The sequence below is a fragment of the Ixodes scapularis genome, unplaced genomic scaffold (genome assembly GCF_016920785.2).
Source record: "Ixodes scapularis isolate PalLabHiFi unplaced genomic scaffold, ASM1692078v2 PGA_scaffold4__175_contigs__length_147842914, whole genome shotgun sequence".
Classification (NCBI taxonomy): Eukaryota; Metazoa; Arthropoda; class Arachnida; order Ixodida; family Ixodidae; genus Ixodes; species Ixodes scapularis.
The window spans coordinates 118,754,702-118,866,916 of record NW_024609879.1 but is presented as its reverse complement, the minus strand read 5'-3'; the positions used below and the strand labels follow the sequence as shown (position 1 = coordinate 118,866,916).

Below are 112,215 nucleotides of genomic sequence, written 5' to 3'. Positions count from 1 at the left end.
TTTCATTTAAATCAGGCTAATTTTATTTAAATCAGGTTAATTTGATTCAGATCCGATTATTTGATTTAAATGGTAGCTAGAAAAGTGACTTTGCACCACTAGATTTATTTTCAACGTGACAAACTGTTTGATGAATCCGTCCAAGCGCTGATAACAAATGCGGAAAAAAAAAAAAAAAAACTCTAAATTTTTGTATAGTTTGCAACTTTTTATAAGTGTAAACCCCGCCACACTAAAACACAAACACCTTTAATATTATTTTTTTTTTTTAAATATGGTTTTACTACCGAGTTTTGACTCGATTGCAAAATGGCATTACTTTTCTAGTTTTTATTCCTTTCTTTCGCGTACTGAATATGAAGTTGCGTAGCGGGCGAACCAAGCGAAAGGTGGAAATTAAGCTCAACGCTCGGATTTGCTCAGAAGAGCTCTACTGTTGCTCCTGTTGTGCCTTATATAAATCTTTCTTACCTCACGATTCTTTTTTTATTTCAATACAAAACGAATGAATTAAATCATATCTTGGGGACTATTTTTTTTTTTGCGGGGAAGGTTTTATTTATACCACAACAGTAAACCTGGTCCGATTTAAATCACGTTTTAAATCATTTATTAAAAGACAATTTAAATCATCTTTATTTTCATTCTCCACCCTGGCAGCATTGCATGGGCCCTAAAGCCTTTCCCGTTTTTACACCACATACCCCCGTCTTCTTCAAAAGCGAAAAATCGAAGGCGCAAATTACTTTGCCAAGCTCCCCTCAAAAAAAAAAAAAAAAAAAAAAAAAAGGATAGAATGAAACGGTATTTTTTTATTTCTATATTCTCTCCCCTACTCCTACAATCCAAACGGTCCCAACCCCCGATTAATATGCAAACGCCAGGCCCGCTCTAATGACGACATCCCGTTTTCAAGCCCTCGAAATCCACTGGGGCAGCCTGGCCTTACACAGCGCGATCACGTGATGCCTCACGTCACGTGACATACTTGACGTCACGTGCCCACCATCAACCAATGGGGAGCCGAGGTGGCGGGCAGAGCCGCGGGCTCGGATCCCGAAGTTCCAAAACGAAGCGGAAAAAAAAAAAAAAAAGAGGACCGTGTGTTGACGCGGTGCTGGGGGTTGGCGGCGGCAGTGGTGTGGGGGGGAAGTGAAATGGGTTGGTTTACGTGAAAGGAAGATGGCGGCTGCCGCCGACGTCACTACCTTCTTCATCGGAGAAGAGTTTACATCGTTCACGGAGCTTCACCGGCGCATCCAATCGTTCCAGCTTCGCAATTCCGTCCAGCTGTACATTCGAAGCTCTCGGAAGATCCAGGCGGCTCAAGTTCGCTCGACGGACGGTTACAACCCGGAGCTCAAGTTCGCCGAAATCTACTACGCTTGCGTCAGGGGAGGCCGTAAGTTTCAGTCCAGGGGAAACTCGTCGAGTTCTTCCAATGCCCGACACTACGGCAGGACCGAGGTTTCCAAGTAAGGGCTGTTCGAATGTTTCTCACGCATTTGTTACAACACGGGTTCGACGCTCTGAATTTGTGAGCTCCGAGTCTTCCATCGGCTATCCGCGCGAGCGTGAACGTTGGTCGCTACAGTATCAAATTTCGTGCGCGTTTTGGAGAGCACAGAGTCGCTATGTAACCCTTAAATCCAGACATATCTAAAGGCTGAATAATTTGTCCCATTTACAGCGGTTATTCGCGTTTGTCCATGTCAATTTTCGCTTGCTTGGTGCGTATGATAGTGTTTTCTTTCTTCTTCTTTTTTTTTTTTTTTTTCTGTTTCCTTTTGAGGTGTTACTGGCTGTAGATGTCGGTAATTGACTGATTCTTCTTCTTTTTAAATTTCGAGAATTTTTTTTGCATATTTCCTAAATATATTTCTCGAGAGCGCGGTTGTGCTCGTCCAAATGTATTGAGTGTGGTAATAACTGCAGGAAAAAAACAAAACAAAAACACTTTACTTTTTTTAATTTTAAATTTTTTTTATCTGCGTGTGTGTGTTTTTCGACCAAACACACAGAATATCCGTGCAAAATATAGATATATGCCATATATGCAAAATGCAAGCGCCCCCTGCTAGTCTTTTCTGAAAACGACGTTGAATTTTGCAAAACTCTTTCATCAAGTTTCAATAAAATTCTCTCAATGTTGCGTTTCGTTCATGTATTTCTTGTTTATTGACTTTAAAATAACGCCTTATCCCAAAACGAAAGAACGAAAGCTACAATATTTTGCGTTAATTTAACAAATATCAGTGTCATGTTTTCAAGTTTTGCCAAGGTGGCGTTGTCATCGCATTCTGTAGGGAAGGCAGCAAGCCACTCTCAATTTCGTCTAGTCTGGGCTTACAAAGATTTTGTGTACAATAATTCACATGATCTTGATTGTAGCAGTAAGTACGTTTAAACTTTTTTTTTTTTAAATGATTATTTTGGAGTGTTTAAGTCTGGTCAAATCATAGAGAGGTTTTGTGTATTGTCCCCTTCTTCGTCCGTCGTCTCCGGTTTTCAAAAAGGTGTAACATAAACCAGCTCGCCTGGATATTGATATTATTTATTGCACTTGACAGGTAGAAATGTACAGGCGTGCTGGTGTTGGGGGAATCTTGTCCCACAAGGTGTCCAGTTTTTGTGTTTTCCTTGCAGCTCGAGGCAGATCAACTGCCCCTTTCATATCAAGATCCGATGCACCCGCGACGGACAAAAGTTGTACATCAAGGACTTCAACTCAAGCCATAATCATGGGACGACAGAGGTAAAATGTTCTTCCGAGTGTGCGGACGCACTCCAATGCCTTGAGTCTTCCTGCGAAACGTAAGGTGCTCGAAGCCTAGTGTTTACAGAAAGGATCTTAGTATAGAATGATCTGTGCATTTTAGAAACCGCTTCTCTTCTCTTCTTCAGCAAGATGCAGTGCTGTCCAGGAGTCGCACCCGCCATTACTGGCCCCAAGGCGTCCGTCAGGCTGCCGCTGCGTCGCCACCTCCGAACACGTCGCAAGCGGCACCGCGAACCAAGGCGGCGCCACTTGTTACCACCACCACCGGCAGCCTCGTGTCCAAGGACGGCTCGCGCCAGGTGTCCTTCCCAATTCTGCCAGAACAGTTTGTGCCCAAGGACCCTGTCTTGTTCCAGCTGCTGAGCTCTCCGCAGCCATCATCCCTCACCTTCCAGAACCTCTTTTTTGTGCCAAAGAACAGCAGTGACACCACTAACAGCAGCAGCAGCAGCAACAACAACAATAACAACAGTCTACAGGTGCCACCTGCCACCCTGCTTATCCAGCCAAATGTCGGCCACGGACTAGCAGACGGCGGACCCAAAGACGAGCAGACGGAGAGCCTGGACTGCGACTCCTTTCTGGAACCAGAGTGCATCCTGCAGTATGACGACGACAAGTGCTATGTGCCGTCGGAAGGTGTCAAAGCTGGTGGCGGAGACAATAAGTCTGGCATGGTGCTGCAGGCACTCAAGGCTGTGCTCAACGGGGACCGGAAGGTGGTTGCAGATGAGTCGTGCCGTGACGGGGCCCAGGCCGCAATGGGCGACCGCTTTGTCGTGAAGCGGTCGGACGTGGAGGAGATGACTCGTTTCTGCAACAAATGTGGCGCCAAGGTGTCAGAACGTCGCAGTCAAGACCAGAAGGACGGTTCGCTCCTGGTCAAGTTCGTCTGCTCCGAAGGTCACAATATCGAGTGGAGGTTTGAACGTTTGGTGTCTTAGTCGTGCAACTTTTGGACCCGGGGCTGTTTTTCAGCCGGATTGCTTTTGTGTGAGGACGGTGTAGTGTGCATGCCCCTTGAGCGCAAAACAACTGGTTTTGTCTGAAGCAACGCCGCACTCTGATGTGACTTTCATGTCCTCCGCCAATTTTGTCGTTTGGTTACTCCATCTCGTCTATCAAACTGACATCACTTAAAGGGAGGGTCAAATGTCGGGGTGGGCACCTTGGATTTTGTACGGTCAAATGTCGGTGCCTGTGAGCATGTCCTATTGTGTTTTATATTTTGCCTGGGATGACTCAAGATTTTCTCGCATATTTTTTCAAGTTGTTGCTGGACAGAAAGGTAGATTATTGTCGGACTGCAGATATTAGTGTATGGAGTGCAAATTTGTCTGCTTCTTTTGCAAGGGTTGCTGTGACGTCGGAATGCCGAGCTCTGTTTGGCTTCGGTTAAAGAATAAAAGTTAAATTTCAAGGCATCTAGCATTGAGGTTTGCCCACTATCCTTCAATTAGAGCTTGGCATTATGACGCCACCACAACCCTTCAAAAGAAGCAGATGAACTTGCGCTCTTCATTGTCTTAAGATGGAAGTTTGAAATGTAAATGGGGGGGGGGGGGGGGAAGAGAGAGGGGGGAGGAGGAGGAGGATGATGATGATGATGATGAGGCAGTGGCTAAAACACTTACGAAAGCTTATGAACGACTTGTGCAGCTAACAAGAAGTATTAAAACCGATTAGCAGTTTGGGACGCGTCATACAAAGGCTGTTGTGTATTCTAATGTCAACCACCCACACAGTTTTCTTTTGTTGCCAAAAGCATTGCTGTCCCTTTCTAGTCTAAAAGTGAGTCGTCTGTAGTCCTGCTTACGAGCACAGTTTTTGGGGCTCGTCACGAAGCAGTGGCGTTTCTAACAATTCTCTATGGTGTCGCACGTCATCTTGCTTTTCTGTGGTCTTTCCAACCTAAATTATTCTCATTGCATCGCCACACTTTTTATAAGGCACTTCATTGGACTCCCTATCAGTTGGCATCGCTTGATCTGATTGATGAGTTTCTAGCAGCCCTTGTTTTTCTATTATAAGCATGTTTACGAGCATATTGGTGGAGGCCTTGCTTTCTGGTGCACCATAGTAGCCTGAGGTCACATTCGACTGGCCCCCACTCAATGCCTGCAATCGAACCAAACTGCTGCTGATCGTCGAGTGCAATGCCCCTCGCGGTTTTGTAGCTGCGTGTGAAGTCTGCGCACTGCTCTCGTGCTTGGTGTTGTCGGTCCAAAAGACGTGATCTGCTAGTAAAATTGACCATGTCAAACGAAAACTTAAATCTGCTTTCCACCCGTAAGCGCAGGCATTCTTCATCTGAAATGTAATCTAGGCTTGTAACAGTCCATCCACACTTTCTATGCTCGTGCGTGATGGTCAATGCTGTGACAATGCGTCGGGGAAAACATGTCGTTCACTTGCCGACATGTAAGAAAACAAATTCCAACAAAATCGTGGACGACTTGCCGGTGTCATCACTGTAGTGGTTACATAAAAAGCCACGCGATAGCACTTCCGTTGCTAGGAAGTGCGAGCGTGATCTGCAACGATGGCCACAGTAAATACGGCAGTGGCAATTTCCTCCGAGGAGAAAAAAATATCTTTATCACGCGAAACATTTTTCTCCGCTAGTTTTTCAGGTTTACAATCTTGGATTACATTGCTCTTTTTTCCTTCCCATACTTCGCGCAGAGAGCTGCCGTGTTGCAACTGCGGCGAAAGCAAGTTTATCTCAATCTTTGTTTTTGGTCACTTGTCGTTTATGCTCAGTTTTCGGTCAGACAGGATCTTTGGCTGGCTTAGAGTGATGTCGCTAGTCATCATCTGATGTCACCAGGCTGCTCCTGAAATAATACTCATTTTTTTGGGACGTGTCATGCCTGTATGGTCAGTATTTTGCCACCCCTCTTGGGTGATCCTTGTTCATTCTTTTGCCACACACAAGTGCATCTATAGCAATGGGCCGTTTGTTACGACTGCGAGAAAGCGTTTTATCTGTCACTAGTTTTTGTGTAGTTATTTATAGCTAATTTTTTCCTTTAGGTTATTTATTTAGGAGTCTCAGTAAATTGTTTCACTCAACTTTCCTGACTAGTTCCCCGGCTAACTTTTTACCTGTTCGACGTTAACCACGACATCAAGGCGAAATCTGAAGGGGTTCTTTAGGCTGATTTCGGAAGCTAAGTTTTATCGCACTTCCGATCTGGATTTGATTCAGTTGGTGCCTCGGTTCACATCAACATTCACCAAAGGAGCATTAATGCAGGAAACAGTTGTTTGGTTGAACGCTGAAAATCTGTGATTTTTGCGGGCACAGCAGGTTCCGTGTCGCATTTCCGAATTTGTGGGAAAAATGGGTACCTCTAGAGATTAGCCTTAGTAGTAAAATTTATTACTGGTATGTGATTTTTTTATTGGGAGATAGGGGTAGAAATTTGAGACACAGGTTCAGATAAATGGCAACAACGATTTCCTTTGCCAAGATGGCTGAAATGTCATTACTCTGGAGAATATAGCTCATCCAATGGCTTTCGTCTCTCCGAGTCGTCTGCCTTGATACAAAATTTGTAAATACTCGTCTTGCCTTTTTTTTTTTTGCTTTTAGTGTGTCACATAAGCCAAAGTGCTTTTTGGCATATCAACTTCTATTTTGTCTTCACCCCTGTGAATTCTATTTTGCTGTTGCCATCCGTCGATCCCCTTCGCGTTGCAGCACGTCTTCGGCAGTGATGCCGTCGTTGTCACTTTGTCCACGAGGCCCTGCGAGATGTTTTGTCAGAAACAACCTAAGGTTTTCTATTTCAATTTTAGTTGGTCAGCTGCAATCTGTGACATCCAAGCTGTGGTGTGTGATGGTATATGCCTGGAATAAGAAAAATAAAAGCATTTTTAGCTATTCATTTTGTGTCGACTCATGAAGGCTGTATGACTATCGGTGCAAATGAATTCTTTAAGAAAACAATAGTTTTATAAAGTTCAATGGTGTACAGCGCACTGCTGTGGCATTGGTTTTGACAAATCAAGGGCAGTAATAAAATGATTGGTCGATTTTTTAGAAAAAATATAGGTTGATAGTCTATTAGCTGATAAGCTCTGATCAATAAATTGAGTCTGCCTGAGTTATTAGCTGGCTTTGGGCGCAGATTGTGAGGATAAACATGTCTTAAAAAACAAGAAAAATTTCAGCACAAACTTTAATTTATTTTTTTATTTTTTTATAAACAAGATGGAATAAAGTAAAGTAAATTGCAGAGCACCTGTGATGTGCTTTACCATTTACATATTTCGGAATCACTTGTACCACTGGGGCCTGAAAGCAAATATTAGTTTCTTACGAAAATTCTTAAAAAAATGCGCCCAAAAAGATTTACCAGCTATATTGAAAAGAACAGTTAAAAATTCGGGATCTTGCAACCCTTGCAACTGTTAAGAGCACGAGCCGCGCGTCCACATGCGTGCGGTTGAACTCGCGCGCTTACAGAGAAAGTTTTCCAAGGTTACGCCATACGTCGGAGAACCTAATCGTTCCAAAAAGCTAAGACATTGCAAAAAGAGATTTTATAATTAATTTTTATAATGGACTCCCAGCTTTCTCATGCTTTGCAGTCACGAATACTAACTACCTCACAGTACACTCACAGACTGCTAATGACTGAACGCGTCGTTAAAAGAAAAAAAGAAAGCATCCTCTTCCTTTTACAAACGTTTTCCGGAGTTAAAATAAAAATATAAGGAAAAAAAAAATGCGAGTTACGAAAGCAGGCGTGCTGCGCCAACCAACGCGCGAGCGAGCGCGCGCGCGCGTACGGACTTAAAACGTCGTCTGGCAACAGCGCGGAGCGCCTGCCATTTTTGGTTGTGTAATTGTTTGACAGGTGCTGCTTTGCGTGCTTTATGCCCAAACACAAGAGCACTGTGGCCCACGTTGAAAGCGCGGACAACGAAGCACCGATCGGCCTGCCAGCGAACCGACCCGGATGCCAGGACCCGCGGTGAGTTGAAGAGAGCGAGTCCGCCGATACGTCATGCACGCACTGGCGTCATCCCCTCCGTCTCGCTGCTTCCGTAGTACCTCAAGACGGCCTGTGTTGGGCACAGTGGTTGGTGCGCGTCGTCGGACATAACATGATCTTTCGTGGGAACCCTCGCACCGCGCCCTGCTAGGTCTCTCGGGGGGCCTACGAGCCAAGGCCGCTTTTCGGACACCTCCGCCGCTCTCTACGGAATAAAACCATCGGGGCCGAGTGTTTCACCAATGCTAAACCCGGATAGATTTGACACTGTTTCACGACGGGTAGTACGGCGGAGGAGGCATGGAGCCCACGAACGGCAGCGCTGGGCTGTTGGCCACGGCGGCGAGCGCCCTGCGCGTGGACACGTCGGGCGTGTTCCTCGACGTCTTCGGTGATCGCAGCGAGTTCTCCACCTTCGAGGAGTTTAGCGATCTGTTCGTCCGCTTCGAGAAGAAATCTCGCTACATCTTCCGCGTGAAGAACTCGAGCAGCGTCGAAGCCGAGAACAGGCGACGCAAAGACAAGATCGACAGTGCCATCAAGTACTCGGGGCTGGTGCTCTGCTGCGTCAACTGCGGAGATGCCAACAAGACGCTCAAGAAAGTGCAGGAAGGGTGAGTGAATTCCTCGAACGATTCGCGAGAGCACGCCTATTCTCAGTGTCGCCTTTACTGGGCTCTCAGTGCGTCCGGAAACACAAAGAAAGTCCGGTTTGCGTAACACTGTGTGTGTCTGTGTATGTTTGTGTTGTACGTGCGAAGGGTTCGTTGCGTAATGTTTTTTTCGGTCTTGGGGCGCGGGTAGATAGCTGGCGCGCAACCTCCCTGAATCAGGAAGTGGACTTTTTCGAAGCGTGTTTTGCAACACGCAATCGTCGAGCGCTTCGTGTTTTGGAGTTGGTTGGAAGGGGAGGGGGAGTTCGGAGTTCGACTCTGCGAGATAGCCGTGTAGATTTCCGTGCTTTCCTTTATCCCATTTTTGCTTCGTTATTTGGGGATCATTCTTGACCGCGAAACACATCAAAGCCAATTGGATATGCGGGCATATCGTCACGTATCGCGGGTATGACGTTCAGATGGTCGTTCTTTTTTGCGGTTTTGTTTGCTTTTCTCAGTATGAGATTGGAGAGGAGGATTGTTGTCGGAAGCTACTGCGACGCACAGCTCAAATTGGAGAAGGAAAGACAGACAAAACCACGCTCAGCAGAGATGAATTGAAGGTGCGTTTGAAACGCAGGTGGAGTTTTCACCCCGTTTATTTTTTAGTTTGTCATTTTACACGGCGTAAAGCGTAAAATTGCGTAAAGTACAACCATTGTAGCGACAAACATAATCGCGAAACTCCAAATACAGATTTGTGTTTGTTCTTTCACATCTGGCGCAAACAGAATGTTTTTCTTTTTTAAAACTAAAGGGTTGGGTTACTTTTTTATGCAAGGCTCAAGACTGCGACTCCGTGTTACTTTTTTATGCAAGGCTCAAGACTGTGACTCCGTATTTTCCTTCTGAACACAGTCCCATTTTAATACACGCGAGAAAATTTCGACTTGCTATTGCGATGAAAGCTGTGAACGGTTTTTAATCGCATAAAAACGATTTACCGATGTATGATTTGGGTGCAGGTATACCCGGAGAACAATTAAGTTTCCATTAAACTCTTCCGGCATCCACATTTTTGTTGGCAATTACAGACAATAAAAATGAAACCTTGCACATTTCCTGAACCTACCAGGAATTTTATATAGAGCATTTGACATCCACATTCTCTCTGTACATAATGTACATGCATGCTAAACATGAAAAAAAAAAATGTTCATAATGTACTTTTGTACTATATACTAGACATCTTGCTTTATACATACTTTTGTTGCCACTACACCTGCTTACACAAAAGTGTACCCAGGGTACATCTTACTCCTTTAAAAATGAGTGTATTAAAGTCGGTGACAAACCTCCTCCCAACCTTTTCCACTTTACCATAGCAAATGCTGAAGAAGAGGTCACTTTCTCTCCGGCGTTTCCTCTGCTAAAGTGGAGAGGGTTGAGAGGAGTTTCCACATTACTCTTAAACTGTCCCCGATTATAGGTATGGTTTTTTGTGAACACGCTGTAATTTTCAAAATCCAAATCTCTCCTGATGAAGTGGTAGCAACTCGTCGCCCGTTATTGCATGCCTCGTAATGTACCGTGCGAATAGTTTTTCACTGTGTGGTTAACTGTTCATTGCATGAAGTCACTAATTTCTGCGTAAGATACGGTTACCGAGAGATGAAATTACCCATGTTTGTATCTTAGACACATAGAAGAAACTGATTTGGATGTCTGCACAATTAGTGTGAACTTGCATAACACAGTTTTAAAGTATGTGTACACACAGTGTGAACTCGCATAACACAGTTTCAAAGCATGTGTACATACTTACAGTGTGAACTCGCATAACACAGTTTCAAAGCATGAAGTGCAGAACCAAACTGCACTAAAACCCAAGCCGACGGATCATACATTGTCGGGGGCAGAAAGCGACAAACCTCCAAAATCAAATCGGTCAGAATAGTTATTACTAGCAAAGTTTGGGGTTCCCCCGAAAGGCCTGTTGCCCGACCGACAAAGCGCACTATAGTTATATTCGGTTGAAGCCGTGATGCTACCGTAGGCCTTGTGGCAATCGATTTCTACGGTTGGGCAACACGTGCATGCTAAGAGGGGACAACCCGTGTCTTCGTCGCATTTTCCAGGGCGAGCCGAGAGGAAATTTTGAATGCAGCAAAGCAGATGTTGACATCATACCCCTCTTTTTTTTTCCGCCCTCGCCCCCCTTTCCCTCTGATGTTTGCTTCTGGTAACGTTTCTGTTGGCACTGTGTCAGCGGCACTTGGCACAGAGCGATGGCAGTATGTGAGCGTAGCCTTGAACGGAGATTAAGCATCTGGGTAGATGTACGCACATAGCCACCTTTGGGATGCTACTATCCTGCATACCCCCCTCTCCACCCATTTATATATCTATTATGTTTTTACGATGTTTCCTCCTTGCCCCACCTGTGCTGTGGGGAAGAGAGAAAGCGGCGTGTTGCAGGAAGTTACTGTTTCTGAACGCTTAAAAGTGAAAGGAAACATTTTAAGTGGAGGCACAGGGAGGAGGAGAGAGCGATAAAAAGTCACCTCCATTTCCTTGTCTGTTGCAACAGCTTGAGAAGAGACAACTGTCGTGAGGTAGCCAAGATTTTGTTTTCTTTTCTCGCTCCCGTCGCAGCACTGGAAGTGTGCTGGTAGAAATATATTAGCAGATTCTTTTTCTGCGTCAGTGAGAGCTTTCGCGTGATGTAGGGGCGGGCGGAGAAGCCATTGTCCGAAAGCTAGGGTTTGCGGCATTCGCTGTTACGAAACAAGCGGTCATACGACTTCAATTGTGACTCGGTGCGTGCAAACAAATGTTGCCCTCTGACTTCAAGGTGTAAGCATTTTTGAGGAAAAAACTGAAATTTCTCTGTTAGGTGCAAATACCAAAGAAGTATGTTTATTAATAAAAAGAAAGACGAAGAGAAACGGACCTTTTAAATCCTCCAGGAAAATTCAAGGTGAGATACGAGTAAGCTGTCTCTAAATTTAATGAGATTGTTTTAATGTCACAAGAAGCGTGCGTACGAAATAGCTTTCTGGCTTTTGCCAGCTGGATCTAAAACTCTCTTCGAGCTTAAACAAGGGGCTTTGTCCTCTACATTCGTTGGCCGTTTGCACAGGTGCTTGTAACGGTTAAAAGAGTGTTTCTCCAGTGAACCCGCACAAAGCGAAAGGCACTTCGACAAATAGACAAACATTTGCTAGGCTCAGGAAACCTGTTTTGCAAAACGTGTAAGCTTGGTGCCGTAAAAAAATTTAAACATATATGTGAGCACTGTAAGGCCCATAGTCATTTTATTCATTTATAAAAACAATGAATGCAGTGATAAATAATACTTTAAAGTTATCACTAAGGAAATCATGGATGAAGCCTCCCAAGCCAGGCATCTAAGGGTTATGAATAGTAGCTGAGTGATTACCATATCTTCCGAACTCTATTCATACTCAGTGCATAGTCTGCACATAAAAAAAAAAAAAAAAAAAAAAACTTTTTATAGATAGCATGTTTAGAAGAAATGCCTGCTTTATTAAAACAAAGAAGCTTGTACAGTTATGTCTCGTTAATAGGGACCCTGTTAATATAAATACCCTGTTTTATAAACAACATTTTGAGGGACGAACTAAGTAAAGCCATACATTTTTGTCGAAATATTATGAGCAACTCACGTTATGGACGATTTTTTGGGGTGACGGAGGGGTCCAGATTACTGAGACATGACTGCACCAAGCAAATTAGCAAGATAATTATTGTAATTAATCATTCACAAAATCCATTGGGTCTTGTCACCAATGAACAATCTCAGAGAATCTATTCCTTTGCACTGCATAAAATTGAGATGTTTAAACACATCTAGTCCACAGACTATACCGTAAAATACCATGCATCGCTCATTTTACAATAAGTACCCACCCTTCAATATTTTATCATTTCGAAAATACACAAAAGACATATCTTTACATATGGTCGACCTTTGCTCTTGATTTTACGGTAGTCAGAAAAATTGTGGGATATCGCCAAACGTTATCATGCAGAATTCATTGTTATCGAATCTGATGTTCACAAAATTGATCACATCTCGTTGTAAAACAATCTTTAAAAAACCAATCCTTTTATAGTCTGCACATGTAGATTGTTTGTACCACATAAAAGTTTACCTTTTAAACACATAGAGTCTGCAGACTGTAGTCTGGAAAATTCAGGATATTGCCAATCGCTGTCGTACGTCATTAACACAATCCGTCATTCACAAAACTCATCACATCTCGTTGTAATAAACAATCTCGAAAAAACGAATCCTTGTTTAGTTTGCACCGATAGACAGTTTACATTGCATAAAATTTAAATTTTTAAACACATATAGTTCGTAGACTACAGGCTGGAAAATACGGTACACTGCCAAATGTTCTGGTCGCAGATCAATCTCAAAATTTAAGTCGCAGTGATTTGCATAAAGACCCGTCTCATTCTGGGAAACGTGTACCTGCGCGTTTCCCTGCGCCTTATTGTGGAGACGGGGTCTGTTGTTTGTGCCAATTTGGCACATTAATGGTCTCTGCTAAGGAAACCCGTCTACTTCGAACGGCGCCTTATCTCTTCCTCGATGCCTCGATGACGCAGTCCAGTTTCTATACCTGGGACCTGTGTGCAAAAGGAAGATGGGCATTCTCAAGGTTGCCCTGGCTCACTTCCTGTTGCTGTTTTGCCCTGTACGGGGGGCAGTGGTGGCGGCCATGTTTTTGTGTTTTCCCTTCGTCTGCTTCATTAGCGAGCAAAGTGGAGAGGGGAAGACCCTCCGGTGCGGATGGGACGTGTGGTCAAACCCGGCCGTAATGCTCTTCCTGGTTGCGGACGGCCTCCTGGGCATTCAGGTTCTGTCCCAGCCTCTGGAGCACAAAGTGGGGGTTCGAACCCTAGGTGATCTTTTCACTGAGGAATCTTTGGGGTGTTGCTCGTGGCGTCAGTTGCATTGTGATGTAAAACCACAACATTTTCTTCCTGGTTGTACTCGAAATGTCGCCAACGTTTGCGGATCAGTTGAAGAGAGACATCCTTTTTGATGATTTTTCTGTAATTTGTTTTAATTTATGGGAAATTCTTGCAACTACTGTATAATCTTGTGTTGTGAGCTTCAGTGGCTGTTTTATATCTATCTATTTTACCTTTGAAGGAAATGACGACTTTATGGAAAAATACTTTCTGCCGAATGCTTAAAAAACTATGGCAAAAGGGTGTCTACCTATTTTACAAATTATAGTGCAACAAGGCCATTCTTATAATTTTAACATCATCCTAAAATATTTTACTAGTCTTTTCATAATATTATATACGGTAATATACTGGGTGTTTCTGTGAAAGCTTTTAAAAGATCCCTAAAATTATACTGTTCAAGCTACCAGCCTTGGTGGACGTCAAGGATTGCAAAACATACTAATTAGTAAGATAATGACCTGAAATTTAATAATTAATCTTTAATCCGTGAAAAAATAAACATATGGTTTCATGAAGAATCTTGCAAAGCATCACAGATAACCACTAAATTAACTCTTTTGAGAAAGATGTAAGGCAGAGGCAGCATTTTACTGCCTACCATGAAAACGCTAATTTAGGACGGGTTTCTAGGTTTCGGTTTCTTCTCGTAGCTAGTCTCTGTGCCCACGGTCCTGCTCCCCAGTGGCCGAGAGGCGCAACAGACGTGCGCCATACTTACCTTTATCTTATGAGTGAGGCGAGGCGGTGGCTTTGCGCCTTGACCACTGGGGAGCAGGGCCACGGGCGCAGCAGTGCGCTCCAATGAGAAACCGGAACCTAGGGACGCGTCAAAACTGACCATTTCTTCAGAACGCGGTGAAATGCTGCTCCTGCCTTATATCTTTCTAAAAAGAGTTGATTGAGTGGTTTTCAATGATGCTTAGCAAGTTAAAACCATATGTTTATGTTCACTAATTAAAAAGTTAATTAGTAAATTTTAGTCCATTATTTCGCTAATTAGTATGTTTTTTCAATCCTTGAAGTCTGCCAAGGCTGGTAGTTTGTTCCCTCAAAGTTCTTTCTTTTTTTTTTTTTATCTCAAACAGCATATTTTTAGGGATTTTTGAAATCTTCCGAAGAAACACTTTGTATATAAATGTACATAGTAAATCTATATATATATATATAATAAATATATATAAATATTGATACATATTCATTTTAATTTATAAAAAAGAATAAATATTTAATTTAGTAATATTTAAAATAATAATTAGAAATGAGTCACTAGAGTTTTTGCCAATTGGAAAGGCTTATTATATAGCAAGCAATCTTCAGTGATCTTAGTTTTGTTGTGCTCTGCCACTTATGACATCAGTCGGGTACAAGTTCTAGATCCCAAGATAATGTGCAGAAAACATTGTATTGTGACTAAAACATTTAATCTTGAAGAAAATACAAAAATGTTTTCAGTGTGTTTATAAATCACTTGGATATGTGTCTTTGAATCAATGTAACTGATTAAGTATTCACCTTCTTAGTAAAAATAACAGAAAATATCTAGCCTGACTTAAAAAACAAAACAAAAAAAAACACAGCATGAAACAATTTTTTTTATAATTTTGGTTCTTCTAGATTAGTGATATTTTTATTCAAATTTCATAATCTAGCTGTTTTTTGATGAACCGACTGATGCCCTCCTGTATTTCCAATCAAATAAGGCAAAAAAAGTTATTAAAAGCAGAAATAAAGTTAATACCTATTTCTGGGCAAATATATGGCAGTCATTTTTTTTTCTTTTTTTTTTTTTTGTGTGGAAGAAATTGGAGTGGAATCACACTATTTGTTAGGACATCACACGTCTTGAAAATTTCCCATAGAGAAGACATTGGAGGCAGGTGGCTGATATGCCCTTTTAAGCAGAGCTTGACATTTTTTTTCTTGCTCGAGCCTCCAGCTGCGAGTCAGTGCCCAACTGCGTTTGATGGGATGATAAAACTTTATTTGGCAAGTATTTACCAAAGAGTTAACTAATCTCCGAAAGATTTTATCTTTTGAGATAAATAGAGCAAAGAGACAGTCTAAAGAGACAGTCTCGTGTCAAAATCCGTATCGGTTCAGGTGGGGCCAGATTTTAAAAATGTGAAACTTTCTAGTATGGCTGTACTGGTGTACCCCTCTTTTCATCTGTCAACCTTTTGCTTTCAATATTCTCAACAAATGGACACTAAATCGGCAGAAGCTTTGAAGATATCAATGCAATAATAAAAACAAACTAAACCCCCTTTTTGGGCCTATCCGTTCCAATAATTCGATTGCCCGGGTGGCGCAGCCGTCAATCTCTGCATCTGCTTCAATTTAGTGCCATTACAAGTAGGACACTCAAAGCGATCATACTTCTAGTATTTGTGCAGTTGTGATTCTTTGCAGTGGTGTAAACAATGAGATCTTCATGGAGTATTGTGCTGTCCAGCAAACTTAGAGTGCAGAAAATATTTTTTTCCTAGATAGTTTTTATTTGGTACAGAGGTTCAGACCTGGCAGATAGTCCATACCTGGTGTATGTCCTGCACTAAAAATGGCCGCTTTATTAGCACACAAAAAAAAGCTTGTATCATACAGAGATCATCAGTAACATAACTTTTCATTCCTGAAATACATAATGTCACGTCATAACAAACAGTCTCGAAAAACTTGGAGGACGCTTAACTCCGCCGATTTCTTCATGGTCCCCGATTTGCTTGAAATTTTGCTGAACTCGCCAAACAACATCGCCAAAATAGTATACCAAATATTAGATCAAAATAATTTTTTTTCACTGAGCTATTGAATTTACAATTTTGGTCCTCACCGTGTTTTTCAAACTGAAAGTCTCTACTGGCAACAATGAAAAAGTGACGTCATTGGAAGTGCAGGGGTTCACTCTTTGGACTGTAGAATTTGTTCCCAACTGATTTGAAGCAGTTTCATGGTGTCAAATGAATGCCTTGGAAGCTCGCTCCAGTCCCCGCGCTCCAGCACGGAACAAATAATTGGCATATTCTATTTTTTAGACTGCTCGTCCGACTGGCAAGCTGAACTTCCACTGACGTCACGGCCCTGAAAAGGGCGGGTATATTTGAATGTCTGTTTTTGCACCATTTTCATTTGCCGATTTCGCAATAACTATTATGAATTTCACGATATTAAATAGCCTTCCGGAAAGGGTACAGGCCTGGGAGTCAGAAAATATAGTTAGTTGAGGTAGCTCAAAAATCGGCGGAGTACCCCTTTAAGCTTGCTTCACCTTTAAGAGTGGAATTTGATAACGTCATCGGGCCTTGTTCGCATTGTCTTGTCATTCGCTTTTCATGCTCTTTCCGCCAGTCAGCAGGAAGTGCGGTAAACATGGCCCAATCAGTAGCATGTCTGGCTTGTAACCGAATGGTCGTGGGTTCAAATCCCGCCTAAAATTCTTCAAATTTTTTCTTTAAGGCAAATGAATTACTTTATAAGGTGCAATCACCTGGAGACATGAGGCAACCTTTAATTCACATTGCATGTCATGTTTTTTAATCACTTTCCACGCGTGACGTCACGTTTCACGTAAGTGCTGTGGGCTGTTTGAAATTCCTGTGCGAGGTCATGTGGCTCTGACGTCATGACCCTGTAGACCGATCGGGATTTTTATGTCATGCCACGCCACCGAGTTCAGATTTTCTAGGACACAAGCTCCTTAATGCTATCCTTGTATAGTTTGGTCTGTGGAAATTATCAACTTTTATACATGTATAGCGCATGGGCTCACAATCTGGAAAATAAGGTAGTTGTGGAGGTGACATTGTCCCTTTCCCATTCAAATTTTGAACTTTTCAACACATAGTCCATGGATTGAGGTACCAAAAATGGGGGAGCTACGGAGGTGATGCTCTCTTGGGGTCTGCAGGGACTCGAGGCAGCTGTGCGACGCCCACATCTACCTGCGCTACCGGTCGTCCTCGCGCAAGCTGGCCATCATCTCGTCTTCGTTTGTGCACAACCACGCCAGCCAGGCCGGCAATGGCTGCTTCCACCGCAAGCAGTCGGTCACTGAGCGCATTGGCAAACCGGTGAGCGAGGCCGTCCCGGCGATTTATGGCGTGTTCGCTCGACGGAATTTTCTTTTTCCGAGGTTGGGATTTAACATCGTCGAGATTTGGGGTGACGTGCCCAACTAGGGAAGGATTATGGTTCTTTTGGGGAAGGATTATGGTTGGCAGCGTTGAGGTGCCTTTCTTTTCCGTTTCTTTTTCCCTGCCTCTCGTTCGGCGAGGCCCCCAAGGTTGCAGACGTGTTCACGAAATAAAGAAAGGGCTCCGCCGACTCGACTACGTGCGACTTCGTCATGCGAATGCTCTCTCGGATTTTCCTAAAAGCCTCCTTCTCGCGGCCTTTCCATCCCGCGGCTCTGTGACATGCTCGATTTTCTCCGCAGACAAAGATCTGTTGTGCGGATGCACCATTATACGAAGTGTACCACTCCAAAAATTTACAGGATCTTTCTCTCACCGCAAGAATAAACTATGCATTGCCGAACGCTCATTTTCCACCCAAGTGAAGCGTGGGAGGTCCGAACGAGATGGCAAAGTTTTAACATTATCCGTTATCTCATTAAGAAGTTATAGGTAATTTTCTGAAATTTTAAATAGGAAAATTGGCACCAGTTAGCAAACACGGGCAAAAATGGGCCCTATTTGCCCATTGAAAATTTCAGGACATCACTTATAACTTTTAAATAAGATAACGGTTAGTGCTGAAACCTTGGCGTCTGGTTTAAGTCTCTAGCGCAACATTTGGGCGGAGGATGAGCGTTCGGCGATGCATAGAGTATTTTGGCGGTTAAAATAACACTAAAGTTCTTTCAGGGATGTGCTACACACACCCCTCACCTAACACGTGACCAAGCTGAATCCAACACCCCCCAGCAGTTTCCACGTAAAGTACACAAACTCTTCACCTTTATTATTTGACGGAATTTCTAAGCCAGGTTATTTATTTTCATTGCGGAATACGCTTTACGTGTTGTTTTATACGAGAAAATCTTTACAAACGTGCATTCCGAACAAGCGACATGCACGAAGAATTACATGAGAAAATAAATAAATAATCATAGATGAAGAAAGAATAAAACAATTAAAACAGGGACAACACAACCACATCTTTCAAAAGATGTGGTTGTGTTGTCCCTGTTTTAATTGTTTTATTCTTTCTTCATCCATGACTTAAACCAACATGCCCTTCTCCCAATCATAAATAAATAATGTATAGAAAAAATGGGTATATGTAGATTGTGTGGGACACATTCCACAGTCCCTGGTCTTTGCCAGCACGGTCAAGCCTGTGTAATTTTGTTTCGCCTCCCGCCTGCACAGCGCGACGGCCGTCGCAAGTTTGTCAAGGCCGGCGACAAGATGGGCAAGCTGACCCGGCCCATCTTGCCGTTGCCGCTGTTTGAGCACCGGCTGCTCAAGAACACCTCGGAGCTGACCATCATCCCCCTGGGCACCGGGCTGCTGCCCCTGACGGGGGACCTGCCCACACCGCCTCCCCCCCGGCTGCTGCTCAACAGCAGCCCCGAGGACCGGCGCGGGCAGTGCCCTGCCGGGCCTATGAAGCCCGACAAGCGGCCGATCCTGCCCTCCCTGCAGCCGCCGCCTGGCCTGCGGGGCCTCGACGCCGGGCCGACGTCGAGGGGGGACCACCTCTCAGGGGTCAAGGCGGAGCCCCCCGCGGGAGGAGGGGCGAGGGATGGCAGGAGGGGAAAGGAGGAGCCCGGCCTGGTGAGGACGTGTTTGGGGGGAAACGGGAATGTGCACAAACTCCTGTGTTGCGGGAAAGGATACCGCAGACTGCGGATGCAGCAGATGCACGTTTTACGGTGCGATAGACGCTCGGAAACAGGCTACAAACTTACGTGCGACGGGAACCAATGTGGCACGTGCAGATCGAGGACAGAAGACGAGGGAACTCGCTACAGACTCGCATGTCCCAGGAACCCAAAGTGCACGCACCAAAATCGCGTTTCACACGCGTACTGGTACCGCAGATGGTGCGGATGATGTAATTATGTCGGACATCACGTCATGTCCTACGGGAATCGGGAGGTGGGCGATCTTTCGGAATTTTTATGTTATATACAGATATTTAGCTAGAAAAAGTGAGATGGGCGACATCTTGAAAGAGGGCGCCCTTACGGGATCTTACGGCAGTTTGGGGTAGCTCAAAAAGACCACCAAGTCTTTTTGATTCGTCATTTTCGAGTTGCTTCCGGCGTCTCGCCGAGGGAGAAACCGTTGCCCTGCTCTGCTCCCCAGGTGGACCTGAGGCGCATCCTGGAGCCTGAATGCATCCTCCGGTGCTACGAGGACGAGAACGCGCCGGCTGACGACAACTCGATGGACGACGACTACGGGGACGACGGGAACGGCGAGGAGGAAGAAGTTGAGTGCATGGCAACCGACCTCTCGGTGCGACCCCGCGAGGGTCCCCGGCCACCCGAGCTGCCCCTCCCAGAGAACCTCTCGGCAGCGGTCCGCGAGTACAGCGTCACCTGGAAGGAGCTAGAGCCCCTGTTCCGGTTCTGCAGCCGATGCGGTGCCCCGGTCGAGAAGACGCGCCACTCGCTCCACAACGTGCTCAGCGTGTCCGCCGTCTGCCAGCGTGGCCACGGCGTCTTCTGGACTTCCAGGTCGTGACCCACTCCGACGGGGGGCGCCCGCGGCCCGCCGGACCCGCGGTCGTCGCCCGGCGCCGATTGGCGCTACTGCCGCTAGCCGGTACAGAGCCTGGAGCGCGTCTTCAACTGATGCGTTTGTCACCTCGTCAAAAGTGGTCCCTCGATTTCCGTCCTATGACAATCGACGGAAACCAAAGCAGACACAAGACGGGACGCTGCGATGATGGCAATCCTTTCGCCTGCTTGCCTTTTTCGCCAGCTTTTGTACTACCAACCGCCGGGATGGCGACACCCAACAACACTGTACACCAGTTCCTGCGACGCCATTTGTTACCACCTTAAGCCCACCTTTAGTGCGCAGGGTGGGATAGGTCGGTAAACGCACGAATCAGACGCATTCTGGGCTCCGTACCGGCTCTGGCCGGTCCGCGGCCAATATTGCGGCTTTGCCCGGGTGCCGGCTCGTGGCCATCGTCTCGAAGACGTCTTGCGGTGCCGAGCTGCCTGCTTCTGCCGCCTCATGACCGGTTTGTGACTGAGATTGAACCGGCGCCGAGTCATACCCTTGCTAGCCTGTCGCAATCCGGTTCGAGGCTGGCTTCGAACGGATTTGCGGCGGAGGAAGGGACACTGTCACATAGTCTCTTGTTAGTCGTTGAACGCCGGTTACGTGCCAACTGCCGACCAACTTGTGGCCGAGATTGGGGAAAGGGTCGAGCCGCGCAAGTTCTTGCCGGCTCGATGCGGGACCGTCGTGATCGACTTTGGGAGGAAGGTATAGTGTAGAAATCTGTTTGTCAATATTTGGTGGCGGTGGTACAAACACGTGTTGCCCCCGGCGCGGATGGGGGTTGTAACATGCCATGTTGCGTGCGAGCTGAAAAAAATCAATGCGTTAGTCCGTTGGTGGGTTCATTGGATGCCGCAGAACCAAAGAAATATCCAGCATCACACGCTTCAATGTCAGTTAAGCATTTCTGTAATGCTGGAAGCCAGCTAAGTTAGTGCAAGGTCAAACTAGGTAAAAATGGCTGTGCAAGAAAAGGCTAATCCACAAGGCAAGTCTTGAGAGGGAGCATGGTGTTGTTGGTATTGAGGTACAAAACCTTGAGACAATAGCACGGCGTCTCTCGTTCACTCCCGGACATCAAATATGATGTCAGTTTGATGCCACATCACTGTTGGTGTGCACAACTTTGTTAGTGTTGCCACCTGCACAGCCAGTTTACAGGTTACACAGTGACTGGAGTTTGCTTACTGCCGAGTTTTGGGACCTTGAAAAAGGTTTCATGGTAAGGGCTTGCATGTACAGCCAGTTTCAGCGACACGTCAAAACTTTGTTAATGTTAAAACTCGTGAGAGTGCAAGTGCGTTTGGAGTGCTCGTTAAGTGTCGTTTGCCAGGTCCCAACGACATTGTAGAGGCTGCAGTGTCATAACCAGGTATTTAGCCGCTGCAGAGAATTTGGATTGTGGCCATTTAGCACGTACAAATAGCGGGTCCCCCGCAATTGGAACATCGGTAGCAACATGCGGAAGCACAGCGATTCAGGTGGGGTTCTCCAATCCAGAAGTCTGGTTCGTCGCGCATTCATGCTTCCAACGAATTTTTTTAAAGCTCGCGAAAAAGTAGCGAGATTTTTCAACCTCAGAATTTGTTGGGATTACGAGGCGTCGATGCCCTTCAAACCAAAGTTCCGTGAAGCATTCGCTTCTCTTCACCGGTGAAATATGTACGCCAACAAAAAATTCAAAACTTGTTGTGCGTTTTTTTTTTCTTCTTACCATTCTTTTACACAATCCCAGTTTTCGTAAGTGTTTCTGGAGACGAGAAACCACAGCTGCCAAATCAAGTCACAAGCTCGAGGCATGGGGAACGAGCCAGCACCATCCAAGTCGGCTTGGTCGAGGCAGCCGATCGTTGCTAGCCGCACAATCCCGCGACCAATCACATCACACAATCCCGTGACCGATCATGCCGGTTCCTTGAGCTAGCGGCCACAGGAGCGTCTTGCGACAGGCGTTGACCCCTCTACAAAGCCGGTTTATCACAACGATTGTTGCGGCTGGTCGCATCGAGAGATATTCCCAGGGCAAGCGGGACGTTGCCCGGTTTTACAGAGAAGATGCGCACAACTTTCGTACATCTTCGTTTGTCAAATGTCGGCATGTTTGTTTTTCACGTTTTCACGTTTCCAACGCACCAGATTCACTTGTACAGGCATCGGAGCATTTAATCATTGCACACTCATTCAAAGTACTCTAATCACGCGTTTGGCAAGACCTTGTGAAGGCCCCATGCTTGTGTTTGTCAGTTCGTTACGACACTGTTTTTAGATACTTCCGAGAGCACTTTTCTTACGTTTGTAGGAAGACGCCCGTAGGATCGGTAACAAAACGAGCGTCGTCTTTAGAAAAAGACAAAGCACGTAGGAATGGCGTTTTGTAACTGTTGGGCGTCTTTTTTAGGGCATTGTTTATAGCCGTGGCAGACGTCTGGCCAACCTTTTTTCTTTTTACATGTTTATTTTTGTTTGGTTTATGAAGTGTGGGTCTGTCGTACGTTTTGGACGGTGTAGGATCGACGCTGAATTAGGTAGCGTTTTTGAAAAGAATGCGAGAGTGGCATTTTATTGCTGTCAGGTACCGTAGAGTTTTACAATCGCACGTGGAACGGTTGGTGCGGGACAATGAGCCGGTAAAACATTGTAGCAACGGTTATAGTCTCTAGTTGAAGTCACACATTAATTAACAATTGATTTTCGTTTCTTAGGATATGAAGCACGACTAGTTCAGTGCACTTTACTTCGTGGTGTTGGCCGCAAGTTCTATTTCTTCTTTGCTTCGTCGACCGAACCAGACACAAGGAGAATGTTGTGTAACGTGTCGTCGTCAATGTGTGGGGCACAATTATTCTAAGGTTGTCTGCAATGTGAAGGTGCACAGTTTCTAATTAGTTTAATTGTTATTTCAAGAACTGTTTTCAGTTGAGCCGCGAGACGATGGTTAGAAATGCCAAATACCCAGTTGTAATCGGCGCAGGGTAGAACAACACTGAAACAACTCCTTCAAATCGAAGCCAAGGAAAAAGAAAAAAAAAAAAAAAAGGACGTTACAAATGCACGGGCGACGGACACTAGCCAATGTTACAAGCAATGTACCAAACTTCTCCCAAAATGAGCTTCCATTTTCAAGACCTTCCTACAAACGAGTTTCCCAACTGGGAAAGGCGCACAAATGAGACTAATCGAAGTTCGAAGTCTTTAAAACAGTTAATACAAAGCAGTACAATAAACAATAGGCGACGACATTCAAAGTGCTCATCAACAACCACACTGCCTCCACTCCACTAAACCTTTTTTTCCTTTTTGTGAATTGTCAGAACGTTTAATAACTTGCACATTGTGGATCAAACGTCACGTGCGCCTGCCTTCATCTTGGCAAGACACTCGCTTGCAAGGCGTCTGCGTGAAACTGCCGTGCAAATTTTTTAGATAATGTAGGTTGTTGGGAAGAGGTATTGCAGCATTTACATGAAACGTTCCGCTCAGAGTTTACTAACATAATATTTCACGCCTCTGCTGCTGTGTGTGCTCGAGTATAGTATAATAAGCACTGTTGATTAAACTAAGAGCCAATTTTTGTTTTTATCTAATCGAGATTGCTATGTAAAGCTATGTTTTCAATAGGTTTTTAATCAACAGTCGTAAATGTGCTTTTGTTTGAACATCGGGTCTATAAAAACAAGCTTGCAATAGGCTTTCCGATTGCGAGATAAGAAGGTTTACATGTTTTCGGCAAACACAGATAAGCCTCGAATTTCTGTCCTACATAAAAAATGGACACCAAAAAAACTCCTAACCTGTGGGGAAAAAAAAAAAACAATTTGGAAAAACCAATTTTTTAACTGAAGAGAAGTAAACCTCAAAAATCACAACCCCGTTTATGAATCCAGGTGGTGATCATTGGTTTATAGAAGTATCGATGGCTGGGTTTACAAGAGTGAGATCGTAGAGCATAGAATCGAGCAGGGGACCAATCACATGCATCCCACCTCCCTACTTCTCATAGTCAAATTTCGACTTGATGCTCTGCGATCGCATTCACGTAAACGCGACCAATGGTTGTAGCCACATCTGTTCATAAGGTACAGACTATTGACTTCTATTGCCATGTTGGTCCATAGAAAGAGGCCAATGATTGACTTTTGCACCCAATCATTGGCATGCGAGAATAGGTCGTCGTGACCTTGCGAGGTGCCCACCAGGCGTTATACAAAAGCTGGCCTTCGAACCAATTTCATGACTACTAAACCTTACAGGTGTGTACAGTGCAGACACGTGCGTGAGACAAGCTCAGCAGAATGCTTTTAATAAGAATTCGCGCACCAGGTGCACTCACCAAAGCCGCGCACTCACGTCCGTGCCTTCGTCAGCACAGCAGACTTTTCCGACACGGAGCACGGGACAAGCTATCCGAAAGGTAATGCGGCACTTTAGAGATGTCTGAAGGAGCCTGCAGGTGACAAGAATAATCTGACTTTTGCACGGCAGTGTATGTGTTTCCGAAACACACAAACATTGAAACCCCAAGACCATTTGTCGTCGTGCACGACATGCAAACAGGGCATTACTTTTGTCTTGTTGGGAGACATGCTTTTGCGGCGTTGTTAAGCTTTCGTGCTGTCGATGAAGTTTGGGTTGGTTTCGAGTGATGATGTTGCAGTTAGAGCAAATGGAGCAAGGTTTCTCTCGGCGAGAACTTTTAAATGTATAACGTGGCGTTTCAACTGTTCTGACAATAATCATTGTAAGAAAAAACAAAAAAAATGTTTTGCAACTGTTGTCCTAGTATGTTGAAAGTGTTTTTCTCCAGACACGGAATTTTCACCAAAGATGATGGATGTGGAGGATTAAAGATTAACAAGGGTGGAGCAACAGAAAGCGTAATCTGTCGATACGTTGAATGGCAAGCTATGACGGTTTTTAACATTTTTTCTTCATTGCCCATGCACACTAATGCATCATGTTTTCCCTTCTTTTGCCTTTTACCAAATACTCATTAACCATCCCCTCCCCCACTCCCCAACTGTTTCGTTTATGTTAACTCTGCAAAGTACTCAGAAAAATAATTAGGTGGTAGAAATACCACTGCACAAAAAAAAGTTATAAAACAATGCAAGCGCAATAAAACTGAATCTCTAGCTCTGCAACTTGTCTTTTTTTCTTGTCAAGACGTGGAAATCTGCCTTGTCATTTGAGGCTCTTCAGTAACTGTTATCCTGTGGTGCGAGCTTTGATTCCAATGTTCCTACAAAATACAATCATTTAAAAAAAGAAAGAAAAAGGCCTACATTTTGTAAAATAAGACGTTCATTAATCTCGAATAAAAGTCAGTACAATTTAAATCTGACCAGCGTTGCTATGGTGATTTAAATCAAGCCTGTGCTGCTTTCTGATGAAGCCAAGAAGATTCATAGACACAAGCAAAAAGAAGTTCTCACCTGAAAAAATTGGAGCGTTGAACTTGATTTCTACCATTCGAATGATTCACCAGCTACGTGACGTCTTATTGCAACACAACCGGAATGCAAAAGGGACTAAAACCATAAAAGATATGTCCTTATTACGATAAGGTCAAATGTTAGAATAAAAATTAAACATTTCATTTTCACCAACTAAAAAATCAAGTTGTTTTTGTTGCAGTATGTATGGCAGGAGTTACAGCAATAGGAAATTGTTAATTAAACTGTACCTTATATTTATGGTAATTATCCAGCATTATCATTGGTGATCGGACGAATTGATCAATAAATCTACCATGTGGAATAATAATCTACATGAAAATCACTATTTTGCAGCTAGTAATTTAAATCAACTTCCTCTGATATACATACACTAAATCGTATAAAAAAAAATAAAAGATTGAAGAGGCTACACCTAGAGCATTGACAATCCATTTTCCTTGTTTTGAGAGCCGCCGTTTTGGTGCTTGGTGCACAGCGGGTGCAATCGGCGATCGTTGCAATAGGAAAATGCGACCTCTTACTTTGATGCAATGTCCTGAAGCTCGAGCAATATCTCTCTGCTCTGTTGTGGACTCTTCAGGTAAAGGGAAATGATGATTTGGAGCACCAAGATGGCTCTCGTATCGTTAGAATGAAGCATAGCTCATTGGATTGGCTTCAGTTTGCCCTAGTCGTGTTTGAACGAGCGGCGTTTGTACGCCGTCGTGTGTCGAGACGTTTACGGTTTGCTGCAGGGGGAGCTGCGGGCAGCACGAAAGAAGCACCGCGAGTTTACGCAACGGGCAACATTTTTATGTTTGCAGCAGTCCTCATTTCCGTGGCGGAGGCCAGTCCAGGTCAATTTCCTGTAGTAAAAAACGGAGAGAAAAACAAGCTTGCATCACACGGTCCCCACCATGCACACTTTTATGGATGGTGGCGGAAGGAGGCACTGTTGGCAATTCACCTATGTCATTGCAAACTTCCGGTTAAATGAGAGGACAAACAACTCCCACCATAGCACCGCTTTTTGCAATGTTCATGAAATGTTTCATGACTAGTTCTCCAGGTGATTAGCTAAAGGGCTGGTTAGTGAGAGATTTGTTGGAGTTTCTTTTTTAACGTTCCCAAAAGACGACACCCCCTTATCAGCTTTATAACACAGCGGAAGGACCTCGCTAGATCCCCAACTTCGTGATTTCTGTAGAACTGTCGTTCCAGAAATTTTGTTGAAACGGAGCGACCGGAAGTCCCTAGGGGTGGGGTGGCAAGTGACTGCTTGTGTTTGTAATCGGTAAAAGGGTCTATACCCCGTTGCAGGTTAAGAAGATCGGGACAGGCTGCTCTCACAAAGCCCTCCACTCCACTTTAGCAGACCAAATGCTGGCGAGGAGAGGGAACTTGGATCCTCTCTAGCGTTTGCTCTGCTAAAGTAGAAAGGAGGGCTTGGCGGGGGGGCCTGTCCTGCCTTGCAACAGCGCATAGGCTCCTTGCACTGACGTCACATCGCATACTTTTGACCACCATGTAAAAGGAGGAGAGACAAGCTGCTTTTGTAAAAATTTTGAGTGACAGGTTAATCTTCTATAATCTTTTCTGAGGAGAATGGCAACGTCTGTGCATATCCGGAAGGCACAAAGGAGGATCCTGATAAGAGGGGAGCTCCTTCTTCCGCTTTTCTCTGGAGGTCATCGGAGCGCTTTTTCAATGACGTCATGTGCGAGCCACGTATAGTTTGAAAATTACAATTAAAAACCGAGCGTGTTGGTAGGGTTCAATTTACGCACGAAAGAATAAACAAATAGGATGGAGCACAGGACACGACGCCTTTCAACCTAGCAACAGACAAGAATCTGGGTAGACGCCTTGGAGTTTGAAACTATGGATAATGTGGGTGAAATCTCTGTTTACATGGCTACAAGTTAAGTTTCAACGACGGGCAGTCTACAATGTTTTAAACTTGAAAATTTCAATCGAGTGCATAAGAGCGTTCATGTTTTTGTTTGCCCTTCCATGTCCCACCAAACAGTCTTAAACTACCTAGTCACCTCCGAGATCATCCCCGTATGGTTTTGTAATAAGGCGCGAGCTTGAAAAAATCTCTCCCAATTGCAGTGGTACAACAAGATATTCTCGAAAGCACGCACTACTACCCTGTAACAAATCCTTGAAGTTGTCTTTAGAATGCTTAAAGAACCCTTGAAAATGCTTAAATTTGTTTCCTTAGGCTAGTCATTGGGTTTTGGCTAGATGAGCAAGTTATTGCTGAGTCATACCTCAACATCCAGCTCCACAATGTCCACTTCCGCGTTGAGGTAGTCTCCGAGAGACGGCGTTGTCCTGCCGAAGTCTCCGTGCACAAACTCCTTGACGTAGCTGAAGTTTGCGAGTCGAGAGAGAACATGGCTTCTGAAGTTTTTTTAAATTTTGGATCTAATGCAAATGAAATCGGCACAGCATATCTCCCTTTACAATCTAAATTAAAAATATAAACTTGGTTTTGATATAGCTTAATTAGTTTTGCTGTATCAGCAAAACTAATTAACTAATTACTGCAAGTTTCATTTGCCTGAAGTCAAAGATATATACATCTGCAGACTAGAGGGTCTGTGGAATTCAGTAAGGTGTGAATGAAAGCTCTAGGATGGTTTATAAGTTCCTTATGACCTTAATGAATTTTCGCGGCACTTCTTATGAGTTGTGAGTGCGAAAGCATGAATGTTGTTCTTTGTGCCGCGGCCGTTCCGATCTTGGCGTTGCAGCTGTTTCTGCTCCTCTTGGCAGGGGCTGCAGCGCCGTGGAGTGTGGGGTGGCATTCCTTGGAACTAGTACGCTGTGCACCGGCCAATGGGAGGTTATCCATCAATTCGCTGCTACAGACTACAGGCTTTACTCCATGGGACAGGGGAATTGAGGTGCTGCTTGGCATGCTTCAAAAGCTGATAGCGCCGGTTTGCTCCATGGGGCAGTTGATGCTTTTGCATTCAAAAAGTCATTTAAAGGGATACTGCAACGAAATTCTAGGGCCTACTTTTTGTCTAAATGACGAAAAAGAAAATTTTTATTGCCCAATATTTACCTTGCAATACAAATTTTTCAATTTGCGGACAAAATCGAAATTGTATTTGTGTGGGATGATGATGAGAGGGTTTGTACCCAACTAGTGTGCGCTCCGAGGTCCAGCAAACTCGGAGCACACACTAGTTGGGTGCAAAGGCTATGTATGACCATTGTCCCACGGGAATTCAATTTCGGTTTCACGTGCAAACCGAAAAATTTGTATTGTAACTAAAATATTGAGCAAAAAAAAAATTTTTTTTTTTCTTCTGATGAACATTTATTTTGAGATGTGTGTGCCCTAACCAGGTAAAAAAATTTTGTTTTTTTCTCTAGGTTAAGTGTTTTTTTTTAAAGGGATACTGAACAAAACAATTTATGGTGTCCGTAATGAGTGGCACACATTCTTTCCACGAGCCAGCAGCAGTGAAATGTATGAGCTTCGGGCCAAAGGAGAATAAAGATAGGCTTTTCGTCTCCAAATGTGAAAGCTACGTGCTTGTTAGACCAATGAATCAGTTACCTTTTACACACCAGACCCCACTGTGGAGATGAAAAGTTTGTCTCTCTCCTTTTTCCTGGAGCCCACACATTTCACTGCCATCTTAAGCGTGAATGGGGGACTATAAAGTCAATTTCGTTGCGCATGCTCGCGTACACCGGCGGCTGCCAACTCGTTGAAAGATTGTGCGCCACTTATTACAGACACTGAAATGTTTGCTTCAGCATCCTTTTAAAGAGGAGGCGGATGTCTCGAAATGCTGTGCACTGCACCAACGGGTCGACGCACTACATGGCGATCGTCTAAATTCAATGTTAACCTGCTCGTCTGCACGAACTGAACTGGAATTCAAGGCCCGGGCCTTTACCCCCAAACGTCGGCACTTGTAGATCCACGGAGCGCCGCGTAAGTCGCGTCGAAGTTGCCGCCGTTGTATCTCGCAACTGGCGTGACGTTGGTGCCCGGCGATGTCAAGATGATGCGTCTTCCGCCTTGCGGAGTCTGCAGGTCGGGGGTCTGCTAACAACGACATCATCGCAGGCCTCGTCTCATAGGCGGTACTGATCCACCCAAGGTGTGCGGTGTTGGAAAGGATACGTTCCCGCTTGCGTAGTCATCTTCAGGACGAACTTGTTCCCTTCGAGAGGCTCCAGGGACATGTCGTACACGATGCGCTCTCGCTCCGCGAGGTTCCGTCTTTGAAGAGAGAAAAAGAGACGGGGGAAATCGGTGCGAGGAGGTGAGGGAAGATGGACGGAAAGTCCGCCTGCAGCAGGTAACCAGAAGCGACTACAGTAAGACCTCTAGTAACATGGAAGACCAATGTATCTTGGATATGAATATGACGAGAACACATCCACGTCACACTAAAGGGCAACTCCACCCAATTCCTGAAATTTCGGGATCATGAGTGATGTCACATTGAAAAACACTAATAAAAGGTACCACGTCATTCGTTTCGCCGAAAATGGGATGTATTTTGTGAAATCTCACTTTAAACGTGAGCAGAGACCAAAACTTTAGCTCCGTCGGGCAACATTGGCGTCGGGCCGCCAGAAACATGGCTACCATGTGGTACGAGCGGTCACGTGATCCTCTACTATGCGACACGACGACTGGTGGGATCGGGGCGGGCCACTGTCAGGGTGGGCGTGTGCAAAGCGCAAGTGTCGTCCGTACTGCAGTCTTCACCACGTTTTGGTGTCTTCGATGTTTGACGACGTCTGCAAAATTGTGGCATCGGTCTGGACACACAGCGCGAACAAGACTGATGCAACTCCGAGACAATAGTCGCAGCTGGCGAGACGACAACGGTGGTCTTGAGACTGCGGGATGACCGGACGGCTCCCAAGGCTAAGAAGCGCGCTGTGCATGCACGTTACGCCAATCAAGTGGACACCGTGGAGCACTGCTGATGTCACCAGTTACGCTTGCCCATAGAAGTAAAAAACCAAAAGTAGCAATGTTGGTGACGTTTAGCTCATTGTTGGCTATGCCAACACCGTAGCCTTGACTGCGCTGTTAAGGCGAAGCTGAAACGGTTCTGTATTTCAGTAACACTTAAATCGTCTTCAGTTGGCCTCCAGGATCACAAACATCAAGATCATTTTTCAATTAGGTGCATGGAGGCTGCATAAAATTATTTTCAAAGTATCGCCGAAGCCCCTCCTTCCTGGAGCGCTATGTCATAAAAGTAATTTTCAGAATCTCTGCTCTCTCTCATCTTTAGCGCCTATCAAAGCTCTGCACGCGCACTCACAATATTTTCGAAAAGGTCAAAAAATGATGTCACGTCTGGTGTTGGTGCTGGGGAATATACCTGGCAAGCTTGCAATTGCACGCGCTGCCCACATGAACGACAGCTGCCTGGTGGCCTAAAAGTCCTCTCATGACGTTAACGACTGGTCGGAAGTTTCTAGAGTTTTCTCGCATTTAGTTTCCTCTTCGGAAAAAACAAACGTGATATTCAGATTCACGGGAGCCCACCCCGTCTACACTGTGCTTTTGGGTTTTACAAGCTCCCATCTCCCAGTATTTCCAAGATTATCTTCAAATTTGGGGTGGGCACCCGCTCGGTATCTTACGGTAGTGGAGAGGTTCCGCACGCTTTAAATGCACATTGGAAACGTGCCAAGCGCTTCACAAAGACGCGGGCCCGACTTTTACCCGCTAAACTTTTCCGTCATGGCAAGAAGCACATACCCCTCGTTGCCAAGGGGCCCATGCGTAGTGTTTGGGATGATGCGCATAATCAGTTTCGTATAATTAATATAATTATGATATACCGAGTGAAGACAAAAGTATACTTTCAATCGGGGACTTGCCGGGCATTACCGGAAACCGCTAGAAGGCAAGTTGCATTTAGGGAGACTTGAGGTGCTTGCATCACGAAAAAACGTGAAAGGACAGCCGTGCTTTCGGCGCCCTATTGGCTGCTGGCAGTGACACACCCATGGCGGTTGCCGAATGCTTCAGAAACGCCGGGTGCAGCTTATTCTTGTCGACTAATGTTGTAACCTCATTGGAAGCAACAATGAAACGTTCGGGACTGGCTGCGCGCCGCGTTTATCCCGCTGCCAGGGAACGTGGAATGCCCCTCCAGCTTGCTTCCCATTAGCTGTTGGTGCGAGTGCAGCCAATAGGAAACTGAAATCCTGGCAGCGTTCTAAAATGACTTTCTTTGGAATGCGGTAAAGGAACCATACGCAGCTGAAACATTTATGAGTGCGACTCATCTGCCCATTTTTCAGTGTCCAATCGAAACTAGGGCTCTATCTTTACTAACTAAAAAGTCATTATTTAATAAAAAAAGAAGAAGACAAAGAGCTCAGTTATCTCAAATCAAACGCTATGCATCGCCCTAACTAGGTGCAGGGACCACTACACTGTTGATTTCTTGTTTCTGTGCGAGGCATTGTTTTATGAGGAACGAGCGCGATCGTTTGGCACAAATTCGGATGGAGGGAAGAATAACTAAAAAGGATGTCTCGCCAAGCCCTAGTCAGGGACCCATGATTCGGAGGCTTGTTCGGCCTCTTTTCCAGAGGTGGCCACGGCTGTTTGGAGCAATATTTCTGGTCTTCGCCTTCTGCCGTGGTAGCACTTTTTGTACTCGATGCCTACAAGGCCTTGAAATGTTCGGGTCCCTAATTAAGGTTCGGTTGGACATTTTTTAAATTATTATCGTAGGAAACAATTAATTCGCCGTTAGGGTGCGGAAGGATGGAGTGCTTCCCACCTGTGCAGCACCCTGATGGGCGTCTTCTGCTTCAGCACCAGGTCCTTGATTTTTAAGACGGTGGCGGAATCTTCGGCGGTCAGAGGGCGGTTGGCGCAGCAGAGCGCCGTGTAGCACTTGCGCTTAGACTCTTCGCCGTCTTTCAGCACCTGGGTGTCGCTCCTGCGTAGTGCATACAGAGCACGCGGCACGTGCAAGTGTGCGTGCAGTATGCAGGAATGCTAAAACCTCGTTCACATACTGTAAACGACTTAATTTTTGCAAGGACCTATAATGTGATTTGCAAAAATTAGGCCCCACAAACAATTCCGGTAAAATGTAAACACATTGGGATCTATATTGAGATCCCACTGCGTCGCAAAAATGAGAACCTTCGAATTATTCCAAAACTGCAGCTTTGACCTAAATCGCAAAATACTGAGCCCACGAAAAATAATTTGTTTACAGTATTCGCGTTTGAGTGTGCTCAGGTGTGTCGCATTCCCTCGTGACTGCTTAACACACTGGCAAAAAACTTGTGGGGCTCGCATTTAATTCTTTTTCCCGTTGATCGCATATTTTTCTGGACAATCCTGCTCTGCACTGAAGCACAGAAAAGGACCTTCTTTTCAGTGTGCATCGATCGCTCTCGTAAAGTTGGCATCTTTGCCCTGCTGCATAAATAATTTCTACGAGCCTTTCCTTCCCAACACTTCATCAATGTGGAATCACCTTCCCCGAGCAGTCGCCGAAATTCCCAATAAACATTTTCGAACTGCCATTACTAACTTATTTTTGTTTTTGTGAAGGGCCCTAGCTGCTGTATCATTTTTTTTAAGTGTGTTGCTTATTTTTTTTTGTGTGTTTTACTTATGTAACTTACTCTCCTCTGTAGAGTCTCTGGTCCTGAGCGTAACGTGATAATTAAAGAAATAAATCTGTTTGGGGAGAGGTGACCTGCTCAGTCAGGCTTGTCAGAGGCAGAACAGACAAGGCCATAAGTTGTGGAAAGGACAAAAACATGAAAACAAAAACGCTGCAGCCAGTGGCAGTGTCCCCTTTAGTGCGCTATGTGTCGAAGGGATGCGAATGTTGAGAGAGTGTCAGTATACGTGTGCGTTTATAGAGTAGGACGTTTGCTCCATGATCCCCTCTTGGAATTGGCTGCATTTTTAAAATAATTAGGGGTGTGCAAATAGTGAAATTTCAATTCAAACTGAATTCCAATAGAGTAGCGCCGAATAGTGTCCAAAAAGTTGAAACGAATAAAAGTTTTATTCTCAATGCTCACAAAAAGTTTAGAAAAAAAAAAAAAAAGCCACATAGATGAGAAAAAAGCCCTATTTATTCTCCAGCGGGGCATGCGGAAGGAAGACAGGCTAGCACGAATTAAAACGGTGTTGACCCTTTGACGGTCGAGTTTTCTTCTCCAAGAGATATTTCCCAGTGGTCTGGTTTTGTTTGCAAAAGAATAGTATAAAGAAAAGGTCAATGCACGTTTTTCTTTTCTTCTTAATTATCTAGCGGGAGTGCTTGCAAGGTGTTTAGGTTTGGAAGCGTCAAATAAAAATATTGAAGGCAAAACCAATGTCACCTTTCTTCCATTCGATTTCATTTTGACGCATTCGCTTCCGCGACATTCCAGCAGCTTTGAATTCCTGACCCGAGGTACTTTACAGTACTTCTTTGTTGGATGATGAGCTCTCACCCCCTCAATTTTAATTCTGAAAAGTGTTGGAGTCATTAGAAAACTAGAAATAGCCCATCAATGCAAAACAATGCGCAATATAACATTTATTGTTCATCAAAGACAACATGAAACTGCGCACAGTGCGCAGTCTCCTGTTTAGGCGGGCACATTCAAACGTGTAATCACTACTGTACATGTATGGCAACGACCGTCAAAGGGTTAATGGCCACACGCAAATGACAGCTGATGAACGTGTCCCGCTCTCCACGTGTGGAAACGCAGTGTGCTGGACGAATGGATGGATATGGCCAAACCGTCCGGATGAGGCGACATCTTGCACCACCCGGTTCAAACCTCGCTTGATGCCGCACGAAACAATGGATTAACGAAAGAGGCCAGTTCAGTTATCGCCGTTATTTGTACTTGGATCATAAATTGTCGTACATATTATGGAAGTAACAACCCAGAACAAATTTTACCGCGTACGGAAGTGGCTGCAAGCCACACGAGACGTTTGATTCCGAAGTGACTACGTGTGTGACAGGGTTTCGTCGAGCGCGTCCCAGAAGCTGGGCCTGGGGGTAAGACTGCTTTGCGAGAGAAGAACTACCATTCTGTCGCAAGGGTGCGTTAGTCGAGGGTTCTGGGTGCGGGCTTTATTCAGATCTATCAAAGGCCTGCGAGGACTATTTCACGGTATGAATCGCTCTCCCGAATAAACGCAAAGTTTTGCCAGCAGCACCAATATTCGACGTACCTAATTATTCAAAAGCTTAAATACTAGGAATCCGAAAGTCAAATCGAACTGTTCCAACGATAACCATTCGATCCGAATTTGAAACTCGAATATTCTCGCCCTTTTAATAAAGGCATAAGAACACAAAAAAGCTCACTAGAGTGAGGTAGTGCAAGAGAATTGCCGACAACGATCTGCAGAAGCAGTCACAGTTTGGTGAGAAAGAGCAACTCACTTAGATATTACTTGGAGGTCATTGACCTTGATGTCCTTTGTGGCCTCGTTGATTTCCTATAAGCATCGCAGCATTGTCATTACTCATGTTCGGACAAAAAAAAAAAAAGAACAACCAAACTTGAAAATTTTGTTTACAAAATGTTAAGGGGACAGGCTTTTCACAACTGGACAAGACTATTCCCGTTGTCGTCCAACTGCAAAGCACCATATTTATTCGAAAATAGGTCCACATTTTAATGAACAGACTCGTGCGTCTACATTCCAGCACAACCCACGGAGACCAGTCGTTAAGGCTTACGAAAGGAGCCGGCGAATGACGACACAGATGTAACGCTTGGAATTAAAAAAATTTGATCCACACAGATCTCGTTATCGGTGCCTCGTCATTTGCCGGGCTCCTTCCATAAATCGCACCAATTGGGTCTCCTCCTGCGTTGCAGAGAAATACACGCACAGGCATCGTTCGCAAAGTGGTCGACCTATTTTTGAATGAACCGCGCCCCAAAAAAAGAACTGCCGGCGTTGTGAGCGAAAATGGATCACCTTCTCGATGGACTCCATTTCACTTTTGGTGAAGGTTGCCCTCTTGGGTTCAAATATCTCGAGGATGAAGGGGCGACCTGGGACGGGAAAAAAAAACGACAGGCGGTGTCGCGCCCGTTGTTTCCAACATCTACGCAGCACTGCGCAGCTAGTACCGCCATAGTTTGTTTCAGGTTAAGAAATGCAGGGCGAGTCCCTCCCACGAATCGTGGCATGCTTGCCATGATTTGTGTTTTTCTCTTCTCCACTCATCCCCTCTCCAGCCTTCGCTCTGCTAGAGTAGAGGGCATTGTGAGAGGGGGGTTGTCCTGCAGTTGTTAACTTACGTCGAACACAAGATTTCGCTACTCAACTTGGTGCCGTGGAAGAATGTATTTCCACCCCATTTGATTAAAAACAGTCTTCTCTTTGTACAAGAAAAATCGGTGGATGTGTGTTCTTGCCGATTGGGCAACCCTTTACGTGTCCGGTGCACAAGGCCAACACCTGAACCGATGAACCAGATGCGAATCCTTGTAGTGCTACGATATAGTCGACCGTTAATGCTGTTGACCAACGGTGTTGAATCATTAGCAGAAAGAAGCATTATGATGCCTTCCACACGTTCCTGCTGTGGGCTCCTCGACGGATGCAAAGATAGAAAAACAAAAAAGTTACAAAGACAGCAGATGGCCTCACCTTTACCGAGCATGCGGACGTCGACGTCTTCACGTCCGGATGAAGAGAACACTATCCCTGGATGAACATGAAAGATGTCTCAGAAAACAGTTAGAAAGAAGAAGAAAAAACATTCTGCGCATTAACTGTAACTACGAGAAACACATACCGCCCTCAAGGCCCATTGTCGCAAAGTTGCGGAATCGTTTGACCGGCTGCTCGGGCACGTGCTGCATTAATTCTGCCCACCAACCAATCGGCAACGCAGAGTTGCACATTTGCAAATGAGGATCGACAGCCGCATGTAGATGTATTCTTGTTGCTATGATACCTTTGGAATGCTGGTTGTTTTATAGTACCATGAGCTGGTAGCCTTATCGCATTATTGGGTGGAATTTTTACAGTGAAGTACTACGTTGGCAGTCGTGTAGCACCAAAGGATGAAAGTACATTAGAAAGTGCGGGCTAACTCACTGCTGTTGGGAATATGCCTGATGACGGCCTCCGTGATGAGCTCTTGCACCGAAGTCTCCATGATGCGCTTGTCGTTCAGAATCCACGGCGTCTGACTTAGCAGCCTGGAGTACTTGCAGTAACGGCCTGCACGAATTGCGGCTTTCGTTCACGCTGACTGCAATCTCGTCACATCCGTTGTCACTCAGGAAGCAAGTTGGGGACTTGAGGTAAAAGTGACAAGGTCCTGATGCGAGTAATGTCGTCGTTGAGTGACCTTGGTGGAAGGGGCTTTCACCGAGGTCACTCGGCAGTGAGATTACCTACTCATCACCCAATTGCATCGAGCGACACAATCACACTCATGGCACCGTACGACCACAATGGTACAGGCAAAAGCGTAAATGAAGGTGAAGTAAAGTTGCAATGTGTCTGCCACTTTAGAGATGACTGGATGCATTGCCAGGCATCCAAATTTAAACGGTTCAAATGATTCTAATGAAGACATTCTAGCCACATAACTATACTAACAGTATGCAAAAACAAAAAAAGACTAAACACCCTGTCTCTGGCTGCCACTAAAGGAGGAGTTATGTGACAGCACTGAGGATATCATCACCTTTTCAGACGTCTGTTGAGCTCGGCACTCCTGGCTCAGTGCAGCCACGTTTTTGCACAAATGCTCGGTAAATTGAATTGGTGTGACTGTACACCACTTCAGGTTGCTAAATTGAGCGAGGAAACCGAGCTGGTGTGCTATAATTATACACCACTTCAGGTTTTCCTGCTACATTTAGAGGTAAAAAGCTTCCTCCTAAATTCCTGGAGGAATTAAATTGGTGTAAAATTCTGCACCGACTAAGGTTTTCCCGCTAGATTTAGCAATCAGGCTGCGACGGACGGATACGCATAAACTCGCTGTTTGGTGGCTCTAGAAGTGTTATCTCATTTATAAAAGCAACGATGCACTAAAAATGTGCCAAATGTGATGGAAAGTACCTGCAAGGTAGACGGGCATGTGGACGCACGTGACTTCCGTTTCCAACGGGAGTGGCTCCGGTCTCGACGGGGGACAAGGGTACAGCCTGCAAACAGGGAAGCTCGGGTCAAGAGAGTCCATCGCCAACCAATCACATATCCCTTCATTCACCGATCCCCACCAGCACCCGGGACGTTACCTATCGTAAAACAATGAGCAAGTGCCCGCGCAAAAGTTGGACACGATCACGAAAAAATGTGGACCGGTACATGTTAGGTTCAACAGCATAAAATTAGATGGGGCACATGGCAGGGTAGGCCCCCGTTTGATCCGATGGAACGGTAGAAGAGCAGTGTGGGGGTCAGGCAGAAGCTCTAATTTTCAAAGAAGCCACGCTGCTCTCGTCAAGCTTGCTTCTCGCCAGTGACCTCGCATCTAGCTTCATCACTTCACATTGGTGCACGCGCATAAGGCTTCGTCGCCTTACACCGGCTTTTTGGGGAAGCAGCTGACACGGAGGAGTGCCTCAGTTACTTCCGGTGGGCTTGGAAGTTAGCTAGGTCGGACGCTTCGTTTGCCCTTTGCTTAGACTTCAAATGTTTCAAAAAGTAGGGTGTAGGCACTTACGGCGACATGGGTGCATGCTTGGCATCTTACAGTATGGGAAACGGGCAGGGAATATGTAAAGCAGCAGTGCTGTAAAGTAATTAACTAGTCAAGAGTATTCAAGTTACTGTAATGAGTGACAATTTGAGCAACTAAACGCTCCTCAAGTTGCGATCATATTTCACTAACTTTAGGTCCACAGAGTAGAACCTCGCGACAGCAAATGTGGCTGGCTGGTGTTCGTTTCTACTTGCTCTTGCCGAGAAAAACAAACTCGGTGGTGCGAAATGTGCGCTGCAGAAGGGATGCACTCAGCAGGAGGGCCACCACGATGACCGCTCATGTGACGTCAATGCAAGCCACATATGCCAAGTGTACTTCAACATTGCATGACTAGAATCGCATCTTTACTACTATAGTGGTCTCTACACTAGAGGGGTTCTATTGAAGTTACCTTTTCGGAGTGTAACTTATAGCTTAGTATGACATTAATTACTCAATAAGGTCACCGTGACAGGCACACAAACTCACCGAATGATTTAGTTTCCATATCAGCGCTACGTGCACGACGCTACCTTGAGCTCCGCAGCGAGCTCAATCGAAATGAAACTGTGTTGATGGGTTTTCAACATTGGAAAGTAAATGATCTGTCCGTAGGCACTGACCACTCTGAAGTCGCGATACTTTTGAAAAGTAGTGGCAACGTGAGATTTTTCAAAATTATTTACTGATCAGGTTGATCTCATTTGGGCCCATAAGGAGAGCGGTACATCCAATACAATTTTATACTGGGATAACAAAGAACAAAAACAAGAAAAGTGGCAGCACTTGCAGCGTCGGGTGGCAAACCACTTGGGTCAATTATTGTTTGGGGGAATGCACTTGGATAGCTACACTTGTGAAAACATAGTTTTATTTGTAACCCATTAGATTTCAGCCTAAGTAAGGCTAATTCAACTAAATTATACTCTTTAAGAGTAATTTTTCTGGTGGACAGGACAGGCTGCTCACTTTGTAAAGTCGCCGTCGGGCATCCTGCGCAGGGCGTCGGAAACTGCGTGCCGTGTAAACACCTCCCGACACTGGGACTGGAAGAAATAAGTCGGAGTGTATGTTTTTTTTTTTCCGTATCTGTTTTATGCGTGTGCTAAGACTCACCTTCCTTTGTTTTCGGTTGGGAAAGGACCCCGGATAGGCTTCCAATCTGAAAAACAATAGGACGTCAAACACGAAAGTTGTTTCTAGTGTTCTAAACGTGCACTTCGGACGAATTCTAAACGAACAGATGAAGCGAGCATTCAGGCTACAATGCATGAATATGGCAACTGGCAAAACATGACGCAAAGAAAGGTGTTTTCGATCTGATGCTAACGATTCCCCTGTTTGAGGTTCCCTGGCGAAAGCCAGAGAACCTCGTACACAACAGCGGCAGCTGCTGCGTCATGGACAGGCATGCTGAAAGAGATTTACCTTCAGCCAGTGTGCTGTACAATGTTTGCGAAGGGTTCTTTGCTTTCAGTGGATTTGATGTAGGAGACGTGTGTGAGGAGATGTGTGCTTTGGTGGAACGATTGTGCGAGATGTTGCACATATTAGAAAAGGACACAGAGATATGCTTTTCTTTTCTGTGGCTGAAATGCTCTTTCAGAACAGGGGTGCCTGTGCCCGTGCCTGCGGTGGAAGAAGCGAAAGTGTGTATGCGAGCTGTTCTGTTCAGGCGCGGAGTGTACGTGAGAACGGAACCTGGGCGGTGGCGGTGGGGAGGCGAGGGAGTGTGTCCACACAGTGTGGTCATGTGGGTATATTGCAATGGCGGATGCCGGAGGGTTGGAGTGGGGAGGAAGGGAGATCAGTGTCCCTGCTATAGAGTGGAGTTTTGCATTCATACATGGGCATTTTAACGCGACAGCACTATGGAGCTCGTGTCACAGAAAAGCCAGCATCGGTGGCATCATGACGGGAAAATTCTGACTGGTCGATACGGTCATGGTGTCAGAACCACATGACCTCGCGCGGGAATTTCAAACAACTTACAACGCTCGTGGGAAACGTGGCGTCGCATGTAATGCGAATTAAAGGTCGCCATATGTCTCAAATGATTTCACTTTATAGAGTAATTCATTTGCCTTAAAGAAACAATTTGAAGAATTTTAGGTGGGATTCAAACCCACAATCCTTCGGTTGCGAGCCAGACATGCTACTGATTAGGCCACGCAGAGACGCTTGCACAACTTGGGAACAAGCGGGAGTTTATATGTTTAGGTATTGCGTTCCAGCCTTATTTTTCCAAAAAACGGCACTAATAGCTACCGCTGTAAAAAAGAAAACCCAACTAGGTGGTGCAAGAGTGGCTTTGTTGATGATAGCTGGTATATACACACTCGTGTTGATGCGAAAACTTTGTTGCCCTAGTCGCCCCTCCGACTTTGTAGGATTCAAATGCGTTTAAGTTTCTTTCTGAGGTCTTTTCGATTACCGCACATAAACACAGTTCAATTTCGTTCTGGTCTTCTTTGTCCTCAACCTGATGGTTCCAATTTTTGCGTAGTATTGCAGCATCCTGGTCCTGCTGGCATAAACAAGCTCGGATAGCCTGACAAAAAGGAGTGATCGTAAGTCACTTAATTTGGTGAGGGAGAATAACGCCTTTCCACAAAACACCTTTTCCCTTCTGTTAAGCCACGTGCTGCAATGTTGACGAACAGTGTTTGCCATTTATTTGCAGGCAGATGCCTAGTTATTGGCGTCGGTTTTGGTTTTGGCGAAATGCACTCGACTGCACTCGGTAAGTGCGACCAAGGACATAATTGGGCCGCATATACGAATGTTTAGACCGCTTTTTCTTTTTTTCGGAGTTGCCCCAGCGACATCTCTTGGAGCCATCTTGGCCATCGCCGGGTTGACTTCTCTACGCCGACTCGTCTTAAACCCTAATCAAGAATCGATCTAAAAATCGAGCTCCAGCCGATGCTCTTTTACGTTCCCGAGAACTTTGCCTGGCGCAGTAGGTCAGCACATGAGAGAACTTGGGCGAGCTGGAAGACACTGCCTCCGCGCGCAGAAAGACACGGGGTGAGAGTTCACCGACTAGGCATTTGGCAAGATTTCGAACCGGAACTATGTCACGAGAAACTGCCCCATGGCGTGTTTGAAGCATCGGTGACTTGGGGTGACTCACAAAAAGGCGCACTCGGCCTCTGCACTGGGTGAAGGAAGGGTGATGGACACCTGGAAGCTGCTGGAAGTGTCGAAGGTGGCCGAGAAGTGTTTGGAAAAGGGAGATCCCACCAAGTTCTTCCACACCTCCTTCACGCTCAGCAAGTCGCTCTCGGAGACCTCACTGTACAGCTCACTGGGGCCGGAACAAAGGGTCGGAGGGAAAACAATCGGAGATGGTCACAGGAACTCTTCAGCTCTCGTAATACCGACTAGGCAATTGGATGGCACAAGACCGCACAGTATCGTGGTAATCTTTCAAAGGATTTGCTAGATATCAAAAGACTGGCAAGTCCCAAGTTTCTGACAGTGGGAAGTTAGGAGTTATTTGGCTTTCTTATTAATCTAGAGATATTACTGGTTTAATTCGGAGCTTTAGTAAGGTGATTACATTATTTTTTTTTTTTAAGCATGCATTTAATAGATGATGCAGGAGAAAGGCATTATCAGTGTGGTGATGTTAGTTATATGATGTGTCAGGTAAATACACACAGGGAAGTGGGCAAGGTGACTAGTGATCAGCATGGATAAAAATGTATGCCAACATATAAAATAATTATATACCACCTTCCTACTTCTGATCATACTTGGGTAGTAATTCAATTACAGTAATTAAATTACTGTAATTTAATTACTTTTCCTGGTAATTTGTAATTGTAATAATTACTTTTGGCTAAAAGGAATTGTAATGGTAATTTAATTACTTTCTAGCGTCAGTAATTGCTAAATTTCAGGCACAATTACAATTACTTTTGCAAGATTTTGTGGCGGCGGCGCTTTTCCCCCCTGGCCACGGAGACGACAGCACAGCCAAAGCGACAGGGGAGAGAGCGTCTCCCAACCTGCTAAAAAAATATGGAAAAGAGGGATGGGAAAGAAAGGCTGGGATAGAACGGAATGAAGGATTTTGTAGACTGTAAAACGATTTAATGAAGAATTTGAGAAATAATTTGATAAATGAGGGCTACATTCGCGTCCGTTTTCGTTCCTGTTGTAGTTGAATCTGACTCTTCGTCTCGTTTGCTTCCTGTTGCTCCTGCTTCTAGGGGTCTTTCTTATTTCTCATTGCCACACGGGGGCATCGGAGGTCGAAGTCGAGCTGGTTGGCTCCGATCACATCATCCGGTCGAGGCGGGGAGGTTCGAGGTTCTCCTTGTGCGTCTTCGCCGCTAGCATATTCGCTTACATATTTCAGTCAAGTTTGGAACTTTTTTGTTCATGAAATTATTCTCTTTTCTTTATGAGTTTTTCACGTCCTTCTCCTCTATCTCGTATGTTGATACCACTAACAGTAAGGAACACTCTAACATCGAGGCGAAGAAGTAAAGAAGCAGCAGGTCTCATTAACACGACTCACCCTGCCTTACTTCCAACTGTTCTTGCTACACTGCTCTTCCTTCTCCCAATCCTCGTCTACCTTTTTGTATAAATCTTCATTATTTAGTGTTCGCTCTACCTAACCCTTTCAACCGTTTGTCAGCCTGATTGGACGAGATTCCAAAACTTACAAATCGCGGCTTTAGCTGTAGGGAGCTTGTTTTTGCATTTGTTGTTCGTTGAAGGCTTCTTTTTTTATAGAGGGCTTGGCTTGCACTTTGTTTTTACACCTCTATCGTGACCCTCCACGCGTTGTCCTCTCGTCTTGGCCTGTGGAACCGCCCCGAGGCGCGCAGTGCTGCTTTGCATTGAGAAGCTGCAACAGTCTTATCTACAATGGAAAAGGAAAGGCTGCCGGGGCCTTGTTGCGAAAAATTCTCTAAACAGATTAGCACCAATGTAAAAAACTATAATCGTGAGGAGCAAACTCTCCGGACCGTTTCTGAGAACAAATTCAATAAACCGAAAGGCGACCTCCAATTTGCGGAAACACTTGCAGGTAGGCAACTTTCTTGTTACTTTGAATAATACTTACAGTTATAAAAAAATAATAATAATAGCTCGTCTATATCTTCCAGCTGAAACACGCTCAAGTAAATCGTGAAATCGAGGCGTCCAAGAGGCCGCAGTTTTGGAATAATTCGCGGATTCTAATTTTCGCGACGCGGATTCTAATTTTCGCGAATTGTAGGCGATTCGCGAAATTCGCGAAAATAAAGTCGTTTGCAGTGTATCATGAATTTTTCGAGGTTGTTCTTGCCATGCTAAATTCAAATCGGTCTTCTTTATGAGACGCACAACATCGATACAATCATTGCTATCCTAATGATTAGCTACATGACCATCCTAAATTTATTATTTATCTCAGGAGCTTTTTGGGTGTTACCGTGCACTGAATTAACCCAGAATTCCTGGCAATAGAGTTGCTGCTATTGTGACACTAGTTTTGTGGAAGCGACCACAGTTCGCGTGCTACGGTTACCTACATCCGACATGTTACAAGTCCACAGACAGGGAGAGGCAGCGAATCATCGTGGCTGCGATGTTTTCATAAGTTGTCGTATCCTTTAAATGTTTGACGTCGTTTACAAGTTTCTCTTATTAGCCATTTTTACGCGAGTTTTATGATACCAGTACTGTCGCATATTTGTTTCCTTGTATTATTTTTAAGTTTATTTTTTTCTTGGTTTGACTTGGATACCATTTGCATAAGCTCTAAGGAGATTCCCCTCGCACCTGTGAATTTTGTCGCCATTTTTTATGTTTTGAGAATATATGAACGCAGCAGTTCATTACTCCAAACTATTAAGTTCTATAATCCATTTAACAAATTTCATAAAAGGAAAGTACAATGCGTGACATTTATACAGCGGTCGTATAACTCGTTTACAGTTATATGGCCCAATGTGGGGGGTAACTCTCAGAAATAAGTAATTCTAAAGTAATTGCATTACTTTTAAAAAGTAATTTGTAATTGCAATGAACTACTTTTGCGTAGTAGTAATTGTAATTGTAGTTAAACTACTTTTGGAGCTAAGTAATTGTAATTGTAATTAAATTACATTTTGAAAGTAATTTACCCATGTATGCTTCTGATGCAGCACTCAAGCCGAGATGAAGGTTTCTTAACTTTTAAAAATGGCATTTTTTTGTTTCTTTATTTTGCACATTTATTTTTTCTTTTAAGATTTCTAGATAAATATTTTTTTTTTCCTTTTCACGAGGTAGGGTTGCTTAAATGGCATTAAAAGCTAGTCAGTATAATAAGGGATATCTCAGCTACATAAAATAACCATAAAATGAAAAGTTACTAATTACTTTAGTGTCTTTTTTCAGTTATGCAGAAACCTTGCTATTTAATCATAGCATGCATGCAGACAATTTTCTGATAGAATACCTTCCAAGCGTGTCAGAGGGTTGGTCATGGGTTGATAACATGTCAAGATAAATTCCTCTCAGACTTTTGAATGAATACTCCAGTAGTTTGTAGTGAAATTACCACTTTGTTAAGTTTTGGGAAACGGTTATTTAGTAGAGTTAGAGGCCGACAACTAAAGAGGAAGAGCAATGTTGTTCTCCAGTCTTTGAATATAGTGCTCCTGTAGATGCTAAGTACAGGTAGGTATGTTTTCTGCTCACCCAAACTTGCTCTTGAGGTGAAGTAACATTGCGTGCTGAAAAATAAGTGAAGGAAGATTATTTTGGCTGATTAATGCCTGGTAAGTACACAGCTATGGTGATGTGGTCATGAGGCGGTATTGGGAAAAGTACATCTAAAAAGTATGTAAAGTAAAGTACACGGTAAATATACCTCAAGTAAAGCAAAGTACACGGTTATATACCTCAAGTAAAGTAATAAGTATACACCGGGTGCAACATACTTGAAGTAAAGTATTAGAAATCAGTGGCATCACTAGGGTCAGCGGCACTTAGATCTATGACCTGCTGCGACCCCCACCCCTTCCCCCACTTTACCACACCCCACCACCCCAGTGACGCCACTGCTATATCTACCATTTACTTTCAAAGTAAAGCACAAGTACTTATTAACATAATCTTTTATGATGTGTTTTCATTCTTCTATACCGCGTGTTTTTGTTACTGGTATGTATTACCCCTGGGGTAATCGGGTGTGCATCAGTAATTTTCAGAAATGGCGGCGAATATTAGATAAGGTCAAGTGGGCACAAAGTAGTTGTTTTACTCTCGCTGACAAACTATTTAACAAAATCACCTCCTCAGTCACTTTTTTTTTTGTTGCCAAAGCATCATTTTGTAATACAAATTTAGCTAAACCAAATTTGGGGAATGTACATTGAAGTCGGTAGTTGTAGTTTCCTCGGAAAGAACCTGAAAAGGATACTCTAAGTAAAGTACATACTCAGATTATGCACTTAAAGTACAGTACAATTTTCCTCAGCCCACTTGAAGTAGTACTTTAGCACAATAGTACTTCTCAACACTGCCATGAAATGACACCACACTCACATGTCGGAGCTCAAGCGCCACCGGCACTGAGAGGAGGAACTTGAAGCTGTCGAAGACGCATTGGCTCTTCTTGACGCCAATCACCATCTGTCCAAAGTGATCATCACAACTTAAGGTCGATAGAAGCCGCCATGTATTTTGACACATTGACCGACCCTTATTTTTTGCATTTCGGTAACGACACTGAGTAGCAACAAGCAGTTTTTTTTTTCAGAAAAATGGCTTTGTGGCAGGAATCAAAGTATGACACCAAAAACGGAGTCTTTTACCTGCCGAAGCGACTCCTTGAGGTGCTTAGGTTCAAGGAGACTGTAGCAAGCGATGCAGGTTGTGTTTTGGCCATTTTCTTGAGGTCTACCAGCTGATTTGGCATCGCCAGTTTCCGCCTCGCCATTTTTTTCGGTGAAGACGTGGTTCTGCTCGTCTTTTGAAGAGTTAGTTGACCCTAGTTTGGGTCGTTTTACTGCCGGCTCTTCACTCAGGTCTTGATCGACAGGCTCATTCAAATCCTGCAAGTAGAAAAAGACAATGTTGGCTGCTTCAAAAGAAAAACAATGCAAGACAAACTTGGTCGCACGGGAACTAAAAGAGTGGGAAGTTGGTCGGCCTATAGACTTTTTTTTTTGCGATGTACAAGAGCTGACGTAGCTGAGTGGGGAAAAAATAGTGAATCCCTTTATTTGCTGATAAGAGGACACTTTAGTCGGTGACAACTCAAGAAGGTAGGGCGGGAGAAAGGAAGGTGGGAGAGGAGGAAATGGACGCAACACTGGCGAGAGGAAACCCCCTCCCCTCGCCAGTGTTGTATCCGCTTCCTCCTTTCCCTCGCCCTACCTTCTTAACCTGCAACATACTATAGAACTCGGGGGATTTGTGCCATAGATCTACTTTTTTCTTGACTATACTTTTTTTTTATTGTAGTCACACTTAGACGATTTACTTTATTTTTTGTCGCCCAACCCAACTACGTCATATTTCAACATGGCAACTGTCACACGAAAACATTCTATTGGAAAGATAGAATGGAGAAGGCACTTTGTGCAACTTGTTTTCCACTGGGCTCAGTGTTTACCTAACACAAGGCACCAACGCAGCGTTCGGCTATGTCAGTCGAGCACGGTGGCTTCAGAAACACAAACAATTTGCGTTGTTATTGTAGTCCCCGCGGGTTGTATTCTCAACTTGGCTGCTAGTGGTGTGACGGCTGGGTGTCACCTTAGAGGGTTAATTTAAGAACTGAAGCATTGCACCAGTGTGACTGCAAACTTTAGATTTTTTTAACTCAAGTGAGTGCACAAATGACAGCCAGCACCCATACACGCCATAACCAACACAAACAGTAATCAAACTTATGTCCGAAGTTGAGCTGATTATGCTACATGTGAAGCTTGAGGAGTAAAAGTGGGCATGTACGAAACAATCCTCAAAACGCAAATCGCTGTGCGTGTGTGTGTGTGTTTTTTAAAGGATTTATTAGGTAAATGTGAAGAGCATGTTTAAATATGAAAATGGAAAACATAAGTCCGTTTTTGTCACTAACTTGCGCGAAATTTAGTTGAACGGACATCACAGTTGTCTTCAAGTGTGTACACGGTGGGCGAACACGAAATCCTACTAGTGACGTCAGAGCGAGGATGAGCCAATCACAAACGAGATGGGTTCGGGTCTTTTGGAAGTAGCCCGGTTAGTGCGCTTTGCCAAATCCACTCTCGGCACATTTTTATTTAAATGGTGTGTAAAATATTTATAATCATGATATTTACCTCTGCCAGCGTGGGTTCGTGGTACGTTTTGTAATAACGTTCGCCGAGAAATCGCAGTACGCAAAACTTGCAGCAGCCGATTTCTTTCAGGTGGTCCGACACGCTCGTTTTGCTTTCGTCCGACAGGATGAGAGGCATGTCGATCCTGAGTTCAGTGGTCTGGGTGCCAGTTTAATGTTAGTAGGTTTTGATGACATTTAAGATTCACAACATCAAACGAGATCAATGTAGGGCTGTAGCATTAAAACCTCGTACCGCTTTCTTTCGCACGTTCACATGTGGTATCGCCGAATGGATAGATAGACAAATGAGTTAGGATGATGATGAAAAAATAACAAAATAAACTAACTTTTGTGAATTGGGTAGCGGCTTGCGCCATTTAGCGTACACTGTTAACGCACGGTGAAATTTTGCCTTTTTTAAAAAGTGTGCTCGACTAATTTATTTACATATTTTTATTTTAACTTAATTTTTATGTAGACTGCTAACTTAAGTATATTTTATTGTAAAATAAATAAAAGTGAAAAAGCGTTTAGCTCAACTGGCTGAACCGGAGTGTCGGCTGAACTTGGTCTGTTTGGTCAGTTTAGTCTCCGGTCAACGAACACTGATATTGGTTGACCAAAAGCAATATGGCGGCGCGCGTAGCACGCGCAAGCTTTGCGCGGTGTGTTCAGATTAACGGCCATAAATGCAGAACTTCGCGATCGTTTTCGACATCACAGCTTTTGCTAGTTCGAGGCACCAACCAGAGGACCGCCCACAACTTGGACCTCGAAACGGAAGCAGCTGCCGACGACGATTTCTTCGGCGTCGCAAGCGAGCGCGGCATGGTGACCGTCCCGGGCAGTGAATCATTCACTCGCGACCGCCTGGAGAAATTCGAGCACCTCGCACGCAGCCGAGACGCGAGGGTCTCGGACGTGAAGGTCATCGACGCCGGTTTCGGCACGATCCGGTACGATTCCGATAACCAACCCAGGTACCACGGGCAGTACGAAGACGACACTCTACTTGACGATGTGCATCTGGACAATTTAGGTTCCGGTAAAAACGCAAACCGAATTTCCAAGCCGAAACTCGAAGTCAGGGAGTCTGAGGCAAAAACTGATAGAGATTATAATGCTTCAGAGGTGGTGTCAACAGTGTTTGGAAGCCGTGGAGTCAAAGGAAGTCCAGTTTTGAAACATGGATTGAACAGCAATCCAGGAAAATATTCTACCACGTCCGCATCAGGAGCTGTACGCGACTGTCAAGACGCAGATAAAACGCAGCCTAATGAACGCCCACAGTTGCCAATGGCACAGGTCGAACCGCGACAAAAGATACAACGGAAAAAGGTCAGCCGAGACGTTAAACAACCCAGCAGTGTGGAGGAACAGCATACAACGGAGTCATCTAAAACCGCTTCAAATGAACACCACCCCAGCGTTTCTGAGCTTCGGTGCGATGCCGAGGAAACTGGGAAGCGTGGAGTCGACCTTGACTTGCAGAAAGATGCTCAAGCACTTCAGCGTCGCGGATTGTATGAATTTTCGAATGTTGGTACTCTTCCACCGCAAAATAAAACAGTTAATCATCCCCCAGGAATAAGAGCTACTGTGACCAGAGCACACCCTCTTGCTAGGGAAGAAGCCCTTCCTGGTAAATTGTCGAAGGCTCAACAGGCCCTTATCGGACGAGACAATGAAAGTCAGTCCAGGATAGACACTGAGCTGGGTGATGCAGAAGCACCATCTATTGCTCCACACAGTCTGCAGGAGTTTACCAAACGAGACAGGTCAGAGAAGATTGTCACCGAACGTCCGGGAAACGGAAGCAGAGCTGGAAGCTTTGTGCCTAAACACCTCGAGGGAGCAGATGACAATAAGCCCCCGGACTCTGAAGAACAGCAGACTGCTTACGATTACCTCCGCCGAGAATCGCCCCCATCGAGCGTCAAGCTCGACAGCAAAGGCTTCCGCATCCTCAAATCCGAAATCAGACCAGACTTAAGTCGTCTGCTCCACACCGAGGCGGTGAACCTCTTGCGGAAGCTGGTCCTCTACAACGACAACGACATCCTGGTATTGAACAAACCTTACGGCATGCTTTGCCACGGTCCTTCTCCCGGGGTTTCGGATGCCTGCGTCCTGACCAAACTCCTCCCAGACCTGTCGTCTGCTCTTTACCCTCGTCAAGACGCCAAGCTGTACACCGTGCATCGTCTCGACCGCGATGTCACAGGCGTTCTGCTGCTGGCCCGCACTCAGCGCATGGCGGACATGCTGAACTCGCTCTTCCAGAAGCACCAAGTCTCCAAGACGTACTTGGCTATCACCGCCGGTGTCCCCGATCACCTCGAGGGCGTCATCGACATGCCATTGGCAGAAGGTGAGGTTGAGGGGGCAAAAAGGATGGTCCTGAACCCAAAGTTGGATCCCGAGTTCCAGCGCCTGGTTCCCAAGTTCAGAAAGTCGTTTGCGGCCGTGACGACGTACAGGGTGCTCGCGTCTTGCGGGAGGGCGGGATACCTCGAGCTCAGGCCGACGACGGGCGTCAAGCACCAACTGAGAGCTCACCTCGGACTTGGTCTGCGTTGTCCTATTCTTGGCGACCACAAGTACTCGCATCTGAGGCGTCTGGCGCCTCAGAAGCTGCCGGGGGACATGTTGGACAGACTGGGCATCCGGCAGTCCAAGGTCAGGGACGCGCCCCTGCATCTTCACGCTCGGGCAGTGGTGGTGCCGGAAATTCTGGATGGGAGGAACCTCACCGTCGCTGCCGAGGTGCCGTACCATTTTGCGAAGAACCTGAGACGGCTGAAGTTGAACCGGAACTGAAGCGTGGAATTCCGGCGGTGTGATTTTTGCTGCCTGAACTTGTAGTCAACCTTTAACTGTTGAACTGAGTGGTTTACATTATATATTAATGAAGCCTATTATCATGGATACACAACTCAGATGTGATTGCTCTGTAAGGGCTGTCTCCCAGAAATATTTATGGGTTTTGTTTTCATTCCAAAAATAATCTATGCGTTGCCGAACGCTCGTTCTCCGGCAAAATCTAGCCCTGGCGGTCTGAACCAGATGCCAAAGCATCAGAACTATTTGTTTTCTTGTTCAGAAGTCGTAAGTGATTTTCTGAAATTTGCAATGTGAAAATGGCAGTTGGCAGTGCTCTCGAATACATGGAGCTGAATGGTGCCATTTACTGAAAATGGGTTTCAATTTCTCAATAAACTTTTCGGAAAATGACTTATAACTTTTGATTGAGATAACTGATAGTTCTGAAACTGGCATATGGTTCAGACTACTTGCGATACATTTGGCCGGAGAATGAGCATTCGGCGATGCATTGTGTATTTTTGTGACAAAAAAAAAAAAAAAATTTTGTAGCGTGAGCTACACTGGCCGAGGTTGAGCAGTTTCGCATGGCTCGCATAGTGAGCCGTGCTGCGTATGTGCACAGCTGGCATGCCGGAGCCGCCGCCGCGTCCGCCTTGCCGGTCTGCATTCCAGAGGAGTGACGTCATAGCCACGGCAGACGCATTGGCGCCGCCGCGTGCCCAGCTGTGCACCTCCGTTGCGCAGTAGTTAAGTCTGATGCTGCACCGGAGCCATTTGATAGCACCTCATGTTGTGCGCATAAGCTCTACGCATATCCCCGCATAACCGAGCTAAGCCACCACAATTGTTTTTTTTTTTTTTTTGGAAGAGGAGGGTGGGTGGGCGGGGGGCACGGTGTACATGTTGTTTGGCATTTTGAGTCCTATATATCTCCTTTCGTTCCCCAGTCTTGGGTTTCACACATGAGAAAAAACTCGCCGAAGACACTTAAGACTGCTTACGTGTAGAAATGCGAAAGCATTCCTACACGCCTTACAAGCACTGCGCCAAGTCCTCCTCTCGCACACGGTGCTTTGGTGGTGTTCCCTCATGTGTAGGTGCGGCGAACCCCGCTGGCCCCTCGACGGCTTCTGTGACAAAGCATCTGTGTTGCTGTACTTTTCTTTGGGTGTTATTTGTGCGGTGCGTCTTGATTACATAGTTCTATGACCATCTTTCGGGGACAACGGTGACGGCGTTTCGTGCGATGTGACAGGTAAAGCTTTCGCCTTAAAATCTTTCAGTTGCCACACTAGATGCTTACGGCCAACATGCAAAGCAAGAGGAGTTTGCTACTGCACAGTAAACAAATTGTTTAGAGAACATATAATGTTCCTGATTGAATGATATGGCTATAAATTGGAGATTCTTATAATATTTTGTGATGAAGAAAAGAAAGTCATTATTTCAGTTTCCTGAGCATTTCCACTTTTTGGCGTGTGCAGTCACGCGTTTTGAAGCCTTGAAAACATACGCCTTATGCAACCCCGTATTCATTCAACCACTCTTCCTGTATACTGTTCATGTTGAAAAAAAAAAAAAAAAATTAAAAAAAAAAATGGTATTGGTTTGGCAAAACAAAACTTCAAAGCTCGAAACACTGTCGTGCCATCCACATGAAATGTTCAATCCAATCCAGAATCCACTCGCATTGTTTTGTTTTGTACATTTCGTAATCGTTATTGTTTAGGCGACGGCCGTCAAAGCGAAAAGTCGTTCGCAGCTCTCCGTATGACCCCGTTTTAGAAAAAGGGCCCGTTTCGGGTCAATCCAAAGTGTTTCCTCTTTAAACAGAGTGCGACAGACGACAAGGAGCCCCTCAGGCACTTCCGTCGTGTGCAATGTCGTCTGCCAAACTGAGGGAGCAGGTAGAGGCCTATTTCCGCGGCCTCAACTATCAGTCTTCGAGGGTCATGACTGATCTGTCGCTCGTCAGAGCACAACACCCGGACGACTGGGACCGCCTTCCCGAAGAGAGCAGGGGCCGGATCGTCTGGGAGAAGCTCGTGCGTCCGCAGGTCGGTGACAAGTACGACTCGTGTTCTCGGCAGTGCGCCGAGGTCAGGGTGTTTCCCGTGATCGGCCTGAAGACGGGCGAAAAAGTAGTCACCGACGAAGATGCGACAAACAACGCCCACTCCAAAAAAATAGGGGTAAGCTTTTTCTCTTTTAGTTTCGCATTTGTACAACTTCGCCACTTCCGCAAATGTTCCACTTACAAAAAAAAAAAAAAAAAAAAAAAAAAAAAGGAAGCTTTAATATTTTTTGTGGTAGTTCAATGCGAAGGTTATAAGCATGACAGTCACTGAAAACTGCAGTGTCCCGAGAGAAAACGGCGTGAATAATTTAAATTTAGTAAATAATGAAGAATAATTACGTTCGGAAAATGTAGAATAAAACTCGAGGGGAACAAGTATTCGTGTTCGATTTTGTTGAGAAACGGCCCACACATCATACCATCGATTCAACGACTTTTACTGACTGTGCAGTGACGCTAGATGCTGTACTGTTTTTGATTTATTGCAATATATATATATATATATTTTTTTTTTTTGTGCGGCAATGGCTTTCCATTGCTGCCTTGTTTTTTCTTGCAGTCGTGGAGAGATGAACACTCGGCACCTTTTAGCTGGGAGACGCAGGTAAGCATGGCGAAGATATGGCAGACGGTAATAGTTTCTTTTCAATCTTCACACAGAAACTAGGACATAAAATGAAAAACCGACTCTCAGAACATCCGAGCCTAATCGCGAGCATTATTCGGTCCAAATCCGAAAGTCGTCTCCTGATATACCATCAATCTTCTGTCGATGAACAGAGCCAGCTGAACGTCCGCATCTCTCAATCCGTGGACGAAGTCGACCGTCCCGAATCCAAAGCCGAGCCCCCCATCGAGCCAAAGATTGATCCACCAAAGGCTGCGGAGTCCAGCGTGGCAGAGTCAAGGGTTCCCGGACCCAAGGCGGCGGAAACGAAAGCCGCGGATGTGCCCAAGATTGCACCGGAGCACAAGGTTGTTGACGCGAGGCCAGCCGAGGCCAGAGTGGCCAACGTTGACGTCACGAAAGTTAATGAACCGAGGGCCCTGGAGTGCCGGCTGCCTCAGACGTCCAAGTCCCAGGAGTCGATGAGCTCGGTAGCTTCGAGGGGTTCTTCGAACCCTCCAACTCCCAGTGAGCGTAAAGGGGGCCGCCGCAGGGCCCCCACGCCCCCCAAGGCTCCGCCCCCTGATCCCCCGAGGCCGAAGATGGCGCCGCCACACCCTCCGGCAGCTGCCGTCGTGGTACCAGCGCCAGCTGTGGTACGTAGCTCCGCATTTGTGGACTTGTGGTCTGGACTGCTTTCACTTACAGGCATACTTTGGCATTTTTCTTTGTGGCCCCTGATTTGCCTCAAAATTGACCGTACACATCCCAACAAACATAGCTGAACTAGTAACACAAATATTAGGGAAAAATAATTTTTTCTTTCTTGCAAAGTTATTGAATTTACAATTTTGGTCCTCACCGGTTTTTTGCAGATGGAATGTTTCCACTGGCAACACCAGCTGCAGTCAGTGGTTAAATTTTTGAACTTTTTGTTCGCAAGTGACTAGAGGCAGTTTCATGGTGTCCAATGAATGCTTTGTAAGCTCGCGCCAGCACCCGTGCAGTAGCATGAAGCAAATGCTCAACTTACTTTGTTTTTTAGACTGCCTGCTCGACCCGCAAGTTTGCCTGCCTGTGGCATCACGGCACTGAAAAGCGGGGGTATATTTGATTGTCGGTTTTAGCATTGTCTCCACTTGCCAATTTCAGAATAACTATTCTGAATTTTGCGATACTAAATAACATACCCAGAAAGGGCAAAGGCCGGGGATTAAAAAAATGTAGTTACATAATGCAATTGATGGTGAACTAATGCACATTCCTTTCTTGCTCTGTCAGATGTAATCATCACTTGCACTACTCATCAATGCAACATTTTGTATCTCAGTCTGTGTGAAGCGATTGGTTCAAAACATAGGCATGCAAGATGGTGTATCTGAGTCTGTGTGAACTGATTGGTTCAAAACATAGGCGTGGTAGTTTGTGTTTTAGCAGGTTCGTTTTTTTTTCCCATTGAAAGGAAGCTGAAGAGGTTTTTGTAAAAAAATGAGTTAGAGGTGAATTCTAGAGTACTTTTATCCCGTGAATCTGAATAACTAAACGCTAGAAAACATGAAAAACCTACGACCAGTCGTTACGTCAATAAAGGATCTTTCCGCCACCAAGCGCGTGTTGCTTGTGTGAGCAGTCGTGCATTTGCGAGCTTGCCAGGTATATTCCCCTGCACTGACACCAGTTGTGACGTCTTTTTTGGACCTTCTTGAATATAGCGGGAGTGCACGTGCATAACTTTGATAGGTGCTAAAGATGCTCGAGAGCTGAGATTCCGAAAACTCCTTTTATGACGTCCCACCATGGGAAGGTAGGGCTTTAGCGGTACTTTGAAAATTATTTTATGCAGCCTCCATGCACCAAACTGAAATGTAATCTCGATATACATGATCCAGGAGGCCAGATGAAGAAGATTTAAGTGTTTTTACTCAAATGCAGAACCGTTTCAGTTTTCCTTTAAAGGGCAACTCCGCTTCATTTTGGTTTTGAAAAAACAATGCAGTCCTCTTCAGTATTGCCTAGGAAGACCACACGTCAAATATGACGACGCAGTTCTGTCTAAATGTTTCTTAAACGGTCTGGCAAACTTTGCAACTCGCCAAGTTGCCGAAATCGGCTGACTCAAGCCGGCAAATTCAGGCTCAACCAACAGCGCAGTCAAGGCTACGGCATGGGCGGAGCCAACATTGAGCTAAACGTCATCACCATGGCCCCCTTTTGCTTGTTTTTACCTCTCCGATCGAGCGTAGCGCGTGACGTCAGCAATGTTCCCTCTCGGCGCTCAGTGGTGTCCACGTGATTGGCGTACGCGCCTGCGCAGCGCGCTTCTTGGGAGCAAACCAACTGCCCGCCGTGTTCCCGCCGTTACCGCCGTCTTCCGCGTCACAACCACCATCGTCGTCTCACCGTTTGTGATTATTGCCTCTCGGAGTTTCGTCCACACTATGGACACCACGTGCGCAGAGTCGCAGACTTATGCCCCAGTTGTGCAGATGTCGTCGAATGCCGTAGACACCAAAACGTAGCGAAGAGTGCGGTGCAGACGACACTCGCGCCTGCCGCACGCCCGCCCGCCCCCATCCCGCCCGTCGTTGGGCCGAGGATCACGTGACATCTCGTACCACGTAATGGCCAAGTACTTGGCGACCCGAGGCCAATGTTGCCGGACGGAGCCGCATTTTTTGCGAAGCAAACGACGTAGTGTCTTTTACTAGGGCTTTTTAATTCGAAATCACTCATTATCCCGAAATCTTTGGAATTGAGCGGAGTTGCCCTTTAAGTTACCTTGTAAGTTAGCACCTGATGCGTTCGTTTCTTCGACTCGTCCCTCGTCTTTTTTGCGCCGTTTCTGTTGTTTTTTAGTATGTATCACCGACTTGCTCAAGCTACTCTCTTCTCATTTTGTCTATGCAGATGTGTGTTTGAGGTAGGACCACCATTTAATTGAATCTATTGCAGCTAATGAAAATGCAAGGTTGGTCTATGCTGTTAGATTTTATTGTTAAAAATTCAGCTCTGTGCATTTAGTTACTGTAAGAAAATGACAACAGCTTGTCAGATGATGCAGTTGGTAGTAAGCCTCTCAGTCTGCCATTAGAACCAAATATACAGACAATATATATGCTTTCGTGTGCCTTGCTAAACATGCTGTTTACGAGGATTGCCTTTGCCGTCTTTCTGCAATTGATTTTTGGGTTAAGTTTGCACAACTCACTTGCCTCTTTCCATAGTGCCGTAATACCACGAAAGATAGGCATAGTACCTAAGCGATCTTAATTGGATGAACGTCATCTTCAAGCAGGTCCAAGCGACACCATTGAATGCCCCGACAAACGCGGCAAATACATCACAATGGCGTCGGTGAAGAAAGCTTCCCCGTTGCTGCAGAGGTCATCTGACCAGTGCCATTTCTAGGAGTGGGCTATCTCTTGGTGTTTTTGCTTAAACAAAAGAAACATGAGGCTAAGAACCCTGTGGACTCGAGTGCAGACTTTCTGCCTCTAAGAACACTTCGTCGCATGAGCAGACGAAGTCCGGCGAACGGCAGTGGAGGCGGAACATCTACTGGGTTCTCAACATACCAAACATAAAACCAAAGTGTTATATTTCTTGAAGGCGGGGAATCTTTCAAGATATTATGGTAGTTCCCGTTAGACCACCTTACTGATTTTAACATTGCAAATAACTTCATCCCTGCGCTCACGTTTTCGCTTACGCTTCGACCCGGTTGCCGCGCAGAAAACCTTGCCAGAGGTTCCGAAGAGGCACCCGTCGAGCAAGCCGCCGGCTCCACCCGTGCCCAAGGTTAAAGTCCAGGTCACCGAGGCTCCCCAGCCCACCGATCGGGGAGCCGTGGCCAAGCCTCCGCCCCAGAAGCCGGCGCCCAAAGCGGACGAGAAGCCCGCCGGCGTCGTTCCGGCTAGGGAGCGACCCAACACGGTGCACAGTTCGGAAGTCGCGGTGAGTCGGGCGGCGGCTGTTGGTGGATGGCAGTTCAAAGTAGACTGCACCTCACATCTTGATAAAAATGGCCGTGGGGTGAATGATTTCCATCTCACATCAATTTGCTGCGCTGCACAAAATTGCACGCTCGCTTCGAATAGACCCTTTCTAAAAGTCTGTCGAGCAACACTGGCGACCACCGTTTGTTGGCCACGAGGCTCGTGATTGGATACGAGTTCTCACTTGACGCTGATGATGCACTCGTGCCTAAAACGTGCTCGGAGCGTGCGCCCATACAGTGGCGTACTCGAATAATTGGCGCGGTAGTCACAAGACGGCGCACGCTTCTGGAGAGGGTCTAGTATCGTGATTTTCCCTCGGAGATGCGATTTCGGTAGTGGACCATACTCGCCAGTCTCCTGCGTGGAGCACGCTGGAAAGTGGCGACGTCTCGTTTGGGTCACAGATATTAATGCCGTGTTTACTTTGGGAACATGGTACTCGAAGGACTGTGCAAAGTGGTAGTCATGCCAAATTTGTGCGCCGTAGATGGCTGATCAAACGGTCGACTGAAGACCAGTAATCGTTCGTGTTCTTTGACGACGAAATGAGAGGACGTTTGACTCTGGTGAAAGCTAAAATGGTAATGTTTTTTTTCTCCTTCTTGGGGAGCGTCCCCCGCGGAGGAACCGGTTCCCGGCTTGCTGCTCCTTTCCCCTCGGCATCTACCCTGCGTCCCTGTCCTTCGGCAACGCGCTGCTCTTGTCTCGCCCGCGCGAATGTTGCTCCCTGCTTTGCTGCTCGTTGCCGGCTGGGCGGTCACCGTCGGGTGATGGCGAAGGATGCCACAACCATACTCCCGTTTTGTTGGTGTTAGGTCACCGAACGGAAGCCCGAACAGAACTCGCTCGCGAGAGCGGCTCTGTCGTCCATGTTGACAGACCCGACGAAACGATCGCGCCACCGCGGTGCTATAACCCACCGTGGTAACCAGTCTCAATCTCCTAAATGCTACCGATACCGACTATTCGCACTTGACGTCACTCCATACGTCACCTCTGTTTTCGGAGGCCCAGAAATGAGAGTGGAGATTTTTCAGTTTCGGTTTCTTCAGTTCTTTCGTAGGCACAGAAATACGCGTCACAAATGTCTACAAAAAATTAGGCAGCATGCTAGGTTCCCAAGAAGCCTAAAAACACCATTAAAAAAAAAATTGTCTTCATTGTCTTTTTAAGCTGAGACTGTGGCCAAAGCTACAAGCGCGGGTGAGACGGGAAAATTCTAGCGTGAGTGCTCGCCCTGCAGAAGAAAGTTTCAAAGCAACGACCTCGAGCTCTCGTGCTTGTGGCATTGGCTGCAGTCTCGGTAAATGGAGTATAGTTCGCAAGCTGAAACCATTTTACTTGACTCTCTCCACACTGCAGGAAAAAATAAAACACAATTATAAGGTTGTGTGATTAAAAAAAATTTTTAGCTGCTTATTACGCTACCATGTGCACCGAGGTATATTAAAATGTAGTTCAGGGAATTCTCTTTTCGACAATCTATATGTCAAACAAAATTGTTATTATATAGCGCAAGAAAAAAAAAATGATGTCTAATTTTGTGCAATTAGCACGAAAGATTTTTTTTGTTTATTTTGCTTTGCAAAAAATTAGTAAAAAAAGTAAAAAAAAAAAATACATTTTGTACTTTTTTTAGAAACAAATCTTGCAAGTTTCGAAGGCCCCCTTGCAAAACTTGTTCTGTAAAAAGAAAAAAAATGTTTTTGCTCTTGTGATGATTGTAACGTTCCTTGATGCCCCGACCAAAGCGTATCATGCTACTATGTAGTGTTGTGTTGAGGACGGTACTACGTCACATTTTTTGTATAAAACTCTACTTGTCTTGCTGCTGGTGACATGTAGAGATACGGAGCATGCCGAGTATTTCCACATTAGCTCACGGAGGCAACAAATGTGCTCGGTGTGCAAAACAAAACATACCGTTAGGCACCTATGGACGGCCCAGTCTGGTTTGACTCGCTGCCACTATCTATCGAAACTAAAATCCAATGAACAAACGCCATCTTCTGATTCACTGCTGCCACTTTCATCAGCACAATCTATGCATTTACACGTGAATCGTCTGTCAGATGATGTTTTCGAGGTGCGTCGGCTCCTTAGAAACAACATCCGGGGTTTGAAACCGATCGATCGAATTAACCGACTTGAATAGGTGTGGCAAGAAAAAAAGGTAATGTAATCGAAGTTAAAAAACAAAACAAAAAAAAGTGTTGTGGGTTATTGATAAATTGTTTTTTTGTCACCATTGCATGAGGTTAACAGGAAGGCACATCGGACTGGCCTTGTTCCCCATCCCTCAGTGTTGTGGAATGAACATTCCATCTCCATTCCGGGGAAGTAGAGTTTCCAGGACTGGGGAATGTAAAAGCCAATTCCCACTCCTGGAATGGCTGAACCTCTTCATTTCATTCCCCTAAATCCTAAATGCGAAAAAATGGCTCTTGTGTTACTGGCAAAAGCAGCAACAATCTGACGTTAATAGCCGATTCACACGACGGACTGATCCGCGGAAGGATTGATCACGTGACGACATGTCCGTGGTCCGTCCGTCTCCCAAGTGCATCCACACGAGGGAGACGACGAGCAGACGCTAGCGAGGGGGGCCGAACGTGTTGGCCACCCCACAGTGTCGCGAAACTCCAACATCGCACCGTGGCACCGTTGTCCAAGAGAGAAATCGACGTTTGCTACCGCAATAAAGAATCGTACGCCGCTGTAACGTACAGATTGAGACAAAACACCAGGACAGGCTTCGCACCAAGCGCCACTAACTTTACTAACCCAGAGCATGACAGTGACACAGGCATGGTCCTGCTCGAGAAAGCTTCGGCGTAGACGTGACGAAGTCTGGGGTCGTGCAAAGGTGTTTGGAGATGCCTTCACGCACTCCGCGCTCGTGCACAACAATCAAGCACACCACATCCACAAGAGAGGTTTTGCTCGGTGAAATTCTGATTGGACGTGCAAGAATTATCGCGGCGTGCTAGACGTGTTTTGACGGGAGCTGCTTGACGCGGACCCGGAGGAGTACCGAAACCCGCTTCGCGTCAGCTGGACAAAGTTTCAGGAGTTTCTTTCACTCGTGGAACCAAGAATCGCGCGACAAAATGAACCAACGAACACACAGAACACAACGTTGCCAGACTAAACGCTTTTCAAGTCAATCTCTCGCCAAATGCCCGCGAATGAAAAAGGCACTCGGCTTTATCAGTCCGCATGTCCGCGGACAAAGTGCGGATCGCAGGAATCGGTGACGTTGACAGTCACGTGGTACACGGTCTGCGGACGAAAATTGAGATTTGGTTCGTCGTGTGAATCGGCTATAACAAACGCATAGATAATTTTAAAGATATGTGATGTGACTACTTTATGAGTGACCGTGGCTGAGTTGAGGTGCGGTTAACTATGTTTATTATAGCGAAAGAAAGGCGTCTAGTCAAAACCAGCACAGAGCATTTTCTCTGTGCCGGGGAGCGGCGGTGATCTGCCGCTGCTTATGTTTCAGCCAGGAGACAGACTGGAGAGGGAAACGCCGCCGGGCCCCGCTTGCGAAATCGGGGGCGTCGGGTTGCTCTCCGTCGGTCGGGGAACACGGCTCGTACCGCTGGCTCGTACCGCTGGCTCGTACGGCGCGTACATACCTTTAGTTTACATTAGGCAGCTTGAAAGCGCGAAGGTTTCAGTCTCGGACGAGTTGACCTTCTTGGCACTGGCATGTTTGGCGCCTCAGGAATGCCGACGTCTCCCATCCATGTGTCGTCCTTAGAAGTTGGTGTTTCCATTTCCGGAACCTTCAGCCTGATCTGGTCGGCGTGTCGGACAACATCGCCGTCTGGTGTAGTAACGATTGCCATGCGCGCTCCCTTCGTCTCCTTTACGACTCCAGGAATCCAACGGGAACTTGATCCGTAGTTGCGGATAAACACGGTTCTTCCTGGTTGTAGTCGTTTGTCAGCAGTGATCTGAGGTTGTTGTTCTACCTTTTTCTCCAGCCGCGCTGGGTTAATGAGGTCCAACCTCGAACGTATCTGACTTCCTACCAAGAGGTCTGCCGGAGATTTTCCTGACGTGCTGTTGGGTGTCCGCCGGTATGAAAGCGACGAGCGGTCCAGCGGTCCAGCTTTGTAGGTCTTTGCCGGAAATCTTTTTCAGAGCCGACTTCACCGTTCGCACAGCCCGTTTGGCGAGTCCATTCGACTGCGGGTGATATGGTGCAGTTCGAACAGACGCACGCTGTTCTGGGATGTGAAATCTTTAGAGGGTTGTCCTGTGAAGGGAGTGCCATTGTCTGAAACGATGCAGTATGGTACTCCAAAACGAGCAAATAATCCTCGCATTACTTCTACGGTCTTTTCTGAAGTAGCATTCTTCACCAAAACAGCCTCAATCCACTTGGAGTAGCTGTCTACTACAATTAACAGCATTTGTCCGTCGACTGGCCCTGCATAGTCGACATGGATTCTTGACCAGGGTATGGTCGCTGCTGGCCACGACAGTGGCTCCCTTGAGGGCGGCATAGGTTGCGCTTGCTGGCAGTGATGACAGTCGCGGGCCATGTTCTTGATATCGCGATCCATGTTTGGCCACCAACAGAGCGATCTGGCCAGAAACTTCATCGCAGCCATGCCAGAGTGGGCGTCGTGTAGCTCCAGCAGCACTGCTCGTCTTGCTTTTCGTGGAATTACCACTCTTCTCCCCCACACCACAAGTCCTTCCTCCACCGACATCTCCGCTCCACGGGTCCAGAAGGGTTCGAGAGTGGGATCTTGTGGCTGAGTTGGCCATCCTTCCAGGATAGTCATTCGAAGTTTACTCAACTCCATGTCCGCAGCTGTCAAATCCGCGAGTTGTTTTACAGAGAGTGGTCCTGTTTCCAGTTGCTTCACGAAGGCCACTTGCTCTGGGCTTGTCGGTGATTGACTTCCATCATTCAGTGGAAGCCGGCTTAGCATGTTGGCGTTGCCGTTGTACTTCCCAGCCCTGTGGCGTATGTTGTACATCTATCCACCAAGTGTCAGAGCCCACCTCTGGATCCTGCTAGCCGCTGTTGCTGGAATAGCTTTGTCTTCCCTGAAGAGTCGAACAAGGGGTTTGTGGTCTGTCACCAGTGTGAATCGTCTTCCCAGGAGGTAATCTCTGAATTTGGTGACACTAAAGATCAAGGCAAGAGCTTCTTTTTCGAGGTGTGAGTAGTTCTTTTCAGCGGGCGGTAAGGTCCTGGAGTGGAATGCAATCGGCCTCGCGACGCCATCGATCAGGTGAGAAAGCACCGCTGCTACTCCATACGGCGACACATCGCACTCCAGCAGTACTTCTTTCGATGGGTCGAAATGAGCCAAAAATCCGCAGTTCTGGATTGCGTTCTTTGCTTCCTGAAATGCTGTTTCTTGGGCCGTGTCCCACTGCCACTTTGCATTCAGTTTGAGTAGGTCGTACAAGGGGTTGAGCATGGTTGACATGCGGGGAATGAAGCTCCTATAATACATGAAGAATCCAAGGAACGACCTTAGCTCTTGCACATTTCTTGGTGTTTGCGCTTCTTTGATGGCCTTTAGGTTCTGTTCTTCAGGATGTAGCCCATTACGGTCAATTCGGTGTCTAAGGTAGGTTACCTCTTGCCTCCGGAATTCGCACTTGTCTTCTCGAAGACAACACCGCTGCTGTGCAGTTTCTGGAGTACTTTCTCCAAGTTTCGCCCGAATTCTTCCTCGCATTCTGCCACCAGAATGTCATGGAGGAACATCTGCATCTCCGGAAGGTCGCGGAGGAGTGCTTCCATCCTGCGCTGAAATATTGCCGGGGCCGAGGCGATTTCATAAGGCAGTCTGTTGTAGCAGTAGAGTCCACGATGCGTGTTTATCACTGCCACCTTTTTCGACGACCCGTCGAGGGGAACCTGTTGGTACACCTTCGTCCCCGCCAACATTACCACTGAGGTCAAGTCCGTGGAGATGCATCACGAGGCTCTGACGGAAGCTGTACCCGGAGACAACGTGGGCTTCAACGTCAAGAACGTGTCTGTGAAGGAGTTGCGACGTGGCTATGTGTGTGGAGACTCCAAGGACTCTCCACCCAAGTCTACGGAGGAGTTCACTGCCCAGGTGATTGTGCTGAACCACCCCGGCCAGATCTCCAACGGCTACACGCCTGTTCTGGACTGGCACACGGCTCACATTGCCTGCAAGTTCCGTGAGATCAAGGAGAAGTGCGACCGTCGTTCTGGCAAGAAGCTGGAAGACAACCCAAAGTTCATCAAGTCTGGAGATGCTGCCATCATCGACCTGGTGCCCTCCAAGCCGATGTGCGTGAAGACCTTCACCGACTTCCCTCCCCTGGGTCGCTTTGCCGTGTGTGACATGAGGCAGACGGTGGCTGCGGGCGTCATCAAGTCCGTGAAGCCCAAGGAGGCATCTGGTGGCAAGGTCACCAAGGCTGCTGAGAAGGCCTAGAAGAAGAAATGACTATGGCTACTTGGCCGGGCCACTCCAGAGCAGCAGCCACGCCAGCAGGGCTGCTGGCCCCCGGCCGGGACAAGGCTCCTGGCACACTTTCGTTTGGTTACTCTGTTTCTCAACCTTTGGTTGCTGTGTCAGTGTCATCGCAAAGAGTTCAGGAGAAAAAGAAAGGCGTCTAGTCAAAACCAGCACAGAGCATCTTCTCCGTGCCGGGGAGCGGCGGTGATCTGCCGCTGCTTATGTTTCAGCCAGGAGAGGGACGGGAGAGGGAAACGTCGCCGGGCCCCACTTGCGAAATCGGGGGGTCGGGTTGCTCTCCGTCGGTCGGGGAACACGGCTCGTACCGCTGGATCGTACGGCGTGTACGTAGCAATATGCTTAACGCATCCCCGAAGCTAGCGGCTTTGGGGATGCGTTTCAGAATTGGCTAGCAGCCCTGTGTGTCACAGAAACGTGAGACAGCTTTGGAACTTCTCTATGCACGACTCTGGAGTGAGAAGCCCTGCATCCGAGAAAGGTGGACGGCGTGGCTTTGCCCTTCCTGGTAGCCTATGACTGGTGCTGTAATTTCACATGGTAACAACAGCGGCTTTGTTACGTCTTGTAGCGATAGAAACGACACTTTGTTCGTCTACAACCATTCAGTTGTTGTGTCACTAGGGATGCCACTTTCATCCTCGAAGGAGTAAGAGCCTGTCAGAGAATTAAACCATCTGTCACCTTAAAAGCCAACGACCAGTTTGCACTTCCCACTTTTGTCTCTCTTCTTCCTCTCCCTCCTTCTTTCCTTTCTACCATTGCCTGTTTCCTCTTCTCCCCTTTCCCTCTTGTTCCCCACACCAGAGCCCTGCTTGCTAGAAAAAGAAAAGGGATTACAATGTAAAAGAGCAACCCTAACATGATTGACAAGCAGCCTTGAGTCCGTGAGTTACAATGCTGTTGGTGTCGGTGTAGGTTTTTAGTCAGCGTGCGGTGCACTAGTACTTCTTTATATGTTCCCCTTGGAGTTTTTCAGCGAAGCTGTAAGACTTGTTGGTTGGATTTTTTATGTCGGCGTCCTCACGGGGGAAAAAACCTTCAGCGATTGAAGTGAAAAGTGCATGCATCATGCATACAACATAGAGCACAGCATTCGTTTCAATAAAGAACAAGCACAAAACAAGCATGCGAACCACGTTAGTGATGATAAGGTGCTCCTGATAACAATGCAAAGCACGTTTAGTCTAACCCCGTTACAGCAAAATTGACGGTGCGCAAGAAAAAATTTGTTGTATCAAAAATTTTGTTGTGAAATTCACAAAAAAATGGCAGACCTTAACGGGTAGAGTACAGAAACCTGTTGAGCCAGCCGGTGCTAGCTTTGAAGTTGTCGATTCCCAGCAGGCAAGCAAAATTTAAGGCCTTCTGCTGCACAACACTTCTGCTGATGGATATCTTCTTCGCCCTCGTCTTCACAAATCTTGTGTACATAGCCTTGTCGATCTCTTCGTGCGCCGATGGTGTCAGTTTCTTTCGCTTGGCCGATGTCCCCAATGCCTTTTCGATTGCATTTTTCGACTTTAGAATCGTCGACAAAGAACTCGAAGAAAGTCCGAACTTTCCTGCGATGACAGCTTTCTTCTGTCCACTTGCAATTTCGGCCAGGAGCTTTATCTTCGAAAGATAAAAACTTCCGCGTTTTGTTTGACGGTGCCATGTCCAAAAAGCCCGCATACTGTACTGACAAAAGGACAACCAACAAAACAAAAAAGACGACTGAGCTTCAGCTTTGGATAGTCTGCAGCAGAAGATTATCAAGCCAAGAGCTAGGGTGCAACCAACATCGGTGCAACAGCGAAAGAATGCCGGGAAGGCCAGTCTCATCGCCGTCGTCATAGATTAATGACGGCCTGCACGCCCTGTCAATGTTGCGCTTGGGTACCGGTTCTTAGTGGCAGTTTCTTGTGGTTCAACACGCGATTTATACCTTATAGTAGGATTATTTTATGTGCTAAAATGCACTAAACTGCTCGAAAGTTTGTTTTCCGTACAGAAAATTAAACTTTCGATCTTCGAATTGTTCTCGAAAGTTCCGTTCAAGCGGAGCGGCACAAGAAACAGTGTTCGCTGTAGTGAGACTTTTTATGCATCGACTCCTATGGACCGTTGATGGGGAACCGAAAAATATTTGTTGAACTGGAAATTTCGTTGAAGCAGTGTTTGCTGGAGCGGGGTTCAACTGTAGCGCTCACGGCATACGTTTCCTGGTAAATATATACTGTTGTGCAAGCTGCCGTCACTGGCCTTTCATATGTAAAAGAAAAACTTGCCTCCGTTTCAAGTTACGTCAGGACGCAGCAGACACTACGAGCTATCCCAGCCAATCCCGTCCCGTGGACGCAGCCCGTAACACTCTTTCCATGTGTCGCTGTGCTCCCTCTCCAAGGCCACGTGAAACTCACGCGGCCTTGGACTGGCTCCAATGACTCGTAGCGTCCGCTGCGCTTAGACAAAACATGAAACGGAGTATAGCAAATGGTTTCATTGTTGTTACAGCACCGCTATGGGTAGGCCACGCATAGATAGGACTTGTGAGGAGCGGCAAAGGGGAAAGAAACGGTAATACAGTCAAACCTCGATGTAACAAAGCCGGTAAAATTCGGAATTTGCTTCGTTACATTGAAATTTCGCTACATAGAAATTCGGGGCTAACGTTAAAGAAAGTTGCCACAAATGTTTCTCGGGTGCACACAACTCACCAAGGACACCTTTATTTCGGTTGAAAGTAGTCCGTCACCTTTATCTGGGCCTTTCTTGGCATTATTATTGGCAACACGCGATGTTCGCCTAGCCAGACGGCCTGCATCGCGTCTTCCTCTTGCTGCATGCTTGTGAACCGCCTCAAGACATCGATCGCGTCCACCACTTCACGGGTACTGTTCACATCGCAGGTGTCTTGCTCATCAGGCTCGAAGTCTTCCCCGTCTTCAGAGTTGCCACGAACATCGCTAGCTATCGCCTCGTTGGTCATTTCCTCCGTTGAAACGACAGCAGCGTCGGCTTATAAAAAGTTGTCGAGGTCGACGTTGTTGGGGGCGGCTCCATCGCCTTCAAAGTTAAAGCTCCATCACCCAGGACAACAAGAAACGCACATTTTTAGTTAGGCCTCGAAACGAATTACGCAGCGCGAATGGAGCCGACGGACGAAACGGCGGCGGCTCTAGTGTCCTCTAGTGGCCGTTCTGTACACCACACTCGCCAGATTCGGCCCGTTTCACCTTTTGCGCTTTATCGGAGTCCCGTTGCAGCGCATGTGCTTTCCAAAATCTCCTTTGCGACCCAAAAGTTTGTGACAAATTGTCCATGAAACTTCGTTACATCGAAATTTCGTCAAACGGTGCTTCGTTACATAGAGGTAAAAAATATGTAGCATGCATACACTTGCGGTTAGAAAAAGTTATGTACTTTGGTTCATTGGGTGTCTCGTTACTTTGAAGTTTGTTACATCGAGGTTTGACTGTACGACCAAATGGCGGCGTGCTGCGACCAGCGGCAGCATTTAGTATCGTGCAGTGGGCAGTCGTTGCAGCTCGTACCGCAGCTTTGCTAGTCGACCACTTTCACTGTGTGGATTGGAGCCCTAACTTCTGCTCCTTTTTCTTTTTTTTTTCGGAGGGGGGGGGGGGGGGGGGGGGGGGGGGGGCGACGTTGCTAAATACGATTGGAAGCTGTTCTTTGTTTTTTAGTGCTTAATTTTGTTTTATCAAGGCAATATTTATGATTTTGGAAAGCATCGTCCGCGCATGCGCAGCCCCACGCAGGCGCTGGTTCGAAAGTTGGGAAGTATGCAAACACGGCATTGCGTGTTCGAGCGAAATAAGCCACGGCCTCCCGAGAAGGGGGGGTCAGATCCTGCTTCCTAGATGCAGTGGCTTGTGGGTGGTTGAGTTCCCCCATTGTATCCTCTGTACACATTGTGGCTTATCTGCAGCTTATCTTTTGCCCAGAAGTTTGTCACAAAGAAGCTTCTTCACTTTTTTTCCGTGTGACCTTCACATTTTCATACCAATGCATTCTGTTTCAGGCTTCCAACAGAGAGTAGCAGTTATTTAGAGAAAATGTTAATTCACATTGGTAAAAAACTGCGCTGATCAAAGACGCACCCAGCGAAGATGTGCCGCGCAGTGTGAAAAACAAACTTGATTCTCGTTTCCTTGTCCTGGAAGGTTCCTTCGTTAATCCTGCAGCACGGATTCGTGCCCGATTTTCTTAGTTCCCTCCTTCCATCCTTCACTTTCCTGCTCAAAGATGCGAGAGGAGGAAAGCCTTGCAGAATATCGGGTTTGGTCGTTTACCTTTTAAGGGAAACTGAAGCGGTTCTGTATTTGAGGAAAAAAAACTTAAATCGTCTTCATTTGGCCTACAGATTCACGATTATCGAGATTATTCTTCAATTTTGTGCACAGAGGCTGCAGGAAATCATTTTCAAACTACCGCTGAAGCCCCTCGTTCCCGAAGCATGACGTCATATCCAGAGTTTTCGGAATCTCTGCTCTTGCGCATCTTCAGCGCTTATCAAAGCTATGCACACTTACTCTTGCTATTTAAAATAAAAAAAAAAAAAACAATGTCACGACTGGTGTCAGTGCGGGGGGAATATACCTGCAAGCTTGCAATTGCACATGCTGCCCGCAAGAGCGATACGGGCTTGGCGGCCGAAAGATCTGGGTATGATGTAACGACTGGTTGGAGGTTTCCCGTGTTTTCTTGCGTTTAGTTGCATCTTCGGAGAGAACGAACGTGGTGTTCAGATGCGTGGGATAAAAATACTCTAGAATTCAATTCTAACTCGTTTTTTTTTTTTCAAGAACTGCTTCAGCTTCCCTTTAAGTGCGATGATGTTGTTTCATGGGCCACTTTTACCGTGCGCTAGTGGTGCACCAGCAGGCCATATGCCAGGGGTGGCCAGGCTGACGTGGCCTAAGAGCCGCAAACAAAACCACGAAACTTCCAAGAGCCGCGGGGGGGGGGGGGGCAAACTTTCGTTTAGGGCAATAAACTAGACTCTAACTACTTTAAATCTATCCGAGTCGGAAGCAGTCCATTTTTACGTAACGTAGCAGAAGCGCAGCACTACCAAACCGCAACCTGTCCTTCAATTTAAAACACATTTCACTTTTTTTTTTTTTAGGGGGGGGGGGGGGGGGGAGAGAGGAAGCCGCGAGCTGCACTTTAAGAAGCGAAGAGCCGCATGCGTCTCATGAGCCGCAGCTTGGCCACCCCTGCTATATGCCCTAGCTGAAGATTGGCACAGCTCACATAAGAGAACCCATTCTATTCCCACTCCATTCCTCCCAGCACTGCTGCCATTCTTCCATTGCCATTCCGCTCCGGAGTCGTGGAAGTATGGAATGATTCTGGAATCATTCCAACTCCGAAGTGACAACTCTGCAACACTGCCACCCACATTGCAACAGTATTGTTATCTTTACATGCATTTTTGTTATAGCTTTGCCAAAATGATGTCACAGCAGCACGTAAGACTGTTCTTTAAAGTGAACAGGACCATACGCTCCGTGCGGGAACTATAGGGGGCGCTTTGAAGAACGCGCGTAGCGCCGCTAGCGGAGGAGCTGGCGTTCGACAGTAAGGCGCGTTGAGCAGCCTGCGGCGCCTTTTCGCATGCGAAGCTCTGGCGGCGGAAGCGCGCACAGACGAAACTTTAGCTTTTCGAGCTGATACGTTGAAGGTGACGTTGTATGAGTGCTGGGGCAGACCTGAGAAGGGCATCTAGCTATTCTCTATTTCTTATATATTAGGGAGTTTTCGTACATCGTTTCCGCTGTCCTGCAACGCTCACCGCAACCTGCTACGCAAGCTGGAACTTTACAGTCAAGGCCATCGGCACGCAGGCGCAGTAGCAACTGCTTCGTTGCGGAGGGCTCAAACCCTATTGAGTTTGAGTCATTATTAGCGGTAATTTCTCTATAGTCCGTTGCAACCTAAGAACAAAGGGCGAGGGTAAGACGGGCCGGGGAGGAGGAAGCAGACAAAACGCTAAAGAGAGAAGGAGGTTTCCCCCTCTCTTCTCCAGCATTCCGTCTGCTTCCTCCTCCCCGGCTCGTTTTACCCTCGCCCTTCGATCTTAGGTTGCAACGGACTATAGTTTCAGCCAAAAAAGGGGTTGGCGCAATTTTCCGAAAAGCAAGACGGCAGCCACCATAATTGCTCTGAGTGGGAAATTTGTTTCGCTCGTCGCTGTAAACAGGACTGCTGGAACAATGATATTTGGAGGCGAGTGAGATGTTCACTATGTTTGTGCACGAAGTGTGCCAAGTTTCATTAAGACAGCAGGTGTGAAAGTTATGTTTTAACGAATAAATAACAAAAAAAAATATCCAAAATTGAACCCAAAATGTTGTGTTATAACCGGGCTGTGCAAAGTGCAGATTTGGACACACAGGTGCTTGGACTTGACAGTAATATGATACAGCACTTATTATACCAAAAAGAGGTGGCATAGGGAAACCAGGTGGAAATTTAGTTTGGGCGGCGTAACTCAGTGGTAACCGGTTTTGACCATGAAAGGGCTGTCAAGAGAATACCACCCGTCGTGGAAGGTGGAGACTTTAAAGGTAGGAAGGGACTAGTGGACTGTACTCCCAATTGAAACAACTTTACGAAAGATGGTTCTCAAGTCGAGAAAACAAAGTTGTTGACCAACACACAGTTTGGCCGTCAAAGCTGGCTTTTGTGGTTAGCTGTTGTGTAATAACCTGTTGAGCGAGGTGCTGATTCTCGGCACACAGGTACTTTGACATGACCGTAACTTAACACAACACTTATTATACCAAAAAGAGGTGGCATAGCGAAACCAAGTTGAAATTTAGTTTGGGCAGCGTAACTAAATGGGAACCAGTTTTGACCATCAAAGGCTGTCAAGATAATACCACTCATCATGGGAGGTGCACGCTTTACAGGTAGGAAGGGACCAGTCGACGGTACTTCCAGTTCGAACAACTTTGTGATAGGTGACTTTAAAGCCGAGAAAAAAAGTTGTTGTCTACAGAACCCGGGGTGTCAACGTTTTCACATCCAAAAGGAGGCTGATCAAAAAAGAAAGCACATACACTTCCATACTCAATTGTCGATTCTCCTGTGATTCCGAGTCTCATTGTAGTTTTCCTTAAATTCATATTTGTCTTTTTTTTTTTTTACACCGTTCGAATTTTTTTACATAAAGTACAGATTGCGTGCCATACTTGTCCAGGAATATCATCGACACGTACGATAGGGATGAAACTTCTTTGGAGGGCATTCCTCCAACGAAATTGGCTCTGCATGCCCGCGAGTGTGGGATGGCATTTCAGTTCGTCCCATCGGCGCTAACACATGTAGGCGTCACTGGTACGAAAACAAATGCGGAGCGCAAAGCGGCAGTGTATAAGATGTTAGCCGTGCCGACACAGTGGCAGATATGATCGGGAGACTAAATTTCTCGCGTAGTACGGCATGGTTCCATCGTTGTCGCTGTCCCATAAAACGTCGGCGAGGTGAAAAACTGTGAAACTTTGTCCCCACGAGATACGACTCATAACTATTGAAGCACTTAACAACGCAGCACCGGCAGCATTTCATGCTGTGAACCCAGCACAACCGCACCGCTCCGACTTCAATGCGTACCAACAAAGTCGGCGTGGTTTCGGTTTCGTTTTCTCTGAGGTTCTCACTGCCTACCTTCGGTAACGGCCGCGCGGCGGCGCGCCAGTCGCATTGCACGGAGTGTATACTCTAATTTCGATTTGTTGGCAGTGTAATGTCCATATTTTTATATATTGATTCTAGCGGTCATGTGTTTTGAAATTTCGGCAGTGAGAAGTGCTATTATAGCTGCCTATTTGGCTGTATCACTCTATTGCTACAGTTCATGAAAATAAGCGGAAGTGCAGATGCCCAGTGGGGTGGCAGTGCAACTTGACGTTTTCAGTTGCATTAAAGCAGCCGTTTTTTGAGCTACCCCCAAAAATTTCATCTTTTGAATACCCGGACTATATGCTTCACGGTATGCTGTTTATTGACTTGAAATTCAGAAGAGCTATGGAAAAAACCGTAAATAAAAATGACGCTTAAACCAACCTTTAAATTTCCGTGCTGTCTCCAGTTCTGTGATTTCACAAATTGTACAGACTTTCAGGTTGCGCAGATAGTACAGAGTTTGTCGAGTGTTTTTTCGTCCTGCTCAGTGAATGAGCTTCCAAGCATTCTATTCCCACCATCAGTGTCTTGTAATAATTTGGGAACGTGGTTTACTCCCCACTTTGCACCATTTCTCTAGTCGCACTTCAGTGTGGCCAGCAAGGGTTGTCTGTTTGAAAAACGCGGTGTGAATGAAATTTAAAAATTCAATAACTTCACAATTTCCTTTTCCACTTAAGGGGCTTTGCAACAATTTTTTGACTGGTTTTTAATTTGCACCAAACCTGAGTGCACTGAACGTAGTAACTTAATGAAACTTTTCTTTTCTCGAATTTCGCTTCATTTCAAAAGTTAAAGGCAAATTAAAATTACAAAGCTCCTTCATGACGTCGTTGGTCGTGGCTTAAAGGGACACTGACACCCCCCAAAATTTTTTTTTCATATTTTGCCAGGCGCTTCATTATGGTGTCGGAGGACTACCCAATTAATATTTTGCAACAGCGTGGCGTATTTTTTTAATAAAGCCAAAAGACGCAACTGCTGGAAACCGAAACCGAAACCCGACGGAGGTCGGAGAAGTGGAGAGAAGAGAGTGGAGTGGCGGAAGTCACGTAACTACACCCGACCGTGCGTTTTTTTTTTTTTTTCTCCTCTCCGGTAGCAGACGACAGGACATGCGGCGTGCGATGCGGCGTGCGGGAACTGTTCGCCGTGATTGTAATTGTAATTGTAATTTATTTGCACAATAAGTATGATGTATATGCGACGACGTGCGAGGCTAGGCAGAAAGGTAACAACCCTTACGCTTGTGCGCCTGCTAGCCGGTCGCCGCATACACCGTGGATAAGGGGAAAGGAAAAGGGGAAAAACATTCTTTTGGAGTTATGTTTGTTCCGCTCGTTGTTCTGTACTCCGAGATGAGTTGTTTTGTACATTAAGAAGTTGGAGATGAGTAGTGAGTGCCCGTGATGAATTTCCATGATCGGCTCCGAAAAGAATACACCCAAGATGTTGCGTGAAGAGCTGGCTCACTTGTCCTGCGTCCGAAAAAAAAAAGGGGCATTGTGCGACAGAGTTTCCGAAAGATCAACAGGATCGGGACCAATGGCTGGCTGCAATTCCCGTAGAACATATACGGACACCTCGGAAAGCGGACGGTACCTGATTTATATGCCCCTTGCATTTTGTGGAAAGTGATTACATTGAGTTCGCAGGTGTCAAAAAGGAAATTTCATACCATTTAATTCAGCGAAGTGTCGTCCACAACATGTGTTTGTTATTTTTTTGTTTGTTTCTTTAGTGATAATTTAAAAAAAAAAAAAAAAAATGTAAACAACAAAAAATGTTGAAAAAAAAAAAAAAAAAGGTTTCACGGGGGATTGAACCCGGGTACTACCGCGTGTGAGGCGGACGTCTTTCGCACTGAGCTACTGGGGCAACCCTTTACTGCGGGATCTCTTTTCTTAGTAATAATTCAGCCGGTAAACTGTAAGTTGGAAAGTTTGCTGCCGATTTTCCTCTAGCAAAAGCACTCCCGGGTCGAAGTCGGGAAGCACCACGCATTGGCGACATTCGCACCTTGTAAAGGAATCGTACGCGTGCATATTCAACTCGAAGTAGACACGTCGTGCTTGACGTTTGCGCGAGCGATGTCTTCATCCACGAGAAGGGAGCGACGGCTCGGCGACGTCTTCGTGCAAATCGGCTTGGTGGTCGGGCGTGTCGTACGGGATGAATACCAATTCTTTTGATCAGTCCCTAATTTCTCTTTTAAAGGTAGACAGAATTCGCCGGTACCGCGAATGACAGTTCTGAAATAGAGGTCCCACGCCCGTCGTCCGCTGCCACCGCCGTCCCCGCGAGTCCCACGATACGCGAATAGACGAACGCACAGAATGCTTCCGGTTGTCTGTGGAAATTTTTTTTCAATCAACGTATTTGCAGCTGTTTAGAAGCCACAAAAAATTGGTTTCATATTTTTTTCTATTTTTAATATTGAGTGTGTGCCTTTAGTGACCTACGACTTTGATCAAATTTGGTGGTCGCATCGATACCTTAGAAAACGGCCCGTGACCGCGGAAAAGAGAGTGAGCGAGACTCGAACCGGCCAGTTTTTGATCGGCGGTTTTCGGGAGGAAAGAAACCGAATTTCGAGCCGCAAATTCAGTTCTGGGTAGTTGAGCTCTCATATGTCACGTACAAATCAAAACCTCGGCGAGCATAAATACCCTGTCAGTGTCCCTTTAAGTGGCTGCGAACTAGAGCAGGGGTAGTGAGCTCAGCGAGCGCTCACAGCTGCCGCACTGCGTGTCAACGGCTCGAAAGGGCGCCACTAAAGCATGGGTTGGGTAGGCAATGTGAAGCGGGCGGCCAGGGCGGCTCGCATTGGATTTGCTGCGCGATTAAAGTCTAATTCGGCATGGCACTTCATTGGCCACAAACGACAGCAAACACGGGGTAAAGATCAGTTCAGAACGGGAACCAATTCGCGCTGCTATACCGCCAAACGGCCAAATCTCAAGCCAAACCTGCGCCGAAGGCCTTCGGAATGCTCGGAACCGGTCGGATCCTCGAGCCAGTATACGATTGCAGCGCCGCCGCATGCATCCGGGACCTTTCTACGCTGGCCGCTCGTCGGTGCCTGATCCCACTACACCTTTCTAGTATGCGCCGCCTTTTCCACCGCTTGGTTGCGGGTATGTCGACGGGTCATTTCTTGTTTCCATACTTTATAAACTGCATTTTTATTTCTTTTCTGATCTAAAATACTAAACAAAAACTACTTTCATAAATAATTGAAACGGTTCGCACCACTTATTTTTGGTATTTCGACTAAAAAAAAGCTTTTAGTGGCTCTGACCACTAGTAAGGCCAGGACCAAAGAGCTCGCATAGCACGCGCTTTCGGCACCGCGGGTCGCCCTCGTAGGTGGAGGAGGTTTCCGCGTCGTTTGGTTAAAATATGACACACTGATATTTAGTTACTCTCGTCATGCCCGCTGGGTTGCCCAAGCCCCAAGAGACGTAGAAACCGCGAAAAAGTTAGACGCTGAACTATGATTGCAGGGCCCCTTTAATACTTGGCGGATTGTTACAGCAGTGTCTGTTGGTGTGTTGTGCCAATTTAAAGGCAGATTAGAAACCATAAAAAAATCTCTGGAGTACTTGTTGAAGAATGAGGAATGGGTGAAAAAAGTGACAAAGCCACATTTTGTTCTTAGGAGATAGTGAAGTATTCGTTCTCGGGACTTCATTATTTATAAACGAAACAATACAAATATACGCACGACCTGGACGCGCATCCGAAGGCTAGATACGGGTCGATCACAAATAAAAAATAGTGAGAGTATTCGCGATTCCAAGGCATCCACAATCAAAGATAAAAAGTAACAACATTGAATTCGGCGATCGGTAAACATTTTCTTCAGACATAACCATTTTCGGTTTTCCCCTGAGCGGCCTCTGCATAGCAGTCGGTAACAGGTCAAGAATTCGATAGATGCTCCGTCTCCAGTGGAAGCTTCCTGCCTCTGATAATGCTTCGTCGCATGTGCTGCTAAAGCCCCTACTGAATTCTTATTCTGTTGCTGTCTGTTGAGCTCACTCTAGCATGAGTCAAGCAGGGAACACATGAGCGGCGGAAATGGGCGTCGCACGTCACTTGCCGCTCGCTGCTATACTCCGTTCACCCTTAAAGGGACACTGACGGGGTATTTATGCTCGCCCAGGTTTTTAGTTGTACGTGAGATATGAGAGCCCAACTACCCAGAACAGAATTTGCGGTTCAAAATTCGGTTTCTTTCCTCCCAAAAACCGCCGACCGAGAACTGGCCGGTTTGAGTATCGCTCACTCTCTTTTCCGTGATCATTGGCCTTTTTCTAAGGTTTCGACGCGACCACCAAATTCAATCAAAATCGTGGGTCATTGAAGGCACACAGTCAATATTAAAAAATAGAAAACAATATGAAACCCATTTTTTGTGGCTTCCAAAAAGCTGCGAATACGTTGATTGAAAAAAAAAAAGGTAGCACTGACAACCGGAAGCACTCTGTGCGTTCACTGAATATCCCAACATGGCGTTGCTTTGCGTATCATGGGACTAGTGGATGGCAGCGGACGACGGGCGTTGGACCTCTACTTCAGAACTGTCGTTCACGGTACCGGCGAATTCTGTCTTCCTTGGAAAGAGAAATTTTGGACCGATCAAAAGAACTGATATTCATCCCGTACGACACGCCCGACCAGCAAGCCAATTGCACGAAGACTTCGCCGAGCCGTTGTCCCTTCTCGTGGCTGAGGGCATCGCTCGCTCAAACGTCAAGCACGAAGTGCGTACTTCGAGTTCAATACGCACGTGTACGGTTTCTTTGCTAGGTGCGAATGTGGCCAATGCATGGTGCTGCCCGACTCAGCTTCAAGCCGGAGTGCATGTATTGAAGGGGAATCGGCAGCAAACTTCCTACATACATTCGACCAGCTGCATTACTACGCATAAAGAGTTCCTTCAGTAGCTCAGTGGAAGGACGTCCGCTTCACACACAGTGGGCACGGGCTCGATCCCTGGTATGGCTGTACCAATTTTCTTTTTTTTTTATTGTCGAGCATTTTGCGATGTTTACATTTCTTTTTTTTACAATTATCACTGAAAAAAACAATAGTTGTGGACGATACATCGCTGAACTAAATGGTATGGGGATTCCATTTTTGACACCTGCGAACTCAATGTAGTCACTTTCCACAAAATGCAAGGAGCATATGAATCGGGGAGCGTCCGCTTTCCAAGCTTTGCGTAAATGTTCTACAGGAATTTTCAGCCAGCCATTGATCCCGACCTGTTGATCTTTCGGGAACTTGTGCACTCTGCCGCACAATGCCACCTTCAGATGCAGGACATGTGAGGCAGCTCTTCACGCAACATCTTGGGAGTATTCTTTTCGGAGCCAATCACGGGAATTCACCACGGGCACTCACTACTAATTGCCAACCTTTAAATGTACAAAACAATTCATCTTGATATTACGGAACAACGAGCGGAACAAACATAACTGCAAAGGAATCGCACGGCGAACAAATCCCGCCACGCATTTTGTCTGCTACGTGCAGAGGAAAAAAAAACAAAAAAAAAAACTTCCACGGTCGGGTGTAGCCACGTGACTTCCGCCACTCACTCTATCCTCTCCACTTCTCCGTGCGGTGCGGTAGTTTCGGTTTCGGTTTCGAGCAGTTGCGTTTTTAGGCTTTATTAAAAAAATGCGTGACTCTGAAAGCAAAATATTAATTGAGTGTAGTATTCCGATACCATATGAATCGCCTGACAAAAAAGGAAAAAAATATTTTAAGGGGTGTCAGTGTCCCTTTAAAGGGACCCTGCAAGTACTTTTTTACTGGTTTTTAATTTGCACCAAACCTGAGTGCACTGACCGTAGTAACTTAATGAAACTTTTCTTTTCTCAAATTTCGCTTTATTTTAAAAGTTATAGGCTAATTCAAATTACAAAAACAAGCAAAAAATAACCTCCCTCATGACGTCCTTGGTTGCTTGAGTGGCCGTGAACTAGAGGAGGGGAAGTGAGTTCATCGCGAGCTCAAACGGCTGCCGCACTCCATGTCGACGGCGCGAGAGGGCGCCACTAAAGTGTGTTCTGGATAGGCTGTGTACAGCAGGTAGCCAGAGCGGCTCTAACTGCATTTGCTGCACAATTAAACACTAATTCGGCATGACACTTCGTTGGCCACAAACGACAGGAAACATGGTGTAAAGATCAGTTCAGAATGGAAGCCACTTCGCGCTGCCGTACCGCGAAACGGCCAAAACGCAAGACAAAGCTGCTCGCTGAAGGCCTTCGGAACGCTCAGAGCCGGTCGGATCCACCAGTCCGTAAACGACCGCAGCGCCGCCACGTACATCCGGGACCTTTCCGTGTCGGCGCCTGATTCCACTACTCCTTTCTAGAATGCGCCGCCTTTTCCATTGCTTGGTGGCGGGTATGTCGACGGATCATTTCTTGTTTCCGTACTTTATAAACTGCATTTGTTTTTTTTCTCATCTAAATTAGTGAACAAAAACTACTTTTATAAATAACTGAAACTGTTCACGCCACTTATATTTTGTATTTTGACTAAAAAGAAGCTTTTAGTGGCTGTGAGCAGTAGTAAGCCCAGGACCAAAGACGTCACATTTCGTGTGCTTTCGGTACCGCGGGTCGCCCCCGTCGGTGGAGGAGGTTTCCGCGTCGCCCGATTAAAATATGACGCAGTGATATTTAGTTACTCTCTCCGTGCCCGCTGGCTTGCCCGAACCCCAAGAGACGTGAAAACCGCAAAAAAGGCGGACACTTAAATAGGATTGCAGGGCCCCTTTAAGCTGAGACTACGGTGGTAGCTATGCAGGGGTGGAACGGCTGCGCCAGTTGCGCTATTTTGCGCCAGGCGCATTCGTCTGCGCCATCCTGTGCCATTTTGCAGAAACTGCACCACAGCCAATATACCTCGTGCCATTGTGCTCCAAATCACACAAGGTGTGCCAAGTAAATTATATTTTTGTCTTAGTATCGGTTTTTATTGACTCGATTGGCAACAATGAGCACGTTTAGCTTGGTCGGCCTTGCAATTTTTTGTTCCGTTTATTTTCCCTGTGCATCCCGAGTCGGAGCGCGCGAAAAGCTCAAGAGTCGGATTCCAAGCGCTGCATCACCTGCGACTGGATTCTTATTCAACCATAAGCGGTTAAGGGGGGACATGGGTCTTTGAAGCCCAAAAACTTCCTAAAACTGCATTCTTTTGAAAATGGCGATGGCTGCCGTTCTTCTGAATCTACCAGGCTTATAATTTCGTGGATAAATACTTGAGCTATAAATCACTTTATAATATCTATGCGGGCTGAATGTGCATTGAAGTTGACTCTAAAACATTGTTTTCACAAAACACAATTTTTGGATTCGTCGAGAATTTGAGGAAAGATATCTCAGCATCTAGAGCAGATAGAAATATAACCTTTCCTGAAATGTATAGCTGAACGTGTGAAGCATACAATGATGAGAGCAGAATTTTTTATATAAGTCTAGAAAAATTTATATTTGATCTTTTGCTTTATTACTTGTTAGCCATGCATTGAGCAGTGAACTTCAGTGTGTAGTAAAGTGACTAATAATGAGTTTATCTTAAAAGTGCTTCCAACATTGTATTCTCTACACTTCGTAGTATCTAGCCATGTGTTAAAAAGAATATTTTGGGCAGTTTTTTTTTCTGTCATTTTTCCAAACAAAGACCGGCAAGCTTTATTTATTTTGAGGACAATTCTACTGACTGAGAAAATGACCAGATTTATGAAATCAGCTCGAAAAGCTGAACAAGCTTGTGCAGTTTCATTGGGTTTGGTCATAAAATAAGAAAAAAAGCTCCAAGACCAGTGTTCCCCCTTAAAGGGGTACTCCGCCTAATTTCAAAAATTTTGAGATAGTGGCGGATTTTGGTTTTTGAAGCACTCAAAAACAATCCCCAATCCTTTGTTTCGCGAAAAATAAAATATTTTTCGTGTAATTTTATTCTAGCCATGATCACAAACCGAAACCGAAACGGTGGCAAAGCCGGACAACATTGTATATTCGGCATCACTAAGCATGTACACCCACGTGATATACAAGGAGAAGAAGAAGCTCCCCTCTTATCAAGATCCTCCTTTGTGCCTCCTGGATTAGCACAGGCGTCGCTATTCTCCTCCCAGAAGATTATAGAAAATTAACCTGTCACTCAAAATTCTTACAAAAGCAGCTTCCCTCTCCTCCTTGTACTTGGTGTTCAAAAGTATGCGATGTAACACAAGCCGCGCTCAACGAGGCGATCGGCTTATCAGTAGTATCAATAGTCGAGCGCCGGGCCGGCCGAGCGCGTCACTCACGTCTTTCACGGCGCTGGCGCCACCCGTGCTCTCCCCGGGAAAGAAAACAAAATAGAAAAAGAAAAAAAAAGAAGCTGTACATGTTTGATGACGTCGCGGACGTGCCGGGAGAAGGAATTTGGAGGAAGCGGAAATGCAGCCGGGCAGTGTTGTCTGGCCCGCACGTCTCAACCAAAACCAGCGGATTCGTGCTTGTCAAACTTTGACAGCGATTTTAATGAACTTCTAGGCGGAATTCCGTCGTAATATTTGCCATGGGGGTTTTGTAGATGATAACAAAGAGAACTGTATAGTTTTGCACTACTGGAAAAGAAGCGGAGTTGCCCTTTAAGCAAGTCGGCCGAGGTGAGGTTGAGTCGTTAAGCGTCAGATTGCCTGAGGCTCTGCGGCCCGGGTTCCTAACGTCAACCAGTTAAAAACACATTAGCAAAAGATTCCTTTTAGTACTTCATCGTTAGAAGTTGGAATCACATTCTTGCAAGATAAATCATGATTTGATAGAACTGAAACGCGGTCCGATCCAAAGCCTTGTTGGCCAACAGGTCTCAAGCAAGCGGTAGATCTGCTCGGCATACTTTAATCTCTCTCTGGCTCATCGCTTCGAATATGACCACTCCGTTAATCATAGTCTGCTGCTTTGATATTGAGTTGTACAATTGGATAAACTCAAAATTTGTTGCGCTGTTCCTCCACGCAACTGCACGTATGTTGCTTGCACACGTCACGTGGTTCGCACATATAATTATATGTCGAGCACGTTGGGGTTGTGCTATAAGCAGTGCTGGTTTGCATTTGGATCAGCTGAAAGCCACTCAGAAAATATCAAGGACACTATCTTCAGAAACATATGGTACTTGCTTTTTAGTTCTCACTAAGGCCAAGTTTTCGCATCTGTTGCACTGTTATCCCATCTATACCTAGGATCCAAACCACTCATGTTCATCTGTGCTGCTAAGCACAATTGAAATTGTTCCCGTGCTTGTCTACGACACAAGCTTAAGTGCAATGAAAGTTGATCTGAGCTGCTCCTAGCCTGCTCCAGAATGTAGTTTTAGCTGCTCCCAACGTGCTCCAAAACAGCTGTTTCAGCTGCTCCTAAGGCTGCTCCCAAGTACATTTCACGAGTTCCACCCCTGGATACGTGCCCACTGGAACCATCGGCTACCTCCCTCTTGTCACTTGACCGGGCTCTCCACATAAAAAAGGTGTGGCCGGGAGCGTGATGACGTTGCAAAACAGAGGCGTACGACTGATCCGACAAGGACGTAGGGTCAACTGCGTACTGAATGTAGGGGTGAACGGAGCGTATGCGCGCTAGAGGAGCACCACGTGGCATTATTTGTATGATCCGTACCGACCAAATCTGAACGCGCTGCGAGGGAGTGACATAGGGTTGCTAGCACCTTTTGCTATATAAATACTGCCGCACGGCGCCCGTTTTCATCTCTCGTGCGTTCCCAGCATTAGCCTCGACTAAACGAAAAACAAATTGGGAACCTTGGATCAGGGTCTCCAAATTGCCTTCCTATGGTGGACGTTACGGATGTAGCGATGACTCTGTAGCGCACAAATCGTCGGCTTTTACCGGTCACTGCGGTGTGGGTACGAGCAACGTCCTCTCCGTCTTATTTCAGGGGATTCCCAAGACTGGTTTCGACTTCCTTGACAACTGGTAACCCGAAACAAGGGCGGCACGCGACGACAGGCAGCCTCGCTTGCTCTACAAGCCTCCTTGGCTCGTCTGCGAACAAGAGGAGGGCGTTCTGAATCTCAACATGCACGCAAATCCATTTTTGACGCTTTGTCGTACCTAGTAGGGCCAGCGTTGTTCTCAGTTACGGTTACATATTACATGTTTTACAATTGAGCCTCATTTTAATGTTCTACCGCATTTCTTCCTACAGTTGTTTGTGCTTTTCTTTTTTAAAGGAAAGAATGTGACACTGATAAGCTCACATATTTACACAATGGTTATTATTACAAGTCATGGCAAGCCAAACCAAACAATAATTCTTCCGTATTGTCTAATTTTTCTTTTATATATTTTGTTGGTTACATCATTCTGTTACTACGAGTTGGATTTGAAGTTTATTTTCATTCGCTCTAAACAATTTAGTTCGAGCTGAATGTGTAAATTGTGCCTTTTGTGACTTTTTACCAATCTACTGGTGAAACCTAGCTGGGCTTTTTGATGTGAAATCACAATTTTTTCTATGTAAATTCTGCTTTAGACTAGTCAGAGCTTACTTGCTCGGTGAATTTAAGCCTCGCAGCAAAACTTGAACCCTCCCTCCAGTACTATTTTTCTAACTCGAGTGGTGCAGCTTTTGTCCTGGACTAAATATACCCAAGAGCGCTTTTTTCGAAACGTTTTTTTGTATGTGTGCAGGAGCATAATAAAGCTTTATGCTTTGATAACAGACTTCCATTGTGGAACTTTTATTCCAAATGTAAAATATCAGTATCAATCTGTATTTGATTAGAAATCTGTATTGTCATGAGACACAAGCACGGAAGTGGATGGGCTTATTATTTCTTAATTCGCAAAATAATGGAAAAACAAGGCAATTTGCCTCAACAGCCTGTATCTCGGCGAGTTTGAAGAGAGCAGTGATCTCTTGTATTGCCGTAAGCTGCCGAGACGGCAGTAATGATATTTTTCTTTGGTGATGAGTAATGAAACAAATATTTTTCGAGGCCGGTAAACTAGTAATGTAATAAGGTACTTTCAGGCAGCAATTTCTAGATAATTACTCATTACTTTTGAAATTGCTTTTGTCCCAGATAAAAAAGTTTGTTTGCAAGCTTTAAGAAAAAAGTAGAAAAATTATTTTCCACGGTGAAACGTGAAACATCTGAGCAAACGAACAAGGGCCATCTGAGGGCAAAGCCTCGTCGAGGCAGTGGCGCGTCGGACATAGGGTTGTTATATAGATACTGCCGCGCGCCACCACCTCCCCCCCCAGGAATTTTTTGGGGGGGGAGGTGGTTGTCAAAATGAAGGTGTACAGCTTGGATGTCCATGGCATGGGGTTTGGAGGGGGTTTGGGGGGAGTCAAAATGAAGGTGTATATTATAGGCTGGGTGGTGGGTAGTGGCGCGTCTGGCGCACTTCCGGGCTTTGGCTGTGGGTGGAAGTCACGAGAAGTCACCATGCGGGACGTGCATTCCTGTGTTGTTTTGGAAGAAACCAGACAAAAACCTGCCATCTCTTCAAAATGCCACGACTGGAGCTGTACCAATAGAGTCGGGGAAAGGTTTGAAGGTCAGTTTTCACGTGTATTGTGCCTACTCGGTCTGTCCGAGAATGTGGATAGGTGCCGGAAAAAAGGAAATCCAGATGCAGTCAGACCAAAATTGCTTGTGTGGGAAGCATTTTGGGTTGGATTCACGGATACTTGTGGTCGTCAGATTTATTTACAACAAAATGTTTAGCTGGGCTTGTTGGTTCATGACTGGAAATGAGCGCCAAAGGAACAGGGACAAGTGAGGAAGTGGACGACAACACGCAGCGCACAAGTGAAGAAGTGAACGACAGCACGGGGCGCTCATTTCCAGTCAGATTTATTTACTTTGTTCCAACATGAATGCAGGAAAACAGCCAAGTTGTACGGACCACCTGTGGACTACACTCAGTGCGTCTTCAAGTTCGAACGGCCAACTGATTGTTCAAACTGTTGTCTGCTTTTTCAAACGTTTCTGCTTGTTGTCGTCTGCTCATTCAAACGGACGGTGACCCGTAGACCAAACATTGACCCGGTAATTGCGTTAAGAAGTCAGTGCAGGCGTTCGTTGGGGCAAGTAGGCTCGGTGTAAACAATAGATACCAGGGGATGTTGATAATTGTTATCAGCGGCCATCACCGACTTGTTACATCTGATTCACTCGGTCCGAGTCTGCTTGCGATTTTCGGTATCTATGTTGACCAACTTGGCTACGGTTTACACTTTTGCAGCCTGAGCGATGTTGCGACTTAAAATTGCGAGCAGAATCTCGTCATGCGAATAAAGCTTTAGCCTTCATTCTGCGGTGTCCACGTGAAATGAATAGCCGCATGTCACACATTATTTACGGGACGTTTTGCGGTGTAACGAGCCTCATTTTTCGCTGAGGCCGCTACATTAGTCAGACATTGCCAGGAAGACGTAGAATCAACAATTCCAACGTGAAGAAGAACACAAGGACTGGCACCGATGCCGACATCTCATTCCAATGGTTTATTTATGGGCGACGGTGAGCTTCTTGCCCACACTCCATTACTAGATTGCCTCAGTTGCGGAACTCTCGTGGAAGAGGGTGCACCCCATCACTCACTTCACTCCGCCTCCCGTCGTTCGAAGCGCCATCTAGATTTTCGTTTACGAACTGTGTGTTCCATAGAGTACGGTGGAACACCATCTAGACGCTTCGCTTCAAAATGTATGTACCCCATAGAATACACCTCAGTTGCCAAAGCAGCCATCCGGTGCGTTGAACAACGGGAGGCGATTCGTGGTGAGTGGGGGGGGGGGGTACTGCTCGTGCATGCAGGGCGTCAATCGGGCACGTAGCCAAGGGGGAGGCCCATGAGGCCCGGGCCCCCCTCGAAATCTTCTATTTTGCTAGGACCTCCTCTCCCCCCTCCCCCTCACACAGCATTTTGCCATGGGTGGGCCCCCCCCAAAACAAAATCCTGGCTACGTGCCTGGTGTCTATGAGCAGTTCCGTAACTGAGCTAATCTAATAACGTTGAGTGGAGCTGCGGTTGAATCGCGTCTCCTACTGGTATGTTTACCGCGTAAAAAAAGAGTGGTCCCTTGATTTCCGCCTGATGACGTCACAAAAGTGTCATGCTGCCGTCGGTCGCGATCCTGGTGGCGTCCCAATAAGTGGTGTATGTGGCAGACGCCTGCTCTGCTGGAGGTCGCTTTCCGGTGTGACAGCCCACGGAGCTTCGGCAGTCAAAATTTGAGACGCCATGACGAGAGCGACACTTGCGTTCGCTGGTGCTCTTCGCCAGCATTTCTACGACCAACCGCCAGGATCGCGACATCCGACAGCATGACGCTCCGGTTTCTGTGACGTCATTTGTTGGCACTTCGGGACCCCTTCCGATGCATGGGCGGGACAGGACGCTAAGCACACCAGCCGGTGACGCGTGCCTACCGCATCAGTAGGGCTAGCCACCATAGCACCAGTATGGCCACGTCGCGGCCGAATGGATGGATGGATTTTAACGGCTATACCCTTTGTAACGGGCGGTAGCTTGCGCCACCTAGACTAAGTCTAACAAGACAAAAACATAATTCCTTCCGCCCTTCTAAGACCAATTTTCTCCCCCGAACTATCACCAGGCAGTGTGGTATATCACCAGGATGACCTCTGGGGGATCGGGCAAAAAACCTAACAACAGCACACTCTGCCTCTTCCCCCTGGCGAGGAAGTCTCCAATTTTCCTCTGGTCAAACCTTGTCGGCGTTACTCTTCCACCGAAACCACTGAGGGACAAGGTTGAAACTTTGGGCCGGAGCCACGCGGGAGGAAGTCCCAATTTTCCTCTATCCCGCTTGTCCCCAGCTGTGCTTCATTCAATTTTCCCTAGATAATTCTCACCAATCTTCTAATCGCCTCTTTGTGACTAATCCTTTTCTCCTCCGTCCTTTTATCGTCGCCGGCAAAACCCAGGGCCTCGGCCGAATCTGCAACCCCTTCAGGGAGGGCAGGGCAAAGCCCCGTGCACTTCAAAACCAAATGCACTTTAAAACCACAAGTAGGAATTTTTCATTGTTGCCATAGAGAGTCGCCTCCTGGAACCCTCATGGCCGGCGTAACTTGAAAATTTTTATTTCTATAAAATATTTTGGTTATCAGTACAGAAAGGGTTATTGATGCGATCTGCCAATTTCTAGCCAAATCGGAGACTATAAAATATGGGTGGAGTTCCCCTTTAACTAAGGACCATCCCCGTTGAACTAAGAGCAAAACCGTTGGGGCGTCAGTCTTTGAGTCACATCTAAAGAAGCTATTCATTCTGTTTAACACTTCCGTCGTGTGCGCCAACGAAACGACTGTTCAGTATGGTTCACTTTGAGGTGCATGAAGCTGTTGCGGTGTAAACAGGAAGATCTCAGTTATAATACATACACTGTAAATAAAGTAAGCACGAATTACTGCCTCATGGTATTAAAAAAGTAATGTTAAAGTCATTTCATTACTTTAGTAATTTTAATGTAATGCCGTTATTTTTAGTCTGGTAATTTGTAATGTAATTTAATTACTTTCCCGCAGTTTTCACGAAAAGTAATTAGTGATGTAATTTAATCACATTTTGAAAGTAATTTTTCTCTCTCAGCTCTGCAGCCCAGAGACCCAGGTGTATTTCCTACAAAGAGCAATCTTCCTGTAGTTTTAGCAGACCGCATTCTAGAGGTCTGCTTTGCTAGCGGGAGTTCGTGCCGTCATTTCGAAGCATGGATTGCCCAAGCGCTCGCTGGGCGCGCCTTTCTGCACCATACTATATACTAAAACTCTCCAATGGCACAGGCAGAGTGAAAAAAAAAAAAAAAAAAAAATCTTAAGAGAATTTAATTGCATCATTTTGCAAGCTACCGAGGCGATAGGTTGCGGCGATGCATCGCCGACTTTAGTTTTGTTTGCCCGGTGCGACAACCTTGCCTCTGCTCCTGCGCCATAAGGTCCCAACTGCGCTCGCGTTTATACCGCCACCTGCCTCATGTGAACTAAACTGACAGCGTCGCGCATGCTCCCACCGTTTTCCCGCTTTCACCAAACGCCCGCTGGAGAAAGTTAGAAAACAAATCATGAGGCATTTCACTCTGTGAAGATGGCGTGACCAGCGAAACTGTTTAGCACACGACACAGACCCGCCCCGAGGAGCCGGAGGAAACTAGACACGCGCGACGGGACCGCCACCCCGGGAGAGCAGAAGGAAAGAAAACTAGGCACGCAGTGGCTTGAAAAGACGACAAAGAGAGGGCGGTGCGAGCGTAGACATGGCCGACGCGGGTTGCACAGCGGCACATCTTTGAGAAACCTTTATTACCTACAAGAGAGTCTACTGATGTTGAAAATGGTGCCTATTGATAACTAATCTACTGAATGGACGTATTGCTAAGTTACCCAAGCATCAAGAAGAATGCAGGGAATGCTGTTCCCCGCGCCGCACGTGCCGGCGTTTGCGGCAGTAACTGTTCTAAAGCAAAAGCCTAAAGGTCCGTTCACACTCTTCAACCGAGTATGACCGAGAGAGACCCGACAGGTTTTTAAGCCTCTTGCGACCTCTTAGGACCAGCTCCGCTGCAGTGCATCCGGTCCTAAGACGTTGCAAGAGGCTTAAAAGCCGGTCTTGTCTCGGTCGGTCCGACTCGGTTGCAAGTGTGTGAACGGGCCTTCAGTTTGCAACCTTGGGTACGTCATATGTTTGGTTTCCAGGCTAAGTGGTGCAGATGCGCACGTGCGCATCACGAGATGAAAACGCGAGGCTCTTGCACATCGCAAAGCCTGACGTTTTCGTCGTGGGATGCGCGTGCCGGGGAGAAATCCCCGGAATTTCTCCCTCGTGTGAATACCCCTTAAGAGGTCGCAAGAGGCTTAAAAACCGGTCTGGTCTTTCTCGGTCGTACTCGGTTGCAAGAGTGTGAACGGGCCTTAAAACAAATGGCATCTTGCACGCGCGTTCGTCAGCCTTTCTTTTGGTTGTTTACTTCGAATTTTTTGTACGGGGAAGGTGTGCCCGTGCGGCGGTGCGAGTGTAGAGTTTTTGGTCACGCACACGAACAGTCCATGGAACTCTAGCCATAAACAGCTTGACTGTATCATTAATTTTTAAATTTAGTTACCCTCAAGGCCAGAGGCATTATAGAGGAGAATGGCTTTCATAAGCAGAAGAAAACGGTAATAATCAGCAGAGCAGACATCAACGAAAATTGTATACAATAAATAGGGATCATTAAAAAAAAGTTATTAACGGCAGTTTGAGAATTCTCGTTATCGGGGATTTCCGCGATGGCACGAGGAACGTGATTCCACATGGTTGAAGTGATGGGTACAAAAAACGCATGAATTTGTTTTGTAGGACAGGACGGGATGCCAAATTTATGACGATAATCGGTGCGCGCTGACATGTAAGAGAGTGTTGACGATAACTTTTCTTTAAGAATCGAATCGGAGTTGTGCAGCAAATTAAGTTCCTTATTATTGTATGGAATGACCCTGGCGTCGCTACACTGCCGATTCATATAGTGGGCCTGCGCTAATTTTCGAAACTTTCGATAACTTTTTTTAAATAGCGTGCAGTTCGATTTGACCTTCGTATTTCATTTTAAAGGGGTCTCTGCCATATATTACCCATCGTGGTCTTTTTGGGCAGGTTAGTTTGCTCCACGAAGTGCGCTTTTCACTGCTCACCGGTGTTCTGCAGAAAAGTGACATTCGCGGTGCTGTATGTCGCGTTGCCGCAACGTAACGGCTTGTTTCAAAATGGGGAGAAAAAAAACTTTTTTAGGTGTTTTTTTTTTCTCTTATAGTCTCAAAATGCTGCCAAGAAAACTAAATGCTGTAGAATGTGAGCACCTTCGGCACCACCCCTTTCCAGCGGCATTCTCGAACGAAACAATTTGTAGCGCGCGTCCCAGGTTTTGATAGTGTACGTCAGTGTTGCCCGACTGCACTAGGCTGTGGGTTTTCTCACCAGTGTGCTGTGGCAGCCTGCGTAGGCGCAATTCCGGACGCTGGTGGCGGCTAAATTGCCGCGTTTTTTTTTCTTTTGTGTTCTACGCAAATAAACTTTCTCGAAATTTTGAAAAACGCATTCTACTATTAAAAAAAAAAAAAAAAAAGTTGTTTTGGTGAGTCTGCGCGCGACAGAACAAACGCAACTGGAATGTTTGTTTAATTTTATGTTGATCATTTTACCGCACCATACACTCAGCCGTGCCAATCTGCAAAGGTCTTAACTGTCAAAATATTTAACCACATAGGGTAGCCGAACTGCATGGGTATTCCCCGCACACAACATGAAACTTAACGAGTCTCACCAATCGAAACAATACGTATTGTACGTAGCCCATGGTGCGGCGTTATCCGAACAGAATTTGAGAAAGATATCAAATAACACCCCATATCTAATATACAGTGTCGACGATAGTCACTTCACGACGATCAGGCGGAATCTGGCTTGTTTTGGGGCACGTGTTGAAGAGACCTGATTTTTTGCGCAGCACCAAAGCAAATGAACGAACGTGTCTATTTCTCCTCACACCTCGGACCCGACCCTATCAGCTATTTTTCGCGAAAACCCAGAACATAGCCGGGAAGGCTTTTCGGAGATTATCTCAATATGAAATAATCTTCGAAGAACGCCGAATTTCCTGCGTCGCGTGCTGCTTGACGTCTGCTCTCTTCGTTTCCTCCGAATGCCGAGCTGGCGAGCCCTGGTATCACCTGGTGCTCACAGCGGCGGATAATACACAAAGGGTACGCGTCCTGAACAGGCAAATGAGATAAAATCTTTCAAGAAAGGCCGGTGCTGACCGGGTTTCCACAGCTCAGGCGGGTGGCAGAAATGTCTGGCTGATAGGGGTCGCTCGAGTCGCAAAATGGCGACGGCCAGAGTTTTTTTTTTTCAAAGGTCATAGGATAGGCAATAAAATGAATAAAAAGGCGTAATTTTCGCCCAGAATGTGCGAAAAAAGGAAAGCGATAACTTCTAGCATGGTTGCGCAATTCGGATGGATTGGTGCCGTCACGTTCCCGAGGACGGAAGTGCGACTTAATTAATTATTTTTAGCGTCGTGGATGCCACGGACGACCGCCACGAGTCGGTGACCCGTGAAGTAAGTGGGCAAGCACTTTGGAAGTTTCTAAAATCATCCAACTTTACTCGTAGTAACTGGGTATTGCCAACGTAGGATTTCGCATAACGCGAGTAACGTTTGAAAACAAGTCTTTCAAGCAGACGACAGGAAGACTCTCCCTTCGTCGCGTCGTTACTGCCGGGATGCCAGGGCTCCCCGCTCTGCGCGGCCAACGGGAAAACCCGACTTCCCTGGGGTCGCGCAAAGAGCGGAGAAAAAGGCTTTTCCCTTCTTCTGCGAAATGTCACCCGTACAGTTAAAAAGTGATTTTGTTTTTTAGCCAACTATTTCACAGTGTAGCTCGTTACGGGAATCCTGGTTTCGATCACCACTCCTGCCCGTTTCGGTCTAGATGAGCAGTCGTATATCCCTACAGCGTGATGCACGCTAATAACCCCAGGCTAGCAGTCGTACAGCACTGGCTAAATTTCCTATATGGCACATCCGCAGAGTACCGACGAAGGTCAAATATATTTAATCGTGATATCCGATATTGTCTTCACCCGGATGCGGGGTCGTAATTGTCGGCACTGAAGCCGACGGACGACTTCGTCCTCCCGCATCATCGAAGAAAGAACACTTAACACTCGGGTTCATCGGCGAGTTCAGCGGACAGTTGAAAGCCCTGGCAAATTCGCCAGAGTTCTTCAGTGGCGCGTCGCACGAAGACCGCTGCTGTTCTGTTGGAACCGAAGCACAGAAGGCCTGGCAAAAACCCACAAAGAACACCTGGTCCTCAGACATCCCCAAAAACTTGGCATCGGATATTTTTCTTAAAGACAGCGCGCGATTTACCTTGAAAGCGTCGTAAGCAACGCCCAGCGCCGTCACGCCGTCCATATCAGTTTTCGTAGATTCAGCGCCGTCGGCACCTCGGCACGAACTCCTACTTTCGTACGCGGGATACGACGCCCTGGACCACCAAAGCGTTCCACGACCCAGAGCGTCCACCAGGACTCCCTTGTGGTCGAAGGCCCTAGCCAGCGTCGTCGCGTAGTGGACACCGAGTCCCCCATAGTTGAGGGCACTCGTCGCCCCTTGGATGTAGAGCGGACTGCTCACTGCGGTTAGGGATACGGCCAGTTCGTTCACGTAGTAGCGGTACCTGAAGAGTGACCGGAGATCGCTGTCGGCGTCCAGAAGACTCTCGAAGCCGGCTCTGCCTAGAAGACCTCGTCGTACGATAGATGCTCGAAGCCAGCTCGAGATGACAGAGTCGCTCGGGTCCGGGAATGGTTTCAGGAGATCGGCGGTTTCGGTGGCGTTGAAGAACTCCTCCGGAGGCCACAGCAAGGTCTGGATGTTACGGACCTTGTGAACAGCGACTTCTTTCGTGGCGTTGTCGATCCAAGAGGACCGTAGGAGCATGTCGACGGTGCTCTGGACGATGGAGCTGAGGATGCGATCCACGTCAGCGCGGACGGGCGTCGGGAAGCGGCTGGTGATGTAGCTTGACCAGGAGGCGAGCCCAAAGACGCGGTCGACTGCCCAGAAGCAGTCTACGGATCGGGGATCTTCAGTGGCTGCGGACTGCGGGCGGCCCGGCAAGGTCGGGTCTGCCATCCAGCCAAGAAGTTGGACGACGGTCCAGGATATGTAGCGCAGAATGTCCTCCGGCGAGGAGAGCTGGCAGAGCCTGTCGAGCGCTTGCAGCAGCTTCACATTGGTGACGAGAATTCGATCTGTTTCAGTAAACCTGCGAGGCGATTGGTAGCCCGTTTAAGAAAATCTATTCCTGAATCCCGAGAGCAGGGGTTCGTGACACGTCTTCCCCTTTGTAGAGACAATGAAACTTACGACAGAATCGCAGATCTAATGGACCTTTTCCTAGTAAGCAGACGACATGCTAGGACCGTCTTCCCTGACCCTTTCTTCCAGCTGTCGCCGTTTTCAGAGGTCACCGTCCCACACGACCGACATTGTATCTTCGCGCGTATTTCGTCTTTTTCAACGATGCTTTTTTAGCATCGGTAGTATGGGGCAGAAAATGTAATGAAAACCGATACAACGGCATGATGCTAATATGTTCTGACAGGTGGAGGCACGTTGAGCTGTTCTTTCTGGGACCGGGATCGATCGAGAGAATAAAACCCGATTTTTTGATCCGTATAGAGAAACTACGCATCGCATCGTGAACGTATGAGCTCGTAACGTAACCTAATTCAAAATATAGAAAAAAAAACAATTTTTTTATGAACCGACGTCACCCTAAGTTCAATATTTATCAAACTGAAATTTAAATGGTAGGTACTTTAGAAAAAAAACAAAAAAACAAAAAAACAATCTTGTTAGCAAAAAAAAAAAAAAAAAGAAAAGAAAAAGAAAACAGTATTGTCTTTCTTACTGACCACTTTCCTCACTGAAATAAATGCTATAGGCGCCCAAAATCTAAATTGTTGGGTTGATGAATATTAGGCTTAGGTGGACGTTGGCTCATAGGTACTTTTTTTTTTGGTATCTTTTGATCCAGGCAGTGTTTGGAAGTTAGTACATTTTTTAGAAAACTTGTATTTTACTTGAAGTACATTCTAGCAGACGTCAGGCATCTATAGCTGTATAGCTTGACTCTCGGTTGTGTTCAACGTATAACTGTTTGTTTCTGTTTTAATTCAACAATTAGCAATATCCGTCTCATGCTTTTTTTTTCAGGAACTGCAGTAAGTCAGTTCCCGGTTGTCAATTCTCTCCATACATGCGTCAAGATCAGCCCGTTCATGTGCAGCGCGTACACTCGGAGTGTCGAGGAAATTTAGATTTTTTTAGTCTTTGGTTAAATTTTAGTAAGAACCTTGTTAGCAACAAAAAAAAAAAAAAAAAAAAAAAACAGTATTGTCTTTCTTACTGACAACGTTTCTCACTGATATATATATATATGTATATATATTTTTTTTTTCTTTCTTTTTTAGTGGGGCACGACGACAACTTCTGATTCGCAGCGGAAGAACTTTCAGAAGAATTTTTGAGTCGACAAACATAGACAAGTTGTCAATGCGTTACACTGTTACATGATGCCATCGTCACCCAAAATCTTGTGGTGTGTTTAAAAAAAAAAAATTTAAAATTAGGCTGGTTGAGACATGCGTGTCAAAAAATTAATTTTACACGTTGCTTTTTAAGAAAATTGTCAGTTAGAATGTAAAATGAGCTAAAGCCATTCGCCCGAGATGTTAGTTTTACGGAACTTTGTTTCTCCTTAATAGGGAGTTTCAGAATAGCGCACGCTAAAGCTTTGCGTACGCAAAGAATAGCGTCGCCGCCACTGCGCATGCGCCGAACGCTAGCCACGTTTTGCGCTTTGCGTGCGCTATATTAGCGCACGTTATTTCTCGGGGATTGCGTGCGTACGCAAAGAGTCTTTGCGCGCCTCCAAGGAGGATTCGTGATGAAAAGTTGGCTAAAGCCAAGACGAGCACCGTTAAAAAGAAATGGCGGCCCGCAGGACCATGGCAGAGGCCGTTTGGCAGCGTCGTGAGCGCGACGTGGGCGGCATCCTTGCGACTGCAATTTTTAATAGGAGACGACATTGCACTCGGTTTGGAAAACCCATCAAGGTGGGCAACGATCACCAAAACTTGGTGCTTGCGACGAGCGAACATTTATCGGCGAAGGTCAGTCAGTACACTCTTGCCGAGGCGACGCATGCGGACACGACCAGTCGACCGCGCGCGTCGCATTCTTCCGTTTAAACAAATGTAAAGTGTTACTCCGGACCAAAAGACTTGTTTTTTTCTCATGTTACAGCATTTCATGTGTGAAATAAAAATGGTGATTGTATCTTGGTGTTGTTGCAAGCGCGAGGTGCTTGGGCTTTTGCGTCGCGGCGGAGAAACGCTATAACTCTGATGCGTCGCGTGCGCTAACGCAAGCGCAAAATTTAGCGCTAGCGTGAGCTAGAATTACGTACGTTATTTTAAAACTCCCTGTTATTTAGAAATCCGTACCCGTGTGATCGGAACTTTTACCACAACTCTATTCTATAAATAAGAGTTTACAGTCAAGACAATATATACCTCTCGAAGTCGGGAATTCAGCAAGTATATATTTTTATCTTTTCTTTGTTTGCTTTTTCCCCTTTCTGGGTCATACAAATACAAAAACCTCGACGACTGTTGGACCATCCAACGGCATAACATTCGACCATTTTTTAACCAGAAAACCTAAACGGTCGGAGGTCGCTACAGGGAATAGCATGTGGCTGCATGCGTGCGCGTGGATGAGTGTGATCGGTAATGGCGGACAGGCGGGCGTCGTTCGCACGGCGTTCCCCGTTGCTAGGTGGTTGCTAAGCGGTTGCTATGTGGTTGCTTAGCGGTTACCAGGGGTTGCTGGGCGCGACGTTCTCCTCTGTGAGGAGCCAAAAGGCAGCAAGAGGTCACCGAGGACAATAGATAGCCAAATTCTTCCCGTATCTATGGCTTTGGAAAAAGGTTAATTGGCTATTGATCAACAGTCATGCTCATAAAATGCCTTTTTTAAATACGTTAGCATTCATTGCCCTGGTGCATGTGGCCGTCTTTGCTTCGTTCGTTCGCTCACTGCGTTCACTTTCCCTCTATACGTAAGAGGGAAGGAGTCCTCTCGCACGCTTCCAATGATGCCCCGCTGTTGACGCGCACTCCTCTAAAAGCCGCGGTGGTTGCATCCGAAACTGCCGACGCCCGATAGAAGACAGGCTTTCTGAAGACAACAGAGAACAGCAAGCGACTATCAAGGGAAGGGGTGGCGGCTTCATCTTAAACTGCCGGCACCCAGGAGAACAGACTGGCTCTCCGAGGACAAGGAACCCTTGCGCTAAATTCGAACGCAGCGGCGATTTCGGCATACTTTTTTTTTATCAAGTTTCAATGAACTGAGTAAAACCGATAAAAAGAAAATGATGTAAAATATTTTAGTAAACACGGAATGTAGATACATTACTCTTCTTCACATAGAGGGTTCCCAAAGAGGATTGCCGCCGAGGTACTCAGTCATTCCACCATGCGTCAGCAAGACCGTCAACATATGGAGGAAACTGCATCATGGGGCTTCGGGAAGGACGGAAAGATGTCCTCCATGACGGGGTCACGAAAGAATATTTGTGGCGACTGACAGTCTTGCTGCACTCGTGATGGAATGACTAAAAACTCTGACCAGGTCTTTCTTTAGGAACGGCATCCAGAACCTTGTGCCATTTCATAATAGCTGCCTAAATCTGCGTTTTTAGATGCGGAGCATTTCTTGCTCGGGTCTATGTCCCGCGGCGTCGTAGTCCGCACTCACACTACGCATCCGCAACTCTCCCCCTTCCCTCTTTCCAATAGCTGCGCGTTACTCTCTCCGCTCTCTCTCTCTAGCAGCGGCGTGCACTTCGCGTGCGTTCGCTTCTACTCACACCGCGCGCGCATGCGCTACTCTCCTCCTCTAGTCTCCTCTCCTTCAAGTGTGAATATAAGCAGCGGTAGCGCGCTGCGCGCGTTCAGTTCACCGCTGTTGACTTCACTTCACTCCGTTTTCCGATGAAGTGTGATGGAAGCAACAGTCCCGTTAGTTAGTGGGTTGGCGCAAGCAAGCGTCAGCACCACCCCACAAACTAACAGCAACGCTACATCCACTGAAGACAAAGCTGCGCAGCGAAGGGCGCGCGACGCTGAGTGCAAACGCTTGAAGCGAGCGGCAGACCCTGAACTACGGCAACGAGAAGCGGCGTCCATTCGTCAACGTCGAGCGGCGGATGCTGAACTACGACAACGTGAAGCAGCGGCGGTTCGAGAACGTCGAGCAGCAGAACCTGAGGTTCGGGACTGTGAAGTTCAACGTAAACGTACGAAGCGAGCGGCGGAACCCCACCTTCGAGAACGGGAAGCCGCGTTGGTTCGTGAACGTCGAGCAGCAGAACCTGAGGTTTGGGACCGTGAAGTTCAACAACGTTACTAACACCGTTAATAACACCGTTAATAACGATCCGCGATGCTCCGCATCACCCCATGGTTCCCCTCGGGAATATGGTGTAATTTTTATTACGTGGAGAAGCCGGAAATGCATCTACATTCTGTATCTCTCTCTCTCTCTCTCTCTCTCTCTATATATATATATATATATATGAACGAATATGTGCAGATGAATGAACCGTACTTAATTTAATGAATCAAAGAATCGAAGTTTCCAGGAACCCGCCGAAAGCCAAAAATTGGCGGAGCCAGGATTTGAACTCTGGGCCCCCCAATGTCCGGTCGGGTGTGCTAACCACTACACTACTCCACCTTGGCTTTCTGGCGTTTCCTACCTGTCTTATTAATGCACAAGAAACGAAATGTATCCAATCGGAGGTGTTCTGGAAACACACGCCGCCGCGTGGAACGCGGTACGACGCTTAGTGTCACGTGGTACGTGCTCGTTTGTGCTCCAGAAATCCTCCCACTGTTTGTCTCGCCCCGTGTACATGTAGTATTCTTTGTTTATGAGCTTTTAGAGACACGGTATCATCATCATCTGCGAGAATCAAGAGCCACGTTATTGAATATACAACACGGGCACTTCACGTCATCGTACGTGGTCTCCGAGGAGGATATGAACGAATATGTGCAGATGAATGAACCGTACTTAATTTAATGAATCAAAGAATCGAAGTTTCCAGGAACCCGCCGAAAGCCAAAAATTGGCGGAGCCAGGATTTGAACTCTGGGCCCCCCAATGTCCGGTCGGGTGTGCTAACCACTACACTACTCCACCTTGGCTTTCTGGCGTTTCCTACCTGTCTTATTAATGCACAAGAAACGAAATGTATCCAATCGGAGGTGTTCTGGAAACACACGCCGCCGCGTGGAACGCGGTACGACGCTTAGTGTCACGTGGTACGTGCTCGTTTGTGCTCCAGAAATCCTCCCACTGTTTGTCTCGCCCCGTGTACATGTAGTATTCTTTGTTTATGAGCTTTTAGAGACACGGTATCATCATCATCTGCGAGAATCAAGAGCCACGTTATTGAATATACAACACGGGCACTTCACGTCATCGTACGTGGTCTCCGAGGAGGATATGAACGAATATGTGCAGATGAATGAACCGTACTTAATTTAATGAATCAAAGAATCGAAGTTTCCAGGAACCCGCCGAAAGCCAAAAATTGGCGGAGCCAGGATTTGAACTCTGGGCCCCCCAATGTCCGGTCGGGTGTGCTAACCACTACACTACTCCACCTTGGCTTTCTGGCGTTTCCTACCTGTCTTATTAATGCACAAGAAACGAAATGTATCCAATCGGAGGTGTTCTGGAAACACACGCCGCCGCGTGGAACGCGGTACGACGCTTAGTGTCACGTGGTACGTGCTCGTTTGTGCTCCAGAAATCCTCCCACTGTTTGTCTCGCCCCGTGTACATGTAGTATTCTTTGTTTATGAGCTTTTAGAGACACGGTATCATCATCATCTGCGAGAATCAAGAGCCACGTTATTGAATATACAACACGGGTACGTACGATGACGTGAAGTGCCCGTGTTGTATATTCAATAACGTGGCTCTTGATTCTCGCAGATGATGATGATACCGTGTCTCTAAAAGCTCATAAACAAAGAATACTACATGTACACGGGGCGAGACAAACAGTGGGAGGATTTCTGGAGCACAAACGAGCACGTACCACGTGACACTAAGCGTCGTACCGCGTTCCACGCGGCGGCGTGTGTTTCCAGAACACCTCCGATTGGATACATTTCGTTTCTTGTGCATTAATAAGACAGGTAGGAAACGCCAGAAAGCCAAGGTGGAGTAGTGTAGTGGTTAGCACACCCGACCGGACATTGGGGGGCCCAGAGTTCAAATCCTGGCTCCGCCAATTTTTGGCTTTCGGCGGGTTCCTGGAAACTTCGATTCTTTGATTCATTAAATTAAGTACGGTTCATTCATCTGCACATATTCGTTCATATCCTCCTCGGAGACCACGTACGATGACGTGAAGTGCCCGTGTTGTATATTCAATAACGTGGCTCTTGATTCTCGCAGATGATGATGATACCGTGTCTCTAAAAGCTCATAAACAAAGAATACTACATGTACACGGGGCGAGACAAACAGTGGGAGGATTTCTGGAGCACAAACGAGCACGTACCACGTGACACTAAGCGTCGTACCGCGTTCCACGCGGCGGCGTGTGTTTCCAGAACACCTCCGATTGGATACATTTCGTTTCTTGTGCATTAATAAGACAGGTAGGAAACGCCAGAAAGCCAAGGTGGAGTAGTGTAGTGGTTAGCACACCCGACCGGACATTGGGGGGCCCAGAGTTCAAATCCTGGCTCCGCCAATTTTTGGCTTTCGGCGGGTTCCTGGAAACTTCGATTCTTTGATTCATTAAATTAAGTACGGTTCATTCATCTGCACATATTCGTTCATATCCTCCTCGGAGACCACGTACGATGACGTGAAGTGCCCGTGTTGTATATATATATATATATATATATGTAAATCTTCACCTTTTTTTTTTACTTGTTTACCGTAACTTAAAAAAAAAAGAAAAAGATGCAGAAATCACTGCTGTTTCCACGCTGATCCACGACGAAATGCGTTAGCATTTAGCACAGGGGTTCCTACTCAACGAAGAATGGGAATTCCAACCTTGCAACGGTCATGCATACTATTAGGAAGTTTTGGTAGACCGCGTTTCCCCCTCGGCTAAGCCCTCAGCAACGAAGAAGACTGCGCCTGCGCGCCCATGGCTTTGACTGTAAAGATCCGGGTATCGTAGCGGGTTGCGGACAGCGTTGCGTGACTGCCGAAACGATCTACGAAACTCCTTATTTTGTCCGGAGGGCCAGTCTGTTCTCCCGAGCGTCCCAGGTTTCGGATGCAGCCACTACCAGCTTGCCCCCTCTCCCGCTCCTGCAGCGCGTCATTGGAAACATTCCAGGAGACTCTTTCCTTTTCGTAAGAGAGAAAAAGGACGTAACGAGAGTATGAAGGGAGCGAAAGAGCACTGCGGGAAACGCGCACCGCGTAGCGACCTCACGAAACGAGTCAACTCCAGTCCAGCCCAAACCACGACCGCCCAAATGAAAGACGGCTGCGTGCACCAAAACAGTAAATGCTAACGCATTAAAAAAAAAAAAAAAAATAGAAGAGCCGTCCTAGTTGCAAGCTCGACGTGGCACTTATCTGCGTCAAGATAAAAGAACCGCGATCGTGTCTGAATTCTGCACTTAGTGCCATTTAGGACACACCGCTCGTATACAGAAGGCGACCACGGCACACGAGCATGCACAAAGCACACCATGTACGGGTGGCATGCAATTTCCTCACCTGTAGGTTTTCCCGAAGTGTTTGTTCAGCAGTTTAATCCACATAGCCGAGGGATGCGAAGGAGTAGCCAGTTGCTGGATTTGTTTCATCTGGAACGAGAGTTCTCCGTGGTGACCTTCCGCCAAGGTGAGGTTAGCGACGTTGGACAAGTCGTACGCCTGCATTTCTTCTATTTCTCTGCGGGGCAAAAGACATAAGCACCGAATTTAACTTAAAAAAAGACACCTAATCAAGCACACTAGAAAACAAAACGAAAAAAGACATAGGAAAAAAAATTAAGAAATGCGTTAGCATTTAGCGCAGGGGCTCCGACTCCGCGAAGGATGGGAATTCCAACCTCGGTATCGTCCGCATACTGTTGTCTTCGGAAAGCCAGTCTGCTCTCCCGGGCGTCGGTGGTTTCGGATGCAGCCACCACAGATAGAGTAACTGTAGAGGCTCTGACTACACGTTCCCTCGGTCGTCGCCTACGATATCCGCTTACTGTAGTCATTGCAGAGCCAATCTCCCCCCCCCCCCCCCCCCCCCCCCGAGTGTCGGCGGTTTCGCGCAAACGGATTCGTCGCTTTAACCCGGTTTTACGTTGTCGCGTACGTTGTGCCACGGCCACTCGATCCCCACGAAACCGGTCCAGTCCGGCTGCATGTTGCCAGGCAATAAACGCTAACGCATTTAGAAAGTACGGGTGGCTTAGCATACTTCGCGTCTAGAGCTTACGAAGTTAAAGACATTGACTACAGGAGTTATGCAAGATGCCTGTGCCTGTGGCAGTTTCTTTATGTTGAACCACGGGGTTTAAGTATTTGTTACTTTGCGCTTTTTAGATTTCTGTCACTAGGACATTTTAAAGACACCAACTATCCGAGGTAGGTAAAAAAATTGGTAAACCGGCCCACGCTATGGTGAGTGCGAATAGGTAATATTATTAGAACATTAGATAACTAAAAATAAAATAAACCACGATGTGTTTTTTTTTTCTGAAGAGCTCCAATTTCATAAGGAAACGTCGGCAGCCCTTGCTTCTAGAAACATTAAGATAGGCAGCTAGTTGGTACATTGCTGCAAAACTAACAAATTTGAGGCTTTCAGGAGAAAGTAATTCTACTCGTTTCAATTATTTCGTGACTTCTTCTTTTTACGTATAACGTGTTTTCGTACGACGCCAATAGCAGTGTTTCGGTGAAACGGTATCTCAAGGTGAAATCCATCGACTCAGTTTCCTTTCTTGCCTCACGTAGTTCATGTTACAAACGTTTGCAAACAGCCACGCTTCAAGAACCAATCTGGTCGCCGTGGATGAAAAATGCTTTGCTTGGTCGTCAAATGCCGTTCACACACTTGCAACCGAGTAAGACTGTAAGACCGAGAGGGACAGGCCCGATTTTTAAGCCTCTTGCTACGTTTTAGGACCAGCTCCGCAGCAGCGCATCCGGTCCTAAGAACCGGATGCGCTGCTGCGGTCTTGTCTCGGTCGGCCCGACTCGGTTGCAAGTGTGTGAACGGGCCTTCAGTTTGCAACCATGGGCACGTCATAGTTTTGGTTTCCAGGCTAGGTGATGTAAGCTACCTCCGTTATAAAGGGCACAGCCGTTAGCCTCCATCCACTCATCCAGGCTTGCTCCACCGGCAGACGTCTGGAAATACGGCCCAGAGGCCGGACTTGCAGGCGTCTGTAGTGGTCACATCAACCGACCCCGAATTTCCTCGCGGAAAATAAATGATTGAAACGTGCCTCTCGCCGAGAGGTTTAGAAGAATAATTTTTGAGGGCGTCGTGAAAGCGTAGAACATATTCCCTGTAGTGTCCTCTGGCCGCCAGCTGTCGAATGAATTTCCGCCATGCGCCGGACACAATGCCTTCCCCGATGCGGATGAGTCTCTTGTCCTTAGAAGATCTGCGCACCAGGCGCACCGTGAACCAGAGTCCAAGGTTCCAGTTAACGTCGAGGTCCACGAGCACATCCACCGGGTGAATGCGTGCGGGCCTCCGATCGGGCCAGGAGAGTCCCCTGTTCCGAAGGAAGTCCACGAGCGAGGACACGTCCCGCTGTCGGCTGCGCAGACAAGCCTGGTAGCTGCGTTCCGCCTTGTTCAAGCCCTGCTGCTTTGATCCCTGCACACAAAGAGAGAAAATCACTTTATTATTAAACACAAATTAAGTGCTCATGATGTGCTACGCCTGCCATATGAGGAAGAGCTGGTCCTCTTCATGAGGAGAAACCAGCCAAGTATGCCAATGAGAGGGCTGAGAGTGTTGGAGAAGGGTCGGAAGGAGGTTGTAAAGCGACAGGACAATAAAAGAGACAGTGGGCGAGATTGCCATAGAGTTCAAGGCGATTTGAGGGGGGGGGGGGGGGATCAGAACGCAAATGGTATAAAGAAAGTTTTGCGGGTGTGATGAGTGCGTTTGTCTGAATTTTACGAAGGAAACGGGACTGGGAAGTAGAGAGGCGGCGGTGTAGGGAAGGTACAGTGGTGGGTTCCCGCTTGAATTGAAGCTAAGACTGGTAGAGGGCTTTCTTGATCAGTAGACCCTCGTCCCACTAAGATGGGCTGGACAAGCGGATCGCTGGAGCCCCGTCAAGAGTTTCGCGGGCGAGCTGATTACACAGCTCATTTCCAGCAATTCCTGAGTGTCCAGAGATCGCCCTTAATGGGACCGTACGAGGTTTCAGACTCAGAAGAGCCATATCTAGGTCAGAGTGTACATCGCGGGGGTATTGTGCGCTTTCAAAACGTCCTAAGGGCGGCTTGGGAATCGGTGCATTCTACGTATTGCTGTGTTGGGGGAAGGTAAACAGATTTCTGGACTGCATGCACAATAGAGATAATTTCTATAGTGGGATTGTCCGGGGTGTCGAACTATGAACCACTGGTATAGTCGAGAGGGGGTTAGAAGAGAAAGGGGAGTGTATGAACTGAGCTGCAGTACCGTGGGATACGCGTATGAAGGCGACGGTGCATGCTACAATGTGAGAGTCTAGAAGCGAGGAGTGATGGGCAGCTTCTGTCTGTCTGCGTTCGGGGTGTAAGATCGGGGACATGTTTCGGGAAATGGGGGCGATGTGGAGCTTGGAGACATGTGGGAGCCCAGGGACATGAAGGCATATGGGTATGGGAGAGATGTGAGCCTGTGAAAGAATCCATCGGCCTTGTTGAGTGGAGGATAGCCGAGCAAGTTGACATTCTCGGGGAGAATTAAGAAGGAAACGAATAGGGAGAAAAATGTATGGCAAATTGCTAGGCAATTTTGTTGGATACATGAAACGTTCTAGCATTACACACGTTTAGCGATACTTTTGTATTCTATTTTGTATTGTAATCTACGAAGATCGTTTAGCAGCTCGTCTAGCCCGGTCAGCCTCTCGCCTTCTCTCTTGACGCTGGTCTTCAGCCTGTCTTCTCTGCTCAAGTTGCTGTTCTTCAGTTGTATCATTAAGTGGTTGCTTAGCAGCTCGTCTAACCCACGCAGCTTGACGCCTACGTTTACGTATGCAACAAAATATTATTAGCAATTTGCCATACATTTTGAGCGTATCCTCGGATTAAACACGAAAAGGGTTTTCTATGCGGTCATTTTTAGAGCGCAGCTCTTAGGCGCCCGTTTCCGGCTTGAGCGGCGTCGCCGTTGGCGTAACCGCGATGTCACGTGACCCCCCCCCCCCTCTTCCGAAGTCACGTGACACTCCCCGAGGTCACGTGACCCCCTCCCCCCGAGGTCACGTCACCCCCCCCCCCCCCCCCCCCCCGGAGCATATTCAAGAATGAGGGGAGGAGGAGGAGAAGGAGGAAGAGGGGTCTACCCTCCCCTCATTCTGTGTTTTCAGTGCGGTCATTTTGTTATTTCTGTCCATTCCTCAAACTTTCTAGTTCTCCCAAGACTGATATACATCGGTCTATGCGCAGACCAGTAGGCTATATACATGAGGTTCGCCAACTTGTCAACCTCTCTTGCAAAGACGTGGTCAATGTGGCTTAGACTTGCCGTGGGTATTTCACCCCTGGTGTGCGGCTTATGCCAAAGTGTTTGTCTGTGAAGTCTTTCAACCACTTGTCTTTCCTATCGCTGTTGATGTTGATCTCTCACATCATCATCATGAACATACCCCTGTTTTTCGTGTTGTCATGAGCACTGGCGGGTAGCTTGACCTTGCTGTATTGTATGAGCTTTAGGAAGAGAAACTTCTGTATATCAGCCTTGGATGATTCAGGGCTTATGTATACGTTAGGCAATGCTAGCTCGACGCCATTGTATCTGATGGTTGCTACACATATGTCACCCACACCGCTCTTCGCACTCTTTTTCCAGTTGACTGGCTTAACGTCAAGTTGTGTCATCTCAGTTTTCTTCTATATACACTTCCACATCTCACGTTCAGTCTCCTGTTTGAATTAATGTGCTCAAACGCTCTACTCTCCAATGGTTGATCTGCCCAAGGTGCAGACAGAGCAAGTATGCTTGTGTTTGGCACCACCAAGTCACACTTTATATCACCACGTGTGTGCTTAGTGACTGTGTGTTATGCAATGTTATGGTTACTAAGTCAGCCATCCTGGCCCTCTTTATACCGTCTTACACGCATTGCTTATCACGGTGCACAGTCGCTTGCGACCAAGCCTCTTCATCTCAGCATCCATCTGAGCGTCGACCTCGCCAAGTCTGCGGCAAAAGTTGAAGTCATTTTTGTCGTTAGTGATGTACAGCTTCTCAAACGTCTTGGCTCTTGACAAAGCCACATAGAATAGCTTCCTTGGGTAAGACCTGCTATAGTACACGACTTCATCATATGTTGCTGCCTGTGACTTATGGATCGGTATGGCATTGGCTTAAATCAGAGGGAAGTTTGTCGTTCTACACGTTACGCTGTAGCGTTTCAGCACGATCATGTTTACCGATTGTTTGAAAATCAGCACCCGGTTGGGCTGGGGATTCTTGGTCTTGAATTTCTTCCTGGCTATGCTTCCCGTCTTATATGGGAAGCTAAGCTGAAGTCTCACAATTTCACCACTCTCGTTAGATTCCACGTGCTTTAACGTCCCGATGTTTCTGTTCACAAGTCCGTCGTGTACACTGCTGTTTGCCGTGATCATGCACGGTGTACCAACGTGCAAACATACAGCTCTTGGTACACCTTCAAACTCGTTTAGCTTGATCGCTGCTACTTGCATGACGGCACTTGCATTGATTTTTGAGGTCTTCGCTTTAGCGATAACATCACTCCCACTCGACACCGCACAGTTGTCACAGGCTATGCATCCATCGTTGTGCGTTCTGACGTCTGCGTTGGAGTACAATAGTCTAATCCCACTGGGATATAGTCTCGCAGCGTCTTCCTTTGTCGCGAATCGACTTTCCAGCATCTCGATGTTTTCCGGTGTAAGTGGTTTACCGTCTTCCAGTCTCCCGAGCAGTCAGGAGAATTTGGAGTCACTCTATCTAATCACCTGGGTGCATTCGTGAAATTTAACGTGTGCCCATGTCTTGTGTGTAACCATACTCTTTGAAGCTCCCGACGTATCGGGCCCCAAACTTGTATGGAATTGACCGCTGCATCAAAAAGTTATCCGTTACTTTAGCGGCATTACTTTCAACTTTACTGTTCTAAGGCAAGAAACAAGATACAAGTGTTATGCGAGCGTTTATTGTTGCCGCCACTTACACTTTTGTGACCTCGAGCAACATCTGGCTCTCAAAACGTCTCATCGGACACGTTACCTCGCTCCTATATGAAGATGTCGTACCCACGCTAAACACCTTTTCAATCCACCTTTTTCCAGATAGGTACTGTCTACCTGGACTCGCGACTAAGTGGCTAGAAAAGAACGGGTTCGTAAGCCTTCCACTATCCGCTCGACACTTAAAACGTCAGCTTGATCCTGCTGGCCCATTGAGACGCTGCGTCCTAATTACGGCTCCACCAAACTTCGGTTTTCTCAACAGTCTAAATGATTTTGGTGCCCGATGTTGATACAAAGACGTCATTTTCTCTCCTCTCGGCCGGAAGGAAGCAAAGACGGAGTGAAGCGACCAAAAAGAAAAAGCACGCACAGATTCGCTACACCAACTCGCGTGCACTTTGATGTTGTTTTTTGTTGGAAGGAAACACTTTGAACTCAAGAGTTTGCCAGATATTGTATGCAGGGAGAGGCCGGTTCTTTGTACCAGTGCTTCCTACTTCGTTGTGGGCGAGCAAGCTGACGAGTTACGATTTGCAAACAACCAAACCACAAAAAATAAAGATTTGAGTCGAGGCTTTAGGTGACGTGAAGAAAGACTTTGAGCATCTAAGGAATGCCAGTCCTTGCGTGTTGTAAATGCAGATGACAGTGTGATTCCGGTAAAACTTACCCTTACAAAAAAGAAATATTTTTCAACCATTTTTTGTTAATATTGTAAGTCCCGCATTTTTCCTCCGCGAATGAATACAAAAATGTAACTTATTACAATCAGTCCCTTACGTAAAAAAAAAAAAAAAAAAGAAAAAAATAATTTACAATTGCTTTCTGAAATATGGAATTATTCTCTTAGAAAATTACTGAAAAATGTAAGGGATTACAAATAGTTTCGTCACTTGCAACGGACTACAAATCTCCCGCGAAGTCTATTACGGAACGGTATAGTTCTGCGCAATGTGTATCAACCTCTCGGCCAGCGTCTGTAGTAGTTTCGCTTCCATCATGCTGACTTCGTCGACGACCATGCACTTTATGTGTCTGAACACGCACCTATACGCGTTCAAGTCGAGGTGCTAAGTCCGGTTTCCACGCTGACTGGGATCTTGAGGGCTGATTGAACCGTAGTTCCCCTGATCGCAGTTGCCGCTTACCCGCTCGTCGCCATCATAGAGTATGCGTTTGACGGACTTGCCGGCTCGGTGCACATGAGATTGTGCGTTTCGGCCACTAGCTTTATAGTGTACGACTTACCATTGCCTACGTACCCCGTTACGAACACTTGTATAGGTGACGAATCGTGTAGCACTGAGCGATGAATCACCTCGCATGTCAATGATATCTGCTCGATGTTTATGGTCCCCACGGCCTCGCAGTAATTAGCGGCCGACATTATGTCATCTCTCGTTATAATTGCGGCGCAGCTAGCCCCCTTTCAAGCACCAGGTTCGTTTAAGTCCAGGTTCTCGTCCCTGTCAATTTGCAGAGGCTCTATCATGCGTTTCACCCTATTCTCAGGCACTTGGCCAATCATCTCGAGGCATTTCTTCTCCAGTTCGTCGCAGTTTACGATCTCAAACTGACGCTTCTTCTCGAGTAGCGTCTCGATGTTGGTGTCATAGATCTCGTGGTAGCTATCCAGTGTATGGTCTACCTCGCTTTTGAACGGATGGTAAAGCATGGCCATCTCTCGCTTTAAATTTTCAATGTTGCTGGGTCTGTATGCTCTTTATTTGATGACTTTGGGTATTTCACGTCGCTTGCACGCTCCCGTCAGCACTTGCGTGTACCAAGCCACAAACTCTGTGAGTGTAACGTCACTCAGCCCGTTTGGTCCCTTCTCGTACTGGTTCACGATGTTGAGCTTCCACACGTCGGTGGATTCATTTTCCTCATCTTAAAGGGCCTTGACATCCTTTCGAAGTCTGGTACGTTTCTCCATTGGCATAGTCGGGATGAATGCAACTTGCTTGCTACCCTCCGACTTTCACAGTCTCAGTAGGACCCACCATGCTTCCTGACTACTCATCTCTACCCGGTTCAGTCCATAATGGAGTTTGCACGCTAAGCTCCATTATGAGTGGGCTTGTCTGGACGAGTATCCTTGATCTCTTCGACGGCTTTGTGGAGATTTGAGACACCTTGGTTCGCCTAGTTGACGTCGTCTGCCACGTAAGAAACCCAGGAGTGTACGTCCATTATGTGCCGGAGGTCCATTTTAGATCCCATAACCGCAGCTATATCCACAAGTTGAATGCTTTGAAAAACTTCTGCTTGATCGCTCGTTTCAGCAGAACTATCGGTTTGTGCGAACCATCTTTGGAAAACCCTGATGTAATGCTCTTCGTCTTCCACACCATTTAGCTGCAGGAACTCGTATATGGAGCCGTATACGGTCTCTTCAAGCTTCTGGAGTAGCTCCATGCACTGTTGCTTGGTCTTATCGCCTGGCTTTGTATCTGGGTTGAGTATACAAGTTCTTGCCATTGGCCAGAACGCTGCGCTGAATCTGCATCTTGTTTTACCGTGTTTATAGCACGTAATGTGTGTGCATGGTACTGTGGCCTGGGGTTATTTAAGACCTCGTCGTTCAAACTTAGCAATGACTCTTCGAGCTTGACCGACTCTTTCATGTCATTGGCCAAGTCTTCAGTCGGAGTATAGTTCGGCCAGAGCTGTATGAAGCAGTGGCACTGTCATGTTGCAGAAACGCGATATTTTTGAAGTAGTCTACCTGTGTTCTCTGAATGGAGAGATTCGCTCGTTCTTCAGCACACTCATGACCGCACGAGCCAACTTGTCAAAGTACAGTGTGCAAAACACTGGTCGTTGTTCACGAGTTGAGCCTTGTATAGCGAGTACATGTTCTCAAACTCGATTCTCACTTCTGGGTCAGAATGTACTAGTCGTTCGAGTAGCTGTAGCAGTGGTCTGTTGGAAAGTTCCGAAATGCTGAGCGTAAGGAAGACTGTGGGTCTTCCAAGTTGTCTAATCATGGCAAAGATGTCCTCTTGCGTTGCGACCAGTAGTAAGCCGAGTTTGGTATGCCTTTCATGAATACCAAGTTTGTATCGATGCAGTTTTCTACAAAGTTTTGTCCTCGAGCTTCTTCTTTGTGATCTCCTTCAGCAAACGATTGTCATTGTTGCGAAACGCGAGGTTCAATCCTCTTGTAATCCTCAGTCGCAGAACCTTTGTAGCCATGTCTAGCACGTGATTCGGCGTGCTTCGACCCCAATCTGTCCGGCGAATCTCGCTAGTCGCAAAGTCGAACACAGTGGCTTTGACGTCGGGCTTAATTATCCTAGGCTCTCCGAAGTAAATCTGCGGAAAAGACAACTCCCTGGGCCGTTCGTCAGCTATGCTAATCGGTGTCTTGTTTTCACCCGGGCATATCACTAAGTACTTCGACTCGTCCATAACTTCAACGTCCTTCCCTCCTTGCTTCTGCTTCTGGTATATCTCGATATACTTTACCTCGTCCTGCCCAAACCACTGTCTGCTGTTGGAGGGCAAGCAGGCGTCTCGCATCATTTGGACTATCCAAGTCTAATGTCCCTAGATATTGATAGGGTACATAATGTCGCTAGATATTCATAGGCTACATTGGGGGGGGGGGGGGGGGGGGGAGGGGAGGGGTTGGGCAAGACGGCAGGCCTGAGTCTCGTGGAGGCAAGAGCGCCGCTTGACTACACGGCGAACAAGGTGCGTGACAATGTGGCAGGTAGCGAGAGCCTGGTTGAGTGCCTGCACGATTTCATGTGAGTGAAGTGGCATGCCTATAGAACGCGACAAAATGGGAATGCATGGATGGGTTGGGAGTTGAGAGTTGAGACTGAGAGAGATAAGATAGCTGTGCGTGCGCTGATACTTAGATAAATATGGCTATTTGGGCTAGTTGGTTTTGAATCATGGTGCAATACGCCAAAGCAAAAAAGGACGAAAACGAAGGGGGAACTGTAACACGCCGTGTCCTTTCCAGTTCTTCCTTCGCTTTCGTCCTTGCTGTTTTGGCGTATTGCACCATGATACTTCGAGTGGGCGATAAGTTCAGACTTCTTTTGTGCTGGGCTCATGCCGGCCTTGGAGAGGGAGGTGGAAATAATGTCGAGACCCTGCTGCAGAGCGGTCTCGACCACTCCAGGCGGGCCCGACGAGCACCAGAGAGTGATGCCGTCGGCGTAAAACATGTAATGTAGTTTGGGCATGTCCGCGAGTTGTCGTGCGAGAGCACACATGCCAAGACTGTAGAGTCGGAGAGATGACTGCTCCTTGCGGGCTACCCCGGGCCCTGAGGCCCTTCTTCCTTAAAAGTACGGATGTCGTTAGTTTCCATATCTCACAAGGTCTCATTACCTATGGTAAGACTTTCTAAAAAACGTTTTAGAGCGCAGCTCTTAGGCGTCCGTTTCCGGCTTGAGCGGCGTCGCCGTCGCCGTCGCTGTCGGCGTAACCGCGCGTTGCATTATGGGAACCGTCCCATATTGCAACGCGCGGGTCTCAATCGTGAACCGCGCGTTGCATTATGGGATGCTTATAATACACTATTCGATATGCGCTTCGAGAAGAACTGCACTATTCGCGTTTTTCGAAGTGTTGATTGCGGCGGGTTGGCCCCGTTGAGTGCGCTTTGTACCAAGTACCGGTGCGCTGCGGAGAAGCAATACCCGCGGAAGCGAGCTCCGCGGGTGTTGCTTCTCCGCAGCGCGCTGCTGCTTGGTAAAAAGCGCACTCAACGGGGTAACCCGCCGCGATAAACACTTGGAAAAATATGAATATCATAATTGCGTGGTTGGAAGTAAAGCATACATTCAAAGGCGGGATGGTGCACTTGTGCCGACTGTATTTGAAAATAAATGAAAACTTTGTGAATGTGTATATCTACATTGCAGTAAAAGTTTTAAAATTAAACTGTTATGCAAGAGTATATGTTAGGCAAAGATGTCCTTACAACCTGCGTTCATCATACATGATTCTTTCTTTTTTAACTCGAGATTAAAGAAAGAGTATTTTATAAAGCAAGATTCGCAAATTCACTCAATTGAGTATAGTTGGCCATCTCTACAGGATTCATTTTATGTCAAATCCGTCGTTTACTTGCCATCCCTAGACAATCAGATTTTCTAAGGTCACAATTCATAAATATAGATAAACTTAGCTTATACATGAACTAGTGGAACGACCTTCACAAGTTTAGCTGGATTTTTGTCTAAGCATTATGCAATGGCAGTGAAAGGCGTGGGAAAGCTATTCCATATTCGAATCGAAAATATTCGGCGAAAACCACTATTCGCATCGAATTCGCTTTGAACTCAAAACCCACTATTCGCACAAGACTAGGAAACATCCTATAATGCAACGCGCGGGTCGCCGTCGGCGTAACCGCACATTGCATTATGGGAAACGTCGCATAATACAACGCGCGGGACTTACTTGTGACCCGCGCGTTGCATTATGGGACGTTTCCCATAATGACGTCACACGTGACGCCACGAGGGTCTCGCGCGTTGCATTATGGGAAACGTCCCATGATGCAACGCGCGGGTAACCCGTGACCCGTGCGTTGCATCATGAAACTGTCCTGGCCTTCAAGGGCCACTACTCCCTGGTGGTAGTGGACGCCTTCTCCAAGTGGGTGGAGGCACTGCCAGTCACCAGTCCCTCGGCAAGCGCGACCATTGCGGCGCTGCGGCAAGTCTTCGCGGCGCAGGGATTGCCGGACATTATTGTGTCCGACAATGGTCCCGCTTTTGCCAGCGCCGAGTACCTGGACTGGCTGCAGAGGAATGGAATCCGCCGGATGCTGGTTCCGCCGTACCACCCCGCTTCCAATGGTGCTGCAGAGCGGGTGGTACAGACCCTCAAGAACAAGCTGAAGAAGAGCCAGCCTGGGGATTTCCGAACGCAGGTGGCCGGGTACTGTTTCAGTACCGGACCACACCGCATGAGGTCACTGGCCGTGCCCCCTGCGAGCTTCTGCTGGGCCGGATGGTCAAGACCCCCCTGGACGTCTTGCATCCAGACCTCCGGTCCACGGCGCTCCTGAAGCAGCTGAAGCAGAAGTTGGCTGCTGACCGAGGGTGCCGTCCCGGGCCTTTGCCGGAGCCGGGAGCGTCGGTCTACGCCAGGAACTTCCGTCCTGGCCCACCCTGGTCTGCCGGGCATGTGGTTTCACCAGCGAGTGCCTCGTCGCTGCTCGTCCGCATGCCCGACGGGACCACCTGGCACCGGCACGCCGACCATGTCAGGCCTCGCTCCGGGACCTGGCTTGCACCATCGGCCGTCGCTTCAGAGGACCAGCCTGCAGGGGGCCCAACAGCAGTCGTGGCCAGTGGAGCGCCACCCACCAGCACGGAGGCAACAAGCGTCGCCAGTCCTGTGGCACCAGTTGGACCGGTGCCACACCCAAATCCAGTCCCTGCGGCTACACCGGGTGGAGCGCGACCGGGACAGGCAGCGCCCGGCGTTGCCACACCTGGCCCGTCAACTCCAGTGCCCAGGCGGAGTACGCGGCAGCGAAGACCACCTGACCGCTACTCGCCTGGGTGATCTTCATCATCGACCGGCCAGGACTTTGCACGACCAGACGCCGACTTGGTGTCGGCCGTGCGCGTTGTGTATTTAGTTATTTTGTTTTTAGAGACATTTTGTTATTTATTTAGTTATTTTGTTTTTAGATGCGTCGACAGGTTGGGCAGGAACCTCCTGTAGAAGTTGGTGAGGCCGAGGTAGCTCTGAAGCTCCTTCTTGCTCTTGGGCTTCGGCGCCTTGAGCACGGCCTCAATCTTGCGGGGTGCCGGGGCCAGGCCAGCCTGGGAGATGATGTGTCCCAGATACTCCACGCTGGGGGTCAGGAACACGCACTTGTCCAGCCTCAGCTTGAGACCGGCGTCCTGCAATCGTGTCAGGACCTTGCGCAGGTTCTCCAGGTGGTCCCCGTCGTCGGTGCCGGTAACCAGGATGTCGTCCAAGTACACCGCCACGTGCCTCATGCCCCTGAAGAGGTTGTCCATCTCTCTCTGGAAGATGGCTGGGGCTGAGGCCACGCCGAACGGTAGGCGCGTGTACTGGAAGAGTCCCATGGTAGTCGAAATGGTGACATACTTCCGGGCGGCATCCTGGAGCACCAGCTTCTGGTAGGCATCTCGAAGGTCGAGCTTGGTGAACTTCTGTCCCCCGGACAAAGCCGACCAGAGATCTTGTACCCGAGGCAGCGGGGACTTCTCGACGGTAGCGACGGGGTTGATGGTGACCTTAAAGTCCCCGCAGACCCTCACGCGGCCGTCTCGCTTGAGGACTGGAACAATCGGTGCGGCCCACTCGGAAGTCTTGACGGGCACCAGGATTCCCTCTCGCTGCAGTCGTTGCAGCTCCTGGGTGACCCCGTCCTTCAGGGCGAACGGCAGCGGACGCGGCTTGAAGAACCGAGGCCGGGCTTCCTCGGGAATGTGGATGCCGACCGTCGTGCCGGCGAAGGTGCCCACCCCTGGCTGGAACAGGGACTGGAAGTCGGTCAGGAGGCTCGGGACGTCCTTCACCACGTGCAGCGCAGCTTCTTGGTACTCCGGCAGCCGAACACCCAGCGAGTGAATCCAGTTCCGGCCAAGCAGCGTCGGCGACGACTCCTTGGTTAAGTAAAGGGGAAGGATTGCCTCCCTGTCGCCAAGGCGAACGCTGACTTGGGCCCGACCCTGGACCTGGGAAAGCTGCCCGGAGTAGCTGCGCAGCATGACGTCAGACGCCTCGATGGACACGCCGGGGAAGGTCCGCTTGAACTGCTTCCCGG

The 112,215-nt window shown here is 46.8% G+C and overlaps 6 protein-coding genes and 1 pseudogene across 6 annotated transcripts; 4 read left to right on the top strand and 3 right to left on the bottom strand.

Moving 5' to 3' along the window:
- Window positions 1–804: 804 nt before the first annotated feature.
- Window positions 805–6,667, top strand: LOC8033224. The gene is made up of 3 exons (XM_029978757.4): window positions 805–1,475; window positions 2,647–2,755; window positions 2,905–6,667. Exons 1-3 carry the CDS (start codon window positions 1,183–1,185, stop codon window positions 3,721–3,723), a joined length of 1,221 nt encoding a protein of 406 aa, XP_029834617.2. The 5' UTR covers window positions 805–1,182; the 3' UTR covers window positions 3,724–6,667.
- An 890-nt stretch (window positions 6,668–7,557) lies between these two features.
- Window positions 7,558–25,278, top strand: LOC8033223. The gene is made up of 4 exons (XM_029978748.4): window positions 7,558–8,399; window positions 17,299–17,461; window positions 18,764–19,171; window positions 19,706–25,278. Exons 1-4 carry the CDS (start codon window positions 8,086–8,088, stop codon window positions 20,084–20,086), a joined length of 1,266 nt encoding a protein of 421 aa, XP_029834608.2. The 5' UTR covers window positions 7,558–8,085; the 3' UTR covers window positions 20,087–25,278.
- Window positions 25,279–26,363: 1,085 nt separating this feature from the next.
- LOC8033221 (tRNA pseudouridine synthase Pus10) lies at window positions 26,364–48,023 on the bottom strand. Its single transcript, XM_029978749.3, has 16 exons — window positions 47,594–48,023; window positions 46,100–46,339; window positions 45,831–45,917; window positions 44,982–45,016; window positions 41,428–41,601; window positions 39,408–39,453; window positions 39,261–39,337; window positions 37,664–37,749; window positions 36,686–36,811; window positions 36,233–36,289; window positions 35,555–35,631; window positions 35,010–35,065; window positions 32,370–32,531; window positions 29,729–29,827; window positions 27,849–27,948; window positions 26,364–26,438 (listed from the first exon to the last, which is right to left on the bottom strand). Exons 1-16 carry the CDS (start codon window positions 47,729–47,731, stop codon window positions 26,403–26,405), a joined length of 1,596 nt encoding a protein of 531 aa, XP_029834609.2. The 5' UTR covers window positions 47,732–48,023; the 3' UTR covers window positions 26,364–26,402.
- Window positions 48,024–48,152: 129 nt separating this feature from the next.
- LOC8033219 lies at window positions 48,153–50,523 on the top strand. The gene has a single exon (XM_029978751.4). It carries the CDS (start codon window positions 48,226–48,228, stop codon window positions 50,413–50,415), a length of 2,190 nt encoding a protein of 729 aa, XP_029834611.2. The 5' UTR covers window positions 48,153–48,225; the 3' UTR covers window positions 50,416–50,523.
- A 1,556-nt stretch (window positions 50,524–52,079) lies between these two features.
- On the top strand, window positions 52,080–82,055 carry LOC8033226 (uncharacterized protein C1orf198 homolog). The gene is made up of 5 exons (XM_029978753.3): window positions 52,080–52,613; window positions 53,058–53,102; window positions 53,279–53,761; window positions 56,838–57,059; window positions 81,268–82,055. The coding sequence occupies exons 1-5, from the start codon at window positions 52,302–52,304 to the stop codon at window positions 81,307–81,309; spliced, it is 1,104 nt and encodes a 367-aa protein (XP_029834613.2). The 5' UTR covers window positions 52,080–52,301; the 3' UTR covers window positions 81,310–82,055.
- LOC120836374 lies at window positions 64,794–65,436 on the bottom strand (annotated as a pseudogene).
- A 7,906-nt stretch (window positions 82,056–89,961) lies between the features above and the next one.
- On the bottom strand, window positions 89,962–103,094 carry LOC8036743 (endothelin-converting enzyme 2-like). Its single transcript, XM_040205212.3, has 3 exons — window positions 102,844–103,094; window positions 98,758–98,934; window positions 89,962–91,183 (listed from the first exon to the last, which is right to left on the bottom strand). The coding sequence occupies exons 1-3, from the start codon at window positions 103,092–103,094 to the stop codon at window positions 89,962–89,964; spliced, it is 1,650 nt and encodes a 549-aa protein (XP_040061146.3).
- Window positions 103,095–112,215: the final 9,121 nt, after the last annotated feature.

Bases quoted from the DNA above. Each gene is read 5' to 3' on its own strand.
- LOC8033224 (XM_029978757.4), top strand. From the start codon at position 1,183: ATGGCGGCTGCCGCCGACGTCACTACCTTCTTCATCGGAGAAGAGTTT. The intron at 1,476-2,646 runs GTAAGGGCTGTT...TTTTCCTTGCAG, and splicing joins GGCAGGACCGAGGTTTCCAA to CTCGAGGCAGATCAACTGCC. The intron at 2,756-2,904 runs GTAAAATGTTCT...TCTCTTCTTCAG, and splicing joins ATAATCATGGGACGACAGAG to CAAGATGCAGTGCTGTCCAG.
- LOC8033223 (XM_029978748.4), top strand. From the start codon at position 8,086: ATGGAGCCCACGAACGGCAGCGCTGGGCTGTTGGCCACGGCGGCGAGC. The intron at 17,462-18,763 runs GTGAGCGAGGCC...CCGCCTGCACAG, and splicing joins CTGAGCGCATTGGCAAACCG to CGCGACGGCCGTCGCAAGTT. The intron at 19,172-19,705 runs GTGAGGACGTGT...TCTGCTCCCCAG, and splicing joins GAAAGGAGGAGCCCGGCCTG to GTGGACCTGAGGCGCATCCT.
- LOC8033221 (XM_029978749.3), bottom strand. From the start codon at position 47,731: ATGCCTCTCATCCTGTCGGACGAAAGCAAAACGAGCGTGTCGGACCAC. The intron at 41,602-44,981 runs GTGAGCAGAAAA...TTCCGGCCCCAG, and splicing joins CACCTCAAGAGCAAGTTTGG to TGAGCTGTACAGTGAGGTCT. The intron at 27,949-29,728 runs GTATCCTTTCCA...CGCAAACTTCAG, and splicing joins ATGACTACGCAAGCGGGAAC to CTACGTCAAGGAGTTTGTGC.
- LOC8033219 (XM_029978751.4), top strand. From the start codon at position 48,226: ATGGCGGCGCGCGTAGCACGCGCAAGCTTTGCGCGGTGTGTTCAGATT.
- LOC8033226 (XM_029978753.3), top strand. From the start codon at position 52,302: ATGTCGTCTGCCAAACTGAGGGAGCAGGTAGAGGCCTATTTCCGCGGC. The intron at 52,614-53,057 runs GTAAGCTTTTTC...TTTTTCTTGCAG, and splicing joins CCCACTCCAAAAAAATAGGG to TCGTGGAGAGATGAACACTC. The intron at 57,060-81,267 runs GTGAGTCGGGCG...GTCTTATTTCAG, and splicing joins TGCACAGTTCGGAAGTCGCG to GGGATTCCCAAGACTGGTTT.
- LOC8036743 (XM_040205212.3), bottom strand. From the start codon at position 103,094: ATGACACAACTTGACGTTAAGCCAGTCAACTGGAAAAAGAGTGCGAAG. The intron at 98,935-102,843 runs GTGAGAGATCAA...TTTGCCCCGCAG, and splicing joins GGTATGTTCATGATGATGAT to AGAAATAGAAGAAATGCAGG. The intron at 91,184-98,757 runs GTGAGGAAATTG...ATCGCCTCGCAG, and splicing joins CACTTCGGGAAAACCTACAG to GTTTACTGAAACAGATCGAA.